The sequence below is a fragment of the Paramisgurnus dabryanus genome, chromosome 3, assembly GCF_030506205.2.
Source record: "Paramisgurnus dabryanus chromosome 3, PD_genome_1.1, whole genome shotgun sequence".
In the NCBI taxonomy this organism is placed as follows: Eukaryota; Metazoa; Chordata; class Actinopteri; order Cypriniformes; family Cobitidae; genus Paramisgurnus; species Paramisgurnus dabryanus.
In genome coordinates this window covers 21,897,974-22,042,152 of record NC_133339.1, presented here as the reverse complement: position 1 = coordinate 22,042,152, position 144,179 = coordinate 21,897,974, and the positions used below count along the sequence as shown (strand labels likewise).

At 37.6% G+C, this 144,179-nt stretch overlaps 1 protein-coding gene and 1 pseudogene across 1 annotated transcript; one reads left to right on the top strand and one right to left on the bottom strand.

The window, feature by feature from the left end:
* Positions 1-40,547: 40,547 nt before the first annotated feature.
* Positions 40,548-122,118, bottom strand: spop (speckle type BTB/POZ protein). Its single transcript, XM_065252683.2, has 11 exons — positions 122,031-122,118; positions 101,716-101,840; positions 84,457-84,781; positions 83,281-83,402; positions 82,031-82,182; positions 70,039-70,166; positions 56,360-56,537; positions 54,110-54,165; positions 46,465-46,587; positions 46,031-46,173; positions 40,548-42,699 (listed from the first exon to the last, which is right to left on the bottom strand). Exons 3-11 carry the CDS (start codon positions 84,532-84,534, stop codon positions 42,555-42,557), a joined length of 1,125 nt encoding a protein of 374 aa, XP_065108755.1. The 5' UTR covers positions 84,535-84,781; positions 101,716-101,840; positions 122,031-122,118; the 3' UTR covers positions 40,548-42,554.
* Positions 122,119-139,575: 17,457 nt separating this feature from the next.
* LOC135734303 (5S ribosomal RNA) lies at positions 139,576-139,692 on the top strand (annotated as a pseudogene).
* Positions 139,693-144,179: the final 4,487 nt, after the last annotated feature.

Below are 144,179 nucleotides of genomic sequence, written 5' to 3'. Positions count from 1 at the left end.
GAGTGATGTAGAGATAAACAAAGAAACAAAGGAATACAGATGCCATAACACAGGATGAGAAATAGCCACCTCACTGCAATATTACCTTTCTGTATTTGTAAATCCTTTTACAAAAGTAAAGAAGCAAAAGAGGTTTTACATGTACAGGTCATTACAACATCCAACTCCTCCCCTAACTCGCTCTCTTTTTTTAATTATGTCTCTTAAAGTTCCATTAAAACAATATCACATGAACACAGGGTGTACATACATTATGTTGTGGTCTGATATTAAGAACATCAGGTTAATATTGAATACTAGTACTGTATAACTAGCATTTTAGACACAGTATGCCCAGATATTCTTCTCTTTACTAGCTGATATAGTTTAAACAGCCAAATTAAAATCAGCTGTATGCTACCAACCAATGCACAGACTGTCTGTGTAAAACACCATACAGTAGATACACCTGATGCTGCATACAAACACTGCTGTTATCACGATTTTTGGAATGTAATGTTTTTCGCCCAATCAGATTTAGAGGACTGAACTAACGGTGATTATTTCCCATCAGTAAATTTTAAACTTCATGTTCACCTTGAGCGTATTCAGTTCATGGAGAATGTCAGACCAACAGAGGAAAGAAAAGCAACAAGAGATTTATTGACAGAAAAAGAGGCTAGAAAATAGATCAACAAAAGACACAATTGGTTTATCAGAATTTCAGTAGATAAATGAATGAGCAGTGATGTGTAACAGAGGCTTGTGAAGACACAATCAATACATCTTTGAAACAGCCTTGAGACATTCGCAATTCAGCCTTCAGCTCTACCAGATCCATTCCTTAACACTTTTGATCTCAACATATACATCTTAAATCTGACAAATCTCTTGTGAAAGCTAATTTTAATGCCTTCATGACACATTATACAGTGGCCTTGAAAGTATTTGGACACTTGAAAAATACAGTAGGAATGTCTTTGCACAGCATGCCCAAACTAAAGCATTGAGTTTAAAGAGCAAACACAATAGTCAAGAAAATAATTTTGCAAAAAGAAGTTTGCCAGGTTTCAAAGTATGAAACAAGAAATATAATGTGTTGAAACTGGAAGTAACTTAAGTGTCCACCACAAAAAGAAGATGGTTAAGATGACATTACGTTCACAGATAAATGATAAAATTACTCATACCAAATCTTATGAGCTGTAGTGTTAAGCTAACAAGCAACATGTCCATGATAAATCCGTGACTTTGTCTCATACAGCATACCAGAACCCTCTGCCTCCCCCCTGCTGTTATTATGATATTGCCAGTTATTAACTAGATGAGTAAAACATGTTGGGGGTGCAGTGAGTTATTAAGTGATGTTAATAAATCATGGTTTCATCTCTTGTCCTTTTTTTAATCTCAATACCCCCTTCAAAATCATTCAATGGCTCTGCCTAAATTGTTGGCAAGCGAAAAAAGAAATAAACACAAAGCTGTTAACAGCCAAATAGCCTAAAGCAGACTGTGATTCAGCAATAGGCTGTCTGTTTGCATTAATCATCAAATAGCTGAAATTATTAAATGTTGGTGTTTGTTTAGTGCCATCTATCTATCAATGTAACTATCTATCAATGCAACTATCTACTGTATCAATGCATCTATCTATCAATGCATCTACAGTATCTATCAATGCATCTATCTATCAATGCATCTATCTATCAATGCATCTATCTATCAATGCAACTATCTATCAATGCATCTACAGTATCTATCTATCAATGCATCTATCTATCTATCAATGCATCTACAGTATCTATCAATGCATCTACAGTATCTATCAATGCATCTATCTATCAATGCATCTATCTATCAATGCATCTATCTATCAATGCAACTATCTATCAATGCATCTACAGTATCTATCTATCAATGCATCTATCTATCTATCAATGCATCTACAGTATCTATCAATGCATCTATCTATCAATGCATCTACAGTATCTATCAATGCATCTATCTATCAATGCATCTATCTATCAATGCATCTATCTATCAATGCATCTATCTATCAATGCATCTACAGTATCTATCTATCAATGCATCTATCTATCTATCAATGCATCTACAGTATCTATCAATGCATCTATCTATCAATGCATCTACAGTATCTATCAATGCATCTATCTATCAATGCATCTATCTATCAATGCATCTATCTATCAATGCATCTATCTATCAATGCATCTATCTATCAATGCAACTATCTATCAATGCATCTATCTATCAATGCATCTATCTATCAATGCATATATCTATCAATGCAACTATCTATCAATGCATCTATCTTATCAATGCAACTATCTATTAATGCAACTATCTATTAATGCAACTATCTACTACTGTATATCAATGGATCTATCTATCAATGCATCTATCTATCAATGCATCTACAGTATCTATTAATGCAACTATCTACTATATCAATGCATCTATCTATCAATGCAACTATCTATCAATGCATCTACAGTATCTATCAATGCAACTATCAATGCCTCTATCTATCAATGCAACTATCTATCAATGCAACCATCTATCAATGCAACTAGCTATCTATGCAGCTATCAATGCAACTAGCTATCAATGCAACTAGCTATCAATGCAACTGGCTATCAATCCAACTACCTATCAATCCAACTACCTATCAATCCAACTACCTATCAATCTAACTACATATGCATCTACCTATCAATGTATCTACCTATCAATGAAACTATCAATGCAACTAGCTATTAATCCAACTATGCAACTATCTATCAATCCAACTACCTTATCAATGCATCTATCTATCAATGCATCTATCTATCAATGCATCTATCTATCAATGCGACTAGCTATCAAAGCAACTAGCTATCTGTCTACGCATCTGTCTGTCTGACCATCCATCTATGTATCCATCTATCTACAGTATGTCACATTTTATTATTTCATAAATTACATTATTAGCAAAAATTCTTGCTTTATTGATAGCATCTACATAGACTGCTGAAGATGCCTGCAATCTGTTATCCTAGTATGACGTAAAATTTGCATCTTGAGCATCTTGCATTCTTTATTAGAAGCAATAAAACCAGTTTGCTTAGTTGTAAAGTTTAAATTAGAAAAAAATCTAGATTTTCAATTGTAAAGGAATTGACGTGATTGCCAGCCATGAGAATCGAACCGGCAACCTTCAGGTTACACGTCAGACTCTCTTATTAGGCCACAATTGTCCATGACTCTTTAAGCATTAGGCCAGCACTGGTCTTAGACATTTGAACCTCACTGTACATGTAAAAAAAATTGTGCACTTTCTGTGATAAATGTTAAACATATAATGTTGGTTTAAGTTCATGCAGTAAGTACATGTATATACAGCAATACTGCTGTATATACATGTGTGACAGGGATTAAAACAATAGACAAATCAGCGCTGGCATGTCGCTGTTAGCATAATTGACAAGATATTTTACACTTAGCGCAAGGTGATGTGTTATTTGTCTTCTCGTAAAGGCATTTTCCCAGATAAGCCAACAGCACAAGGTTAAGCAGTAGTGAGGGCACGGCTGTAATTCCCCACTCGGCGGGTAAGATTGACAGCCAGTTTCACTCTGTGTCCTCGGCAGTGAATTCGGGCAAAGCGTAGCGGCAGTCATACGGTGTGATTTATGTTCCCACTCATACCGCTAGTCCTGTTTACAACCACTGACTCGAGCTCGCTAAATAGCACTGCTATGTGCGTGTGTGTTTAGCAGTGAAAGGAGGACATTAATTTGCTTTATCATCTCACCCCGCCTCGGTCTCCACTCTCAGCCTGCCCTCGCTTCTTAATAAACGGCTTGTGCTGAAGAATTGAATTGAAACCAGGGCCGTCCAGCAGATTTCCAAGAAGAGAGGGAGAGAAAGACACATCAATAAAGTCGACAGCATTTAAGAGGCAGACAACCTTTACAAAAGAGCGCGCCCGCTTAACGGCCTGACATTGGCGCTCGTAAAACAGCGTGGCAACCGAGCAGAGCCATGAAGCAACGGCCCATGAGACGCTGCCGTTTAAAGTCATAACACACACCAGAAGCTAAAACTGGATAACGGCACAATCTCTAAAAAAGTGTAGCATGACTGCTTAAAACGTGTCTTAATACAAAAATCACATGGTGGTATCAAGTCACATGATATGGATCATACGGAGTTACAATAAATGCCAAACCTTTATCTGCCTAAAGATGACAAAACTTACCTTTAGAAGATATTATACAAAAAGAAGATAGTTTGATAAATGATGGTAAGCACACCATTGACTTCCATAGTAGGAAAAACAAATACTATGGAAGTCTATGGGTACTATGGGTCAGCTGTGTGCTTACCATCACAAAAAATCGTTTGTGTTCAGCAGAATAAAGAAACTCATACAGGTTTAGTAAAACAACATGCGGCAAATGAACTAAAAATATTGATGACTCATCTTGCGCTTCAATAAAAAGTGAATGTCTGTCACAACGCTAGCACCTCCCAAGTTTCCCGTTTCAACAGGAAATACATTAACATGGATAAAATTGAATACGGCAAGCTATTTTATAGGTTCTTTACGACTTAGAAAGTGAAGAAGAAAGAAACCGAGAGGAGACTATCGGCAATGTTCCTGCACAGCCATCGAAAGCCCAATTTATCAGAGAGCTCCCACAGACAGCAGATGGTATATCAGAGAGAGTGTCTGTATTTACCTCTCAGCTTTGTTTTTGTTTACACCCATTTGAACGCACAATTACATGTGTATCTACTCAGGAGGGGCTCCACACGGAAGTCCCCCAGTGCTTCACATTCTTAAAAGGGACTAAATAAAGAGGGAATCCAACAGCGATCGTCTTCCACGTCTCCGCTCATTCCGCATGCAGATTTATGCAAATCCATGCGCAAGCCGACACTGACCTCAGATCGCCAGACGCGCGTGCTGTAAATATCAGTTTTTCTCCTCTCATTTCCGAAATGGGTCTTCTGGCTCAGCACCTGCTGAAGTTAAAAAGTGGAAAGCAAAAAAACATTCGCTAGACTTTCTCATTAATATGCAAATGCAAGCAATCAGATTCACAGGTTGGATTGAATTAATCTCTGCCACCTCCTTCGCTTGTGCTGTAACCACAAATTACAGACAGGCATCTGATGGACAGCTAAGTCCTCGGATGCCGCCAGACGGGCCTTTTACCTCGAGGGGAATAGACGAATCAACTCAAACGGTCAACTGGAAAAAGCGTGGCTGCACTTACACGATCGGTTCCGCTGGGACGCCTTCTCGCCTCGCGGTGCCGCGTTTATACTTTCTACTTCAATCTTATTCACCGCAGTCTAATCATGAAGTACCTGCAGTCAGACGGCGGCGTTTTAATATACTTACGGCACAAGAGAAAGAAATGAAACCACAAACGTCACAGTAAATTGGATTAGGAAGTTAGCTGACATACACAGCAAGTCCTTCAAACAAGGTCTTCATTTCTTTTTTAAATTCGTTATGCTTTTAACAAAGTGTACTATTAAACTCCCTTTCACTCAGCCAGTTAAAATTTCATCAGATGATCACAAAAGTCCTTTTGAAAGAGAAAACAATTATTATTATTAATTATTATTCATAGCTCATCATGGGTTCGATTCCCATAGAACACACATGCTGATGAAAATGTAAACCTTGAATTTACTGTGGATAAACGCATCTGCCAAATGCAAAAAAGCAAATGTAAGGTTTCATGCTATGGTTGTATTTTAGACACCCAGCAATGTCATTATGGTAATTCAGAATCCTAATCTTTTTAATTCAGCCTAACCAAATGATGTCTACAATAAAGACAATATAAGTCCTGTCAGCACTGCATTGTGAGCTAATCTTTCAAACATGGTAAGGAGCGTCACATTTCCAGCTGACGTCAGAGGTATTCAGGCCAACCACAATGCACTGGTAAGCTTTTCTGATCGATGCGCTTTGTACAAAATCAGAGCGTTTGAGGAAAGCAGGAATTTCTGGAGCAACAAAAATATACAGTATGTGGAAAATAATGTGTTTTTTTAACCATAAACCACGCGTACACATTCTATTATACCAAATACACAAAATAACATGTTTTGAGCAAAAGCAAAATAGGTGCTCCTTAAAAAAAATGCCCATGCGGAAAAAGCTGACTCAAGATGCATTTTAAATTCCCCTCTTGTTTTGAAGCGAATGTAACACATGCTGCAAAAAAGCAGCCATCGCCTGCCCCGTTCACACGCTGAGTCTAAAGAAAGATGCGGGACCCGCAGCGTGTCGCGGGTCTTCAGTCACCGGCGGCATGTCGCGAACGCCAGCAGCAGCACACCTGTCGAGCCAGCGTGAGAGACGCAGCGGCCTGTGCTTCATTAGCGTGACAGAGAGAGGCGACAAGCAGCCGTAATGGCATCATTTTCAACCGACAACATAAGACGACGCACAACACTCTCATCTAATGAGGAACGCTTCACAACTCTCCACTCGGCCCCTACAAGGTCATCTTACCTGAAACGAAGCATGCTGGGATGGGACACAAGCTAATATATAAAACAGGAAATGAGGAAAATAACAAGCAGAAAATGAGAAAGCAAACAGAAAAACTACATTAACCCGTTGATGCCTGGTCTTTAAAATGCATATTTGACCATTCTGGATGTGATTTATGATCTATTAAAAATTTATTTTACCAGTAGTGTTCCCTGGTATTTATGATGTGAATTACACAATGATGTTCTGATTTGATTTGATTTAATATTAAATTGTAGAAAGTAATAACACAATGTAAATTAAAATGCTTATTGGGTTGCATAACTATTAATCGTGATCTATTGCAGAATAAAAGTCTTTGTTTACATCATATGTGTGTGTCCTTTATTATTCACAGTTCACACACATATATGATGTAAACAAAAATCTTTTATTTTTATTCTGCAATAAATTAATCATGATTAATTGTTATGCAGCCCTTTTTTCTATAGGTGAATACAGACAACATCCATTTTTCTTCTTATTATGTGTCTTAACTGGAAATGTGTGATATTTTTCTATTCAGATAATAATTTATATTTAGGATTTTTAAGTAAAATAAAAAGATATTTAACTTTGTGACTAAATAAACCAGAGGGTTATAAAATATTTCTAGTAAATAAAGAGCAGAAACTGTCCAAGACCAGACTGCGATCAGTTTGTGACTTATTTAGTTGTGTTGAATTAATGTTAGAGCCATTAGTTATTTACCACTGAATCGAGCAAGAGTGATTTAAATAGAGTCATAAGTCCAAGAGCTGGAGAAATTGTTGCAAAGAAAAGGTCACACCTAAGTTCACGCTGGAGATTTTATACATAATTTATTATATAAAAGCCATGGTTTGTGCGAAAGAGTTATTAATTGTTTGTGATCAAATGTCATATTCCGAGAAAGCATTATAGTGTGTGCTGTGTGACATTTTATTAAGCAATATATTTTACACACACATTATATCGTTTGTTACATAATGTGATTGACATCTAGCAGACAGTGGTGGTTTCTTCCAAGAGAGCAGAATAGTAGATCAGCTGTAAAGATATTTGGTCAATGGCCATGTATTGGTCATTATGTATCCCTCATGTCCTTCAAACCCTTTATTATGCATCTTGTCTTTTTGTTCATATGTGACCCTGGACCACAAAACCAGTCATAAGGGTCATTTTTTTTAAAATTGAGATTTATACATCATCTGAAGCTATATGAAGCTTGTTGGGATAGGACAATATTTGGGTGAGATTTTTTGAAAATCTGGAATCTGAGGGTGCAAAAACAAAATTGCTTTTAAAGTTGTCCCAATGAAGTCCTTAAAGGAAAACACCACCGTTTTTCAATATTTTTCTATGTTCTCACCTCAATTTAATCAATTTAATACATACCTATATTTTTTTTCAATGCGTGCACTTTTAATCTTGGTACAGTGCCTCATGAATGTGTTAGCATTTAGCTTAGCCCCATTCATTCCTATGGCTCCAAACATTGATGAATTAAGAAGCCATCAAACACTTCCATGTTTTAAAGACTGTTACAGGAGTAATAACACAAGTAAGTATGGTGGCACAAAATAAAACTTTTTTGGAGCCATAGGAATGAATGGGGCTAGGCTAAATGCTAACACATTCAAGAAGCGCTGTACAAAGATTAAAAGTGCACGCATTGAAAAAAATATAGGTATGTATTAATTCATCTAAGTTTGAGGTAAGAACATAAAATATAGAAAAACTGTGGTGTTCTCCTTTAACTACACATTTTTCATATATTTACGTAAGGAAATGTACCAAATATCTTCATAGAACATGAGCTTTACTTTTTGGCATAAAAATTCGATAATTTTGACCCATAGCATATATGGTTGGCTATTATTACAAATATATACGTGCGACTTATGACTGGTTTTGTGGTCAAGGGTCACATATAAGGAAATAACCTCAGACGTATAAGGAAATAACCTATATAAGGAAATAACCTCAGATGTCAGAGCGTTCTTCTTATTGTTAACATCTATTGTATGGCTATTTAAAATAGAGTATGTGCCACATTGCCTTTTATAATTATATTAACAATGATCCTTTTCACAAACCTTATGATCTGCTACTAGCTTTTTTGTCTCTTTGTCATCGGTTTTCTCCTGGCCATCTCTGGACCCAAAACATAAAATGTTCATCCGCCTCAGGCATTAAAGTTAACAACTGGTAGTTGCCTTCAAGGGACAGATCACCAAAAATGAGAACTTGCTGTTAATTCTCTCACTCTCCTCCCATCCAAGATGTACTGTATGTGATTCATATTGCTTCATTAAAAGAATAAAAAAGATTCTAAACCGAATCCATTGTACTTGGCAAGAAATCAAACTTTATTTATAACATTATTACCAGCCATTCATAGCCAAATGGTCCTGAGCGTGTCTGGAATGCAGTCTTAACGGTTTCATTAATGATGTAATGTATGTAAGAAAGCATCATGCAAATGTCATTATGCAACAGAAAGTGCTTGCTTCAGATGTTCAATAGTCCCTACTGAAAAATGCCATTTTGATGCACCAAAGGTTTTTTTTCGTGAACTATCCCTTTGGGTGTTTGGGCCTTATAGTGGGCTAAGGCCACATATCATGTTTCCAAAATGGCAATTTTATATGTTTTTGATTTGCAGAGTTAGGTCACATCACTGACCAGTTTTTCTCCAGTTAATCTGATCCATTGCACATAACTTTCTCTTCACGCTCATTTTTTCTTCTCTCTCTCTATCTCTTTTTTAATTGGTGGCAGTTCCGAGTCCCCAGAAAAGTCATCAGCCGTTTGCTCCTGATATTATATCATAATTAGCAGGGGTCCAGGCTGGCACACTGCTCACTAACAGATGGCACACTAATTCTATTAGCGTGTGCGGGCCTGGCCGAGCAGCTTTTAGCCCTGGACGCTATAGCATCGACCTTCAACCACGGGGAACCACGGCGACCGGCCAGGACTGTCGCCATAAGCAACACAGTCTGAAATATCCTGCAGCGGTGTGCGCTGTTTTCTCTCTTCATCCAACACACGCACATTCTATCTGTACTTTTCACTATGCCAAAACTTAAGTTTAATAGCCCTGCAGGATATCTTACATTCATGCATAAGTGTTATTTATCAGACAGTCGACGCACAACGAAGTTTACACTTACGTGTGTGTTCTCCAGCCCTGGCATCACTTATCAAGCCGAGTGATTTCACCCCTTTGGTATATTAGCACTCTCTCTTCAGGAGGTCTGTGAGGCGAGGAGTCGTCGGCACAATGATAAATACCTTAACATCATTTCGGGGCCGTTTATTCACTTTTATTAATAGAAACAGTAAAAAGAAACAATGAAATGCTTTGAAATGTTCCCAATGCCATTCATTTCAAAGTTTCGTTTTAATGTTCTTATTTATTAAAGGATAATTCCGGTATTTAACACTTTGAGTCTCATTTCTGGTTTGTTTTGGATGAACTACAGTGATGGACACTGAAATTTTGACAATGGGTTGTGTCTTGACTTTTTGACTCGTTTAGAAGCGTTGAAATATGTTAAGTGTTGTTTTAATGACATGTTTGTGCATGGTCATTGACTTCCATTCTGAAGCAGTCAAGAGACGCTTCCTAAACGAGTCAAAAAGTCAAGACACGACCCATTGTCAAAATTTCTGTGTCCATCACTGTACAGTAGTTCATCCAAAACAAACCAGAAATGAGACTCAAAGTGTTAAATACCGGAATTATCATTTAAAGTGATGAAAAAGCCCCCCCAAAAATGTAAAAGTCACAATGAAACCAAAGTAGCAATTGTCTTATTTTCCTCGTTGGAACGTATATATCTAAGTAAAGAGGTGAGAGACGAATTCGTCCATTGAGAATTGACTGGATTGCTGGAAGTTGGGTCAAGTTACTATTTGCTAATCGCTCCAATCTTTTCCCAGGCCCCAGCCTCTCGCCCATTCCTCATGACCGGAAGTGAGGATTTTTTGGATAAAGATTATAAGGGCAAATTAATTTTTTTTGTCATTTGTAAAAAATACCACTTTTTTCCAAAAAAATTAGTTTTTAATTTCAATTTCATTGTGACTTTAAATTTGCTCATTTTCCAGCTCCCCTAGAGTTAAACATTTGATTCTTACCGTTTTGGAATCCATTCAGCTGATCTCCGGGTCTGGCGCTAGCACTTTTAGCATAGCTTAGCATAATCCATTTAATCTAAATAGACCATTAGCATCACGTTAAAAAATAACCAAAGAGTTTTGATATTTTTCCTATTTAAAACTTGACTCTTCTGTAGTTACATCGTGTACTATTTATTGTTGTGTCGACACACATAAACTTTGGTTTAAGGCCTCATTAAATGAATCATGTGAAAGGCTGAAAGCATGTTGTCTAATCTGAGATAACATTATACTAAAGGTACAAGAAACAAGTGACTCAGCCGCACACACAGACCTTGATGCAAAGTCATAATGAACCCCAGACATCACTAACAAGAAGTTACTAAACAAGACAATAAAATCAACAAGTAACATTATAAATAAAACTGCATCGGCACCCGTAAACCTGCAACCAGTTTAAAACCAACACAACAGACATCACATTAGTCAACATCATGCAATATAATGGGAGCTACTGTATATGGTAACAATTTGCCATGTTCTCACAGTATAGACACAATAATAAAAAAATTCAGCTTAAAATAATGGCTAAATAACTAGAATACTAAATTATAAAGTATATGTGAATATCAATGTTTTTCTATTGTGGGATCAATCATAGACAAATTCATTATTTCTAAGCTTTAAAGCAGTTAACAGAGAAACCCGAAAGGTGTTTTATTCTTAGACAATCAGATTTTAATGTGAGACACGCTGGAAGTGCAGAAAGGAAGGGTGTAATAAAGAGAATAAAATTACATTAATAAAAATGAAATAAGGTTGAGCCTAGTGAAATGCAATTGCGTTCTCTCAGTGGACCAGCTGAAAGTAAACCTTTAACTTGTTCCGCCAAACAGAAGGGAAATAAGTCACTGAAATGTAGTTAACAACTTCCACAGCAAATGGCTTAACATAGCCCAGAGCAGAACAAGCCGTGCTTGCTGCTTAGTCCAGACAAGACAAATGACATGCTAAGTGCTGATAGTTTTATTGAAAATCACATTTCTGTCATTGTCTAATCGCAGCTCTGTTACTTCTGCTTTAGTGCTACAGTACAATACAGAAATGCGAGGAAAGGCTTGGGGGGCCCGACAGCCTTAGTCACCATTTAAAAAAAATGATGAGTAGGTGAGTGGAGCTCCAAACATTTTCTTTAATGTTTTGAAAACTGAAAATTATGCAGGTTTAGAATGACAAGGAGCAAATAAGGAAAGTCATTATATTTGTCGGAAAAATTTACATTTATACATTTGGCTAGCGCCTTTATCGAAAACCACTTACAGTATACATTACAATTTTATATATGTTTTAACAGTGTGTGTGTGTGTGTTTTCTGGGAACCAAATCCATGAGCTTTTGCACTGCTACACTGACAAAAAAATATGAAAAATTGGCCTAAGCTGTCTGTGGTCACTTTCAGGTCCTAATATGCAACCCCACCTCAAGGCATTTCGTGGAATAGTTACAAAAAAAAATTTCAAGTCATTGAGTACAAATGTCTTTTTTGTGTCACTCAGCACAAATTTCTATAAAACTTTTTTTGGGTCATTTTATGTATTGTTTTTCTTTTTTTTTTTCATTGTCGCTTAGGGTTAGATTTGGGGTTTGGTTGTAATTTTATGTATTGGTTTCTACATGTTTTTCTTCAGATTTTTAAAAGCGTCCATGACACAAGCTGTTTATGCATATCTGATGTTAATCTGGAGTACATATAGAGTAGTTTTATATCCTAAATATCTCCAAAACGTCTTTAGTTTTATTAGATTTATAAAAGAGAGATTAGCTTTAGTGATTCTTTCCAAAAACGTACGAAAAAATTTGGAAGGAGGAGTTACGAATGGCAGAAGGAGTGAGTCATGAGTCAACACTTTATACAACACTGACTGGATAAATTATGATTCACTACATGACCGCGCCATTTATACTGTATAATATGCACTTATATGTTGGATGCCTGTTTCCAACATAACACAGAAGTCTTATTACCGCATGCATCTCATGACCCGGTTGAGACTATTAAATGAAATCCAGTGCTACACAAACACACCCAAAACTCAGCTGCTACCCTGGAAAAACAAACTATATCCACTGCTTCCATAATGCTGGGTTTCTTCTCCTTACATCCAAAATCACACTTCTACTTTCGTGCCATTGTTGAGTTTGATATAAAACCAAGCTGAGGCATGAAGTGATGCCTGCGACTTAAACCCCATTCACACAGACCTTTGGTCCCAGAAAATACCCGCTTCTGTGTGGACGCAAACCCCCCCGTTAAAGGAGCTGTCCGCAGTGTTTCTACTTAAACTAATCCCTTTTCAATTGCCTTTGTGTGAAGGGGTTGTAATCTCACATTAAAATGATCCACTTTGCAGGTTTTGCTATTACCTCTGAAAAAAAATAGTATAATTTTTATGTGAAAGTACCGGGCCGGATTTGGCGCGAAATCCAGTGACGTCACCTGCATGCGCGCTCCCGAGTCTCTCGCCTCGTCTACTCAACAGCGACGACACTGTCTGATAACAGACTGAAACGACCTGCTCCCAGCATAACACAGACTCCAACACAAACTCCACATATTGTGAAGAAAAAAAGTTATCTGCTGAAGCTAGTATAAGGCCAAACGTGAATCGGATCAATTTAGGACAAAAACACGGATTATCATTGGCAGGGCATTTGAATTATGGAGAAACCTCCGCTTTGTTTTGGGTATAAAAACGGACCCGGAGTTGGCTTTCATCCCTTTGGACAGACAGGTAAGCTAACATTACTACAAAGCATGTCAAATATATTTCGATTATGTGCTTTAGTTTTTTAGATGTTATTTCGGTTTGCTAGACTTCGCTTTAGCGTGTTTGCCCAGCCGTGGTCGATCGATGACGTAAAACTGCGGACGCGTTTATTTGTTTAAATAATAAAATTGTCTGACATTGATGGAAACTGAGACTATACAGTGTGACATGGACTTAACTACGATATTGATCGCACAGTGTGGCAAGCAACAACCCTAAAGGACTATTTAAAATAGCACAGTATATACCGGGCTTTACTGTTATACTGAAATTGTTCAGTGTAGTTCACTAATTGTTTTCGTTATCTTACCATAAATGTACCTACGTAACACCACATTACATAGGCTAAATGCAGTCAATTAAATGTTGCAGTGGGAGTTTACCTGAGTTTCCAGCATGTTGTGTGATGCTTTCTCCGGTGTGTTACATCTCAGTCTGGCCGTCGCTCATGAGTTCGAGCACGCGCTTGTAAACTTATTGGTTGCAATCTGAAACATTGCCGCTAGAGGCTGCTGTAAATTACATACAGCGCCTTTAATCTTCTGGGATAGTTGCCGGAAAGAGGACCTAGTCAGATACACGGAAAACCCTCTGTGTGAACAAGAAGCCGAAACAATGCCGTAATGGGCGTGTCATAGTGAGGACACGCGCGTCATCACAACAAAAGTTATGGTTCAGCTCCTTAAAACGAGAGATTTACATGCATATCAACATTCACCACGAGAAATGTCAAAAACTAGATTGAAGCAGTTATCAGGAAATGATAAATGAGACGCATAAACAATGAGGACGCGCGTATCATGGCAACATGAAGTTGGTTCAACTCTTTAAAATTAGGGATTTACATGTAATAGAACATTCATGACGAGAAATATCAACAAACTGGACTGACGTAGATATAATGTAAGTTTGCGTCACATGCACATTTGAGCTTATAATAAACAAAAATGTCCACGCGTCATCCGAACAAGCTATATCGTTCAGCTCCTCAAAATGCGGGTTTTAAATGCATATAAACAATCACGATGAGAAATATCTGAAAACTGTATTAAAGCAGAGATCGGGGAGCTTGTCAAATATCCACTAAGAAGCTGAGATCATTCACCAGCATAGAACTGTGCGTTCACGCGCTCCTTTGTAGTCTTATCATAAACAAAAATGCACGTGAGTTGTTTCTGGAGAGAGAAATAATAAATAATATGCAAACTTCAGATGCTGCGTAGAAGAGAGGGCAGGACTTTCAACAGGTCACGTGTCTTTCCGGGACCTTGCAGATGCCGGCAAATCATTGGCAGTGTGAATGAACAAAAAGTCAAACAATCCTGGAAAAGTCCAGGATGCATTTTCCATGTATTTTCCAGAATGTCTGTGTGAAAAGGGCTTTAGCTTCTTCGGTTCTCGCTCTCCCGCTGATTGACATGTGGGCGTGGTTTTCCCGGGGAAGTGCCCATAAAAACAAGTGATATGTATGGCTGACCCCTGAAATGTCAGCTGGACACGTAATTGAAAAAAAAACTTTCCAAAACTTGTACGACCCTGGAGAACTGCATTCGGCACAGAAATGCTCTGTAACACATCCACCTGCTTTTTGACACTTTGCCTATGTTTAACATGAGGAAAACAACTCTTAAACTGTGTTAATAAGACAGAATGCATGAAATACCATGGTTTAGAGTTGGGGTTTGAGTAAAAAATTTAAAAAAGAAAAAACAATACATAAAATGACACGAAAAAAGTCATGCTACGGACACGAAAAACTATTTATAGAAATTTGAGTGACATGAAAAAGACATTTGTGCTTACTGACACAAAAACGCAATAAATCATGTACATAAACACAAATAAATAAATCAAACATTTTGTGACTAAACTATGACTTGCCTTGAGATTGGGTACTATTATGGTACCTCCTTGGTACCAGTATGTACAGTACCTCTCTGAGGGACTAATACAACTCTTTAGGTGCAAAGATGTACTTTTTTTAGGGTACTACACCTGTGACATTCCTAAATTCTTTCAGTTCTCTGAACATCATTTACTCTGAACATCACTCCCCTAACTCTTTTTCTCTCTCTCCATTTCTCTCTCTCTCTCTCTCTTATCAAATAATTTCCCTCCGATCCACTGTGTTTAAATAGAGGAGAGAACTTGCAAAGCCTGCGACAGAGCCTCATACAAAATGCCTAGCCCCTAATTCCATATTTTCTTTCCTTTTTTACATCCGTGTCCTGCGGTCGGTAGCACAGAGCAAACACGGCCTGTTATTATAGCACGCTGGGTGGGCAAATATCATCTTCCCACTGCTATGCCTATTTTTACACATCAATATTAACACAGGCCACGAAGTGTAGCAAAGCACTCTGGGAAGATTAGACCTCCGACAGAGGCCTAGCCATGGGGGGAGTTGTAATTGTGGATGCACACATATAAAAAGGACACACAGCTAATGCCCGTGTGAAAACATTCACCCTCAGAAACACAGTTAAAGTGCATCACTATGCCAATCAGTGTCAGAGGACTATATTTAGTGAAACATTAGAGAAGGCATGTGGCTTTAATAAAAAACAAAAGATGTGCACTTTCAGCATTCCTACACCGCGACGCTTGTTATGCACAATGGTTTTGCCCCTTCTAATGCGAAATACTCTCGGATACCCAGCCGGGGTAGAATAGGAAGAAACCGGCTCACGCATTGCTCACCGTGCCATAAATAAGACCCAGCTGGCTTAATTTGGGGAGGTCTATGTAAATTTTTATTATCTTCTCTTTTAAGGAGTGATTCATTCCTGCGGATCTGAACCCGTAACACCCGTAAATCACAATAAACACACCCAAGCCGAACGGATCCGGCGAAACAAGGATAAATAATGTGTAAAAAGTTCACTGCACACCTGGAACTCTGCTGAGTAAGCCATCCGCATCTCTCGACGGCATTAAACCCCGGACCATTACAAGCTACTTTCCTTTCACATCCAAACTCTTTCAGCCAGAACCCATTGGCGAGATGCTTGGACTGTGAAAGAGCAATGATATTACAGAGAAGCACACAAAAGCTACACTGTATGTCATCTGCCATACGCTCATTCGGTGTAAAGCCTCATTGTTAAATGACTGTGTGAAGGATTAGCACCGTTAAAGGAGCGGGTCGCCTGAAAATGAAATCTCTGTCATCGTTTACTCACCATCATGTCATTCCAGTCCCTTGTGACGTCTTTTCTCTGTGGAAAAAAGTTACAAGATTGTGTGCTATATTCAAAGTCCTCTGATGAGGAACAGACAAAAGTATGAAACAGATTATTATCCATGCAGTTCAAAGGAAAGAACCGGCTCAAAGAATGAAGACTAAAAGTACGGTTTTCAAACCGGGATACCCAGAAGGTTCCAAGGATGCCCAGAAAATTTCAAGAGAAAAAAGACATTGTATGTGTAGCCAATTATTTAAATAAGTAAATAATTGGCTGTTTTTATAATATCACAATAACTATTTATCTAACACAGTTGAAATGTTTCTTTATGAAAAAATATGTAGAGACCGCGCAAAAGTCTTAGGGCACCATGCTACCATTAGATTTGTTGTTTTTGCAATTGTATACAGTAGTGATCATATATAATTATTTCTCAGTCTCATTATTAGAAAACAACCAGAAAATACAGTTAATGTGTATGTAGTATTAAAAACTGTAAAAGTATAAGCTGAAGTGTCAAGTATTTAGGGTTTAACTCCTCTTCCACTTGAGCAATAGCAGGAAACTGCAGGATCTCTTAAATCCAAATGAAATTAAATCCTAATTTCTAATTCTAATTGAATGACTTCAGGACTTCAGTCTCCCCAAAAAAGCTCAAGAAGTGTTTTGTGCCAAGATAGGTCACACTAAATACTGACTGATGCCTAAAGAAGACATTTATTTCTGAAAATGGTTTTGTTTTATTTTGTTAACATATTTCCTGTATTTTCAGTTTGTATCTTAATACAAAGAGTGAAAAAATATTTATGGATGGACATTAAAACTTTGCTAAAGCAACAAAGCTGGTGATGGTGGCCTAAGACTTTCGCACATACTGTATATTTTATGGAAAGGGGTAAAAGCTCGCTAAAAGTTCATCATATGTGGGGGTCCCTGCCATCAGAAAACGCTAATAAACACACAAGCACACATGCTCATGTCCACTGCCACTTCAACTCCTGTAGGGAACACAAGAGAACAGTAAATGAAGGACATTTTACAAACCTCACAACCTGAGCATAAACGGTGTTCGGCATCCAAAAGCTCAATAATCATTTTAAACCCCACATACAGTTACACAACCTGGTCCGTAAAGTGATCCAGAATCACATGGAGGCTTGAGACACTGTGCGGCATAGACAGAAATCTTAAAGGGGACATATAAAAATCTGACCTTTTTCATGTTTAAGTGCCCAGTGCTTCTATCAACTTAGAAAATGTGATAAATATCAACCCAGTAACTTAGTTTTGGTAAACCATTCACTCCAAGCATGTGAAAAAAATGGAAATCATTGAACTCCAGTTGTGATGTCAGAAGGGGATAATACCGCCCCTTAATCTGCACTACTCAACCACGACATTGCCATTTAGTGCATTTGCGTTTGTAAAGGTCACACCCAAAAACAGCACATTTTTGCTCACACCTACAAAGTGGCTATTTTAACATGCTATAATAAATTATCTATATGCTATTTTGAGCTAGAACTTTACATAGGCACTCTGGGGACACCAAAGATTTATTTGACATCTTAAAAAAGTTTTGTTTAAATTCTCAAAAAATAACACCTTAAAGTTAAGACAACCTCACAGTGTGTTTTCTCAAAAATGAATTGATTGATTTGGTTGCTTCAGATGTGACATGGCGTATTTATTTTATCGCAATTTTGACTTTTTACTTCCCAAAAGATTAGTTTAGTAATTAGGAATTTCGTATTATATAAATAACGAAAATCTAACTGCCTTACTTCACTGCAACATGATCTCACAAAGTTCTGTGGGATTGTTCTGTTGCATTCTCATGGATTGGATTCAACTGCTTTTTCCTTTTTTCAAACCATTGTCGCTTCGGGTTTAGGGTTAGATTTGGTGTTTGCGTTAGTATATTACTTTAAGTACTTGTTTATACAATTTTTTCTGATTTATTCTTTTATATTTTCTAAACTTTAAACAACAAAGCATTTGGGTTAACGTTGGGTTTGGGTAGGGATGTCAGTTTATGTAAATACAACCCTAAACCGAAGCGACAATGGTTAGAAAATAGGAAAAAAACAGTTGAGTAACCAATCCGTGAGAATGCCACAGAAAAAAATAGCAAAAAAATCTCTGACTATCCCACAGAAATTTGTGAGATCAGGTTGTTCACTGATATTTACTCTTCATTATTAGAAATCTATGTTCTTTTTATATTTATTTGGGACCAAAGTGACTCAAAACTGTGGAATGGTTACAAATGTTATGTACAAGTAAGCATTATAATAGTAATATATTACATTTGTTGACAAATTACCAGCAAATAATTGCGATTGGTGAGTAAGTCATAGGGTCATTTTCATTTTTGGGTGAACAATCCCTTACACAATCAACTGGACAAACATACAGATTCTATAAGCAACACATGACTTACTGGTACTGGTATATGTGCACTGTCAAAAACTAACCTAATGCACCAATATTTAAACATTGGAGGCAGAAAACCATTATCTGGTACAGTGTCTAACCAAGCGTGCCCTGAAAAGTGAAGCCAAAACATCTCGATCACCCCCCCCAGTGGTCCCAGTATAGGTCATAAACCCCACCTTCCTCATGTTATTCAATGGGACTTGAGACCAACTAAACTATTTAATTACACTTCAATTATCTTTTTTTCCAAAGCTGGTTTCTGTCATTTACTGTATACTTTATCACGCTTTTGTTAATACAAGTGTTTGTTGTTTTTAGTTAGTTATTTAATGCTATAAAAATGGTGGTGTCACATCATGATTGACAGCTGTGATATGCGCATTCTGCAAGTGGGAGGGCGGGGCCTTGATTTCGGGGCTTTACTTCCTGCTCACTACTACGCATGACTGGTCCCGAAATCGCTATTGCGCAGACTCAAGACCCAAGATGTCAGCACTGTATTGGGACACTGGCGGCTTCACTTTTCACCAATGAAAGAGAGCGAACAGGCGTCGTCCATCTTTTTTTACAGTCTATTGCTGCATCCGAAACCGCCTACTTCATACTATATACACTCTAAAAACAAACGGTGCTATATAGCACCAAAAGTGGTTCTTTGCTCGTAATCATAGAAGAACCGTTTTTAGTGCCATATGGCACCGGTGAAGAACCGGTGAAGCACCTGTGTAGAACCATATAGTGCTATGTAGAACCAAATGTGGTGCTATATGGCCCCTATATGGTTCTACACAGGTGCTTCACCGGTTCTTCACCGGTGCTATATGGCACTAAAAACGGTTCTTCTATGGTTACGATTCAAATCAACAGTTTTGGTGCTATATAGCACCGTTTGTTTTTTTAGAGTGTAGTACGCGAAATGCAGTAGGCGAGGCGAGTAGTATGTCCGAATACATAGTATTCGAAAAACAGTATGCGAAAAGTACCCGGATGATGACCTACTACTTTGCAGTGTGCATACGATGGACACTTCACTATCCCATGATGCCCTGGCAGAGAAGTTATCCAACGAAGAAGAAGAGGCATGCAGCAGTTTTCGCGCTGGAATGACATGACGTGATGACGACGTATGTCACGTGATGTAGCAACATGGCAGATGTAGTACGTCCGAATCTCATTCATACAGCGTTTTTATATTTAATGAATTTCAACAAATTAAATGCGAGACATACTTTTGTTTTAGTATCCTGACCATACCAATCTGTTACATTCGGCTCACATTGCGCCGGCACAAGGTGCTCGATCAGCTTAGCCATCTGCGTTGATAAGGTAGTAAAGCCGATAGAATCTCTGGCTTTCACTTTGCTTTGGGAGCTCATCTTTCCAAACATGGCAAGGAGTGTCATATTTCCGTTTTTTTTTATGTAATTGAGGTATTCTGCCAATCACAACGCACTGGATAGCTGGCCAATTGCATCACACCGCGCTCTCTCAGAACAATGAGCTTTGTAAAAAACGACCTGTTACAGATGGGCGGGACTTTGAAGTGCTAATAAAAATACAGTATGTGGAAAATAATGCTTTTTTGCACCATAAACCATGAGAACACATTGTATTACACCAAACGCACAAAGTAATGTGCTTTATAGCCACGAAATATGGGCCTTTTAATATTATTTGATGAATTTCCACTTTCATGATCAATAAAAATATACACAAATATCTCTTTCAATAAAATTCTGTTTACAGCTTTTCAATGCTAGCACAATTTTCATTAGTCCAGGGCAGGCAAAGTAGTGTTGAGTTTGGGGAATAAAGCCTACATAAAAACCCTAATATAAAAAACTGTAAAAAAAAGAGACATCTTTAACTTATAATATTGTGATTAACTCAAAGCACAATGCTTTTCAGCATATTTAGCATGTGTTTAAACTAAACAGTGCAAGGGTAATAAGACTCTTGTGCTAAAATACTTAGCAAAAAATATACAAATACAATACAAATATGAGGTAATTTCGGACACTAGACCGCATACACACACACCTAAGAAATGCCTCCGCTATATATAGACCACTATCCCAATCCAAGCTATTTTATTAAATCTGCTTTCTTTTTGTGCAACATCAGGAGCGATTAAAGACGGCTGCGTCTCTGCAGCATGTTAAACAACGCTGGCTCTGCAGAACACGGCTCAAAATCAAAGCCAATCAACTCAACTGCTCTGCAGGGACGTCTCTCCAGCCTTTTCCACTTCCTGCAGTTCAGCAAACCCATGCAGAAACATCCGAACCCCTGTAGACTCCCCTGATATCACGCTCGCACTTGATCCAGGCTGCACTAAATCAAAGCTAAATTAAAGCCGACTGTCCTCTGGTACCCAACACCCTGCTCTATAAAGAAATCCACATTGAAAATAAACACAACTAATGGGCTCTATTAATGGGATTTCATTCATATTCATACTGTATCTACTCATACATTGAGTGTAATTTTAGCAGACACAGTATTTGTTGCTACTTAGTGCCACACACAAAACAAAAACACCAGCAAACAAATAAAAACACATTATTGTAACACTAAAACATCAATTGTGTATTCCCAAATTCCCATACATTTGTGCCAGAGAAGTTAACTGTTCTATTTTGAAATTTTGTGTAGAAATACTGGTTTATTGAAAGAATCAAGTTCTTTAATAGCACAAAAGAAGAATTGGATGAACAACTGCTATTGTGTCTACATCAATTTCCAAGAGTTTTGTACCTGGTTAAGGAAGGTTTAACAAATATATTATTGACTTATTTAATGTAGGGGAGAGCACGGGCGAAAGTACCATTTTTTTTTTCAGAAAATCTTAATTTTAAAAGATAATGTTTTAGACAGAGACATTTTTTTGCTGTGGTCAACAACTCACAAGTGTGTGGAATTTTGAACAAATGTAAAACAACTTCAGTATAATTTCACTTTGAACATAAGTAGCACATTGTTACTTTTGACTCTGTCAGCTGGGAAGAAAGGAACACAGTGGGTCAGAAGTAACACAACAGAGCAAGATAGATTTGTGTGTTACACTTCTTTTTAGTAAATATGCATGAGTATGACTTTGTTAGTATGTAACTGCAAAAAGATTTTGTCGTTTATCTTTTCAAAAAATATATTTTCATTACAGTTTCATCAGATGTTTTAAAAGCAACCCAACAGTACAAACTTGGACTGTTAAGAATTAAACATTTTTTCGAAAGAATGAACATGAAAAATGTATTAAATCTGTTTAGAATAATATAAAATTTCTGTCACAGGTGGGAGCGGATTGCCCCTGTCCCGGTCACGCTCCTCCTATTTCCATCCCGAGGAGGTCCCAAAACACCCCAATGACCAAACAGACAAAGAAAATAAAATTTAACAAGTTTTATTAAATATTAAAACAACCATGTAGGGCGAATTAACTACTAAAAAAAGGTCTCAGTCCTTGGGTTCTCATAGCATGGGGGGGCATTGAGGTCTCTTGGCTCCGGGCATCCAGGTGAGTATACAGGACAATACGCTGGCTTTAGCTTTGGGCGTACGGTGAGTATACAGGAGGGCACTGGGCCTTTACTTGGGCATACAGGACAATACGCTGGCTTTAGCTTTGGGCGTATGGTGAGTATACAGAAGGGCACTAGGCCTTTACTTGGGCATACAGGACAATACGCTGGCTTTAGCTTTGGGCGTATGGTGAGTATACAGAAGGGCACTAGGCCTTTACTTGGGCATACAGGACAATACGCTGGCTTTAGCTTTGGGCGTATGGTGAGTATACAGAAGGGCACTAGGCCTTTACTTGGGCATACAGGACAATACGCTGGCTTTAGCTTTGGGCATACGGTGAGTATACAGAAGGGCACTAGGCCTTTACTTTGGCATACAGGACAATACGCTGGCTTTAGCTTTGGGCGTACGGTGAGTATACAGAAGGGCACTAGGCCTTTACTTTGGCATACAGGACAATACGCTGGCTTTAGCTTTGGGCATACGGTGAGTATACAGAAGGGCACTAGGCCTTTACTTTGGCATACAGGACAATACGCTGGCTTTAGCTTTGGGCGTACGGTGAGTATACAGAAGGCACTAGGCCTTTACTTGGGCATACAGGACAATACGCTGGCTTTTGCTTTGGGCGTACAGTGAGTATACAGAAGGGCACTGGGCCTTTACTTGGGCATACAGGTAAGTATACAGGACAATACGCTGGCTTTAGCTTTGGGCGTACGGTGAGTATACAGGAGGGCACTGGGCCTTTACTTGGGCATACAGGACAATACGCTGGCTTTAGCTTTGGGCGTATGGTGAGTATACAGAAGGGCACTAGGCCTTTACTTGGGCATACAGGACAATACGCTGGCTTTAGCTTTGGGCATACGGTGAGTATACAGAAGGGCACTAGGCCTTTACTTTGGCATACAAGACAATACGCTGGCTTTAGCTTTGGGCGTACGGTGAGTATACAGAAGGGCACTAGGCCTTTACTTTGGCATACAGGACAATACGCTGGCTTTAGCTTTGGGCATACGGTGAGTATACAGAAGGGCACTAGGCCTTTACTTTGGCATACAGGACAATACGCTGGCTTTAGCTTTGGGCGTACGGTGAGTATACAGAAGGCACTAGGCCTTTACTTGGGCATACAGGACAATACGCTGGCTTTTGCTTTGGGCGTACAGTGAGTATACAGAAGGGCACTGGGCCTTTACTTGGGCATACAGGTAAGTATACAGGACAATACGCTGGCTTTAGCTTTGGGCGTACGGTGAGTATACAGAAGGGCACTAGGTCTTTACTTTGGCATACAGGTGAGTTTACAGGGGTATTACGCTGGCTCTTAGCTTTGGCCGTACGGTGAGTATACAGAAGACACACTGTATCTTTCTTGTTGTCGTTGCCTCGCCACCACCAGGTGGGGAAAAGGAATCAGGACGTAACAAGCTACATATAAATGAAGATGGTCATCCACCAGCACCAATATTCGTCCTCTTCAACAGGATCTCTTTCCGGCCTAAGGGGTGGTTGCTGACAACATGGACACAGCACGACACTGCAATTTCCAAGTGTACACACACATCAAAGGAAAAGACTCACCCACTGCACTCCACACACTCTCAGTGAAATAGAGTCAGAACCACATCGGACCGGGGATTCGTTGGAGCACTGATGCAACGGTGGCCAGATGAAAACATCACCGCCACGACAATCCAGCATCCTCCTTCTCTAGCTGTTCCCGGCTCACCCACAAATCCTTCCCACGGTGGGGCCGATCACACACTATGCCACAACTATCAAGAGGCTCTCTGTTCATAATTGTAACTATACATCAATATGGATAGATTCATCAGTTTTATTTCTAATGATCTGATGCATAAAAATAAATTTGAGGTACCTTTATTTTGACACCTTCCACGTCCTCATTCCTTGACGTAATGTCCATTTCCACCAAAGCACGCATTTTTGTTTATTTTTATCTACTAGCGTGAGCACATGAATGCAATGCAGCAACAAAAACTGTTGTAGCAGCGGAAACCCAGCAAAAGAGACAGAAGACGAGTGTGTGTTTAGCAAAGCAGGTGATATTGTCCATGCAAAACACAGCGTCTCTATCATTGCCTCACTTACATGTTGATTAGACTTTTTTGTGAATTAAGGGATTTTTAATTGAAATTTGGCATTTCCATCACTCGTTTTTGATGCGATACTACAAAATGCACATAAAATCATGGTGATGGAAACATGGCTACTGATAAAAGACTACAGAGCAAAGTTTGAATAGAGGCTGAAGGTCTCGCAGGAAATTAACAACAGCAGGTCAAATTCTGTGTTTCCTGTAATTGGTCTTTGGTCCCCCAGTGGGTTAAGCTGGAACTACTGTAAGAAAAAGGGCTTGCAGTTAAATGTGGCTGGATATACAGAGCTGCTGTATAGTATAACTAAAAATATTGATAAAAAAAAAAAAAAAACTTAAATCAATGTTTAGTTGCATAAGAAATACTTGAAGATTACATGCTATTTTTATTTAAATTCCTAAATATTTATATGAACATTAAATGCTTAGACTAATAAAGAACAACAAGTGTTCAATTATATAATTTGAATTTATGGTGCTATTGAAATTCATTTTTACATTCATTTTCCCTGGCATTGGCTAAAGAATACTCAAATATTAAAATGATGACTCATTGCTTAACTTCCTCTAAAAAAAGTCCATAACTAATAACTTTTCAGTATGTACGAACAAGAAACAGAATGGGTTAAAAAGAGATGCACTGCAGGGCTAATAACTCAAGTGACGAACAAACACATTCATTCTTTTGGCCATGACCTTTCAGGCGAACGTGTGTGTGTGTGTGTGTGTGTGTGTGTGTGTGTGTGTGTGTGTGTGTGTTTGTCTGTGTGTGTGTGGACACAGCTAGATCTTTCTGAAGAAAGCCAGACCTCATGTGTCCGCCCCTGTGTCTTGTCTATGGTTAAAACAATTAATAATTTCCACACCTCTTCCACCATCCTGTTTATCTCCAATTTAAATCCTTTCCTCTTTTATTTTCCTGTTCCTCCCCTTTCATCCTTTTCTTTTATCTTTCTTCCCCTGACCATCTGAAGGTACGTTGCCGCGAGTGATCGCAAGTTGCCATGACGCTGGCCGTCTGGAGATTCCTCTGCTTGTGTGGGTTTCATCTGTCAATCAGTGACTACACACACAAGCACACCAAATACACTGACGCTGGAATATAATAAACAGATCACACTTGAATACAGTAAACAAACAGGAAATCATCATTGAATTTTGTCGAGCGTGAACGACGACAATGAAAAACTGCAGACAGTTGTATATTATTACTCCACAACTAACCTATGTGACCACTGCAGATTTGATGCATAAACGGACTCTGAATTTTCATGAGAGGAAATAAATTCACACCACATTTAAACTACATTTCATGCAGCGTTACAGAGGTTCAGCTGTTTTCTGCCTTTGAAGTTACTTTTGCGAGGAATAATAGCATAATAAAACAATGTTGTTTGTCATGTTGAACTGCATGTGCCTCTTTACAAACTGATTTTAAACCATGAAACCAACCTGAAACTCAGTTTGCAACCTTTCAAGTCAAGCAGAATATTCTGTAATGTTGGATGACGGTTTATTTGATCCACTGGGAGTTGGGGCAGAAATGAAAGAATACAAAGACAAACAATTGTCTAAAAATCTCATTTTGTATCTCTTATGAGTTATATTCATTATATCTGTTCATTATAAATAAACTGTTCACAAAAAGAATCACAACGTTACGCATTTCATAAAAATAAAATGTCCCCATTAAACGGCTTCGAATCACCTGCAACAAGCTACTAAAGTGCAGCTTGATTGTAGCTTAACTACGATGAAATATTAATAACGTGTGTCTTGGGAACTACAGTAACGCAGTAGTTTCCTCAACACTGACACACACACACAAACACCTTGTAGAGTTTGTTAGGAGCATGCATTAAAATATACTTAGACCTTGCTTGTGCAGTTTGTTAGAGCAGAATGTGAGACAGACGTGCGCACACGCACACACAAACAGGCAAGCAAGCAAGTGAAATCCCTGACTGCCTCCAGCCTTCACTTTGCATTTTGAGTGAAACTAAAGATTAAAGCCCTTCTCAATACAAAACCCCAACAGCAGCACAGCCAATTACACCTCCTAGACCCACCAGAGAGCGAGAGAGAAAGTGAATGAGAGAGAGAGAGAGAGAGAGAGAGAGAGAGAGAGAGAGAGAGAGAGAGAGAGAGAGAGAGAGAGAGAGAGAGAGACTGGACTTGATTGAGGTGAGGAAGAAAAGTAGTAGGCGGAAAACAGTACAAAAAGGAAGAAAGAGAAGAGAGATAGAGATTAACCTAGTATACTTTCACTTAAGCTGTGGTTCAGAATCAGGCTCATTGTGAGGGAAACTAAGAGGTCTGAAAAGATGGGTAAGTTAGGAAGCATACAGTAAGTGTTTTTCTGTAATGGTCGTGACTGACCTGTGTGTTAGTCTGACCTAGTATTGTACTTTAAAGTCCCCATGAAATCAAAACTGTCCATTTTTAGTGGAATAATGCTTTGTTCATTACAAAAATGTATCCGGGTGGGTCATTATTATTTTTTTTTATTAATGTGCCCTGATAAACTTTTTTTTACTTCTGCTCTTTTTTTATTAAGTAGAAAATGGGGCATAGCATAATACAATTTTATACCAAATAAAGAATGATATTAATTAGAAATAGGGCATTTGAAAATAATATCATAGTACTTTGAAATATGTTAATGACTTTTTGTTTTTATCAATTTTTGAGAAGAGATAAAACAGTCAAATTCAACTAAAAACACCTTGAATGTTGGGGATGAATTTAAACATTTTTGTTTATGCATATAGAATTTTGCCTGCAATAGGAATAAATTAACAATGTACTCAAGATCTTTGTTAGCATTGTTTTCATAGTGTACAATAATATCCTTTAAAGAAAAAAGTATTTATCCTTTACTTTATTAAAAATATGCCAATTCTTTCCAAAACAATTAGGTAATTTGACAATAAAAAATAAATATGTTAAACTGTAAAAAAATTCTGTAGAAATTACAGTAATACTGGGTATTACTGGCAACTAGTTGCCAGTAAATTACTGTAGATTTTACATTTATGTTATTTACTGGCAACAGTTTGTTCAAAGTTAAATGAACATGAAACATTTTCAGTCTTTATATTCTACAGTAAGTTACTGGCAACCAGCTGCATAATTACAGCTAATTTTTTTCAGAGAAACAATTTTCTATAAATTTTACAAAATGAACATAAATCATCAATATCAGAATATCTTGAAATTATTGATTTAACAGGGTAAATGGTATGCAAAACTTTAACATGTTTTTCTTTAGTTTTGTTATTGATACAATATTTAAAGGGAATTAACCAAGCCGTCTTCCAATTAATGGGTCTCATTCAAGAAATGCATACAAATTTGTTCGTAAAATGTGCGTACGGATTCAACAAAAACTTTCATACAAAAATTTATTTTAAATGTATGCAAAAACGTAAGAACAACTTAGACCACATGTAAGCAATAATCATGAACAACAAATATGTATTTTTATGCGTGTTATGTATTCATGATTATTGCGTACCTGTGGTCTAAGTTGTTCTTTTACGTTTTTGCATACATTTAAAATAAATTTTAGTACAAAACTTTTTGTTGAATCATGATTTGTAAGTTACAAACGTCTGTTCGCACATTTACCAAACACATTTGTGCGTACGCATGCTTAGTGAATGAGACCCGATAATTTTTTTTTATTCTGCTCTTTTGTGGGATACTTCTCTGATGACATCACATTGTCAGCTTTGGTAGAGCATCCATTAACCCCACCCCCTCCAACTAAGGGTGGGCGATATGGGAAAAATATATGACAAATGGTTTAGGCAAAATCACGATTTCGCGATTTTATCGTGTTTTTCCCCTTGCTGTTTTTTTAAATACTAATTTGCCATTACTGAGCCTTAAAGCAGCCATACTAATGCCCCCATTTAAAAATGCAGTCCTACAAGGTAATAAATATATGGACGGAAAGTGCACGGACAGTGCATGGACAGTGAGCGTACAACAGCGCATGCACGAGAAAATATTGAGACAGGACACTCCACTACAAACAATTACACCAAGGAAATAGACAGCATTTGCACAAACACTATCGTTTTCTCTTCTTTTATTTTTACTTCTTCCAAGAACAGAAAGCTGGGGAGAATTTTCGTCACCATAATGTTTTGGCTCCTTTCTATTGCATAGTACCCCATGCTTTAGTTTGGGTCAGCTTACTTTTGGGAGCTTTTCCATTGGGTGCGGCCCTTACCTCGCCTTCATGTAGTGCGTGCTTTGTTGCGTACTTGATGTAGGCACGAATCGCGATACAACGTTTCCGAAAAAGTGGATAGTTAATCGTTCACAAACAAATATAGTCATATCTCACACCCCTACATCCAACTATCAGTGTCCATTTCTGAATAAACCGCCTGCTTTTCAATATCCAATCAATTCACAGTCAAAAACACAAGCCACACCCGCTATGTTCCTTGTGTGATATTCTGTTTCACTCGGAAATAACCACAATATGGAAGTCGATTGCGACTTCCTGTTCACATGGACTTTAATGGTTGAACCTTATAAACCCTTGGCTGTAGATCACAAACTACTGAGCAGCCTACCTTGAGGTTTTGGGTACATCAGAATATTTGTGATGTCTTATGAACATGTGTTCAAGATTTGAACAGGCACCATTCGCATTTAAACACAGCAATAGTCAGCTGAAATGGAACATTGCAGTCCCTTTCTAAGGATTGTGGGACACTGGAGGGCAGATTTTAATCACTAAGCTCCAGTAGTATCATTACTAACAAGTCTCACACATATGCACAACTGAAATCACTGCAATTATTCCACATCCAGGGAGATTTGAACATAAGTCTTAACAAGCACACATCCTGTAATCTACCGCGATAACTAAACCAAACACTTATGCTTGCTTCAGCTTCTGCATCCATTTTTCTTCCTTCTCTCCATCCCTTATTCTCACCTCTTTCTCCACTGTGTCCGGCACCCTCTGGCTCCACCTCAGTCACTCTGCATCCTCTCATTTTTCCTCTTTCTTAGATGATTAGGGATGTGGAGCTTGTCTTATTATGTCAGGAGAGAAAAGAGAGAACTGCAACTAAGTAAGTAAATGAGGTGAACGGTGTCATTTCTATGCCATTGGGTACTAACAAAATGGCAATGAACCTAAAGTTTAATTTTAAGAGTGATACTACTGTACCAATTACTTGAATGACGACCCTTATTTTACATAAAGTTACATAAGACTGAGGTTTTTGCTTCTATTGCTTTCATTTTTGTGAGTTTTAACATATCATTGTGCATTACTGTTAGGTGTTATCTCTCTATCAATTTAAAGCACAAAATTTTCTGTCCTTAACTAGACACATACAGTATTATATACAGTACATCAGTTCTATAGGCGTGTGGCTTGTCGAATAAACTCTTGTTTTGACAGCAGCAGCAGCACAGAGCAAGCGTGTCGGCACTTTTCAGGGGATTCCAACTACCCACAGGTTACTTTGCATGTGTCTCTGCATATTAAGCTGAAACCGGAGAAAGACGGAATACAACCTTGACAAGAATCACTAACAATACATGGCTAACACAATACAAAAACATGGCCCTTCAATTCCTTTTTGACACTCTTCTCAAATAGGGTACAAAATAAGTCCTGAAACTCAAAATAAAAAAGACTTTCCACCAAATATTAAAAGGAGGAGCTTAACCTTCAGAAAATGTTGACTGATCCCTCAAGCGGTCAACCTTTTCTATTCTATTCATTTTAAACAGGATTGTAAAGTTTGCAGCTTTGCTTTAGATAAGTTGTACAACGAGTCCACATAACATTACACTGTAAAAAGTTTTCTGTGTCTTAGTACAGTGGTTTTCAAACTGGGGGCCGGGGCCCCCAGAGGGGTCGTGAGATGGTGCCAAGGGGGCCCCAGTTTTATGACATTTTATGAAATACATTAATTTATCATGAATTCTGTGTAATTAAACCTAAAAAATAAGGCTACTAACCAAAAGCACTACTTTTTGTATAATTTAATGTTTTTTTATAAAATGTTGCGTTTTAGAACAGTTTTTTGTCACAAATTTTCTTTGAGGGGCCGCGAAGGAATGCACCGTACACAAGGGGGTCACACACTGAAAAAGTTTGGGAACCACTGCCTTAGTAGATTAAACAAAAATAAAACGAGTAAACTGTATTAAAGGTGCAGTGTGTAGATTTTAGTGGCATCTAGTGGTACACTCTAAAAAACAAACGGTGCTATATAGCACCAAACAGTTGCTTTGGATCGTAACGATAGAAGAACCATTTTTAGTGCCATATAGCACCGGTGAAGAACCAGTGAAGCACCAGTGAAGCACCTGTGTAGAACCATATAGTGCTATGTAGAACCATATGTGGTGCTATATGGCCCCTATATGGTTCTACACTGGTGCTTCACTGGTGCTTCACTGGTTCTTCACCGGTTCTTCACCGGTGCTATATGGCACTAAAATGGTTCTTCTATCGTTACGATCCAAAGCAATTGTTTTGGTGCTATATAGCACCGTTTGTTTTTTTAGAGTGTAAGGTTTGCTTATTGCACCCCTCCCTTTCGAAGCACAAAAAAAAGGTCTTTATACTACACTCAAAACACAGTTATCTATAGAATTTTGCATTACTGTCTAAGGCTTCAGTCACACCAAAAGCGCTTTAAACGCTTGCAAACGCAAGGCGCGACGCACTGCCTTTTTTAAAAAAAGAGCAGTGCGACGCGGCTTTTCATATTGCTAAGCAACCACCGAGTCAGCTGTCTTGTCAATCAAATATTGAAGCGTGAGCGCTCTTTTGCTGTTAACTGTCATATCAGCAGAAACTTTAAAAAGAGGACGCTTGCTCTGACCTTGTTTGAGGGTGAGAGGTGCACAAACACACAGGAGAGAGTGAGCGAGTGGTGTCCGGTTCTTCAAAGCAACTGTAAACTTCCCTCACCACAACGTAAGGCCCGCCTCTCCCCTCATTCGATTGGACAATGGAAAGACACGAATGACGTCGGGCGCTTCTCCGCTCTCAGCGCTCCTTCAAAAACGCGTGCGCGGCAGGCGGCAAAAAACCGCAAGGCGCTCGGCGCGCATAAACAGCGCGCAAACGCGCCCTGCCCATAGAATATCATTCAAAAAAGGCGCCTGCAACTGCCATAAACGCTATTGGTGTGACTGGCCCCTAAAGATCCTTCTAAAATTTACACACTGCACCTTTAAAATTTGAGTAATTCTAAATGAAAACATTATTAAGTAAATTCAACTTCATTTTATCTTGTATATAAAACTTAGATTTAAAAGTAGAAAATTAACTTAAAATTTTGTGTTGAAACTACATGAATGATTTTAGTAAACATGACTTACTAGGCAGTAGACTCGTAGTTCCCAGCATGCTTTGCATGGGACTGCATTTGGAGAGTAGAATTTTTATTTAAATGCTATTTTTTTTAAACTAAAAACAAAGACTTGTTAGGGTTTAATGTTCGTTTATCTTCGGGATTTAGAAGAGTTTCTGTTTCCTCTTTGAGTTTGTAGTTACCATTGTTCAGCTTGTGCATAGACTGCAGTGCATACTGAAGTATGTTGCACTTTACAGCTGCCCAAAACAAAACTGGGTAGGCGCGTTGATTGAAAAAACATTTCATTCCCTCATCTCACAGAAAGATTTATAAATCAATGTTTATGGAAACAACAACAAACCATAAAACAGTTACCTGTACCAAGAAAAGTAAGTTAAACTGAGTAAAACTATAACTCAACTTGATTTTGTTGTGTTTGTATTAAGTAATGTTACAGTGTTTATTATACTTAAAAAAGGCTACACGTTGACTCAACTTATTCAATGCAGCTTGTCTTATATAGAAGTTAGATTTTTTTACAGTGTACTTCAGTGTCAGTTTTAAGAATGTGAAATGCCTTTAATGGGGGAAACAAGTGGTAATAAGGTTGAGAGGCAAAATGTGGGACTCTACTAAAAGTTAAATTTTTACACTGTAAAAAATGCAGCATTTTTGTCAAATCAAAATTTTTATGCTACTATAACTTAAAAAAAAAATGAAGTTAAACAGCTTCAACTATAGTTTAATAAATTATGTTAACAATTCACAGGTCAAACCTAAAATAGTATGTTGAATTGACTTGCAAAACCAAGTTGTTTTAACTACATTTCCTTTTTAACGCCATGACGACATCTATGGCAAGGGTGCACAAACCTTTTCCTACCAAGGGCCAAAAATCAAACCTGACTGAGGGCCATGGGCCAAAATTAAATGTTGCTGTGTTATATTAAAATTAAAGTTGCCCTGATTCTCCTAATTTATAATTTTCTAAAAATTGAAATCATTTTGCCAATATTTTTTTAATTTTCTTTTGTCTGTGTGCCACTGCCTCGATGTCTCCATTATTAGCCTATGGTACTGGAGTTTCATGATGCATGCCACTGTATTTTCTGGACTTTAAATTGCTCCAGAGTATAATTCGCATCCATCAAAAATGCGTCAGGAAGACAAAAAAAAAACATATATGTCGCAATGGACTACACGTTGCATTTATTAAGAAAATGATTTCATAAAATCCATGCCGAATAACAGACGTGTAATCTGGAAAGGCAAGTTATCCAACTAAACAATAGCTCAGAACAGCAGGCTGAATAGGTGTTTGTACGGCCAGCCAAACTATGAAAAAAAAGTGTGACTTATCCGGTATACACCTTCAAGTATGCATGTACATAAGGAAAAAAATTCTTCACTTTAATTCCTTGCATTTAATTTTAATTTACATAATTGTAATGTACAAATAAAAAATTTGCATTTTAGAAAATGTTTAATTAGAAATATAAACATCTGCGTCATTGACATTTACCCTTTTTCCTTATCTTACGTGGCATGACGGCCCAAATTAGATGTCATTTGAGCACCTCTGTTCTATGGCGAGAGTCCAGTTTAATATTAAAGAATAAAACGAAATAAGTCGTTTAAGATAATTTTTTTCTAAAAGCTTTAAATTACTTCTTGAAAACTTTACACAATATTTTTCATGTAACATTTAAATAGTATGGAACATGAGGGAGAGTAAATTATCATTTTTGGGTAAACTACAGTATCCCTTTAAATCTACTGACATAATGCAGTGCCAACCAGTGGCTTAAATGGAGAGATGCACATCAGGTTAATACACAACTATATTACACTTATCTACATGTACCGCCACAAACAATTATTAAACTCCAATACAGAAGCCTATAACAAAGCCTGTATAGGTACTCAGTTTCAAAAGGTTAAAAAGTTGTAAAAGAAAAAAATTACAGGTTGAATTAATTAAAATAAATGTTTAATAATAAATAGTAATGTGTATCAAAAAGGGGGGGGGGGTTGAGTGTGTAAGAACAGGCACGAGGCCCTTGAGATGAAGAACACGTCTGCTTTCATTACCTCTCAAATCCTTTAATTGTATTCTTATGCTGCGTCTCTGGTGAACGAAGGGGTTTGCTGAAGGATAAAAGTCTATTTGCTTTCCATCTCCCACTGAGAGTAGTGTGGGAAGAAAACCTGAAACAATTATGAAACCAAAACTAAAATAAACTGTTACAAAAACAAAAATTTATTAATTATCAACACCGTATTTATTTGCTAAAATATAAAACACTGATCTAAATTCTAGCCAAACCTGAATGCATTAAGTTGCAGAACAGTGACTGCCAACTTTTTGTAATGCATCTTTACTTTGACACAGGAGGAGGACTTTTGGCTGAATAGTTATCCCTAAAGAACATCCAAATAACCTTTCTGGTCAACAAAAGGTTTTTTGTAGTGAATAAAGGTATTTTTTAGATTATAAAATGTATGAAAAAATAGGTTATTTTAATAACCTTTAACTAAATGGTCATTTGACGTCAATAGTGTTAAGAGTATGTCTGTTTCATCACAACACACTCAAGAACCAATGAGATTTTAAAGGGATAGTTCACCAAAAATGAAAATAATGTAATTAATGACTCACCCTCATGTCGTTCCAAACTTGTAGTACCTCCGTTTATCTTCGGAACACAGTTTAAGATAGAAGGCTATCTGTGCCTTTTTACGACTTTATTCAGCATTGTCTTCTCTTTTGTTGTGAAGCGCATGTGCAAAACTAAAGTCACGTGTCTGCAGTGACGCTGATGATGTGTTAACCTCGGTTATCCTTTTTTTTCAAACTTACACTTACACATGCGTCTCCCTCAGACTGTAAAAGAAGCTCAGACGCACAAAAAAAAAAAAACAGCTGGGGCGCACCATATAACACGTCAGCCGCGTTGCACGTCATCCACGTCACATGACTTTAGTCTCACGCATGCGCTTCAACACATTCTAACTGGCCCCCTGATGTCACATGGACTACTTTGATGATGTTTTTATTACCTCTCTAAACGTGGACAGTATACCGTACATAGATTTTCAATGGAGGGTCAGCGAGCTCTCGGACTAAATCTAAAAAATCTTAAACTGTGTTTTGAAGATGAACGGAGGTCTTACGAGTTTGGAACGACATGAGGCTGAGTCATTAATGACATTATTTTCATTTTTGGGTGAACTATCCTTTTAAGTTATTTTAAAGCTTTGTAACATAAAATTACTTTTTGTGTTCAACTGAAGCAATTAAGTCTTATATATGATAGATGGTAAGTAAATTATAAGAGAATTTTCAGCACTTACACTTGTAAGCCATAAAAGCAAACAAACAGGAAACCAACAACCTAAAACTCGGCAACAGCAAACCTTGGCTCTGTGGATAAGATGACAAGATTTTAGCAAAACCATTATCCACTTTCTATCAGTTATCTCACTGCACACAAAAGCTGCGAAGAGGTCAAAATCTTTTCTCACATCTTGACTTTGACAATAGTCATCGACGGCTGACAGACAGCGCTGCTGTTCAGAAGCCACGAGACTAACAGCGCCAGTAGATAATGATTCACGTTCGCATTTATTCAGCACCATCGACTGCCCTGCTGCAGTCTATACGTCTGCTTAAGTAACACGCACACCCAGCGAGATAAACAACCACTGCTTTCTCCACATCCCTCTACATACATCTTTGTCTCATCCTCTTTCCTGAGCTGTCTCATCTACCGCCTTCTCTCTCTTGCTTTGCGTCACTTTCTATCAGTTTACCTCTCCCCCTTTCCCTTACACATCCATCCATCTCTTTTCCATCAGAAGGCTGCAGTGTCCTCCATTCATCATAGCAACTTGACTGTCCGAAAGCATCTATCTGCAGCCTGTGGTGAGACAAGCGACAATCAAATGTATGTTATTAAGACAAAAATTCTGAGCTTATGAGACAGGAACAGGAAATGCGTATGTGTGGGGTGGAAAGATTAGAAAATAAATCTGTAACATACACTCACACACAAACAGACATATACTATATCTATCTATCTATATCTATATATATCTAGCTTTCTATATCTCGATCTCTATCTATCTATACCTATCTATCTATACCTATCTATCTATCTATACCTATCTATCTATCTATACCTATCTATCTATCTATACCTATCTATCTATACCTATCTATCTATCTATACCTATCTATCTATCTATACCTATCTATCTATACCTATCTATCTATACCTATCTATCTATACCTATCTATCTATCTATCTATACCTATCTATCTCTCTATCTATCTATACCTATCTATCTATACCCATCTATCTAGCTATATCTATCTTTATATCTATATCTATCTTTATATCTATATCTATATCTCTATATCTATATGAGAAAACCAGCATCAAACCAGCATGGGAATTATGCTGGTTTAGCTGGTAGTCACCAGCATACCAGCACCAAAACACATATGCTGGTCTTGCTGGTATGCTGTTTTTCCAGCAGGGTAGTGTGTGAAATCAGTCTTATGAGATTAGCAGCATTAAAGTGTAATTTCATTGATTTTACATTGATTTTAATCTTTGACATGACCTTTCTCAGTCAATATTAAAGATTTCAAGGCTATATTTTCACAGAATGTCTTTTGCTTTATTATCTAGAAGATAATATAATTCTTTCATTTAGAAAACAGTGAAAGAAATTACTTTAGATGGGTTTTCACAGCCAAAAATCTATTTGTTCAGTGATGTATAGACAGTTTCAGCAGTAACAACATAAACAAGCGGCTTTCATGGTCACACATCACTTCCTGTAAACTCCGCTAAGAATAAATAACAACAAAGTACTTTAAACGTAGTTTATTTATATAAAAAGCAAAATAAACAACACGTAGGTTACCTAGGAAACCAAAACATTTGTTATTTTCAACTAGGTATTTGTTAAAAAGTCAGACCGTTAAAAAATCTGAAACCAGAAGTAAAGTTCCGACCAGACGTTTATCGCGTCACCGCACGTGTGTCCGATGAAACCGTCTATAGGACAATTCATTTTACATTATCAAACAACAGTACGTTTCGGATGTATTTTTTACCTCACCTTTGCTTTTTTGGTATAAACTAAAAATTATGAATAATTTTAAAAAGCAAATATGATGTTGATCACATGTTCTTAGAAAATAAATTTTATCAGATGTACTTCATTCTGCAAAAATCAAATGACAGGACATTTTGCCCCAAGTCAGGGATCATCTTAACCCAAAAGTGGAACAAGGCGCCCCCTTGGAATGATTTTCAATTTCATGTTGTAACAATCTAATTAAAAATGTTTCCATGGATTTCCCCTGATAAAAAATTGGCTGTTGCATCATCCTGCGTATGCTACAGTAAACTCACAAGTTACAATTTCCGGCAAACGCAGTTTGCATTCTTACGAGGACACCTCACCCCATCCTTCCTCTATTTGTTTATAGCCCCTTTAGCTTTATCAGAGGTAATTGTGTTCTCCCGTTTCACGCCAGAATAAGCCACTCATCCTGCCTCTTTCAACCTCTTTAGTCTTTGCCCATCCTTCTACAGCAAGCGTGCAACACAATCTATCCATCTCCTGCAGAACAACAGGCACAGACAGGCGCACATCCCGCTCGCAGCGTTGACCTGCTGCAGCCCCCCATTCAATAAAAGAGACAGTGTGATTGAGGGAGAGACAGAGGGCTGGTGATTGGCCATTTGTGCTCCTGTATCTATCGATCAACAGATATCGCATTGATCCGGCGGCGCAGCCGCATGAATTGCACACTTGATTGTAAACTGGACACGTGCAGATACAGGTAAATAATGGGAGTGCGGAGCCACGAGCCTGTAGAAAAACGGTTAATCAGAGAATGGCTTCAGAAACCTTGAACGAGATCTTCATAACACCAGAATTGAACCATCAATATACAAAAGCTTCATTCTGCACGCTCAAGGACAGCACACGCAGGCACCAGCGTGCACACATATGCAGATTTTATGAGTTTACTTGCGCGCATGGTGACACACATCTTTATGTGCTCCTCCTTTTATTGGCGTAAAAACGTGACAATAGTTACGGAAATAAATAACAGAAAACAGACAAATGCACGGATTGCACACACACTTAACCCGCATGGGGATTATATGGGCCATGCATATCTAATATTCCTAAGTGCTTTTATCCCTGATTCATGTTAAACAGAGCAGAGAGTATTTGAATTTCAAGAGGCTTTGGAAAAAAAAACTCAATTAAAACCATTTCTAGATGAGCTAAGGAGGAACGAGAAACCAGCCGGCAGCTTTCTTTTTGTATTTAATTCATCATCAGGTCTGTTATATAAACCTCCTAAGTTCATGGGAAGCCTGTGACCCATCTGCAAAATGGATAGTGGGACTAAAGGTCAAGGATATAATTTAATGTTTTCTGATATGTGTGATTTAGCAAAACAGGGCTATTTAAATCTATTTTCAGAATGGAGCACTATCTTATATAGCTCACAATATACTTCATATAGTTTACATAAATGGGCCTGTTGACGTAGACAAGACCGACATTACGATAATTCCTCCCGATTCTGAAATACAGCCGGCAAACTTCTGTCAGCATTGCAACCAAATCTTTCAAACATGGTAAGGAGCATCACATTTCTGGCTGACGTCAACGTACAGGTAACCCTAACCCTTCAAATCGATGAGTTTTGTACAAAATCAGAGCGTTTGAGGAAAGCAATATATCTGGAGCTACAAAAATGTGGAAAATAATATGTTTTTTAACCATAAACCACATTTTTTTAACCAAACCCATTGTATTATACCAAACACACAAAATAACGTTGTTTTTAGCAATGAAAACTGTGCGTTTTAATAAGCTTAACAAATATAAATGAGAAACTATTTAAGTCAAATATTTAAAATATTTAAGTAGAGGTAAAAACTAATTTTTTTTTAATTGTGCTGTAGTTGAGTGAAAAGTACAATATTATGCTTTGGAATGTAGTGAAACAAACATTTTGTCAAAGAAAAACATACTTATTAAGTATAGATTAGTAAAATACTATACATTTTTGAAAAAGATTTAGTGATGCTAGTCATATGAAACGTGATGATTTATATTTAAATTGTCAGCATAATTTTCTGCAACAAAATGTTTAAGTCTGTTTCTGTCCAGGCATTTTACACTGGGCTCATTTGCTCTGATGCCAGCCCGAAGGCGAATGTTCCGGCGCCCTCCACAGCACTGGTCTGGTTTCACACTTACCCGATTCTAATCAAACCCCAATTCACTTGTGTTAATCTCATTATATCACCAACGTGCACGTACACTGTAAAAAAATATTTGTCAATAGACACTTTTATTGTTTGTAAACAATGAAGACGTACCTGTAGCAACATATGCCCGCGCATTTTGGCAACAGAAGTATGGCTAGAAGCAGCAGCGTGTCAAGCTATGCGAGCGAATTAAGCAACAGACACACAGAAAGTTATTTTAAAAACTTTACTTTATCAAATGGTATCGAGCTACCAGATCAGCATACTATAGTGGAGTGGATAGAAGACGTTAGCAGATGGCCAAATATATAATATAAATATAAAATATGTAATAAAAATATACAAATATTAGTGCAACCGTAAACGCAACAACCAGACATTTTGATACTGGAAAAACGTTTTGATAAACTTTCTGAGTTGCTAAAATGTTAGAACCACTGGGAAACATCACCACTTCCATTGCCAAAATGCGCACGCAACTATTTGATTACGTGGGTTTATTCAACTTAAAATTATTAGCTAACTAAAAAAAAAATTGTCAAATAATATTTGAATTTATTTAAGCAAAACCTCTTCAAGATGCTTTTTGACGGTCAGTGTAATTTATATAACTGTGATTTGTTAAATCCACATTGTTTTCGTGCTGTTCTGGTCCATGTAATGACAGATATAGACACAATACACAATTATAGACATAAAAAGCCCATGGCACATTATTAAATATGTTTCTATAAAGTTTTACGATAAAATAAAAAATTCACTCAGTGATTGACAGCATGATGCAGTTGATCGTGTTTCCTTTCAACAGTTTAAGCATAAGATTTAGATTTATAGATGTATCTGTTTCTCTGAAAATTATTAAGATAAATGAGGATTCATTTGGTGCTGGGCAGAAAGTGAATGACAGCGCAGTCAACAGTGTGTTTTTAAATATTTCATTGCTTTCTTTTAAATTAAGTTTCTTAAATCAGTGGTTCTCAAACTGGGGGCCGGGGCCCCCTGGGGGGCCGCGAGATGGTGCCAGGGGGGCCCCAGTTTTATGACATTTTATAAAATACATTATTTATCATGAATTCTCATCTAAAATGTATCTTAATTTATTTTCATTATTACGAAAAAAATAACAGCACAGCTTTGGGGGGGGGCGCGAAGAAATGCACCATACATAAGGGGGGCTGCACGGAGAAAAAGTTTGAGAACCACTGTCTTAAATCTTTTAAATTTCTCATGACTGTTTGAAACGCACTTTGTGTCACATTCATGATATTATGGTAAAATTAAACCTTTTTGTGTCAATCCACGACCATTTAAACCATAAACAATGCTCTGTCACTTTAATTAAGCGTGACGCAGCAAAAATAGAGCCGACGCCGAAACGATCTCAGCACTGCTGCTTCAGTGACGCTCCTGCCACACGAGCTTGTCATCATAGAGGAACCATTTCTAGTGCTATATAGCACCTATGAAGAACCATACGGGGGTCATATAGCACCACTATAGCACTACATATATGTTTGGTTCTACTAGCACAATATGGTTCTACACCAGTACTTCATCGGTTCCTCTATGATGACAAGCCAAGAACCAATTTTAGTGCTATCTAGCACCGTTTGTTTTTAGAGTGTACAGTAAATCAGTAAAAAAATACAGTAAAGTACTGCAATTCATTAAAAGGCTGTAAATATAAAGTTACTGTATGCGCTGCTCAGTTAAATACTGAAACCCATGCCTATCCATGTATAACCCATTGTTAGATTGTTTACATTTCTCCTTGCACCTATTATTCATCAAACATCTTAATTTCTTGTCTGAAAGTCCTTCAGCCTTTCAGGTCCTCATTTGTTATTGTTTGTGATTTTGGCACTGTACAAAATCCCTGAATTTAATTTTACGGAAACAAAGAGTCTCCTTTACGCTGTCTGATAGAGATGCTTTTATTTCAAAAAACACATATTCCCCGGTTCAGCAAGAGCTGCCGATTTGCGTAATCCATGACAGAGCAAATAATAATAATAATAATAATAATTCCTTACATTTATATAGCGCTTTTCTCAGTACTCAAAGCGCTTTACATATGAACGGGGGAATCTCCTCAACCACCACCAAATATAAAGAGAGAAATTGAATCAGTAGAAAGCTGGATATCCACTGAGAGATCACCGTAACTAAACATTATATTGCGTCTGTTAAGGAACAGCGGAAAAAAATTAAACACAGCCAAGTTTGTTTTTCTTGTTTTTTTCTCCATACAGAAAGCCTGGATTCAAATACACAAGTGCTACAAGGAGGAAAAAATCTCAAATAAACATCACAAGGAAAATAAAAAAAAGATCCATAAGCATTTCCACATGTTTATACTCCTCGCCGGATTTGTCCATTTTTTTCACCTGTGAAAGAAGACCGAACCACAGCAAGTCCATTCGTAACCCAAGACATCTCTTGGGACACAGATCAAAGTTCACTAAGGTGACTATCTCTCCTTTCGGTTTTCTCGAGTCACACAGGAATCTACTAAATGCCGATGTCATAGAGGACACATGCTACCCCTTAAAAAGTTTGTCCTTTATTCCTGTCAACAAAACAGTCCGTAAAAATCCCTCCGTCCGTGAACGTTAAGAGGAATGTCTATTAACCTTTGAAGAATGGATGAGCAGGTACGACGAACCGGTTGACACAGTGAAGGACAGCACACGGTAGCGCCAGTGGGAGGATTCATGTCAAATTTTCACATCCACAATCCACTTCATATGTTTAACATCCCCACCAAACACTTCAGTCCTGTTTCTCAACCTCGATCCATCAATCCAACTTGAGGTCCATACTACACCCAAACAACATCCATTTATCTCCTAGACAGACAGCCGCATTTATGCAGAGGTTTTGGAAAAGGTTCCCCCAGCTACACCATCCACATTCCCCCAATGTTGATTAAACCATCTATGGGGCAGCAATACCGGGCAGTCACTGGCACTCTGGAGGGTGGTCTGTCTAGATAACGTGAAGGGGGGGGCAGATCAACAGCTGGTTTAGGCATCTAAAGGGTCAGAGCTTGGGGGATGTAAATCTAAAATAGCGCCCCCTTGTAGGCAGTCGTGTGAGTGCGTGTACGTGTATAAGGTAATGCCAGGGGACGGCACTAAGACTGTTTGAGGCGTTTGCGGGGTGGACCCAGGAAAGGGCACTGGGCGGAGGCCAGCGAGCGATACGCCTCGGCAACCAGGTGAGGGTGAGACGCAACCATGGACTTCCATCCTGAGGTCTCCATTACGTCGGATGCATGGCTGAGACAGGGAGAGAGAAAGAGATGTTGAGACAGTGTTTATTGCAGCGCTATCATGGGAATCACTGGCTGAATGACTCACAAATAAACATAGAAGGATAGATAGATGGAGAGATGAATGGACAGACAGACAATTTTAATTATTTCAAGGAAAATATTGCATTTAGCACTCAAGCCAGTAGCACCTGCGATTTCAGAAGATGCCGACCCCTCTTCACTGAGCTCAGCACCCTGAGGGCACCTGTACTGCACTACCACGCACACCCAAAAATGGCCTTTAATGACATTTAGCCGGAGAGTGTTTGTGTGTGAGAGACACTGACCTCTCCATAACCCCACTACGCTGTTGCCCCCAAACACTTCGCATTAATTGCAGCACTTGCTCCCTGTGTTGACAGAAGCCTTGCGGTCACATGCCCGTACCACTTGTTTCTCCAAAACAAAAGATCATTGCACGGTCAACATCATCTACACAGAACAGGTTACAAACAACAGCCTTTCAAAAATAGGTTGTATGCTTAGTAAAACTTTCTGTAAAGACCAAGCTAAAGCAAGGAAAAAAATAAACAGACTTCCTCAAGATAAATCCACTTGGCTGGTTTAAGTGAATACTTGATTATTTTTATTCCTCATTCCGTGACTCTGTCTGTGGCAAACCAGCACACAACAGGAAATAAATAGGATACTCTTGGGGTCTTTTGAGAAAGCACGAATTAAGCCTAACTATGCGAACAGTAACAGGAAAGAGTTGGATTTGAAAAAAGCAATTGAGGATCTGCAATGCACTGAATTGGTCACCTCAGTAGCCACTCTGAGTGAGCGAGCCAACAATAAAGGTTCAATTTATTTCAACTGATTCATTAAAGAATGAATCAGAGTTAATTCAATCACAAATCAGAGGTGTTCGCCACCAACTGAATAGAAATGCATGCAGTCTATTTATATTTTCTATTGCTGCAACCGAGTCTTGCTGCCACTCTCATATTACATTTAATTCAGTCTGCAAGCTTACAACTTCTGCAATTTCATCTGCTGTGGTACTGTAGATTCAGTAGTGGTGCCTAAAAAAACACTAGACCATACATCAAAAATACAGATTCAGTACTGGCTGAAAAATGGCAGATGGTTTTATTGAGGGGTCCTAACCACTGCTCCATAACTCTGACCTCGATTTACTACCAATTGACTTTTAAACCCAATACCAAACTTTAGCTTTTAATGCGGCAATATTGCAATTTTTCCTGAGCATTGAAGATTCTCCTGCTGGCAGTTGTTGTCCTGTGATGACTGGACACGGTCTGGCTCGGTGGGAAAACTGCTCCGACAGTAAACTCCTACGTGTACTGCTGCAATAAACTATTTGAGAAGAGAAGGATGGGCTCATAAACCAATAACATAAGCAGCAACAATAAATGCAGAGAAAGAAGGGCAGAAAGGACGAAGCGTTTTGAGGGAGGGTTTGTGTTGCTGTGTGTGTTTGTTTTCTGGGTTGCCTTGTTATTGATCTCCCTCTGTCTCTGCTGTTGTTGTGGCGGTGGGTGTTTTGTATAGAGATGGGGAGAGAGAGGGAGCGAGAAAGAAAGAAAGAAAGAGTGAAAGAGAGAGATGAAATGAGATGAGATGGCCACAGTCCAGTTTCAAGCTAGCCAAGTTACTGCCATCCACAAAATGAACTCAAAATTATACCGTCCAATATAGCTGATGCAAAAGAGAGACAAAATAAGCTAGTAAAAATCAACAAAAGAGTGAAAGATGAGTTTGAAAAGGTTCACGACAACAAGTAAGGACCTCCCTTACATGATCCAAAAGACCACAGCCATAAAGAGCTGCAGGGATGATGTATTTTGTAGGCAAAACTCAGAAACAAGTTAGGATTTTAAAGGCGGGGTGCATGATTTTTTTTAAACAATTTGGAAAAGGGAGTCGGGCAGTGTACCAAAACTCACTTGTAGCCAATCAGCAGTAAGGGGCATGTCTACTAAACGACATCGTTGCCTGGGTTACGTATGTGTGGGGCGGGTCTATCAAAAGAAGGTCCAGATTTTTTTTGGGTGGGGGCGTGTTTGTTTAGGTGATTTCAAATGTCAACATTGGCTTTCAGAGATCATGCACCCCACATTTAACCCTCTGGGGTCTAAGGGGTTTTAGGGCCCTGGGGAATTTTTGACATGCACTGACATTTGTGCTTTTTTAGCTTTTTACTACTGGTTCTCTCAAGCCAAAGTCAACAGGATTTTGAATGGGGTTCCGGGTTAACAACTTAATTCCGATTTTGGGTTACCACAAACTCAACATATTTTTGTTTTATTCTACGATAAAAACCACCTCAGTAAAACCCCCATTTGTAATTTTTTGGGGGGAGGGGGTTATGTTTTGAAAAGGGCAGTTGCTAATGGCACTTTTCCATTGCATAGTACCCCACAGTTTGGTTTGGTTCGGGTCAGGTCGGGTCAGCTCACCTCACTTTTGCTTGGTTAGCTTTTCCATCAACTTTAGTATCACTTTGGAGTGGGAGGGATTATAGGCGTGTCAGTAAATTTGCGACAGAGTTGAGCTACTGTAGTGTAGTTCGCTTATAGCCTAAGATCAAAATTCAAAATTCAAGTTGTGAAGATTATGTTGATGGACAAAATGTGCAAATACCCAATAACCTGTGTAAAATATTTTGTACAGAAAAGTATATGGAAACATCCCCTCGACATATTGCAGAGGTACCCATGTAATGCTAACATCTGGGTTGGCCTACAAAAATACACCATCCCTGCACCTCTTTTTTGTGAGTCCAGTGGGAGGGGCCAGAGTGAAGGAGAGCAGTGATTGGCTGGGCTTAACAAAATAAAACCTAATCCAGTGATGCGTTGTCACTACATCCCACATTTGATGGTGTATGTGTTTTTATGGCAAACATTTGGTTTCTATAATAAAATGGATCCCATTTTCAATCCCAACAACACTTTATCAGATTGGTTAACAGATGAAGTTTTATTAAACTGTAAAAATGGCTTAGAAGCATTAGTAAGAATGAGATGACAACAGTGATAAACAAATCGGTAATGTCTGCAACCATATGCCACTGCTTTCAAACAAATGTTTATAGCTGCATCATTTCAAGCTATTATTCCAAAGTAAAACTTTTATTGCAATAAACTTAATGTCTAATGAAATGATAATTAGCATTTGATTGGTCAGGCAAGTGAAAACATTGGCATGGTAACATGCTGGTCTGACTTGGGCATAGAAATCGGTTGGGCTCTGATGGATTCTAATAGACTGAATCCTTCAGAGGAAAGGTCATGATAGTAAAGCATCAGGATAAACAGAGCATCACTCACTAGTTAATGAAGTCGACGGCCTGCGTCTTAAGCTGGTCGGCGCTGTGCAGGTCGGCCAAGATTAGAATCTCTGCTGCGTTTTCCACTGATAGACTGGTGCACAGAGCGTCCTCACACATCACCTTCAGCCGCTCCAGAGCATACTACAAACACAGAGACATACTGATAGATCACCGCACAAAATAAAGCAGGTACTGCATTGCGATTGGCAGCTGTTTTAATACTTCACGGTTTTTTGTGCTAGCTGCTGAAGACTTTACAACACATTCTGTATTCAGTATTTTCACTGGTGTGTGCCAAGAATATAAACCTGAACACATGTTCTTCAAAACCCTGAGATTTGTTGTCATCATGGCATTTTATTACTGTATTTTAATACCATCTAGGAACCCAAACATACTTTTAGTATAAACTATGAGAAGTCTAATACTCACTTTGTCAGCGGCAGCGAGCAGGTCGTCGGCCATCTTGTCCAGGTTGGGTGCTTTGCCAGTGTAGATAAAGAACATCATCTCTTTAAAGACCTCAGCCTCCACATCGTTTATCTCTACTCGATTCTACACCACAAAAAAAAACAGCACAACCTTGTCAATCTCATTTATTTAAAAAATAATAATTATATGTTGGATTTACTTTAAAAAGTTGCATGGAACCACTTGACAATTTTTTTATCAACAAAAAAATTTTTTGTAAACTTAACAAATGCTCTTTGATGCCCCCTCTCGCACAAACTTCTGTCAATATTACTAGACCTGAGTAGCCTGGGTTTCCCCATGCTGCCTTGCGTGCAAATTTATTCACGCTGCAAGTCTAGCATGGAAACTATGGACCTTTTTGTCCCTGAAATAGGGAACCAATCACAAAACGAGGAGGGGGCAGCAAGACGATGACGATGTCTACGCGACACACCAAAGCAGTTTTGTTTAACTAACACAGTAGATGCAGCCTTAGATAGTATTCCAAGTAGTTTTGAACACAAGTTTATTTAAAAAAAGAGCAATTTTTGGCGTTAAACAATTTTATATCCAAGAAGGGTGTTTGGATTTGGGACGACATGATAGCCACAGAGTTTTATAGGACTAACCTGCTAGGCATCGTTGTTGACGAAGTACAATTAACTTATAAATGGTAAGTGGTATTTATTAATATCATATTGTCATTATGCCTGTACTGTGATTGTCACAGTGCCACTAAATTGTGTTGATTTTCAATATCAATATACAGCTATCGGTTTAGTTGCATAGCTTTCAGCTGTGTGCACACGTACCGATCAAAGTGGTTTACGTTTGAATTTATGGCACTCTACATACGTCATCTGGTGTAATTGAAACAATTGGCTATGAGCTACATACAGACATTCGTAGCACCCAATAAATGGCTCTAGGCATTCGTAAACCACGCCTCAAATACAAGAAAATAAGCATCCCAGACCACGTCTTATTCTCTATAATGCCGAGTTCAGACTGCACGATTTTAGCCCTGATTTTGACTCGCCGTCAGGTTTTGAGAAATCGCAGACAAATGCCCGAAATCAGAGGCAAATCGATGCTCGTGCACGCGAGTGACAATCACACAGTGTGAATTATAAAAGACGCGTTCTGAGAGGATCGCCGACGAGTCGCAGACACCTGTGAGATATTTGGCATGCTAAATATCTGGACCGGTCGGCGATTCAAAATCATGCCGTGTGAAATGTGTTTTGACTGACAATAACATCGGCGATGACCTACAGCCAATGAGAGAGCAACATACAGGGCAGCTGGAAGTTCGGGGAGGAGTCTCTCCAAACATTTCCTCCTTCATAAACTTTATTTCTTCTTCTTTCTGCTGCAAATGAGCGCACATGCAATTTGTATGGTAAGCTTCTTGCGAGCTACCATTTTTAATAATAACCCCAGTCTTGAATTCACGTCACTTCTCGCGTGCGTTTGGTTGTGAAACGTAGTTTGCGGACCGGGAAAAGTTATCGCCGATTCCTCTTACGGTAACGTCATGCAGTATGAAAACCCCTGTCGCCAATCCATCATGCAGTCTGAAACAGCAGCGACTGAATGCTACCCCAGATAATCACGCAGTGTGAAACCACAGGTGACCCGACTAGTTTGAAAATCATGCAGTCTGAACTCGGCATAACAGTGGTTCTCAAACTGGGGTCCGGGGCCCCCAGGGGGCCACGAGATGGTGCCAGGGGGGCCCCAGTTTTATGACATTTTATAAAATACATTCATTTATCATTTATTCTGTGTAATTAAACCTAAAAAATAAGGCTACTACTAACCAACAGCACTACTTTGTATAACTTAATATGTTTTGTTTAATTAAAATGTAAAATTGTAGAATTTTTTTGTCATAAATTTTCTTTGGGGGGGCCGCGAAGGAACACACAAGGGGGGCCCCATGCGGAAAAAGTTTGAGAACCACTGCTCTATAAGACTGGTTTGGTGTTAGCCAGGCTAGCACCCAAAATCCAAGTGCTGCAAACTAAGTGCTCTTCCGCTAGAAAAATATAGTTCTAATTTGTATCCACTTAAAAAAATCACCACTTTTTTATGTGCCACCATACTCATGTAACAGTCTTTAAATGGGGAAAACATGGAAGTGTTTGGTTGCTTCTAAATTCATTCCTGTTTGGATCTTAAGGGATGAATGGGGCTAAGCTAAATGCTAACACATTCACAAAACACTATAGAAAGATCAAAAGTGCAAAAAAGATAGGTATGTATTAATTTGTCTAAGTTGAGGTAAAAACATAGTAAAATGTTGAAAATGGTGGTGTTTTCCTTTAAAGCTGATGTAATGGCCCTGCTGTAGCTCTGATCCAATAAGTTCAGAGCTGTTTGGGTTGTTTAAAAAACACTAGAAGTCCGTCCTTTCCACTACGGAGCTCATACGGTCTCCCCTGAGCACCCTACACAGTTAACTAAAGAGACCAATGACCTCCACCAAATGAATCAGAGAGCACACGCAAAAAGCAGAGTGATGCTAAAGATTGAAACGCAGCCCAAAAAGCCAATTCTGTTACCGCCTGATCAATGTTCTAGAAAGACTGCCGCGAGTTCCCTTCTGCCCGAGGCTGCCAAAGCATGAGCTCATTGTCGCGGTGGGAACAATGGCTTTTCCGTCCCAGCCTGTCTGCCACAGCTAAAGCAATTAATGCAGCAACTGCACCGAACTGAGCATCCCACACACAGCCATAGATACACACAAGGTCAAAGTAAGGGTGACTTAAAACCAAACAACTATATATCAAAGGCTATTACAGAAAGTAAAAGTCTGTGGAGCTTAAGGGTACACCGACAATCACATACACATCTGATGTTGTTTTCACACTTGGTTAAATTGCTTTGTTCAATGCCGACAGGGCGTTTTCCACTGACAGGGTGATGCTTCTGAATCACATCCCTGAATCTGGAACATCTCCACACATTCCCACTCCAAAAAACACTAAAGCCTGCTGGGTTCTCACCAGGAACTGCTAATATCAGAGGCCAGATGGCAGGATAATGTCATCATGATGAGGTTTCTCAAAGCAAAGTGAAAATTAATTTCAGTAATTGTAGTGATGAATTTGAAATGCGTTTTCCTTAGTAATTTGTTTATATAGTTACAGATTGTAAAATAATGCATCAAAAGCAACCTGTGGCACTAACAATTTGTTGAATTTAAATGGATAGTTTAATCGAAAATGAAAATGTTGATAATTTACTCACCCCCAAGTTGTTTCTAACCTGTATAAATTTTGTTCTGCTAAACACAAAGGAAGATGTTTTGAAGAATGTAACCAAACAGATCAGGGGCACCATTCACTTCCATAGTACAATTTTTTCTTAGCATGGAAGTTAATGGTGCCCATGATTTGCTTTGTTATAAACATTCTTCAAAACATCTTTATGTTTAGCAGAAAAAATTATTTATACAGGTTTGGAACAACTTGGGGTTTGAGTAAATGATGACAGAATTTTCATTTTTCGTTGAACTATCCCTTTAATTACTTTTCCATGTTAGAAAGTTCTCTAAGGAGTAAACACACAAAAGAGTAAGACTATTAAATGCAGCATGTTTTTTGTGGCTGGGTCATGTCAGTTCAATCAATCAATAAAAATAAGAGGACTCTGGGCCAAGCATACAAGTACCCGCACCATTTCAGTGAAAAAGGTGTATATTTGGTTTTACAACCGAAACTCGACCCGGCACTTTCTTTCTTTTTCCAGTACTTTCTAGTTTCTTCTGTCATGCATGGATCACAAGAGATGAGAGGAATGCAAATAGCTCCCCAAAATCAATTTTCAAAAAAATGCCACCAGCCTCTGACATCAAAATGACTGAGGTTGACACCACAAGCTCTAGTCACTAAAGACAAAAGTACCCAGAAATGTTCCCTTAGCATGCTTGTCTTTAAGATAAAAAAAGATAGTATTAAAAATTTGCAAATCTCAAAGCACTTACTCTATTCTACTTCGATTTTCCCTATTGAAGCATCAAAGCCATCCATGTTCTACAGACACACCCACCAAGTCACTGAGCCAAAACCATCATTTAAATTAGAGACATTCAACACTCGCCTGACACGTGACTACACTTTGCCTAAATTGTGCTTATACGCAAATTCAACCTCCAGATCCCACCGATCATCAATTAAATGCACAACAAACACACACTCAAATCTCTTCTATGGCATTAAAGTCTCGCCACATTTGCAAGGATCTTTACAGAGTTAATAAGCAGCATAACAAAAAGCAGGAGACCTGCTCCACAAACACAAGCACATCCCATCCCAAAAAACTACATGATGAAACTCAGGGAAAGGGGTTGCGGAAAGACAGGAGAGGCTGAGGAATACGGGATCAGCAGATGTTGGAATTTTGCAGATGGGGAGATGGAAAACAGGAAGTGTGTCAGTGAAAGTTTGAGGCGCTTGCTAAACCTATTACATCACGCTATTATATTAGCTTCCTATTTTTACCATAAAAAATCTTCATGGTCTTTAACTCTTTCCTTGCCAATGACGAGTTAACTCGTCAATTAAGAAAAAACGCTTCCCTGCCAATGACAAGTTTGTGTGGCAATCCGTATTTCTGCTATTATCCACCAGGTGGCACCAACTTATAATACCCGGAAGTATCCCCTTAGGGCAAACAGTTCAAACTCTGTGTATGGTTTGAGGATTGCTTTGAATCTGATCTCTATCAAAAGTCCTTAAAAAAAACACAATTATCTCAGCTTTTTGCACAAAATTTTGTATTTTTGAAGAAACCTAAACATATTTGAGAGCTGATAAAAAGAGAACAAAAAAAATGTAGGATAAAACTAATTTTTATTGAAAGAAGAGGGTCTCTGTTCTTTCATTTGATATATTGCATATTTATTGGGGCTGTCAAACGATTAAAATATTTAATCTAGATTAATCGCATGATTTCATGAGTTAACTCGCGATTAATCGCAAATTAATCTCACATTTTTATCTGTTCTTAATTTACCTAAATGTAACACTTTTCAAGTTTTTAATGCTTTAATAAACATGGATTTGGACAAATATATATGCTATTTTTATGAAAACCTGAGACTCATCTAGACAGCGCGGGGCACTTGCTGGGTCTCAATTCATCCAAAAGTGGGTGAAACCAAGGGTCAAACATAAATTGTGCGTTGTGTTAATCGCGCGTTAATAAAATGAGTGGCGTTGAAATGAATTTGCGTTCATGTTAAACAGCCCTAATGTTTATATATTTAAAGAAGAACATTTTCTGGAAGGCATTTAACTTTTGTGAAAATCATAAAAAAAATACTGACGCTGGTTAGCAACTTTTTTTTAAACGCTGGCGGGGAAAGAGTTAAAATGCAAGGTCATGATGCACCAGATCAGTTTCAGTTTGAAAACAATAGACGTATCTCAACATATCTTGAATGTGTAATTAGATACATTAGAAGCGTTGCCTTCTGTTCAATTACACGGCACTTCCACTTGCTGTTATAAATGCAGGAACATGTTTAGTGCAAACTGATTTCTTAGCTGTCATAAACTGTCAAGTATGACAAGTGAGTAAAACGCCAAATCTGCTCAATTCCCAAAGACAGCACAGCAGCTGTTCGAACACTAAAAAATAATTAAGTAAAAATTCGTTTTAGGATGCATATTTAAAAAACTGATAGTAATGACTGTAAAATCTGATTGGATTAGGCATGTTCAAAGTGGCAGAAAAAATAACCGCACATATCTGCAAAACTAGTAGGGCATGAAGCTTGCAAGATATACTCATAAAATGTATAGCTTGACTAGGGCTGGGCGATAGAGCTAAAATGTTTATCATCAATATAACATGTTATATAATTCGATAGCGATAATTATTGATATATTTTATTAAGCTTTTTAAAAAATTGACAAGTAGAAAAAAAGTACAGTATGCTTTATTTACACAATTTATTAAGGAAAACAATAAACAATTTTAGTTTAGCAGAAAAAAAAAATCTCTTACATAAAGGTTAAATTGGTGTTAAATAAACCGTATAAATGCTCTCTCTGGAGCATTTTTGTCACCATAATGTTTGATTTCTGTTCTTTGTTTCTTGTTGTTTGTTCTAAACTTTGTTTGCAATGGTGGATCGGCTACTTTACTTCACTTACATTTTTTTATGTACTGTTAATGTCGCCAAATTAGTACGGCCTGGTGGAACAACAATTTGAAAAAGAAATCATTTGTAATACATATGTGCCATCCGCACATAGCCGCAGCGAGTATACTTTGAAAGCTGCGCTGGCGAGTGTGCGCAGGAGCCGGATGCGGAAAAGACGTATACCGGCCCACAATGCACAGCTTCCACACAACATTGTTGTGCAAAAAATGATGAAAAAAACAAAGAACTGCCACACTGGCGAGCTAACATTTCCTTTTATTATTGACAATCTCATCGGCCACAGCACTCATTCCACGTTTCGTGCTTTTCCTGCTACAGAGAGATAGCGCAACCGAACCCTAAAGCAACACTTGCTATCGGCTGTTTGCTTGTCACTCACGGCGGCACGCTCCTTTATTATGGCATATCATAGGCTGCTTAAAATCTAGGAACAGCGATGTTAAGTAGTCCAATGCAGTTTTGGCAATGCATTAACAGGCGTTATATCAAGCCTCTTTTTTTTTTTATCGTTATCGTATCGACGGCACATACCGATATTGTTTTATCGTCCAGCCCTAAGCTTGACTATGCTTTAAAACACTATCATAAATCAAATGTAAATTTAATTGAACATAACTTTTCCACACTTTATTAACTACAGTAAATCTTTTGTTTATCATAGATGTTTTTGCCGCTGGCCTTTTCGTAGGTGAAATTAACACAGTTTCGATGCTAATTCAATTCAAGCATACAAATTCCGCAAATACTTTCTTTTTGTTAAACATCATATTCAGGTTTGATGTTAAGAAAGTCTTTTAAATTATTAAAGCTTTGATTATTGGAGCTTTGCTGTCTGCGTGTATAAATCACTCATAGTCTTCAACAAAAACACAAAGAAGAGAAAAAAGTAATATAACATCTAAGGGAATAAATGCAATAATTGCAATCATTAGCTGAGTATTTATATATTAAAAACTATCCCCAATCTTAACAGTGCATGTGTAATGATGTACGGCAACAATCTTTAACGCCTCTATGAACCGACATTCTGCTTCTACGTCAGACCTAACATTAGTGTCACAATCAGATTGGACGCCACTAAAAACAGCAAATATTGATTTATTATCTGCTTTTGAAAATGAGTGTAATGAGACAGACGGTACAGCTGAACAGTTGCATAAAAAAAGAGACATTAGACTGCACACACACACGGCTGGGCTAAGAATTAGGCCTCTGATAAGTAAAATGAATTTGAGCCCTACGGAGGGATCTCTAATAAAGTTCAACGCTGCAGAAATTAGATATTACAAGATGAATAATAACACAGAATATCAAGCAGTGCACAAACACATACACAAAGGGACTACAGTATGTGATTTAGAGAGTGTGAATGGATTGAGGTTTTGTCAATGCTTTTGAATCCTAAAGTGGGACGGAGATTGAGAGTGGGGGGAAGCTTTAACTCACCTTTTTACTCTCCTCCATTTCATGTTCAAACATGGCACTGAAAACTGGGGAACGTGCTAGAGAGAGAAAGAGAGAGATTTGTTTTATACACAACACAAAAAAGTGACTGACCACTTTTTTTTTACCATGCGAATGCTTCAAAAGCCTAGAGCAAAACAATACATTCTGGCATTAATTACAATATTACAAACATCGACTCAAACAAAAATGCTTGTTAATACATTGCTTATTTAATCTTATATGAATACTTTTAAAAGTCTGGGTTATTTTTGACCCATAACGGGTAAATATTGGACAGAACACACCGCTGGGTTAAAACTGCTGAGTTATTATACCCCATGGTTGCATAACAACAACCCAACCATTGGGTCATTTTTAACACAGTATGGGGTTGTTTTTAAACCAGCATGGGGTCATTTTTAACCCAGCATGTGTTCTGTCCAATATTTATCCATTATGGGTCAAAATATCCCAAGAAATGATCTACTCAACTTTTATTGCAAATTGTGTAATAAAATTAAATACAAGAATACACAAATGTGTTCTAAAGACCTCAAGTACAAAAACAATGTATTTTAATGTCAAATATTTTAATAATACAAATCTTCAAAAAACCATAAGCTTAAGGTTTTACATGTATCTACTTGTCAAACCTAAGCCCATTTCCAATACTTTTTGTGGTGTATTTAAATAAGGCAAGGCACGCGTTTCTCAACTTTATAAATGAGGTCTCTGCGTAACACACAAACTCAACATGAGGGTATATCAGGCTCAACTTTTTTGTTATGACATGCGCAGAAGGCATACCGACTAAAACAACAGCAAGACCTCAGGGACAACCTTAATGCATATTTTAATAGTATTTAATACACCACACTTTTTAACCTAAATTAATTTGTTAAACATTTTTTTTACTAAAATGTACTTAAACTTGACTAAAACCTTTTTGCGGTTTTATCGACTAAAACCTTTTTGTGTTTTCGTCGACTAAAACTTGACTAAACTAACAATTTTATAAATGACTAAAATGTGACTAAAAGAATTTTCATCCAAAAGACTAAGACTAAAACTAAAAGGGCTGCCAAAAACAACACTGGCTGTGACAATGCATCGAGTTTCCCATTAAAAAAATATCGGTTTGAAATCGATTCTTAATTGCAAGACCCCGATTCTGTGTTTCATGTGTCGCTTGTGCGTGTACTATGGGTCTTTGATCAGTAGGAAGTATCATTAAAATCATTAAAAATATTCTTTATTATCATGAAAATACCTGAAACAATTTGAAGAACAGCGATGTAGATATGCTTATAGACATTTCCTGTAATAGCGTTTGCAATGGTAACACTTCTATGGCACAAATGGAGTTTCTGCACGAGAGCGCCCTCTGGCATTTGAATGTGGCAGCATTCACCGTACTTCATCAAAATTCATTCATTCAAAAAACGCATTTGCACAATTATTCGTCCCAGCCTTAGGTATTAGGAGGTTAAGGTTTATAAACTTACTATAAATCTACAAAGAAAAATCTATAGAGAAGATAATGTTTATACAAAGATATTAAAGGCTAAGATATTTTTTTTTTTACATCTAGACCCTGTAAAGGCTATAAAATATGGCACTGCTAGAATCTAAAAAAGAAAAGTGAATAATTAAATTATCCAGTCATTTCTCTTCAGACATTTTTCTCTAAATGCACAATGTTTTGGCTGATTAACCCACAGAAGAATGTCAGCTCAGACCCTCCTGTCTCTGATAAGACAGCGATATGAAGTCAAATCTGTCTAGACCAACTTTAACTTGTTCTAAAAGAGTCTGAAGTCTGGCACATTCTCTTCCTGTCACACACACAGAGTCTAACCAGAGCTCAGACACCAGCCGATCAGCACAGTCTTCGCGGCGGTTAATGAGCGCTTCCAGGTACGGCCATAGAACAAGAAATCCTGCCTCAGTGTGAGCCAAAGGCTGTCTTTAAATGCTGCCAACTCAGGGAGCGCACAGAGGTATTGCTGAATTATGGTTTATGTGAGCAAAGTAAATCAAAGGTGTACAATGTGTCATTAACTGTAGACACAGTCCTCTATTGTATGAAAAAAACTAGTGTAGACGTACATTTTGTTTGAATTTTTCTTAGTATAATATACAACCAAACAATAATCTTCTGAAACGTTTTGACACTTTGATATTTTGTAATCAAACTTGCACCTAAAGGCAACATTCACTTACACTAAATGGAAAAATAAGCATCATTACCTGCCAGTATGGCTTTGTGTGCCTGAAACTCCTGCCCGGCAACACACAGTGAGCAGTCTGTGAATCGGGAATGTTCCCACAATCCGCCCAGTTCATCCGCCAGTCGGCAATCTGGAACCTTCACCATGTTCATTGTGTTCTGACCGGAGATGTTCACAGAGTCCTGCACCACGCTCACCTAAAAATACAAAATTCAATCAGGGATCTCAATCAGCGTCAAGTGGGATCACCAATTATCAATATCATATTAATTTGTCTATGCACATTTGTACTGTAAACCAACAATAGAGCAATATAGAAATATTTATCATGTGTGAATTTAATAAAAACAGTGTTACCAATATGGTGGTATACTGTAGTGACCCCTAGCATTTGGCAAATTGCAATAGCGATGCATAATAAAGCTCTTATTTATGCTGTTGATTAAATCGGGAGTATTTAAGAAAACATGAAACCAATCTCGTGTGATATGCGATGGATTTCTTCCATGGTAGTAAAGCTTTTTTCTAAATGCCATGTGACGTTCATCCACTTTTTGCTTTAATGACACCAGATGCATGTGTACCCAGTGAACTTTTTGTGTATTTCCAAGACACGCATTTAAGGACATCCATATGTCATGCAATATGGCAGATCCCGATAACAGTGGCTCAGGGGGGACACTTCAATGACTGTTCAACAAGGGCAGCAGTCTAGTTATCTCTTAATTTACACAAATTGCCTCAATTTGTTACTGGTCTCTGTGTGTAAGTCAGCCCGCGCGTGCGTGTGTGTGTGTCTGTGTGGCGGGCCACCATGCTGACTTTGCCACCTGTTCCCGCATACATAAGCAAGTTCATTTATCTCACACCAGGAGTCTCACAAGCACACACACTGAAATGCCACAGGTTCTCATACGAAGTTAATTGCAGTATGAGGAACTATTTCATTAATAAGCTAAATCCCTACACAAAACTGAGGCAAGACCTAGTAAGCTAAAATACCCAACTTGACAGCAATTTTGCGGCTAAAAAATTTCTAAAATAACCACAAGCTTTTTCCGCATACAGACATTAAAGCTTAATGTAACACACTAATCAATTAGCGCTATCCCACAATGGTCAGAGAGAAAGATTTGAGGTAAAAAAGGGAACATAGTAGTGAGATGACACATGAAGAAAAGTGAAATGGAGTGGGACTGAGGTGAATGGACAAAGATGGAGGAGTATGACACAAGGAAAAGGGTAAAAGAGCATCACAAACAGGAAATTAAATGTCAAGGGCCCATGTATGTTCTTAATGGAGGAGTAGACTACCCCTGAAGGAAAACATGGGAGCGGATAGATGAAAAGGAAGGAAAGGCAAGATGACGGGCTGGATGAAAACCTAAAACGATGGATTAAGAGAGGGACGAAAGATTGCAATGGTACACTTCTGCTGCATCAAAAGAAACTAAGATTGCATAATATCAACTAAAACACCTGTCCTAGCAGCACAGCAAAAAAAGAAACACCAACACCTGCACTAGCAGCAAAACAACAACAACACACCAACACCTGCACTAGCAGCAAAACAACAACAAAACACCAACACCTGCACTAGCAGCACAGCAACAACAAAACACCAAAGTCTTCACTAGGAGCACAGCAACAACAAAACACCAAATTCTTCACTAGGAGCACAGCAACAACAAAACACCAACACTAGCAGCACAGCGACAACAAAACACCTGCACTAGCAGCACAGCAACAACAAAACACCTGCACTAGCAGCACAGCAACAACAAAACACCAACACAACACTAACACTGGCAGTACAGCAACAACAAAACACCAACACCTGTACTAGCAGCACAGCAACCATAAAAAACCAACACCTGTACTAGCAGCACAGCAACCATAAAACACCTGCACCAGCAGCACAGCAACAGAAAAACGCCAACATTTGCACAAGCTGCACAGCAACAGAAAAAAACACCAGCACTAGCTGCACAGCAACAGAAAAACCACCAACACCTGCACTAGCTGCACAGCAACAGAAAAAACGCCAACACCTGCACTAGTAGCACAGCAACAGAAAAATGCCAACACCTGCACTAGCAGCACAGCAACAGAAAAAAACACCTACGCCTGCACTAGCAGCACAGCAACAGACTGCACTAGCAGCACAGCAACAACAAAACACCAACATCTGCACTAGCCGCACAGCAACAGAGAAAACACCAAAACCTAAACTAGCAGCACAGCAACAACACCTGCACTAGGAGCAGAGCAACAGAAAAAACACCTGCACTAGCAGCACAGCAACAACACCTGCACTAGGAGCAGAGCAACAGAAAAAACACCTGCACTAGCAGCACAGCAACAGAAAAAACACCTGCACTAGCAGCACAGCAACAGAAAAAACACCTACACCGACACTAGCACCACAGCAACAGACTGCACTAGCAGCACAGCAACAACAAAACACCTGCACTTGCAGCACAGCAACAGAAAAAAAACACCTACGCCTGCACTAGTAGCACAGCAACAGACTGCACTAGCAGCACAGCAACAACAAAACACCAACATCTGCACTAGCAGCACAGCAACAACACCAACACCTGCACTAGGAGCAGAGCAACAGAAAAAACACCAGCACTAGCAGCACAGCAACACCACCAACACCTGCACTAGGAGCAGAGCAACAGAAAAAACACCTGCACTAGCAGCACAGCAACAGAAAAAACACCTACACTAACACTAGCAGCACAACAACAACAAAACACCTGCACTAGCAGAAGAGCAACAACAAAACACCAACACCTGCACTAGCAGCAGAGCAATAAAGCACCTGCACTAGCAGCACAGCAACAGAAAAAACACCTGCACCTACACTAGCAGCACAGCAACAGACTGCACTAGCAGCACACCAACAACAAAACACCTGCACTAGCAGTACAGCAACAACAAAACAAACACCTGCACTAGCAGAAGAGCAACAACAAAACCCCAACACCTGCACTAACAGCACAACAACAACAAAACCCCAACACCTGCACTAGCAGCAAAGCAACAGAAAAAAACACCAACACCTGTACTAGCAGCACAACAACAGAAAAAAAACACCAACACCTGCACTAGCAGCACAGCAAAAGAAAGCACCACTGAAACACCAAATCAAAACTACAGGGTTTTATGAGTATGTTAGCGTATGTTAAAATTGCTTTTGCAATTTATTCCTGTTTTATTCCTTTATTTTTATTCTCTTTATGTTACATTTTGTATTATTGTTTGCTCTAATTTCACACCATTGCTTAAGCCAATGTTGTTTATGGTCAGCCCAGACAGCAATTACACAGATTTAGGCCTCACAAACATAAATACACATTACAGTTATGTTTCCCAGATCATTAAATAAGACTTGAGCAAAAGCGATTCAGAATTCAGGCGGTCCGTCATTTCTATAAACTGCTCAACTGATTTAAACAAATAACTTTAATTTTTAACTGAACATTTATTAACAAAAGGGTCTCAGAATCATTTGGGTATAAATTGGATATCACAGGCTTTGTCTGATGTTGCGTGCAATGAAAAGCAAAAACATATAATGGGTTAAGATTAACTAAATTCTAATTACGTAACCCCACTTCACCACACTCCAGTCTTTCTTTTTATTTCAAATCATTAAGTTACAAGCCCTAAATCTGAAAGTCAGTATTACCATGGAAACGGGAATCATGGATACTGAACACTTTTTCATTGACCCAGGCTCCATAAGTCAAATCACCCAGTCAACTTTACAGCCTACCAGCGAGTTTTGTTTTTAATAAATCTGAATTCTTTGTAATAAACGTCCAATTAATGAATTAGTTATGATATTACATTTATTATTCATCATATTAATTTTATTATATTTTATTCTAGCATCATAAAAGATTCATTTTCTTATTAGACTAGACATGTTATTATATGATCATTCTTTCATAAGCAATGTTAGGTCTTATACCCCTGCTTCGAATCAACTTCATCAATGTTGTTATTAATACTAAATTATGTGATGTTTAAGTAATCATTTTTTAAACATCTACAGAGACACTTCTAGAACCAAGGGTGCTCACAAAGTAGGTGAATGCTGAAATGCTAAAGCATGTTTACAGACACAAGCCTTTGCCTCTAACCTCAGGAACAGGATGCATCGCTGCTTAAAAATCAAAGCACATCACTTTAATGAGCTGTGTGAGATGGCTACTAGAGCAGACCTGTGCTGTCTGGACTCGAGTGAGTGTACTGTTTACTGTGCGTGTAAATCTAAACACTGATACTAATGGGGGAGTGTGCGTATCTATGTGTCTTCCTATCTCTCTCCTCCCCCTGAATTTGATTAATGAACCCAGTTGTTGGACTCCGTTAGACGCACACACTCGCCTGGTTAAGCACACGTATCGATGTTCATCATTCACTCATTAGAGGTACGCGGAAAGATTAAAGTAGGAGAGCGGAAAAAAACAAAAAGCATGGAAAAAAGTGAAGAACTTGCTTAGTTCCAGGTGAATTACTGCATCTGAAAATACACTAGAGGACAGCGGTGATCCTGATTGCTGCCACTGAATCATTCTCATGCTAATGAGCTCTGCCAGGTCATAATGATTTCATTGATTAATCGAATCAAGCAGTGAGCAATTTACACACACTTTAATTACAGAATAACCACACTGTATCTCTCACTTCAACTCTTAATAAATACGCCTCAACAACATGTAAGAAGAAAAAGAAATGCACTGATTATCTTTTGGCAATGGAAGGTTTGGCTGGCACATATTATGCAAAATCCACTTTTACAAGGTGTTTGGACATAAATGTGTGTTGGCAGTATGTTAATTCAAAAACTCTACAATGACAAAAACCACCCTCTCCTTTTTTAATTCCCATTAAACCAAACTAGTCTCATTAGACATGCTGTTTTGATTCTCTGGTTAATGTGACGTCACACTGATAAAGCCCTGCCCACGGCCACTTTGATTGACAGGTTAATTTTTTCCCAAAAGCTTTTCTAAATATATTTGTTAGCCCATTTTAGCAAAAATGCAGCTAAAGATACTATAATATGCTATACAGGAATGAAATCTATGGGGCTGTTTACACTTGGTATTAAGATGTGTTTTCATCGATCGGATCACAAGTGGACGAGAGAGACGCATTACGTTTACACCTGGTATTTAAATCCGTCTCTTTTATCCACTTTCGACCGCTTCTGTCCTGAATACTATGAGGGGATGGTCTGTGAGACGGTGGGCGAGTCTCTCTGCTGTCATTCAAACGCGAGCGGGAGTAATTATGAGTTTATATGGACGCAAACTAATATTATGTCGGAGTCCACTGCTTGTTTAGCAAGTAAACATGCTGCACAGTGTTTTGTATGTTTATATGTTGGAGCTTTCTCTGAATTTTCAGCGCAATTGATGAAATAGGATCGCACAACTTTCACACGCTTTCAAAACTAAACTACGGAGATCAGCCGCTTTAGTTTAATCAATGAAAGGCTAAAAATAGCGCTGTTCACCGTATGTTCACGCCAGAAGTAAAAAAAGACGTAAAACTTGCGTATAATACCTCAGATTAGAGAGAAGGCGGTCGCGTGTGGCTGTTCTTACACATTCAACCACATTTGCGTTCCGCAACTCCAAAGCCATCCGATCGAAAGTGGCTTCGACTACCTCTGGATGTGGTTGAAAGTGGTCGAAAGTGGCCGCTTTCAAAACGTTTTGAACACCGTTTACACCTGGGCATTAACGTCGTCCACTTGTGATCCGATCAACGAAAATGCATGTTAATGCCAAGTGTAAACAGCCTCTATTTTAACGAAAAGTGCTCACAGTCTGTTGGTAAGGCAGTGAGAAGCAGTGGCTCATTTGCATTAAAAGGTAAACACATGAAAACAGTGTTTTTTGCACCTCCCCAAACAGTGGCAATTTGGAGATGCTATAAAAATTATCTGTGGGGTATTTTGAGCTAAAACTTCACAGACACATTCTAGACACAGCAGAGACTTGTGTCCAATTTATAGTCGTGCGTAAGGTCTACGTCAGGAGTCTCCAACCTTTTTGTGGGCAAGGGTTACCACAATGGATAAAACAATCTGGAGGGCTACTTTTTTATAGTCTACTCAAAACGTTTTTGTTTTACTTGTTGATTTTATTTCATTTTACTTGTTGATGTTTTAGAGTTGTTTAAAATTAGCCAAGCTAATATAAAAATATGTAATAAATACATTTTACAATTGAGACTATTAATAGAATGTACTTTGGGCGACACCTCACAGACTGTGTGTGGGCTACCTGGTGTCCCTGGTCTACGCCGTAGTTTATCCATAGCCTGACATGCACCTCACCGAATATTTTTAACAGCGTGTCACTTCTACACAAATGTGCAAGCGCTTTGATTGGTCCACTAGAAGCCCTCACATCAGGTAAAAAAACTACGTCATGGGTATTTCCATTTGCGACGGTGAGAACACAGATGGGCCAAGTTGTGGAGTGATTTAATTCAAACTACAACAAAAGTTGCTGTTTATTTACTTCCATCTGGGGTGGTGATGGCACAGTGGATAAGACACACTGTGGTGTGAGAGACATGGGTTCGAATCCACTGTGACACACCATTGTGTCCCTGAGCAAGACACTTAACCCCTAGTTCCTCAAGAGGCGTGCGGCCTCTGACAGAAATAGCAATTGTAAGTCGCTTAAAAGTGTCAGCTAAATGAATAAATAAAATAAATAAATACTCTTCCCATCACTGCTGGTCTTCTCGAAACGTACACAACAAGTTTCCGTTTCTTCTTCATTTGTGGGTTAAACCGGCCAAGCTGCTTTTTCATTGACGGTCGCGCTGCTACTGTGATTACACGAGTGGATATCAGCGGTCTGCATGCGTGTTTGCACGTCGAAGCCCTTTATATCACATCTTGTAAAAATGGGCATAATGAGAGCCCTTTAAAACATATTATTCTTTTCAGTTATACCTTATTTATAAATATAGTTATAATAATTGCTTTTAATGTTATATTATATGCCTTGTATCATATTCTATGTATTTATATATTTCCCTATTTGTTCTTTTTTCCATGTAAAGCAGCTTTGAAACAATGTAACGTTGTAAGAAAGTGCTTAAAAAAAAACTGAATAGTCCAGAAAATCTGATCTGATTTCTGCTCGAATATGCTGAATCATAGTTTTAATTTTCTTAAAGGGACATTCCACTTTTAAAGGCTCATTTTCCAGCTCCCCTAGAGTTAAACATTTGATTCTTACCGTTTTGGAATCCATTCAGCTGATCTCTGGGTCTGGCGCTAGCACTTTTAGCATAGCTTAACATAATCCATTGAATCTGATTAGACCATTGGCATCACGCTAAAATAACCAAAGCGTTTGGATATTTTTTCTATTTAAAACTTGACTCTTCTGTAGTTACATCGTGTACTAAGACCAACGGAAAATTAAAAGTTGTGATTTTCTAGACCGATATGGCTAGGACTATACTCTCAAACTGGCCTAATAATCAAGGACTTTGTTGCTGTAACATATCTGCAGCAGGCGTAGTGATATTACGCACGGCCCGAGAATATTCCCCTTAGTTATTTTCAATAGCGCCAGACCCGGAGATCAAATTCCAAAACGATAAGAATCAAACGTTTAACTCTAGGGGAGCTGGAAAATGAGCATATTTTTAAAAAAGTGGAATGTCCCTTTTAATACTTTAAAATGTGATTCATGTTATTGGAGTTGCTGCTGGGTCTCTGTACTTAAATTGTATCCTTTCTGTTATGTTATTATGATTTGTTCTATTGCAATTTTGTTTTCATTTCTATTTATTTGTCTTGAATAATTGAAAAACTTGAAGCAATGTATACTTAATTGACAAATGCCTAAAGGCTCCATGCTCCACTGTCTGGTAATATTCAATATTCAACATTCACAATTAACTTTTTAAATAAAGGAGTCCAATAAACATCATATTAGCTTTTGCTGTGGTATAGACATAATTCCGAGGATCATTTAATGCAATCTACCAAATTAAGTGGTGTGGGTACAACAATTAATTTTCTCTTGGTTTTTTATATTTTCAAATGTTCCATCATCAGCTATAAGCCACTGAATGCAACCTTTTTTTCTGACCTTGTATTTCATCTAAAGTATGTGCATTTTTTATTAATTTATGTATGCGTCAATTAGAGCTATTTATGACACAATGTGTTTGTTTGTTTGTTTACAGGGGCTCTGAGAGTGACCAATCATGAAATATTTATAAAGAAATAGAATTTACATATCAAATGAATTTAGCCAATTAACTCCTGATAAACTGCATCTTACTATAGCATCTCATTTGGTGAAACAAACAAAGCTGTAATAAATAAACATACCCACACTAATGCAGGTAATACTGGTGTGCAGGTGGTACTGAACCAAATGAGTTCCACTGGCCCCCTATTCACAAAAACAAACGCATGAACCCAGAACTGTGCATGCTAATATCTGCATGTGACCAATTACACTTAATGCGCTCTCGAGAAAACGTGTTTCCGAGAGACAGAGAGAGAAAGCGAACTATGACCGTTTATCAAAATTGGGATTTAACTTCAATAAAAAACATTTCAGAAGAAACACCTTTAAACAATGGCTGTGGCTGGAGGGCAGATTTTTTCTTAGATTTATTACTTTTTGCTATTGAAAGCATTTTATATAGAAATAACCATACAATGATTTGGCAATACTACAACTGTCGTGCCAATAAAGCTGAATTTGAAACAAATTGAACTGAAAAAGACAAGGAGGGAGAGAGAGAGAGCAAATTCAGACACAGAGGCAGGCTGGTATACGTGAGCAGCTGTGCATTTGTGTGTGTGTATACAGTCAGACTACACATATACGCTTTTACACGCATCATTTCCACTCAAGCTGTTCAAGTCTGGCCCTGACCACAAACCTCCATCTCTCTCCTTTTTCTCCTTCACCTGTTCTTATTCCTCTCTCTCCCCTCTTCGGAGAGCAGCGGCTGCCTCCCATATCGCCAAACTGTTTACAATCATGTGTGCATGCGTGCGTGCATCAGGCTGATTCGTCTGCGGGGAAACACAGACAGATCGCTCCGACACCAGCAGACTTTACACGAAAGGGAATTTCAGCAGATGAACTGACTTTAAACACTTTGTAGAGATGCAAGCTTGATGTTCAGGTGAACATTATTGGGTATTGGCCCTCAACACTGCATCCCAGAAGGCAGCAGCACATCGGTTCGTCACATCTGTGGTGTGAATATATGCAAGCAAATGAGTAAAGTTTCCTTGTTAAATAGCACAGGAAAAGTCCTGACAACATGAGAACAGTGCGGATGCAATTTGAAACAAGATATTTGTTGCATGCCAAATGGCCCGTGCCGTACCTAAAAATAACCAAATGGCTCGCACCTTGCTTAAATTAAAGTGCGATTAAACGCAAGCTCAAAATTGAGAACATTTGATTGGACAGAAACTTGCATTCACCACTGAAGGTGCAAAAATTAGATATCAATTTTCCTCGTTCATTAAAAGAGATGGAAATGTATTTGATTTGCCATGAAGTCAACTTTTTGATTACAAGTATACATATGACATCAAAGATAATAAAAACAGACTAGATTCATTTTAAAATTTAAACTCTAACTCGTTCATTTAGGCTAATGCACCTCATCTTCAGCACATCTCATACTTCCTCCCCTTCATCACACCATCATCTCCACTGAGCCCTTCATGTATTGAGGGTTAGGAGGAACAAAGCAGATGCTGCAGGTACCGAACTTTTCCTCATCATCTTAACTAACTACTATCTCCAAACATGTTTGTGCGTGTGTGTGTGTGTGTGTGTGTGTGTGTGTGTGTGTGTGTGTGTGTGTGTGTGTGTCGCGTGTGTGTGCGTGTGCGGCAGCAGCAGATGTTGCAGCCGGAGTGGATCTCGGAAATATCCGTGTGGCATATGGCTACACTGAGTGAAAGATGGCTGCTGTCAGGTGGAGGGAGAGAAAAGTGTAGAGCTCATTTATTTACTATGAGCAATCTACCTGCCGGAGGATGGACACGGAGGGAGAGATGAAAGAGAGAAAAAACAGGTGAGGTGGGGTGGGAGAGACAGAGAGGTATGTACATACATATAAACACAATTTTTTTATTTTGTTTGGGGCAAAACTCGTTGAAAACTCCTCTTTTCTAAATGAGAAAGCCACTGTCATCATCTGTGTGAAAAAGTTAAGGCATAACAACATTATGGACACAGACATTATTATTCTACATGAGAGACATGAAGCAGAACTGACATCACCACCCACTGCCGACCAATTAAAAGAAATTATTTCACCTACACAAAAACTCCAGCAAGGTGGAGAATTGGGTTTGTCCTTTTGCTTCACTAACATCTACTGTCTCAAATCACATTGATGCTATTGGGAAACTCAAAAAAACGAAAGAATATATAGTTGAAAGAAAAATCTAAAAGACACTGTGGCAAAGTACAACAGACAATAGAAACTGGAAGACACCAAGCCACAGGATGAAATGTCAACGCACAGTGATCCAAACAAAAAGCAGAGACTTTTTACGGAACAATTAAACAGCATTTTTAATCTTATAAATAAAGAAAACCTGTCCATTTATTATAAGAACTAATACACTTCTGTGTAAACAGACAGAGAGAGAAATACTCTGGGCATTGTTTTTTTTAAGCACAGCATCTAAAAATGCAACTGCATAGTAGAGAGTAACAGCTCTGGAAAAAAGAAAATGGAATTGTGGGAAAAATGTGAGTTAAGAATGGTGCAAGATTTCTTAATGCAAAAGCTTTCTAACAATAATGAGATATAGGAAGAGAGTAGGAAAGAGGAGGAGAAGGGAGAGGACAGAGTTTGTTTTGATGATGAGACACCATCATGGAGCCAAAACTCCAGCTAACTCTTTCGAACCAGAAACTCTGTCAAATAAAGTTTAGGGAAACAGTAAAAAATTGTTAAGCCTACTTTACACTGGCCGTAACTAGGGCTGGGATAAACGATTATTTTTTTTAAACGATTAATCTAGCTATTATTTTTTTCAATGCATCGATTAATTTAACGATTCGTTTTATCAGTCTGATTCGACTTCGATTCGATTCTCTCCCCATTTATTAACTAATAGCAATTTATACATGTTGATTTACATATCTGAATGTAAACATTTCAATATATGTTCATTGCGCTTAAAATTTCAAAATAAAAAAGACTATACAAAGTGCAAAATAATGCATTCTTAGTCAGAGGTAGCATTCAATAAAGCGTTTGCAGCACATACTTTGCAGTTCAGTAACAGTATAAAAATCTCAAGTTCAAATTACTTTATTTTACATGCATTTATGAGCAAAACCTCTTCAATGTGCCTTTTGATGGTCTGTGTAACTTGTATAACTTGATTTGTTTGATCCACATTGTTTTCGTGCTGTTCTAGTCCATTTAATGACAGATACTGTATAAACACAATTATAGACTTAAGAAGCACATATATTATTAAATCTCTTTCTCTTAAATTTGTTAAGATAGATTAGGACTCACTTACTGCTGGACAGAGAGTGAATGAAAGCGCAGTCTTCTGGCAACAGTGACATTTCATTGCTTTCTGTTAAAATAAGTCATGAGTGTTTAAAACACACTTCACATTCATGATTTTATGGTCAAATGACACTTTTTCGCATCAATCCACGAGCATTTAAACCTTAAACAAAGCACTTTCACTTTAATTGAGCATGAGCAGCGCAGCAGAACCGACGCAGAAACGATTGCAGCACTGTTGCTACAGAGGCGCGAGCTCGCGCTGATCATGCGGCAGGGTGCATGCTTGTAAACGGGGGGTGAAAAAACACGCGCTGCATGCACTGCTCACTCTTGCTTTGTAAAACCGGCGTGGACTGAAGCCACTCGCGTTGCTACTATTCTACAGCGCCGCCTTTTTGGGTCTGACGAAACGACGCGCATATTTTGCGTCGACGTATTTTTTGCGTCGACGTTGTCGATTACGTCGACGCGTTGTCCCAGCCCTAGCCATAACAAATGCCAACATATCATATAGCACAGGGGTGTCCAACGTGGTGCCCGCACAGCACATTCTATTAGGAACATTTCACCCGTAGAAACATGAATCTTTATTGAAAGTGTGTCATATTTGTAGTCGAAATGTAACATACATTTAGAGTTTGGTGCCTATTTGACCGAGCAAAGGGGTGTTTGTAGATATTGGACTTCCTGAAATCTGTATTTCTCCAGTCTCAGCGGCAACTGAGAAAATGATGCATGACCATTCAAAAACATGACTGGGGTTCTAACTATACAAAGCTTTATGCAAATAGGTGAAATCTCCCTTTAATACTTGTAATTTTGGTGTAATATTAGTGAGTCGAAAATGAAAAAACTCCAAGTGGCTTATAATGATGCACTGAGAATTGTGCTTAAAATTCCTAGGTGAAGTAGTGCCAGTGTAATGTTTGTGTCTAATAATGTGCCAACTTTTAATGCTGTTTTTATGTATATTTTTATATGTGACTAACAGGATCTAAAAATATGATTATTGTGTCCTTAGCTGATGGTTCTAAGAGTGACACAAGGTACACATCTTGCTTTTGGAAACATTGGACTCGAAGGCTGTATATGTTTTATTAATGATGCCTCATTTGCTTTATTCTTAATGTTTTGTATGTTTTATTTCTGTACTTTGTTGTCTCTATAGACCTTTGTGTCCTGAATAAAGTTGATTATATATATATATAGAGAGAGAGAGAGAGAGAGAGAGAGAGAGAGAGAGAGAGAGAGAGAGAGAGAGAGAGAGAGAGAGAGAGACAGAGAGAGAGACAGAGAGAGAGACAGAGAGAGAGACAGAGAGATTTATTACATATTTTTTATATTAGCTTGGCTTGGGTATGTTAACATTTTGAACAATCCTAAAACATATCAACAAGTAAAATCAAATAAAATCAACAAGTAAAAAAAAGTTTTGAGTAGACTATACCAAAAAGTAGCCCTTCAGATGGTTTTATTCATTGTGGTAGCCCTTGCTCAAAAAAGGTTGGAGATCCAAGTTAACTTTACATTCATGAGACATCAAAAATTCCCTTATTAACGTTTACTTTGCTTTAAACACTGACCAGATGACCTTTTCTTGGTTTCCTGGCACATCTGCAATGTAGGCAAGACCTTTTATTAAAGGTCTGGTTATGTGGGTACAGGGCAGTGTGATATGTTCAGTATATAGCACTATCTTACTACTTACTGAACCCTATAGAACATACAGTACTGTTTAAACTGGACAATTTGGTTCGCCACACTGGAAATAGAAGGTGGTAGAAAACATTGCATTGTTTGATACAGTATGTGTGCTCTGTTTTGCACATTTCAGATAATGTAGTAGCTCATTCGACCGTAGAGAAAATTGGATACAGTATCGGAGTCGAATGGTAGCATGCCTTCTGTACATAGCCTTTCTCCTTTTGCGGCAAAACTAAAACTGTGTGTAAAACACAGCTACCTGAACATGTTTTATTTAACCGATTTCGATTATTTGCATGCAATGTACACCATTACTCCAACAATCACGAAAACGGTTACAGATAAAAACAAACAACTACATATTACCAAACTACAGGAAGCTCAATGTAGGATTGGCCGTGCACCACTTACCTCACAAAAGAGTGTCAGTTTGTCATCGGGTAAGAGTCCATTGGCCTCATCTAGGAGAAAGTCCCGCCTTATAAACTTCTTGAAACCCCAGTCTTTTCCCTGTACGAAGCGATAGGCCCGCTGACTCTCTGCACAACAACAACAAAATAAAACAGACCATATTGGCATTATTATACGAAAATCCATTAGGTGTGTGCTCTTGTTCTTGGTCTCTGTAATGAGATGTCAACAAATTTCCATGGAAAAAGCTTCACTATAACCAAGAACATCCTCTAATTTAGTTTGAGTATTAGAGCGAGGCCGAAAAAAATAATCTATGCAAGGCATCTCGCACACAACTCAGAGACTAATCTGTATCCAAATATTCTTTAAGAGGCTTTTCTGCCTCTCTTGTGGGCTCTATAATCTTATTCGCCATTCATTTCTGTATTATAACTACTTTGATTAATCTTTGATTTTTCCTATTTTTCTCTTTCTCTTTCTCTGACCGCACCTACACAAACAAACATGCTTTGCAAGTAACTTATTTTTTGTCTTTAATCAGTATACGTGTTCCCTCGGATCGAACCCAGAACCTTTTGTGGTACTAATGGAGTGCTCTACCTAGGGGTGTGACGAGATCTCGCGAGATTAAATGTGTTTCGCGAGATTAAATGTGTCTCGCGAGATTTCTTGTAAAGGTGAAATGCTGGCCGTTTCTCAAATAAAAGACTGCATCCTTCGGAGGTTGCATTTTTAAACTGCATTTACTTCATAAATATTCTTATTAGAGAATATTAACAATTATAAAGTTTACTAATTATTTAGTTAATCGCAACTTGTAATATGCTCACGACATGCGAATGTAATGCTCAGATAATTAACTGAAATAACCCTTGATGACGTATGCAGCCTGCATATGCGACCTCCGGAGGATGCAGCTTTCTGTTAGATCCTTTTACTGTGCATGCATTATATTTGTCTTTTACAGCGTTTGCTTTTTTGTTTGGGTTTCCAATAATGTTCGTTTGTGAACTCGTGTGAAGTCTGAGACGCGTTGTTTTTGTCTGTTGATCAGTGTCAGATGTGAAGTCTCAGCAGATTAAACCCTTACACAGAGTTACATGATTTAATGTCTGCATGTTCTTGCTCAAAAATGACGGTGGCTGTATCATTTCTATTGTAAAGAAATGGACAAATATTAAATATTCAAATGGGTTTAAACATTGTTTGGCTAAAAATAAGCGTTTCTCTCCGTCTGAAGTGAAAGTGAAGATAGCGTCCGCGAGACGAGTCCTCTATCGCCCCCTGCAGGCATTTGTTATATAACATACATAATGCTTTCTATTTATAGGACACACATTTAATGTGTTTGTTAATGTAATGTTGTCTAATGTAACTTGGTTTTAATACTTTATTTGAACAATTTATTATTGCATCTTCGTTATTATGTAATTTTAAAGGCTACTGCTCACTTGGGTCTATTTTTATTACCCCAAAATAACAAATTACTTCATTATCAGTTAGCAAAATAATTGTTAGGGACAGTCCTTGATTAGTTAAAACTTTTAAAAATTACGTGATTTCAGTTTCTTATTCATTCATTTTATCATTTAGGATTTCTTAAAAAGAGTAAAAATATCGTCTAGTCTCGTTCCCGTGAACCCAATCTCGTGTTTCGTCTCGTCTCGTGGATTAAGTGTATCGTCACACCCCTAGCTCTACCAATTAAGGGCAACAAGTTAGTCTAGCAACACAGGATGATTGCAGTGCAGAACAAAGCACTAAAGGCATGTGTATTAGTGATTTTAACACGAGCAAGGTGCATTAAAGAGCACCCTTTAATGGTAGCAAAATATGCAATATGTAAAATTAAAGCTTTTAGCAAAATAGGAGTTTTTAGTTAGTCTGCCAGGAAACAGGCCACATTTAAACTTCACTTAACAAAGCCACATCTAATAAACGTCACTTAAAAATGAAGGTTATTATTGTTGTACACTTTGGTAGACTTCCAGTCTAATTGGACCATTCTTGGTCAGAATTATCTACAATGTGTACCAGGCCTGCCCAAGAGTCAAAAGCCTGGTTACACGAGACGAAATCAGAGCACGTACACCATAGACGTCTTAAAATGTGACCCCCTACTCGCCTGTGATCGAATTCAAAGAGTCCCTGACTGAATGCTCCAGTGGTGTCCAGCAGAGACTGCTACAAGACACGATCAACACCAGAACTGCAGGGAACTGTCCTTAATTCAGTTTACTTTACACATTATTCTGATTTGTTTGTTTTTATTTCAGCAACAAAGCTTGGAATTTGTATCCGAGTGCCGCTTTTTTCACAAGTTTATTTGCTTGTTACGAATGCTGAATCAAGATGTGTCAACATAATCCTCCTTGAGCATTACTCCTTAGTCACTGCTCTCAAACAGAGGCAGAGATAGAAAAGCAATACATGGGACAGGAAGTAGTGAAGGGGGAAAAAGAGAGATGAATAGATTCCTTTGTGCTTTTGTTGCATTGTGGGTATGTGTGACAAGTGCACTCAATCTACTGTGACATCCTCTCTTCCTAAACGTTACACTTGTTTGACTGAAGCATCTTTTCCTCTTTCTGTCGGATGCACACAGCTGGGGCTCAGTCATTGCCGGTTAATCTGCTGCTGTTTGTGTGTGAGAATGTGTGTGCAGGTGTTTTAACATGATGTGAAATGGCTGTGCGTTCACAGTTGGACTTTGACAATCATACAGATTCACACGAAGGGGATGCACTGGAAGAGAGAGACCAGGACGAAGAACACAGAAAGGTTTGCCCTTAGGAAGACCCATGGTGTGAGGGAATGACAAATCACCTTATCTTCAAAGACAAAATCTAAAAAACTCCTTTGTGGGATAAAGATTAAAGCAAAAACCGGTTATCTGGGAAATTTTGTTATTGGATTATGATCAGAAGCATCCCAATGACTTCCATAGTAGGATTAAAGCATACTATGCAACTCAATGGGGCTTCTGATCAGTTCGATTACAAGCATTACTCAAAACATCTTCCTTTGTGTTCATCAGAACAAGGAAAGCTAAATGCTAACTTAAAGGGATAGTTCACCCAAAAATTAAAATTCTGTCATAATTTTCCAAAATAACCATTGACTTCCTTAGTAGGAAAAACAAATACAATGGATTTCAATGGGCACCATCAACTGTATGCTTACCATCTTTTATCAAAATAACTTTGTGTTTATCAAAATTAAAAATCTCTTACAGGTTTAGAACAACATGAGGCTGAGAAAATGTCAGAATTTTCATTTTTTGGTAAACTATCCATTTAAGTGACAAATGTGTGACTTAGTGATTAGGGATGACCGTTTGACCGATGGTTGACCGTATCAACGTTAACCGGTCAAAGTTGTCGGTTGTCGGTTAAAAAAAGGGATCTGTAAATTAGGCTATTATAGACAGTGGACTAAACGCTACTACAGTTAGTCATCTCTTTCTTTCCAAGATCTTTTTGTGTGAAGTGAACAAATCCCTCACACTCAGTTTTTCATAACTGGTCTGTTTGTACTTTATAAACCAATAAAAAAACATTTGGCGCGCAAGGTCACTGCGTTTGGTTTTCCATGCTCACAAGGTTTGCGAAAAGTAAATGCTACAGGCTATTTTTTGATAAATTCCTTTATTCGAATAGTAAATAAAATACAGCAATAAAATAATTAAAATTAAAGTCTCTCCTGGTGGTGTTCCAAATTATTAACATTTATGTCTTTTAGGCTAACAGTAAAGTGCAGAGTAAGTTTTGTTTCTGTAAATCCTCAGCCATGATTTTTACCACTTTATTAAGTTTTGCTTTGTAGAAAGCATTTCTTTAAAGTGAATTTCGTTTTGTATAAATTGTATCTTAATTTTAATAAATGTTTCATCAACCAAATGCATGTATTTAATAAATAAAAAGCAAATATAGCAGAGTATATAATTACCGGTCCGTGCATGAAGGCGCCGGCACTGCGCGTTCACTTGCATTGCATTGTTAATTAGAACGCACCTCATCATAAATAAATAAAACTCAGGGTAGGCCTATATGCCTCATACAAGCATTAAATATCTTTGCTGCATTTGTTCTAGAACAAAAACAGTGCGAGACCTGCTTTGGCCATTGCGTCTTTTACACATTCTGAAGGTGCCCGTTTAATCCATTGGTTTTATCGTGTTGCAGTCTATTAGGCAACATTCCGCATAAGATGGGTTTAGATTTGGAAATACATTACATCTATATTTCAGTGGTAACAGAAAAGGTGATGATGATCATCCTATGTCTTTATTATTACTACCCCAAACTAAAGCGCAGTCTCTTCTGAGCTGTCATTTTCTTAAATGAGCCGCGGCAATTTTCAAATGAGCTTCACAAACGCCTTTATTTTCAAGTTCAACGCGATCACCTAGTACCTAAACTATTTCGAAACTAAGCACGGCGCCGCGTTTGCGGGACTTATGTTTCGCGCTGTAGGTGATTTAAAAAGTGTTGTGAGGTCTGTGTGTGTGTGTGAGCCGGAGGCAGAGCGCAGAGAGATGCGAGTTGCGAAATTGCAGGCGCGGCTCGAAATGGCTGTTATTTTAAATAGCATAGCATATTTTAAACTAATAGGCCTATCGGTTAACCTGTTTCAACCGGCTAATGAGGCTCGGTGGCCGGTCAAGAAAATTTGTCGTTTTCGCCATCCCTATTAGTGATGAGGTCTACAGACAAAAGGCGTCAAGATCTAAAACCAAAACAGGGTGATAAAATAATGTCAATGTTTTTATCGATACATATTTGTGACCCTGGACCAGAAAACCAGTCATAAAGGTAAATAAAATTCTTGAAATTTAGATTTTAACAAGCCGGAAAAATATGCTTTCAATTGATGTATGGTTTGTTAGGAAAGAACAATATTAAGCCGAATGAATTTAAAATGGAATCTGAGGCTGCAAAAATATATAATATTGAGAAAATCTCATTTAAAGTTTTCCAAATTAAGTCCTTAGCAACATATTTTATTAATGATAAATACACTTTTCATATATTTACAGTAGAAAATGTACTAAATATCTTAAATGGAACATGATCTTTACTTAAAGGAGCAGTGAATCAAAGAATCAAGGCCATTGTACTTAATGAACATCCTGCAAGTTTCAGAACTAAAAACTCCTCGTTACTGAAATAACAGTTTTTGGCACCAAGCCCAGGAAACCGTCCAGGAATGTGCCAATGTATGACGTTGCAGAGATTTTAAATACCACCTCCAAAGTGAAATGGCAACGATTTGCGTGTGGGGAAGTAACACGTGTGACGCAAGCAAACTGTATGCAGCTTCCCAAAGCAGCAAAGATGCCTTTAAAGATTGCCAAAGTTTGTACAGTGTCTGGTTGTGGAAGAACACAGTCGCTGTATAACCTTTCCTTGGAACCTAACATTTGGATTACCATGGATTTATTTGTAAAGAAGTTTATGCTGGATTTGCAAAGAGACTGTGATTTAAAAGCAATGTGGTACCAACAATATTGGATCTGACAGGAATTGCACAGCAGTCTTATGTGAGTAAAATGTTTTAGTAAGTTACCATCTGTAACTATTGCTTTATTAGAGATCGCTTGATATGTCCTGATTGTTTGTAACATCCATGTCTAAACACGTATGTTTGACTGTTTTCATTTACTAAAAACATTGAACGGTTAATAAAGGTACAACACTCAACATAATATAACTGTAATATAACGATAGAAATATACAAACTTAGTGATAGGACTTACCAGCCGCAATTAAGATTCTGATGCCCGCTTACTATGTTGTTTACGCTAATATAAGTCAGTTGCGTTTGAAAGGTCCAACACTCAAGCAAACAAAGCTTTTTTATCATATAACTGCAATATGTAACGTTACGTGTTCATAAGAGCAACCTCACAAGCACATTAGAAATATACAAAGATAGTGATAAGGAATTACCAGCCGATTTAGATTCTGGTGCTCGCTGACTATGTTGTATACGGTAATTTAGTTATGTTGGGTTTGAACATTTGTTGCTACTTCACCATACATATTATCATTAATGTGTATGATCTCTAGCACCCAGAACCTTTTGTGACTCGAACATATATCTGTTCTGCTGCTATTTTTACACATTAAGGTTTTCAAAACAATTCCCCACTTTTATTTCCACGGGAAATCAAGCTATCCAATCATAGCAGTGGGAGTTTACGTCCATGTCTTCAATGTGACCCACCCATCAAAGCGGAGCATTTCTTGAGCCAGCCTCAAAACCAGAGTACAAAATAGCCTATCTCTTAATGCTTTTGAACGTAAAAACCACGCGAATGTCATATGTCAACCTCAGACAACATTATAAAAACAGCTGATTCATCTCCCCATACAATGTATTGTTGGCTACTGCTACAAATATACCCATGTGTCTTATGATTGGCTTTGTGGTCCAGGGTCATATATGAGAAAATGGTCAGGAGGATTGCTTATTAAGGAACACCTTAGGCCTGTCACAAAATTTTGGAACTGAATGAGAAAGAAGGACCTACCACTTCTGGTAATGAGCCAAAAAGGCACATTATCAGCAGCTGATGATAATCTAAAAATGGCAAAGTATTGGCCAATTTATCAGCCTGGCCGATATGTCAGCCATTCACTAATAACTTCTGTTTCTATTGAAGTTTTGCTTCCAGGACTGACTGAGCGTGCTGTTCATGAGCTGTGATGTCTCGAATTGGACAGACAGGAGTGTTCACAGATGGCAAGTTTTGATTCAACCGCTTTAGGGAAGATGCTGATGCACCGGTGGGTAATTAGCCAAACTAGAATCAAGTACTTCTCACTAAATCATGTTACTGCCCTATTAAACGGTAGCAACAGAATATCAAAACATAATTTCTCATTCCCAGCATCAGACTGACATGAATTAAAGCAGCTTCTCTCAGCACTGCTGATTATTAGTTGACAAAAACAGCCCTACACCTGAAACCGTTCAGCGTGCTTAATAAACACAACCATCACGGACACAGAAGCCTTTTCGAAACACTGTAAGAAAGATTGTCAGTGGCAAAAGAGGTAATTTGACATAGCCACTGATTGGTCTCTTGAGAAGGTCTGGGGTCAGATAAGGGCATTGGCTAAATTTGTGCTCTCACTGGGGACGTCTATCAACTAACCAATTGCAGTAAGGCAGGGCAAGTTGGCATCCAACCAGGGTCAGACCTCTGTGGACACAGGTTAGATGCCAAAATTGAGAGAAAGAGGAGTGCATGACAGAATACATCTCCAGTCGGAAGCTGCGAGATGGATAAAGAGAGATGAGCGAGGAGCAGAACGAGAGACAGAGAGCAGTTAGTGATGATACATATTCAGGTCCTAGTGCTGGGATTTGGGGCACAGTGCCTAATGTGCTGGCACAAAAAGAAAAAGGGAAGGTTGCTTGGATCAAAAATGCACAAAGCATGCACACAAAAAAACCCAAAATGAGGCCAGAATGTCAAGTTCTGTTTGGCCATACTTGAAACTCTGGCTGACAGCAAGCAAAACTGGGAGAATTTCTGTGAAATAAAGCGAATTTCCCTCCTTGATTAATAGATGGATAGAGACAGAACAATTCCCTTTACAAAAATGGATCTCACAAAGTAGCGTTAAATAGTCAAACCTGCTTGTTCTGTGGCTATGCGGTGAAACTGGCAGAGTTATAAATGTTGATCGATGGGAGCATTCATAGCTACGGGCCACGCGAGGCCGTGAGCAACAGTAGTAAAAGCTCTGCCATGTAAATATTCATCAAACGGTCAATAGCCAATAAACATGTTCAGAATCAATATATGCCAGCGTGCCGTCTCATCTGAATAAATATACAGAACACACAACGGAGAGCTAATCAACAGAGTATTTTATACACTAGCCAACACTCATCCATCTTGCATTCAGGTTCAAGTCTCTAAGACTTCTCCCATTAACCTGACACCTCCGCTCAACTCGTTTTTACATAAAATAGGAATTATAGAGGTTTTCATCGGACGCACGCGCATTGTCACGGTTATGCGTCTGGACGGGATACTCTTAAAGGGACACTCCACTTTAAAAAAAAGCTAATTTTCCATCTCCCCTAGAGTTAAACATTTGATTTGTACCCTTTTGAGATCTATTAAGTCGATTTCCGGGTCTGGCGCAAGCACTTTTAGCATAGCTTAGCATAATCCATTGAATCTGATTAGACCATTAGCATCATCACGCTCAAAAATAACCAAAGAGTTCCCATTTTTTTTTCCATATTTTTAAAACTTGACTCTTCTGTAGTTACATCATGTACTAAGACTGACGTAAAATTAAAAGTCGTGATTTTCTAGGCCGCTATGGCTAGGAACTATACTCTCATTCTGGCGTAATAATCAAGGACTTTGCTGCCGTAACATGGCTGCAGGAAACATTACAGTGCAATGATATTATACAGTGCCCGAAAATAGTCCCCTTGGTAACTTTTAATAGCAGAAGACTATTTTTGGGCGCTGCGTTATTGTTCTTTGGGTTTTTCACCAAAAGTTACGTTTGTTCCACAAAAGCCATTTATTTATGTATTTACTGCTGAAACCGCATCTACAGTACAAAAAAATATTTTCTTTAAAAAAGTCCAGGCTGAATTTTTATTCAGTCAGATGGCACATTACTGATTTCGGTGAAAAAAATCTGCAAAATTGTTTTCAATGTTGACATTTATAAAGTCGAGCTGAGAGTACTACTTATTTGTCTCAAAAAGCATTCAACTAAATATTTAATAAGCATTCATATTTAACAGACAAAATTCTCATGAGAACTGGTTTAAAACAGTGACATGCTAAAAAGTGAAGCAAAAACATTTTGATCATCCCCTAGTGGCTGGCTGCAGTATAGGTGATAAACCCAACACTCTTCATGTAAACAAAGACGATACGAGCAAAAACTTAAACATCTAATTACACTTGGTTTTAGTTAGTTTGCTATTAAAAGGGGTGTGAAAACATGATTGTGTGTTTGAAACTGATTCGAATGGAAATGTGTGGGACCTTGGTACCGTGGCTCTACTTCAAAAATTTATTTTATTTAATTTGGAGCCAGAGTTTGCATAGCAGTTTTCTGGAGGTTTTTTTTCTACAATGGAATTCTGTGTTTTTACAGTCTGTGGTTTGAAATGTCCGTCAAAACCATAGAGAAGAGATGCATAGTTCTCCTGCACCTTTGTTTATCGGCCACCCCATCTACCTTCCTACCTACCTCAATACAAGTCATTCTGCAGAGACCTGGTGCCTTCACACAGGCCTCTTAATTAAAGCACTTTACTTTGTTTTTATTTCTCTCCTCCTCTACACCCCCATCTCGCTTTCCCCCAAGAGGAGGGCAGGATTAAATTGGATTCTAAATGATCCAGAACCGATAGAGCAATTTCTGCTGCCATATTTTTATCCTCCAACCTCCTTTAAAAACTCTCCCCATCACTGTACAGGGGCTGTAAGCGATCCAGTGTTCCCCTGGGACATCCAAAGCTCACCATCCCCCCCTTCTCAGGGGGGGCTAAATGGAGAGGACGTTGAGTTTAGGAAAGAAATGGAGACGCGGGGGGGAGCACGGGCCAAAAAACAAGGAGCGCCTTTCTCGCCCATTAAGGTGCAGAAAATGAGAAAATTGGAAAATGAGAGACGAGGTTGTTCAACCTCTCATCTCATCTCGCCTCCACAATCTGGCACCCCTTTCTCTCTCGCTCTCGATCTCCTGCCCATATACGAGACATTCTTTAGGAAGATGATAGTGTGACTGTTCATATCTCGGTTTCATCTCTACAGTACGCACAGTGCTCGCAACCCTTTGTGTAACTTCTCCTAATGCATGCTCAAATAAAACATCCAGCCTCTGTTCAGAGGGCTATCTACCAGTTTAATCTTACCAAGCCTGAAATCAAACTAGAAGGTTGTGGAAATGGCCACACCTACCCGAGTATTCATAAGTGACAGCAATGGCTGATTTATGCTACTAAAAATTCATAAGAAAGCAATTTTGAAATGTCACAAAGATCAAGTCCAGAGGTAACTTTGTAATTATTTGTAACATTGCTTCATAAAGGGATTACATTAAAGCTTCAATCTGTACCTTGAAACTGTACCTAGCCTCTCTATTGTCATCTATATTTGAAACATAAAATTGCAGTACGTACTTTATGTGTGACGAAACTCAAATGACGTAAAAGTGACAAATCCCGCAAAATCTGACACAAAAGCTCAACTTACATTCTTGTAGGGATACTATTGTAAAAACATCTAACAATTTTTTATACACAATAACTTTTTTCTAGGAATGCATAACGATTAATTTGCCATTAATCTATAGCAGAATAAAGTTTTTGTTTACATCATATGTGTGTGAACTGTGTATCATAATTATGTATATATAAATATGCACAAATGCATGTATAATTTTAAGAAAAAATATATATTTCGATATTAAGCATTTATATAAAATATTAATTATACATAAACATACAAATGTATATACACATGTAAACATTTCTTAAATATATTTGTGTGCATTCATCTATACAAAGTTATTATACAAAGTTCACACACACATATGATGTAAACAACATAAACTTGTATTTTGCTATGGATTAATCGCTATTAATCGTTATGCATCACTGATAAATTCTGTTTATTTTTAACCAATAAAGTTACAGATTGCAGCCTTTAAACAAAGTTGACTATAGTACATCCTCCAATCACTGACCCAAGGGGGCATGCACACCAAAGCATTTAAATGCGGCTGAAAACGCCAGGGTATGGCGCTTGCCAGCTTTTTTCAGCTGAGTGCTTTGATGCTATGATACTCTGCTTTGTTTGTCAGTCATTGAACGATGCGCTGTTTGATTGATTGATATTTGTCCCACCCCTCCTACACTGTGATTGGACAGCAGAGTGAGAAGTGACATACACAAAATAACATTGCTTTTATCAATGAAATAGGTGCTCTTTAACACAATAACAAGCTGATGAGTTGAATCAGGTGTTTTATATAGGGAGACATCTAAAATATTTTGGGAGGGGGTCATGGGTTTAGAAACACTGACCTAACACATTTAATTTACTATATTAACAAATTAATATTCATAATAAAATATGTATATCGATATACAGTGTAAATAAGGGTTTGGTAAAAACCTCACAAGGATGCCCATTAGTACACACAACATATATTTGGCAATTAAACATACTTGACTGGCAAAGACAGGCAAAAACGCATAAAGTTGCTACACCGAGTGAGTGTAATTACGTTCTACTGAAGGCCAAATTCCCTGTAACTCACTTAGACCCATCAAGCAGGACAGCCTGGAGGCTACATCACCCCAAAAAATTTCAATTAAAACACCGTCGCCTGCCTGAAATTTAATATTATGAGGTGGAAAAGTTCACTTTGAATGTTATTACTTTTTCACATAATAAAGAGCACACACACTTTCAAAAGGTGCTTACGTTCACACTTAACTCTGTTGTACAGGTATGCGTGTCTGCTGAATCTAAAAGGTCTCTAAAGGAACCATGAAATACTGAATTTCCAAAAATACTCTGATTATATCAATGTTCCATAAAAAGAACGGTGAAGAAAGGAATTTGTTTCGAAATTATGGTGACTTGGGGGAAGGTTACCCCTCAACAAAATTACAAAATAAACCGACTGCTTGAAGGAAATCAAATTATACACTGGATTGGAAGTGGGCAGTATGACTGCAATCACTTTAGGAGTTATTTTAGCTGGAAATTCTTATATAATCCCTATTTTTGGATAATGCTCTACATTAAGTATTAAACAAATAAACGACACTTTATCTGATTTAACTATCCTTCAATAAACACAGTGGTACGCAGTAAAGTTAAATATCTACTGGCTGACTCATATCTTCTCTTACACCAACCAGTCTTACACAGAATGGTAATGCTCTAAAGAATGAAGTGTTAACAATGTGATAGATGTCTCACCCATGGCTTTGGTTTCCTCGCCCTTGGCGTTAAGTATGGAGAACTTAAACTTGGCTCGAACCTCACTTTTAGGACAGCTGACCAGAAGCAGATAAAGCGACAGATAATCTTTACTCTCCTCATCCAGACCTTTTGGATTCACTCGCAAACACCTGCCCGAAAACAAACAATCACTTGTAAAACTGATAACCACAAATAATTCTAAAAAACTTGTTTACATGACAATTTGAAATCATCAGGTTTTTCTTTATTTAGGTGTCAAAATATTCAAACGAACTAGCATTCACACAGTCACCAAAAATCGTATTTTGTGTGCTGATCAAAAATGTGCTTTTATGTGTGTTTAAATTAATAAACAAGCTTTTTAAAGTTAAGATAATAATCCAGATAATAATCTAGACCGTTTGTTTTTAAAATAAATAAATAATAATAATAATAATAATAATAATAATAATAATAATAATAATAATAATATAAATAATAATAATAATAATAACACCAATAACAACAATATTAATAACAATATTAATAATAATATTAATAATCTTATTAATAATAATAATAATAATAATACAAATAATCCGATTAATAATCATCATCATCATCATCATCATCATCATCTTAATAATAATAATAACAATAATAATAATAATACTACAAATAATCATATTAATAATTATAATCATCGTCATATCAATATTATTAATGATAATAATAATAATAATAATAATAATAATGATAATAATAATAATAATAATAATAATAATAATAATATGCTTGATATGATGCTTATTATTATTATTATGATTATTTGTTTTATTATTATTATTATTATTATAGTTTTATTGTTATTATTATTGATATGATGATGATTATTATTATTATTATTATTATTATTAATAGGATTATTTGTATTGTTATTAATATTAATATTAATATTATTATTATTAACATAATAACTGTAGATGCAAATTAATCAACTTAAATTCAAGACAAAAACAATATCACAACAAATTATTACACTATAAAAATGCACTTTATCTTATTGCACTATATAATGCTTGATTCTGATTGGCCAGCCACAACATTCCAAGATCACACTGTCATGCTTATTTCTGCATTAACAACATGCTGCATATACATTATCTCTTAATTTAAAACAGCTTATGAACAACATATGGAGCACAATAGAAATTCATCAACTCATTATCTCATGATTATCATATTAAACACTTCCTAGCCCTTCTTACCATTTGAGTTTGTCATTAGCCCCCGATGAGAAGGTGGAGCTTTTGATGACCTCGCCCATCTCCTCCCGACAGAAGCTGAAGTTGTTAATGGTCCACATATAGGAGAACTTAACCACTTTGATCTGGAGACAGACACACACCCACAAGTACATAACACACACAGCGTTCTTCCATTTATCCATCTACTTTTCCCTTTCCTGCATTAGATCCACAAGTGTTGGCAAAGACTTCAAAAAGGGACACATCAAAACTGCCTTTCATCTTAATGCGCTCTGACAACAAACGAGATGGAGAGAACAAGGAATAAAAGACTGTGAACAAAAAAACACTGGGGGTGAAAGATGGAAAGATAAATGAAAGCATTAATGGAACATGTTTTCCTAGTCATGGGGAATCGGAACACACCGGAGGGTCTTGTGAAGTCACGCGTGCTAAAAATACAGGGAACATAATGGGCACTATACATTTTTAGACACACAGGTGTGTAAAATGAATGTAGACAAGGTTTCTCACACATACATTCAATAAAGTAAATGGTTTTGGGGGTGTGAGATGGTGCCGAGGGTGCCCAGTTTTATGACATTTTATAAAATGCATTAATTCATCATAAATTCTGTGCAATTAAACCTTAGCAAAATAAGACTAATAACCAATAGGACTACATAGTTTAATATGTTTTATTTATTCAAATTCTAAGTTTGAGATTGTTTTATGTCATGAATTGCATTGGGGGGCTCGAAGGATGCAAAATGTATAGAAAATGCATATAAAACACTGGAAAAACATGGGAGTGAATAAATGATCTTAACTGTTCTCTCCCCAGGCCTGTGTGTGCACAAAAGTGTAAAAATACACAGATTTGATGTGGGCCTATTGATGCTCACGACTGCGATTCTCAGCCAAAACTATTTCACTTCATGGACCAGGCTTAATTTAAGTCTGTGCAACCAGGGGCATTCAGACCCACCCCTAGAGGTCTACATTCCCGCACCGTTTGGTTACAATCTCGCTCTAACACACTGCCTGTAATTTTAAAGCGAACCCAAAGACTTTGATTTGCAGCTTCAGGTGTGTTTGATTAAAGGTGGAACCAACTCTGAAGGTTGACCACCAGGATTGAGCACCCCGTCAAGTGTATATCAATAATCAGAGTTTTAAAAACAAACAATCACTTACCTGTGTGTAACACCAGCTTTCGGCCACAGGGCCGCTGGACATTTCAGCAGGAGGGGGCGGACTCGGCACCCTGGACATCGCCAGTTTGGAGCGTCGGGTTTGGGTAGGGACACTACACCAGTCTTTGGAAGAAAAGCGCCCCTTTGAAGAGCGCACGCGAGGTCACTCAAGGACGAATGCGTGGTCACACGCGTGTATATTTTACAGCCGCCGCCAGGATCCAGGCACACACTGGTGTTCAGCGTAACCTGGAGAACATGTGGGGAACGCTGAGAGAACGTTGAGGAGATGCTCAGTGCGTCATCCAGTTGGTAAGTATTACAACCTGTAGTAAAGTAGAAACGTTGAACATTATTTTCCAAACTCTTTCAGTAACGGCTCTGACTTTGATGTCTGCAATGCAGGGGCGTTCTGAAGCACTGTTAATGACTAATGACTCCTAAACTCTGTTCTTATACTCCCTTAATTCAAGTAGTAAACTTTGGTGCATAACTTGTCCAAAACAGTATGTGCTACTGACATCAGCCCCTCCAGAAAAATACAATTATGCGAATGCATGATTCAACGCATTATCAGCGAACGTTATGAAGCCATGTGATTATGTGACATCAACATCATTAAAAAGCTGCAAACAGTTTTTGCAAGTTTCTGCAATTTCATCGCATGAATATCCCGCATATTCCATCAGATTTTTTTTTTAAACGTGCTGCAAGGTCAAGGATTTTTACCCGCACCAATCACAAAAAAACTTAGCGTTTTTCTGGAACGACTGAGACATGAATGACACCTGTGAAGAGATGTGTCTTTATGTTTCTACTTAAAGTTAGTTGTTGCCTTGCTGACAAAAAAGTAAGAGAAAAATAAAGGTTGAGTCTGGAGACCTAGAATTTACAAATGCGTGTTTAAGTCAGAGAAGGTGGAGAGAGCCGACAACTGTTTCCCGATAAAAACCTTGAAAGCTTCAAAAACATGTCAGACAATCTCAGATCTACAGAAACAAACAAATAAAAACACATCCCGGTGAGCTGATTTTGCACGATGTCGCATTTAAACGCATGTTGTTTGATCTTAGTTTTGTTGATATCAAGTTTGGTGTTATCTTCATCTGCCACTGAAGTAGTATTTGGTTTAAAAGTCAGACCTGTGAAAACCTGCAGTCACTATCAGCAGCTACAGCACATTTTAATCCGTCAAAGCTACATGTTTATACTGCTGGGGAAAAGCAATTTTGTCTTTTCCCCCGGTGTAGACGCAGCCGTCATTCCCTGGCTGTTGTGTTTTCAAGAAAAAATTCCCATTCATTGTTCCCTCTTGTTCATTTTCTCCTCAAACCTTTGAACCTTAAACCTTTTCAATTGTTTTTCTTGAGGGGAACTTCAGGACTAATCCTGATTTCGCTTTGACTGGCAGTAATTAAGCCACTTTAATCATTAGCTGGATACAACCCATGCACTAATGAACTGACCAGAAAACACCAAACTAGCCACTTATCTAACAGCTAGTCATTAATAAGGCTAATTAATGAGTGTAAAAACAGTCCAACAGAGGTTCATAACCAATAACCAATTAAAGTTGAAAAGTACATTTCTCGCTTAGCGCGTGACATTTATAAATGTTTAAAGAACACGCGGCCGTGATAAGTGACCCCTGCGGTGGCGAGCCGCGTGAAAACGTCTTTATTAAAGCATGTCACTCCCAGGTAACTTTTTAATTTACTTTGTGAAACAAGAACATTTTCCGTGCTCGGATCACGACGTCACGAGCGACTGAACATTTACCAGAAAGCGACCGGGGACCTTTAATTTCATCCAAACTTTAAAACACATCAAATAAAAGCATTATATTCGCTTTTCTCAATGTGAAACGACCTCATCACCCTTTTATTTCTCATTCCCTTCTCCAATTCCTACCGCACCGTACTCCTCTCTCCTCTTTCTCACTCAACCTGCACATACCTTCGTCTGGGAACAACTCAAACGGAGACATCTCCTACCCTTAATTAGCATTTGATTGAAAGGATAGATCACGGCCCGGCAGAACCTTCTAGAAACTGTCTGACGATTTTAGTTAGAGAAAAAAGTACACGTTCAAAAAAAGGACAAAGTGCAAAACAAAGTGTATTGTTGAGCCAACGAAGGGGAAGAGAGAAGAATAGAATAATATTAGGAGAACGAAAAGGTCAATCCGAAACTTTTCAAAACTGCAGAGCAACTCAAGCGTTCTTCCACCTACACAAAACGGCTGGGGTATATATCCAAAACTCAAATTAAATCTCGAAATTGTTCAACCTTTTGATGACATTCAGTATAAATCTTTATATTTACGCATTCCTCTGAAGTGGCTTGAAGTATAATCAAACGGACCATAAGTTTTACCAAACGCAGCAGTCATAAAAATGTACTGTGACAAAAACACAATAAATGCAATAAAAGTGTACCATAATTTGTTTATCCACACTCGCTGCTCTATATTTCTTGCTTAAAAAGTAACATTTCCTATATGGGTCATTCTACGGAAACGTCCATTTTTCTGTCCCTAGCCTTTACAGAAATATTGCAATTGAAACACCCTTTAGGGTTACAATTTTTTATATTTTAAAAAATGAAACAATATGTTATTTGAACAATTACACCTTCTTGAGCCATCAATGTAGCAACATTTGATTTTTATTAATTAATTAGAATTCCAAGCACCACAGAAGTGCTCGTCCCAACAGTCATGTACAGAGGGAAAAAGCTATTTTCTTAAATTTAATATAAAATATTGTGTCCATAACTATCAAATATATGATATAAATTACATTAAAAGACAAAATGCTAAATAAATATTATAAAATATATAATGAAGGTAGTGGTCCCCTGGAGTTGTGTCACTGGTGTTACCGTTTAACAAAAAAGCTCTTATTTTTAAATCAAAATCACACTGATGACATCACTTGACTTCCTTGAAATATTCTAATTTATTTCATGATTTCATATGAAGCTTTTACTTCAAGTTACTGGTATGACCTCCTTTATTGTTAGGGAATTGCAAAAAACTAGAATCCAAATGGATTAAACTACTTAATTTAGTGAATATACAATGATTGACAACATGTTGTTTGATACTTTGCAGCAGAAATTTTGTAAAATGCAGTTTTCATGAAAATTGTGACTGGTGTTACTGTCACTGGTGTTACCTTCCTTATGGGTAACAGCAGTGAAGAAGAGTAACACCAGTGACTGGTGATTTGTTGTGTCCCTGGTGTTACTGTGTTTCTTTCTTTCACATTAACTCTTTCACCGCCAGCATTTTTCATGATTTTCACAAAAGTTTAATGCCTTCCAGAAAATGCTCCTTTTTAAATATATAAACATACCATGTATGAAATAAAAGAACAGACCCTCTGCTTTCAAACAAAAAATCAGTTTCATCCTACTTTCATGTGTTCTGTTTTTATCACCTCTCAAATATAGGTAGGTTTCATCAAAAACACAAAATTTTGAGCAAAAAGCTGAGATAATTCCATTTTGTGAAGGACTTTTGATAGAGATCAGATGCAGAGCGATCTTTAAAACAAACACAGACATACAGCTTCCAGTTTTTATAAGTTGCGGATATCCACCTGGTGGATAATAGCGGTATTGCAGATTGAAGAGATAACTCGTCAATGGCGGGGAAAGAGTTAAAAGAGGATAAAATCTTTCACATGTGACATGATGATAAATTTGAATTCATTGAATTCTGCTACACTTAAGAATTAAGCTTTAAAGCTGAAAAAAATTAATAAACACCTTTAATTTTGCTAAAGAAGTAAGGTAACACCAGTGACAAAAAATGTATATTCAGTCTTGAAGTACATGCACACAAAAAATAAAAAATCATTAAGCTGTCATTTATGTGTACTTATAAAGTCAAAGAGTAATCTAATAAATGTGGTCTAAGTTTAAATGTTAGAAAAAGAAATACATTTTAAGACATCTTGCCATGCCAAAAGTGGACGTTTCTGTAGAATGACCCATATGCAGAGGTACCTAAAAAGCTGCTATCATTTTAAAGATGAATGCACACAAAAAACGATATTATCTTAAAGATTTCCCAATTATGACACAACTTCAGACACAATGCTCATTAACTTTCAATTGATTGTTATCAGTTAAGCTGATTTTTCTTATCTTCTCTGCCCTTTGTTCTCTTTGTTTCTGAAGAAAAACACTTGTGGCATTTTCACTCAGTAAAACAATAAAATATTAATCATTTATGTCGGGAAACAAGTTGGTGTCCATTTGCAATTCAAATTACCGCAGACTTCCTGGCAATTAATTTCCACACGCGCGTCTCTCATCATGTGTATCCAGTTATCGGCTTCCTAAACTTAATTTCCAGTGGTCTTTGTGTTGCATCTATTAGCACTGTCAACGCAGGCTAACCTTGTGGCAACAAAATATCACTCGCAAATCATCTAACAACCTTAAGCACGGCCTAAAACTGAAAAGTAAAATAACTTATAATCAAAAAATAATCAGATCTTTGTGTCAGCAAATGAAAGTCGATGTGATAAAACGTCTTTCAAAGCATCACGTAGAGCAATTTAAGCAACAATACAAACACACTGACTGTGCCAGTGGTAAGACTGTGAAATGATGATGATGATAATCAATAGGATGAAAAGATAAGCTCTTGTGTATACACACTTTGCAGTTGTTGGTGAGATGGTGTTGTATGAGACAAGGAAACTGAGCTTCCAGGCACATCAAAGAAACAGCATGTTGCTGCTGTTTGTTACTTGGGTAACTACTCGGTTTATGACTTTATAACTTTTACCTAACCATGCAAAAACACACAACCTCCATGTAGGTTTAAATTAAAACACATTGCATTAAATTACCAGTTCAATGACACTTCCTGATCTTTCCTAAATTGTAACACCTTCAGACCCAAAAGCACTATGAAATATAAAAGTGACATGTGGGGTCAGGGGGTTAAATTAAAGTCTGGTCAAACAAGTAATTCAAAAGTGAAAACAGCCTAAGATATAACAGTCTGTGATAAATCACAATTCATCTTAGACAGCATCTAAGATTTGATCTTCTGGCACGTAGAGAGCGGGTGGGATGAGATGGGTGCCAGGCGAGGAGATTCAGCCCTCAAGGAATTCATTACTGCAACCGTTACCCCGCCAAAATAATTAATGAATTAATGAAGGGAGGGAGGGGAAGAGAGCAAAGGAGGAAAACATACAGGATTTCTGCGCTGAAATTCTCTTTCAGTTGCGACTTGAAAGAAAAACATCAAGTGCAGTACCGCCCAGCAGACTCTCCCGACAGGCCTGAGCTTTCTGTGAGGAAATGAGCACCAACACACGACCTCACAGTCTTGTTAAGCCCCTCCTAAAATGTAGATGTCCAGTACAGAACTATGACACGGGCAATAATTTTATATAGAAAGGGAATGGCTGTAATTTTGGGAAGGAGTGACTTAAATGGTTGTGGAAGGGACAGATTTTTGGAAAGATGAAGCCTTTTTAGTTTTATTTTATGAAGTCTCTTTCTTCTCTCTCCACAGACACAGTAGGAAAGGAAGATGTTGTAAGGGGGCAACAGACATTTTTATTTGACCTTATTTAAACCATGGTGGATTCCTAAAATACATTTGAGGTCAACATTATGTTAACATCTAAAAAACACTTAATGTCAACATAAGACAGCTTTCACATTGTGACATACAGCAGTACTTAAACTGCTTAATCTGGTCATAATATTTGAATTTGGATTGCATTTGCATCCTGTGCACTGACTTAGTCAAAGGCAAAGTCCTGCAGTGTTCGGATGTTGCAAAGTAAAACTAATTCTGTGGAATGGTAAATGCTTTTTGGCTTGTTTAGAAAAAGTACAATCCGTACTGTAACCCTGTGTTTGGGGGAAAACACAGCACACTAACCATCACAACCTTATTGGTACTCCAAATAATGGTGAAGGCAACCCTTAGGTTTTGTAGCTTGCCATCATTGATGGAAAAATAAATTCCCAAGTTTATTAGGGTATTTGCAGGAGGATGACCATCTGTTCACAAATTAAAACTCAACAGAAGTTGGGTGATGCAACAGGACAATGACCCAAAGCATGCAAGTAAATCAACAACAGAATGGCTACATCAGAAGAAAACACGCCTTCTGGATCCCCCGAGTTAATCCTGACCTGAACCCGAGTGGGATGCATGTGCATGACCTCAAAAAAGAGATTCATAACCGATTCACCAAGAATACTTTAAGGGCACATATCATGAAAATCTGACTTTTTCTGTGTTTAAGTGTTATAATTGGGTTCCCAGTGCTTCTATCAACCTAGAAAATGTGAAAAAGATCAACACAGTAACTGAGTTTTGGTTAACCATTCTCTGAAAGCATGCGAAAAAATAGAAATCACTGAAATTTGTCTCCCATTGTGATGTCAGAAGGGGATAGTACCACCCCTTAATCTGCCATTTAGTGCAGAGATCAACTCATTCGCATTTTAAAGGACACACCCAAAAATGGCACATTTTTGCTCACACCTACAAAGTGGCAATTTTAACATGCTATAATAAAATATCTATATGGTATTTTGAGCTAAAACTTCACATTTGAACTATGGGGACACCAAATATGTATTTAACATATTGAAGTCTTGTTAAATGTCCCCTTTAAAAGGTGCAAAATTGCAAAATACAGTACTAATCTACAATCACAGAAATATTTGAGCAAAAGTCACTAAACACTACCTTCGACAAAAATGAGAAAATTATAGTAACCGAATGTTCTCGGCACGTATTGCACATGTTCATCAAATAATTTTGTTCAGATCTGCTTAAATCGTGGCATCAGAACATTTAGAAATACTGAAAAAATACCAAAAAGTTTTTCTTCCTGAACTGCTACTAAAAAGACAGATGACAGAATTTCATTCATCAAGCATTGATTAAATGTAAAAAAAAACTCCTCAAAAACATGTTTTGTGAATATTAAACATGACCTTGGCTTGGACCCTAAAGGGGGTCGCATGTAGGATAACTCGCAAATACTGCACACCGGTTGATTAAATTGCCCGAGCTTAGGCAGAGTCTACTTCAGGATGCAAAATATGCATTAGCAGCCTATTTTAATCATTATAGACTTGGGACAAATATGATGTTATTTAATGTTAAACTATGCGAGTGACGCGGCAAGGATTTGAGCAACATCCAGAGTCACGACGGCGCCCCTGTGTGTACATTTATAAAAAAATATTGTGTTTGATTTTTATATACATACATAGCGCAATGCGGCACACGCTTCTCGTCTGGAGTACAACCCCCTTAAGACATTACAACAAACTAAGAGTACGTCCATCCATCAGAGCTTTGTTTCAGTTTGTCAAATTAAATATGCTATCTGTGTAAATATCAGGGGTCTCATTTAGACAACTGTACATAGGATCCTTACTAACTGTGGGTTAACACCAGGCACAAGTTTAACGATTTGATTAGATACAAAGTCAATGCAAAGACGCAGTCAGACGCTACCTCACGTGGACCGATGCCTCAAATGCGTCTTCGCACAAGTTGAAAACATTCAACTCGGGCGAAAAATTCGATTGACACGAAGTTAAATCCTGCGAGTAATCTAGAACGAGTTACGCGATTTGGTGCGTGCATAGCATAAATGTCTACGTGCGCACAAAAGCCATAAATGGCATACACCAAAAAATATTTAGACTTATGTGTGCGTATGCACAGTTTTATAAGCAATGTTTCCTCTTTAAAACTGAGATCACCTGCAATTATGCGTACATATCTGCCCAATTTTAACCATAAATAGTCAATGCAAATCAGCTTATGAATGCTGATCCGCATATTAATGAGACTGGCATACAATTGTTCTTTCGTAAGCTATATGTGCCTGCACAATAAATGAAAGCCATTGGCGTAATCCTCCAGCATTTTAATCATGCAGCATTACACACAACAGCATTTATGTGTTTACAGCACTGACCGTTAACACCTTGCCAAAATCACAACATAAAAAATATTTTTTGTTCCTTTAGTGCGAGCGTCTGATATATGCAGCATGAGCGTTCTCCTCTGCTCTACAAAGATTTTAATTTAAAAACATACATTTTCATAACCTAACAGACTTACATTAGTTTAGCGATCTCTTTATTTTATTTCTTAATAACTTGCACATGTGTGATTAAATATTTATTATAGGCGAACACGTGTTTCACCATAGGACTACTATAACTAGGACATCTAGAATAAGGATTGTCTGTGTGTTTATTGGCTATATTTCCACACTTTCACATTTGATGATAAATATGCATAGTAATTAGGGAAAATTTTTTGTTATTTACATTGTGTTCTGCAGTTATCTAATCACTTTTTGTTGCTTTATTAATGCAATCGGGTTATCTCCTCCTGCGCACTAGTGATGATGAAATATTTAAAAACAATTTTGATTTAAGATTGGATTTTACAAGATGATGTTTATAAAATAATTATAACTCAATACAAACGCAAATAACACATGAGTCTACTGTGTGAAATTAAGTGAAATTAAGTGAAATTCAATACTTATAATTGTTATTTTCATATTTACTTTTTCCCTTTGTTCGTACGCAAGGCTCAGAGTTACCTTACAGGTGCGCACATTCTCCCGTCAAGTTTTTTTTACATATCACAACCTTTGCGTGGGAAGTGGAGTACACATTTTTCTAGACCCGTTTTGTGCGTACACCGATGTGGGTCAGTAAGCTGGTATCAGATAACTTAACAGCAACAACTCGAAAAATGTGAAATAACAGTGAAAAATGTATCAGTGACATGCAATCATTTCATGCATCCAAGCGTTCACCTCCTCGCTTCATCTAAGGGTAAATGAAGTTAGTTAATTATCAACTTGATTAAAATGGATGAGATGCCAGAAAAGAGATGCTGCTGCAGAAAACATTCAGCGTGAGACCGTGTTGATCTCTCACATACACACAAACACACATAAACACTTTAAAGCAGCAACAGGATTTCACTTGGAGAGACCCTGAAGGTCTCCATATTAGCATGCGTAGGACTGGTAACCATGTCCAAATATGACGCATGAAAATTATCATCCAGCTCACACAAAAATAGTATATAATAGCAGATTAATAAAAATGAAGTAGCAATTATATTAAATACTGTAGTTGTAGTGAAAGAATACCCCTATAATTTCCCTGTCTCTTCCCGTTAAATCTGCTACTGACACACATACAGAGAAAGAAAGAGAGAGAATGTGAGGGAGTCGTGTTGTGTGTGCTAACAGTTTGCTGTTGCACACTGCTGCAGTGTGATCATTTAGATATGACACTCTCGAGTTAACAACATCCTATGCAAACATTATAGGGTGTAAAAACACACAATCATACACATACATATACACAATCCCCCCAAAACCCCAACAGGCTGCCCAATGAGGCAAAATCTTAAATTAATTTGTCTATCCAACAAAGTTGTATTAGTTTTGATTGGATGTTATCTGGGAATGTATCGACTGGGCAATTAGAATCAAGCATTCTAATGAGCCAAACTATCACGATTTTAAACACACCTAATAAGCATAAACTCATAATTACGATGAACTCCATCATGCATGTCTTCCAGATTTCTTCATACAACTGCATCTTTAAAGGTGGGGTGCATGAATTTTGAAAAACGCGTTGGAAAAGGGAGTCGGGCCGAGTACCAAAACACACTAAGTTGTAGCCAACATCGTTGCCTGGGTTGCATATGTGTGGGGCGGGTCTATCAAAAGAAGGTCCAGAATCTAATGGGGTAGGGGCGTGTTTGGTGATTTCAAATATCAGCATTGGCTTTCAGAGATCATGCACCCCGCCTTTAATGACGTAAGCATACTCTGGTATTGATCATAAAGTGTAGAGTGCAGACCAGCGGGGGAGGGAGGATAGGTGACAAATGTACTAATGTACGGTTAGGTACAGTCAAGTATAAAGTGAGTAAGGATGTAACGATAATTCGCAGTATGATACTTCCGAATACAAAAAAAGGCCACAATGTTGAATCATAGCATGATGGGGATATTTATACGATGACGTCCTTTAATTGAATCACTTGCAGCTTGAACTGAAGGTCAGCAACATAACTTCGGTAGAAACAGAAATTGATATAGATAATGCCCTGTCATCTTTTAAGTCCAACGTCTGGCAGCATTGGTTTTCATATCACTCGACGGGAATCTTAATAAATCGCACGGACGCGTGCATGCACAAAAACATGTCAAGACGCACGCTTCTGTCCGTTCATCTGTGCACAGCTGCATACAAAAGTCCAGGTGATGCCACGCAATTGATGAAAACATAACAAAACTAAAGTACGTTTTCTAAATAATAATGATAATCTTATTTTGACTCGATCACTGATGATCACTGATAATGAGTTTAAGGGAGTTTAAACAATGGCCCTGCTTAGTCCCTTAATTCTAATTTTATGTAAAATTTCCCTTTTTTCAGTGACAGACCTGCAGTACAGTAGGCAGTACATCTAAGCCTTAAAATGTTAAAAAGTTTTATATACAAAAAGAGTTACTAAAATTGTTAATTTTAAGAAAATTAATCTGAAATTTAAATAACAGTTAAATTATTTTAATTTGCTAAAAAATGTGATGTGTATCGTATCGTGAACCAAGCATTGAGATACAGATCGAATAGTGAGCTTAGTGTATCGTTACACCCCAAAATGTGAGTGCACCTTAAAGTGCAATTTCTCCAATCGAAAACATAGTGAATATGTTGTGAACTAAGGTTAGTAGCTGGTGTCTATAGAATGTCATCTACTGTAGACAGCAACAACCTGAACTGATTTTTGCATCATAACCCTTACGATACCGTGTAATTTAGGAAGACTAGATTGCTGTACTGACCAATCAACATCCAGAACCGAAAGACTTTCTTGGATCTCACGAAGCACAGAACAGAACCATTAGACTGAAAATAGTTAAATTTAGAATGGAACTGTAAGGCACGATCTCAGACAGTACTTATTTTTGCCATTTCAAAAGCTAAAACGAATTGTATGTAATCATAAATATCACTTGTATCGCTCTGCTCTAGCAAAACAGCCAATGAAAGAATAGTTATATTCTTTCACTGCAGCATCATGCGTGTATGTCACTCTCAAAAGGGCATCGGCCCCACAGGGGGCCCACCCGCTGCCTGCCATCCATCAGAACAACACGGTTGGCAAAAACACGACTGCAACCTGCAAAAACCCACAGCAGTAATCTGTACATATCCACTCTTTAAAGCAAGGTGTGGCGGGGACAAAAAGAAGCTATTGCTCACTGTTCTAATACCGCCCCCTTCAGTATATCTCTCCCTGTCATCCTTTCCCTCTCATTCTGTGAGAGTTTTAGGGTTCAATAAAACAATTTAAGAGTGTCGATATTATGATCATTCGCAGGTCCCAAATCCAATTCAATTTTGGCTGTGATTGAAAACCTTGGCAGGACAGAAATGCCTTTTCTTTTTCTGCACTGTACATCATCAAGAGTGCTCAAAATATTCTCTCGTGGAAAAAAGAGAGTGAAGACTCTTAAAACAACAGGGCTAATTAAAAGAAATGAGTTTTAAATGCAATTTGGAATGGAAAAAACATTTGATGAATTTTTCCAACCAGCTTTGTGTGAGCTGTGCCCGCTAAAATCCCTCCAAACAGCCAAGAGTTCCCCAAGGCTTGCCCTGGGGTCGTTTTCTAATTTGTCATTTATGCTGAATTTAGCATTTGAAGCACATCAACCACGTTAAAACAACATTTTTATATTAAGAACAAAGGATCTGTTCCCAGTTGGAAAATCAGGTCTTGTTTTGGTTTTGGTCATGACCTTCAACTTGACTTTGCCTGGTAACACATTTTCAGGCTTAATTATCCCCCTTCAATAGAATTCAAAAGGTGTTTTTTAGAAGCATAAACGGCGCAATTAGCGGGAGTCCTCGCTCACGAAAGTGGCCAAATAAAGAACCGTTTGGCGGACACAAATTTTTTTTAGTCCTTAAAGTCATGTCTAATCTCTGTTGATCCTTTCTACCACTTAAGAGAGAGAAACAGAGACATTCTCACACATCTAACACTCCTCTCTAGCTGAGCTGGAGCCATGTGTGGAAGGCCTTTCTGTCTCTGTCAAGAGCGGAAGAGAAAAACAACTTTTTTTTCTCATAAGCATACTCTGAAACGTAACTGGTAGTTGGCAGAAAACTTCAAGTGAGAGGGGTGCACATTTTCACACGACGAAAAGCCAAACAGACCTGGCAAGGTGCCCTGAGCAATAACAAACCAAAACAAGTAAACTTGGACCAGTATCCATATTGCTGAGATTGAGGTTGTTAAATTAAAATATGACTATCAAGTTTAAAATTGGATATTTATATCAGCCACAAATGAGATGTCAACTCAAAGTAGGTTTTTCTAGGCCTATCAGGGTTTCTGTATCTTCTGTGGTTTGATTTTGAATATATTGCCATTAAAATATGAAAGAGTTGGGCATTTTATTTCTCAGATGATCATCTTTGGAGTTCAGCATCCAGTTAGCAAAAAGTGCTCTGTTATTAGGTTATATACATTCTGTTATATATAAAGCAATATACAGTATATATAATCCAGATTTGGAAGGTGTCCAGCATCAGAATTTTTAAAAAGCCCTTGAAGACAATTTTTAGAGGATTTAAAAATATTTCCTATAGAATTATTTACTAGATTATCATTATAAAAAATTATCATTACCGCAACATGATATTACATTAAATATATGCATTTACAAACTCATGTTTCGGTAATGAGAACTAAAAAGTTGTCATAGGTACTATGACAAAAAAAATTTCAACTTTTATCCGGAGAGAAAAAATAAGAACTGCTTACCTGGTAGCCATCTTGTGTGTCACTGTCAATTATGTCCCTTCCAAAAAAAAATTTTTTTTGAAAATGTTAGTTCGTTGAGGGCTTAAACAATGATTGAAAATTGTTGCGGAGGATGAGAAAATTAGTTTTGGAGCCTTTTATATTCCTTATTGTTGCTACATTTACCAATGATCACCAAATACCACATGTCTCTTTACTGTTAATGTTTATAGTATAACATGCACTGAAGCTTTTAATTTTTTAGATTTTTTCATTATAAATATTTCCATGTAAAAGAACCCAAATGCAAGTCATGGACACGTTGCGGTAATGAAAAGTTTCCCCTTAAATGTGGAAAAAACAACAAAATTGGTTTGTATGACGTCATTTGAAATCATGTGCAAAATAGTACATAAAGACATGTTTGTAACTGTATGCTTTTGTAGCATTTACTTTTTTATAAAAATGTTTCATGATACATCTAATTTCGCGAGAATCACCCAACTACAAAGAAAAGATGAGTGTAGTTTTCAAGGTTTGAAAAGCAGCATATAAAAAATGCAAAAGACACTAAAAAAAATAAATGGAATCCCTCAAAATCCTCCAAAGTGAAGAAATAAATGGCAAATTTTACAATTTTTTTAAGTATTAACAATCACAACTTACAAAATATTACTTCGAAATGTTTGGCCTAATATTTAAAATAATATTATTCCAGCCATTCAACTTTGTCCAGCATTTCTTAATAAAGCCTTTAAAAAAAAAAGAATCAAATTTTCTATTTATAGGCCAATTTCAAGGGCATTGTGAATTAATAAATAATAAACAATGAAAAGACAAATAAATCATTAATCGCAGTTATTTTATAATAATTAAATCGCAACTACGAAAACTTCGACTGAATCATATTTCACTTCAACATCAGAGACTGGGGGTGCATTGAAACTACACAATTGTCCAGACAGCCAATAATAAAGGCAGCGAGACAGGGGGGGAGACAGTGACTGCACAAAGAGATGTTTGATTATTACGACCAGGCACACACAGATAAAGACCATGTTTGAGATCTGCCGAGCTAAATCTCCGAGCAGCCCTCTCCCCTGTGACCTCATCACACAGTTAACATATAACAGATAGGCCAGCAGTGTCCTTCCTGTAGACCAGTGAAGTTCAAAGCCACAGAAACAAGCCAATCCCAGCAAGACTAAAGTCTACCCTAAACGAGCCAATCAAAGCTCCCGGTCACACATTCACTCACACTTTGAAAATCGACATCAATAATCCGACCCCTAAATGGGTGTTTGGGTCCTCGCTTGCACGCAAACACACAAAAGTGCCCTCTGCAGAGCCAATTAAGATCGAGTTTTGTGTGAACTTGTCATGCTGTCTAAGCAACAGCAAAAATGCAGTTGTCAAGGCCACCTGCTGCCATGGTGATATGAAAGGGTTAACTGCTCTCCTTCCCATCTCTCTCTCTGTGTATGTGTCAGTACTAATACTGAAGGGTTTTAGACAAGAGTTACTAGAATCTAGACAACAGTAGTTATGCTTACATGCAACCAAATAATATATTTGTCATAGTATGGCTCAATCGTATTGAAAAGCCTTCATGTAAACACCTTAATCAATACTATTGAAGTCGATCGGATGCACATTTCGATCGTATTGAAAGGTGTGGTGTAGACGATCTGTGATCCAATCAGCAACTCGACGAGAGATCCTGTCACCTGGGTGCCTAGACTAGACTGTGTAAGACTAAAAAATATGAGTTGAAACTGAAAGGTGATATCTATTAGAATGCATATATATACAGTGACCACCCAATCAATGTGTGGCTGAATTCCTTAAACATAAAACAAGTAAGGATGCAAATGTTAATGTTTTAATTCACTTTCACATTCTTCTGTTATGTATTTTCCTCTCCACCTATACAGAAATGACTCCTACAAATCTAATATTTATATTTTTCAGAGGCATCGCCAGAGATGAGATGCACCACAATTCAAATACACTCACCAAACTGTGGGTGGCGAACCATACAGTTTGTTTTTATGGGAATCGCTTCAGCACTACCCAGTGAATGTTTGAGTGACACTGCGTGTGTGGGGGAGATCGTAGCACTGTTGAATCTTTGTATGCGGCTTTAAACTGAGCCCCACTGACACCCCGTCACCCAATTACCTGATGCAGAAACACACATAGCACTGAATATTCCACGACTAGCGCCCATGCACTCGCACCAGAAAGAGAATAAAAGTCAAAAAATTAAATAAGCTGAATGTCATTTATTAAAAAGCAGTATGTGAGGTGTAAAGACGACGCGTGAGACTTCCTCCTCTCAACGCAACCTCGGTTTCAAACAACAACTAAATCGGCAAACAATTTGCACTGCATGTGTTTACACCACTTACACCACAATAACAAAGGAAGTCAGTGTTTTAATTTGGTCAACCATCGTAATGTGCGACACAGATCTCAAGAGGGTTGCAGTCTCTGCAGACACATGGGGGATTCTACTGTACAATCTATAAATAAAGTCTGTAATGAAACATTTTTTATGGTGTAATCAAACACAAATTCTCATTCCTGTTGATAATGAACAAATGTACACATAATAATTTTAAAATGCGAGTATCCTTGTAAACACAGTGGGACTTATTTTAACAATCTAAGCGCACAGTCTAAAGCGCATGGCGCAGGGGCAATTAGGGCATGTCCAAATCCACTTTTGCTAGTTTAACCACGAAAAAAGTGTCATTATATTTAAATCACAATCATCAAGCAACTCCAATTTTACACTCATTTGTCGCTTGTAAATTTTAGACTCATGTTGACTACGATACAGATTAATGACAAAAAGGTTCGCATGACCTGGATTAGCTCATCACGGCTATATGCACACACAACAGGACAAACCTAACCTGTCATCAATTACAGAACGGGAGGGAGAGAGCGTGCGCTGCTCTTAAGAGATAAAAGATACAGAGGTGATGCTGAAAGAGAAGCGGGGTACAGAGACGCGGATAAAAACAGACACGAGGTCACGAGTGGCTAATTATGCTGTCAGCAGTAATGTGCTCACGCCTGTGATCACCGCAGGGTCATCCGTACTACATGCACCTAAGAAAAAGGTGTGTGTTTTGAGTTAGTGGATGAGTTTGTTTGCGTGTCGTCACCTCAGTCCTTCACCTCCCATATATGTCCCATATATATAATATCATTTTTTACGCAGACCGTCCGCAAGGAAAAAACGTTTACTTTCGGTTTTAAGATTTTTTTGTAACATTAAACTGTACCTGTCAAAATGATTTGTAGCATACAGGTTACCATGTGTTATTATTTGTTTTGAGCGGTGGTTATCTGGGAATAACAAACCTGGAAGTGTTGCAACTTGCAAATCAGAATCATGCATTCCAAAGAGACGTGTTATAAAAAGGGTTTGTCTAGTAGCCACAAATTAAAATTCTCAAGAGGAAAAGTTTGAAGAATGCTGTTGCTTTGTTTATATGGTAAAAGCAAATGGTGACTAAACTGTCAGTCACTAGACTAAGTGTCCCTCTTTTTGAATCTTTTTGTCCAGCGAAAGAAAAGTCTGTACTTTTAAAATGACATAAGGGATAGAAAACGACAGAATTTTCATTTCTGAGTGTACTGACATTGACATGAGGTCAATTAAACATTTAAGATTTATCTTTTTATCCACCCACCATCAGTTCTCATCCTCCTCTTCAACCTTCTAAAGTTCTTACAGTTGTTTAGGCACCCATCAATCCTACTGAAAGTCAAAGAACCATTGCACTTGGAATGGCCAAGGACCAATCACCAATCACGTTTCGTGTCCAACCATCATTCACAAACATCTCTAAAGTTTATAACGGCAATGGCAAACACGTTAAATATCTAATGAAAGTACGGTTAACTCAATCTGTAAACATGGCAGCTTTCTTCTTGATCAGACGGCTTTGTGTTGCTTCCAGACAGACCATTAAAGATCGTGTCACGCACGTCTACCGGAAATCCTATATAATTCAACCAATCGGAGGACGACAACTTTGAATCTGCTAAAGTGTTTCATTATGCATCAAACGTTCAGCCAATGATCTACGGGTGTGACGTCTGATGCTAAGACTAGTCCATTATTAGCTGTAAAATTGGCACTTATTACACCATTGTCCGTGATGCTTAAATCTGCATCCTTCAACCTCAAACCTTCACCTATTCATTTTCACCTGCTCTTTACATTTTCCAAAATGTCCCATACACCCTTCCTCCCCATAGAGGAGTATGTAGTATAAAGACTACTAGAGGTATTGTGAAAGGACACTCGTGGATGCGTAACAAAACAGACTATACCCATGGCTTAACACACCAAACAATGTTACTTACCTATTGTTGATCAGACAGGCACTATCATCACATTGCAGCCGATTCTCTTTCGGTCAGCTTCAATGATTATGTTGAGTTCACATACAGGTTTTGATCTAAGATAAGATACTGTTTCTGGTCCAGACCTGGATGGAGAGCAAAGAAAAGAGAAAATGATCGCAATGTTGTGAGGTCACTGGGATATTCCCCAACAATCAATGATATAAAAGTAAAACTAAAAACTGAAACCAATATACCTAAACTGTTTGTGAAATGAATTCAGTACTAATATAAAAGGGCCACTCCAAATTTACTAACGTAAGAACATGCATAAAAACAAATTACACGCACATGTTGTGAATTAGGTGGAACGTTTTCGTAAGAAGTTCAAATGGGCGTATAATTAAATGAGACCCAAATGCTAGCACCACAAAACAAAACAAAGTGTTCCAGCCAATAAATGACAAAAAGGATTTGGGGGTGGGGGTTGGGCGCGTTCATGAAAGCACGGAAGGGAGAGGAAGGGGGAGGAGTTAGCTACGCTCCGTCTGTTTGAAAACAATTCAAACGTCAACAAAAACTAACGTCTCGCAGATTCGCTTAGAACGCCTTTAAAGGCACACAAGGCAAGTCTGAGTATTATTTCTCTACTAGCTCCCCCTAGTGTCTGGGAGTAAATGCGTTCTATATCTAAGACTATACGAGACTGAAGGACACCGGGTCGGATACAGCGAACTTGCAAGTGGGGTATTCTTCCTACAGACGGTAGGGGCGGGCGAGAGAGTCTTCATTCGTGATGTAATGAGTCATTTAACCATATACCGACTTACGAAGATGATTTATTAACATAAAAATGCTGCCTTGTGTCCCTTTAAGCTCAGATTATTTTCTTTTCACCGGGAACTTGGATGCATTCGAAACTATAACAAAATGTACTTGGTATCAGGCCAAAAAACGCTGCCAGTTTTGGCAAAAATCTTTGCCGTCTAACTTCCGGGTGGTTACGTTTAGGAGGAGTTATGCGCTGACATATGTGGTTTCATCTACATGTATTTACACTTGTCCAGTTTCGTTTGAAATGCATCCCACAGTCTTAAAAAGGATGTGTTAATTTTTTACACATCTTTGTGCGTTAAGTTTTTAACACATTATGTGTCATTTTGTTTTGATTTTGTGTTAAAATATAACACAAGTTGTGTTAAAAGTAACACAAAATGTGTTGTTTCAATAATAACACAGTGATGGGTGAATTCTGGGACAACGCATTTAGTGTGTCGTCCCACAATCAACACTAATGTGTTGTTTTTAACATATTCGTTCTAAGAGTGCAGACCATCCTGAAGTGGTTTGAGTGATCGGATCTAAATCCGTCTCAAAAAAATATGTTTCGGAGAGCATTTACAACTGGTCTTTTTATGATCGGATTTTATGATCGGATAGCTATTTCAACAAAACACAACCATAATATTATAACAATACCAATAAGCAACAATAACAACAATTACAGTACGCTTTGTAGGACAGTTAACAGCCAATGGCAATCTTAAAATGTACAGATGAAGCGCAGAGCAACAGAACTGAAGGGGATCTGATCAGCCTGAAGCCCTAAGGGACTTAGGGCCGGTTTTGAATCAATCCCATCATCCTCTAGACATGACATCAAACATAAGCTGAGCTCTAACTGTTCCACACTCCATGAAAAGCTCAAATCTCTACAACTTAATAGTATTATCATCAAAAAAACCTGCTCACGGTGCTCAATGGCTGGATTCTCTATCCTTTTGACCGGTCTGTGTGCGTGTCTGCCATGTACAGCAGGTGTAGGTGTAAAAGGGAGATTACTGGGTCAGAAGATAAACCGCTGCTTCACAGACAACTGAATTAAGGCCCTTTCACATATCTCACATCAACGTTCCCTAAAGCACTGAACTTTATGAAGCTAAACATCAGTATTTCATCAGGCAGTATACTGCACCTGGTTCAAGGGTTGCGATGAGCTTCTCAGTTCAATCGACTTGACCAGGTTTTGTCATTGATAATATTTTTCTAGCTTGTAAATGATGATCACAATACACCCGCTGTTAGTTGGCAACTTTGGACCCTGCCTGCCATTCCAGTCACCTGCACTGTAATACTAAAGTTTTGTGAACCAACATTCGTCAAGTCTTTTTATTTCTTTGTGCAATAAATCAAAGCAATTGCCAGGACTTTTTACTTCTGTTCTAAGCTCAAACTTATTTTTAAGGTTTATCATGTTCATTTTCCACTTTCTTGCTACCGAGCAATCTCATAAATCTTCCCTTCCATGACGCTGTCTGGAACACTTCAATGCGGTGGTCAGATTAAGTTATGGGAAACGAGTTGAATTCACAAAACCTTCAAAATAAACATGGGATCTCACTTAAATGGTGTTATTTAGCTTTGTCAGAGTCATGCGATCTCTATGGAACACAAAACTGCAAATAAAAGGGAACAGGGATGGGTCCTTTTATGCTTTAAAAAATTGCACCATAAAAGTATCATAACAGTATCCCATATGTCTTTTGAAAAGATGAAATAGCTGTCTATTCCTACATTTTACGCTACAGAAAAGTGCCATGGGAATGGAATGGATATAACTATTTATGTTAGCAGAAAGAAAAACATTATAGGTTCATAGGGGTTTGGAACATGACAGTATTGTTTTTTTTTTATAAAACAAACTACTCAAACACATGACTTTCATATTTGATCGCTTCAATATGACATTTATCGGTGTTGGTCAGCATTTCTGTAATGTTGTTGAGACTTTAAAACAACGGCTTTACAAAACTCTGTTTGTTAAAGACAGCTCACGTCTGCTCTCACATGGAAAAACAAAGTTATTACTTGGGCTGTCACAATGATTAAATAATTGTCTCTCTGCGCAATAGTTTGACCTCATTGTGAGGATTTCAGACACCGCAATGATTGCACATCTCTCTAAAAAACACAAGGGGGAGCTGCAGCACCTGTATAAACGAGACAGTATCTGATGGCGCTCCTTACCTGACAGTGTAATGAGGTCCATTGCAAAGCCATTCAATACAGTGGAAAAACAGCATTTAAAGAAATGCTGCAAAATTTTGAAAAGCAGTATGAACTGCCAGGTAAAACATGCATTTCCAAAACAGCAATTCCAAATTTAGGGAAGTGAAAGATGCTATTCTTAAAGATCTTTAAGGAATTGATTTTTGCAGCCACTACAGACATGTGGTGCAGTACTAATATGGCCTTAGTAGTGTGAAAATTATTTAATGAACAAACAAACAAACAAACATGAGAATTAAACGTCAAAGCTCTAAAACAGGCAATTAATTGTCATAATCGTCACAATTTATTAGACAACTAAACTAACAGTTAGCCAAATTTCATCATCGTGACAGCTCTGGTTATTAGGCTGTCTATTGAGCTTTAAAAAAACTATTCTTCTGCATGCACAATAATAATTAAAATATCGACACTTAGCCTAAGTGTATCTGCCAAAACTGTAAAAGAAACAATTACAATTCTGTACTATTGATTTTCATACTTTCATCGCAAGGACACAAGAACAGATTTTTTCTTCATTTGACAAATAATTTGGGTGCAAATGTCTGAGACCACACTGACAGTCTGGGATAATAAAATTTAATTAAATCCAAAATCTTAACCATGAAATAACATTTCAGAAAATTTTGAATGTTTACAGCACTGAATGGAGAAATAATGTTCAGATTCTGCAAAAGGGTCACCACCAATCAAACAAATGTGTGACATTGACCATGCAACTCTTTTGTACACAAATATAAAGAACTTGTAAAGTCAATGTCATTTATATTATTAAAAAAATATTGGAAAAGTATGTAAAACAGAGGCATTTTACTAGTGGTTTATTTTTTGGACCTTTGGATCTTTTCATCCTCATTTGGCCATCACATCCAAAGTATAAAGGCAGCAAAACAAAAACAAAAATCAGAGACAGAGATCATTCTTATTCTGAGACAAAACACAAACAGATCTTCACTAAGGTTTGAACAAACACTTCCTCATCATGATGCCAGATAAACATCCACAACTTTCCCTGCAGAGAAAGTGAGCGATCTCTATCAAAAGTGTTTGATTAAAACAAAGTAGATTCAAATGAAAAACCTGAAACAGGTTTGCGCATTGCACGCACTTAAATTCATTTTAAACACACAACAATTAAATTAATGGCAAATAGGTGCATCAGTGGCTAAGTGAATGTGTGTGCAAGAAAGGAAAGTAAGAGAGATGAAATGAGAGAGTGAAACAGACAGAGCGAGACAGATGATCAACTCAGCATCAAATCGCAATCTGCTGCAAGAGAGAGAGACGCAGATAAAGAATAAGAAAAACAGAAAAGTGTTGGAGGAAAACAAAGAGAAAGAGTGAGCTGAATGAGAATGGAGTATTAAAGTTGCAGGTTAGCACCGTTTCACCCATCCTGCATCTATAAAGCAAAAGTACAGACTAACTACAACAGGACATGTAGAATTTTCAGCAAAGCTACAAATCTATATAAACACAATCATTTCTAAGTTACCACATGGTAAATGCTGTATGTTGCTTCAATTTTCCCCATGGTGATGTATATCCAAGTGCAACGGCTTCGGAAATGAAAAAAGGTAGGGCTGGACTTGAATTCATCCATCGAGAATTGATTGGATCGTTTGAAGTTGGGTCATGTTGCTAATTGCTAATCACTGCTATCTTTTCCCAGATTCCGCCCACCTGCCATACCATATGACCGGGAGTAAAGAGAGATTGTTTGTACCACAGTATTCCAAAACAAATTAAAGTTTTTCATTTAAATTTCATTTTGAATTTAATGTAGGTGCAAAACAAACACATGTTTAACGGGTGAATCTGTCCAGACAGAATCTGCAGAATTTTTGCTTTTTCTGTGGAAATTCTTTGGGAAAATTCTGCAGAATGATTTTAAATGTTTTAAAAAAGACTTAGAGAATTTAAGCTGTAAATATTACAAAATTGCATCTAAAAAATTTTAAGGCTTACAATGAAAGTGAATACACCAAACCAATAAATGAATAAATTAAACTGGTCCAATATGAACCAGACAATGTGCATATCAAGATAGAATTATAGTTTTTATATAAAATTACATATATTATTGTTTATATTGTTAAATGTTATAGCAGAATAAAGTTTGTGTTAATACGTTATGAAGATACGCACTTATGAAGATAATTTCATAATTTTTACAATGCAAATGTAAGCTTTACTGTGGGTTCTCACCAGCCGCGTTTGAAGCGTCAAATTCGAGTCTACCATGTCTAGTTTGCCGCTTGAACATTTTGAGTTTACTTGCTTCATTCACGCCGAAATTTGCGTCATGGGAGGGGCTTCTGCGACTCCGCTCGCTTTCTGAAATCACAACACTACTAGAGCAAGCTCCTGATTGGTTAACATGGAGCGGTTTTCCGCACAAGTTCAAATTTTTCAACTCAAAGATCAATTCACGAGAATGAGGCGGAATCGCGTCTACCGTGCTATGCTAAATGCCTCATTGCGCCGCGAGACCTCTAGACACGCGTCAACGCGTCTTCACATCGACTTAACATTGAAATCACTCACGCTTGACGCCTCTACCGCAGCTGGTCTGAATGCACCATTGTATTAGACAAAACAGGAGCATTTGTCTTGTAAACGGATTTGAAATGATCATGTTCTGACTGTCGTGCATCACATAGACGACAGAGTCAAGTGAGATCTGCTTAACTCAGCGGTAAGTTTTATTTCATCTCAAATATCAAATGGTTCATGCTCTCCATCATTAAAAAAGGTCAAAGCAAATAGCACGCGCAGGGTTAATGTACATGTCAATGACAACACACAAACGAGCAGGAGTTTTCTGTTGAAATCTACGTCCGAGAATTCAGTTTCTGGGCCTGGTCATGTCCAAGACAGATTTGATTATGGCATAAGTGGGAAAGCTGCCCGTTACATTTAGTCAGTAAGCATTTTATATTCAAACTACATTAAAAGAATAGTTCACCCAAAAATGAAATTTCTGTCACCATTTACTTACCCTCAAGTTACTCAAACCTAAGATCTGGGGCACCATTGCCTTCCATAGCATAAAAAATAATACTATGGAAATCAATAATGCCCAAGATCTGTTTTACTACAAATTTTCTTCAAAATATTTTGTCTTCAGCAGAACAAAGAAATGTATACAACTTGACGGTGAGTTAATGTCTTTTCTTTTTGGGTAAACTATCCCTTTAAACCAACTCATGACAACTTTGAGAGGCATACACACATATCTTCAGTAGTAAAGCAATCAGAAATGTTTTTTTTTCAATGCAATATAAAGCTGAATAAAACATGCCATATAAAGCAGCAATGTTACAGCTCTTTTTATTGTACAGTAGAAACACAAACTTGTGACTCACAGCAGAAAGAAGACTACATGTGTGAAAACGCCCCCTTGAGGCAGGAAGAGATACAGGTGTGCTCTTCAGAGCAAAGCTGTAGCGTGTTAAAACAGATGATAAGACTATGTGTCAACATGAAAAGTGTTGCTGTCAGCTGCAGGACAGATAGAAATGCTCGCACAGGTACACTGAAGATAAACGCTTTCTGTCTGCACATTTAACAGAAGACATCCAAGGGCAACAAGACACTATGCTCTCCGCCAAGAATGCTTCACCTTTCTTGCCGTTTTTATCCATTCTCTGTCTACCCAACCACAGTCACCTGTGCCCTTCACATATGAAACCTTTACCTAATAGTCAAAATGATGACATCAACCTAAGACTGAATTTAAACATTTCATCCTCGACAGACGATCCTTAAAAGAACACATTTTCCACAAAAGTGATAATGAAAGAAGACCAGCAAAACAAAAGGATGAAAACAGAAGCCATTAGAAGGATTCAATAAGACTTTCTTGGACATCTGAAGAGGGTTGAAGAAGAGAGAAAGAGGGAGGGAGGGCGAAAGATAGAGGGACACACAACAGATGAAAAGATGTATAAAGATAAAAGTGTCAGGGTGAATGAGTGATAAGGAGTTTGACACTAACTTAATCACTGATAATTGATTTTGCTCTTCAGAAGAAGGTGATACAAAGAGCTATAAAAGGCATCAGCGTGTGTGTGGGGCTGTCATGAGGTATTTTATCACTGCTAAAAGCAGGTCTATAAAACATCTCGACATCATACCTGATGAGAATGACATCAGAGTCCACGGAGACACAAATGGCTTTGATCAGACACGCAGATCTTTACACCACCAGACACATTGACTGGGCGAGACACGTGGCCACCCGTGTGGATCGACAGCATAGAGACAGAGAGAGATAAAGAGCAAACTTGTCCGCTCTGAGCTGTCCCTTTTGTTGACGAACACGAGACTGTTAGGAGGTCCTTTTAGCCCACATACACCGTACACTCTAAAATGGTGTGATATTCCCATCCGCTACTGTTTAAGACCCCACAAATGTCCGCATGGATACATGTTTTATTGAAACAGGAAGAAGGTACAGAAGGATGGCAAGATATACAGAAATATCACATCTGATATTAATGTCGCAATGGCTTACAATAACTGAATCATTTTAAAACTTGATGTATTAGTTTTGTGTAGATAGCAAAGAGACTGGGGAGACAGAAAGAGAAAAGGGTTTCCCAAAAGGTATGTGAAACATGCAGGCTTATGTTGGTTATAGGGATGGGCATTCGATTAAATTTTTTTAGTCGATTGTCGGGAGAATTAACAATCGACTATCGATTAATCATTAATATTTTTATCATAAAAAATAATTATTTAACTTTTATAATTCAAAAATATTGAATACAAAAATACAGCGTGTTTTCCTCCATGAGACCTTTATTACAAGATCAACTTGTGGCAAACAGTTAAACTACATTTAGTTAGACAAACGGAACATATATGCGCTTGAATATGCGGTGCTCTAAAGCAGCCGAACCTGCAGCTGCGAGCCGCATTCTTAAACCGAGACTTCATTTGTTCCAAAAAATCATGACCTCTTCATGATTATTTTTTGAAATCAAAACGGAAGGTCACAGATAACGAAGTAATGTGTCAAATATTGCACCCTGGTGGTAAAATGTTGAATTGCTGCCACACAGTGAAATTAATTTAATTGCTTCAAGACACACGCTACGCTAGGCAACGCAACCTGCATTAGATAAAAAAAAAGTATTTGATTAATTAATAACAAATTAACGTCATCGACTAAATTCTTAACGATCAATTATCGATCGTCGATTAATCATGCCCATCCCTAGTTGGTTATGTTATATATAAAATTTAAATGATTGATATATGGGACCCCTGGACCACTAAACCAGTCATAAATCGCATGGGTCAAAATTACAGATTTTTCTTTAATGCAAAAAAAACATAAGCATAATGTAAAGATTATGTTCCATGATTTTCAGGGTTTCCCGCAGCACTTTTCAGTTTGGGCGGCCCACCTAAGCTGGGATACCCTACCATCTTAACTAGGTTGTCCAAAAAAAAAAATTTGTTGCACAAAAGGCTGTCAAGTGCATCTCAGAGAATAGCGTGGACAGGGTTCACACCGCGAGCGGGAACGCGCCACATGGCCGAAAAGAGAGAAAGACATGGTCCATCACTGTCTGGAGGATAACTAGCCTGTTGATAAAACATTTAATTAATTAATAATCTACTATGTGTTCATTTTCTGTCATAGTTTCTTCAAAATTGAATTTAATTTGAGTGTTTTAAATAAAAAATATTTTCATCATGACGCATACTTTGACATGACCCCTTTGATTGCCACGCCCCCAGCCCGCCCAATGGCACAACCCTACCACCTTAACTAACACATTTTCTGCGGGAAACCCTGATTTTCTATCGTAAATTTATCAAAAATTGATTTTTGTGAGTGGATGCAGTAAAATCGAGATCAAAACTATCCAGAAAACTCGTCTACAAACTTGCTCTCGTGGCTACATGCGCTTTCAAGGCTATTTCCAAATCGAGTTTTTATGTATGCCCATTTAGTCCCTGCCATTACAGTGGTAAACCAGTAGAAATCGCTAAAACAAACTAAAACTTTAATTGGTAATATGCGTTGCTAATGATATTTGGTCTTTGATCTTTAAATGCGATTTTCTCAATATTTAGATTTTTTCACCCTTAGATTCCAGATTTTCGAATCACTGTATCTCGGCCAAATATTGTCCTACCCTAACAAACGGAAAGCTTATTTATTCAGCTTTCAGATAAAAATCTAATTTTAAAAAAATGTACCCTTACAACTGGTTTTGCAGTCCAGGGTCACATATACTGTATGTACAATTTAAAGTATTTTAATATAATTTAAATTGCTACAAACTTGTATTGTATTGTATATTGCATTATTTAGCAAGTTATCGCATATTTCTTCAATACCGTGCAGCCCTAGGAAGAAGAGCAAATCTTTTTAATGTCGCGAAACATCCTTTGCTATTGTTAATCAGAGGCAGGTGGTATTATAAGTAGAGATATTTCATTTTCCAAAGGGGTTTTTTTAAGTAGGGATGTCCCAATACCACTTTTCATTTCTGATCCGATATCAAGTAAATATAGCTAAATATTTATTCCTTAATTGTGTAAAACTGTCATAGTGAAAAAACTTTAGAGTGCATATGGTTATTTTGGGAATTATGCGCTTGACCAAACTTTTTATTAGTGATACACCAATGTATCGGCAGCCGATAAATTGATGCCGTTTTTTTATGAATTTGAAACCATCGGCAAATCGGCAATAGCACAAAAAAGGCTGATACCGATTGTTTATTAATTAACCACATAAAGGCAATGAATTGCATGTCTGTTGTTCAATTAAAATAATTTAATGTTTATATTTCATTATATGTAAAAAATTAGTAAATGTTGTTAATAAAAGAAATGCTGAATAGCAATAACCACCTTTGAACGTTGTCATGTCTTAATATATTTGTTTTAGCTTAATTTGTGCCTCTCTTATTATGTTGGTCAGTTGAATGTTAATTAGATCCAATCCATGATCAGTAAAAATAATTTGATGCTGAAATAAACTAGCTAATAGACCAACTGTATAGTATTGTATAAAAGTGTTTAATATCGGTATAGGCCAGAAGTTGTCTGTTTAAATCGGTATCGGCCCAGATAATCCTATCGGTGCATCCCTACTTTTTATGCACATCTTGGGTGCAGAATTCATGCGTCCAAGTCATATACATGCTACGTTTATGGGTTTTCTGGGTGCAGAATCGATGCACTTGAAGCATCCACTCATGGGAATTCTCGCTACCCAAACAGAATATTGGATCGGGACATCTCTATTTTTAAACCGTTAAGTTTACGAGGACCATGTTTATATCATAATAAGCATGTCATTACTATTCATGTCCCTGTAAACCACATATACCAACCTCCACACAAACACACGTTTATAAAGTCATTGAGTAATCGTGATAAATAATCCGGATTATGATTTTTACCGATAAAGTCGGGATTATGATTTTTCCCATAATCGAGCAGCCCTACTCCATCAGATTCTCACCGACCACCAAACTGCATGCACATATTATATATAATCATAGATTGAAAAGGAAACACAAATCTTTCAGACACACAACCTTAAAGTGTGTACCAGCACTTTAAACATTTCAGTTTGTAAACGAAAGGTAAGAAAAGAAACCAAGCATGTTTGCATTCACAAAAGGCAGTGTGTATGTGTGTGGATCTGGTTGTGTATCTCTTTCATTTTCTCTCACTTCCTCGCTCGCTCGCTCTTCTCAATCTGGTGTGTTACCTCACTTGTGTGGTAATGAGTTTGATGAATATTCATGAGCTGTTGGCAGCACGTAGATCAGGATTTCGATGAAACTGATGTGCTGGAGTGTTTGAGGGTGCAGAATGCTGTGTTTATTTGTTTTGTTTGGCTCAAATCCTTTCATGGGTCTATTTGTGTCCTCCTTGGATGTAAAAATGGATCAAAGTTCTGCTTCGCTGAACTTTGCCACTCAATGAGCCTTCATGTCCATTTCTATGTTTTTATTTCTTTTTGTCCGTTGTTGTTTATTTTTCTGTTGGTCGACATAAGAAGCGAAAATTCTCTTTATGTTGATGCTGTTTTGTGCAAAACAAAAGCTGATCAGAGAGGGAAAGAGATTGTGTGTGTGCAGTTTAATAACTAATTTTCCATATTTTTTGTTTCGTCTGCTTTGTTCTGCTCCGCCTGTCTCCTCCAGTCTGTCGATTTCCCCTTATCTCTTCCTCTAGATGTCAACTTCTCTCACTCTTTTTCTTTGTGACTTTACCTGTCTAAATACCTGTCTCGCTCGCTTGCTCGCTCTCTGTCTCCTGCTGTTACGTTTCTAACTGCTCATTACGCCATCTGTAAAACCTTTGATCTCTAAGCTTTGCCACTCAGCAGCAACATAGAGGTGTGTGTGTCTGTGTGAGTTTGTGTATAGATCTGCGTTACACACAATGATTGAGAGAGATACGCAAATTTAGAGTGGTGTTAATTTTAGTTCAGGGCAGCCTAGCAGGTGTTTTAAGTGAAGATCTATATTTTGAGGGACTTAATAGTTTGTTTGGGTTCATTATCATAATTTGTGGACCTTGCAGTACATATACTGCTTGAATTGGAGTAAAATGTTTATACCGAGCTCATAAAAGCATTCTCTTAAAAGCGAGTGCCTTTATGAAGCTGATGCAGACGTTTTAGAGTCATGATGTGCATCTTTTAAAGAGCTCATCAGCATCATCAACCTCTGACTGAACCAAAGCAAGGTTTAGGGATTAGCAGTAAACGTGGTTTGGAAAATTAGCAGTGGAAAAGTGATTGGAAACGCACCACTAGCTTGACATTTCAGGTGGCATTAGCGTGTTATTGCTGTTTTCTGTCACTTCTTGCCTAGTGAGACTTTTAACGTTGGTTTAAATTTGCTATCTAATGGTCAACGAAATGGGCTTAATAATGCCTGATGCTGATTATCTAGAGAACGGTATGGGTGGCGTAATGATGGTCTATACATCATGAAAAGATAAAAAAAAGTGCTGAAAATAAGCCACAAAGTTTCTCAAGCCAGACTCAGAGATTCACTTTCAGTAATTGTGCAGTCTTGCTCAGAGCCATTTACTGTTACTGCTAATTAAAAATAAAATTGAAATCAAAATTACACATAGAAAAACCATTCCATGACTGTTAGATATGGACTACATATGCTCATGTATGCTGGATATACAAAATTAAATCTAAACTCACATAAGAATTTAAGGCTTTAAGGCTGATCATGACGCAGTAGATTTAACAAAAGACCAAACAACAGAAATGGAATTAGGCATAATAATAGTTTTACCTCGATTATCTTGTATTTGTAATCGTTTGAATCAAAAATCAAAATGGAAAATCAAAAACGATTAATTGCACAGCCCTATGATGGAGTGGCTAAATGTATTAAGTAAAATTTTTGCTTTCGTTACATTAAATTCCTACAAAGAAATAAACATGAAAGTCGTATTTCCTTGGCAATTAATTAGGCCCAAGTTACTATTAAGTGATCAAGTTAGATGCTTGCATATCTGATGCTTACTTTGCTTTCAATTTCATTGTTTGTATTTGCTTTGGATCATTAAATGCCAAAACTTAAATACCTTAAAGAACATTTGCGGTCATTTACAGTACACAAGACAAAAAAAATACTGACAGGTACAACAATCCATTAAACTGCTGAAGTACTTAAAGTTACAAGTATGGGATTTTAGCAGCATAAAGTCGTAGGATTGCGAATTACAACAAACCTCAATTTCGAAATGTAAATAGAAGCTATGGTAGCTGCGGCATGACAAACATGTTGTCTTTCATACAACGTAGAGACGAAACAGAACAGTTTGTCAGTTTAGGGCTACTTTAGAAACATGACGGCAACTTCCATGTAAAGATAAAAACGTCTCATTCTAAGGTAATAAAAACAATACAGTTTATAATGTCTTTATACACCATTGATAATATAGTTATTAGGGTTGCCGCGGTAACGTAATTTTCCCACCAGTTAATCAGCGCATCACAAAGCCGGTGATACCGGTATCACCGGGTGGGAGGGGCTTATAAATGCGCATGCATACGTGCACATTTTACTTTCACTTTTGAATTACATTTAAATGAACTGTAAATGCAGTGCTTGCATACGCTGTGTTAAATCGCGTATGAATTTGCGTGCAATGCTAGTGCAACAGCTGGTAATTAAGTGCTTGAGTCAATGTGCGCAGGTAATTCTCAAAGAACCCGCCAGTCCCAAGCAGAGCAACTGGCTACTTCTCCATAAAGCGCTGCTTAAATGATGGGTTTATTATTTTTCTCGATGAAAAACACAACAACAAAACGATCTCGCTTATATTAAACATAAAACGAGTAAGCACGCAGCTTCTGCCATCAACTGGTCAGTCAGCTCGTCTCGCACACTCTGACAGAAATAAATGAAATCTGACACCTGCTGCTCTGTGACGTGGCGCGCGTTCCGCTCCGCTGAATTCAGGCAGCAGACACATTCAGTTTGACGAAACTAAATGATTTAATTACACGAAAATATCAAAACGACGGTGAAAGATGGTGTCGAAGTGGGCAAGTGATCTAACCGGTTAGAGGCTGAAGCACCGGTTATCACCGACTATCGCAGCAAGCCTAATAGTTATATTGCATTTCTGTCAAGAGATCCTTTTAAAAGTTACACAGTGCACCTTTAAAGGGGGGTCTAATGCCACACTGAAGTTGGAATTTCAGGCTAAACATGGTTTCAAAAAGTTAAAAAAAAAAACAGTTGGCAATGGCCATATAACAGAGTATTTATGTGCAAAAAACTCTTCGTCAGTATAAATTTCTGAAAGTTTTTTCAGACTAATGAATCTGTTACACAAAACTCGTAACAAAGGCACTTCTTACAGAAAAGCGGCAATCAGAGAGTGTTATGTGACCTTCAATAAACATGAAAGCAGCAGACAAAATTTTCTGAATGATGGTCAATTAAATTCTGTAGAAATCTGCTGTTCTTTCGGTGGATTTCTTTGAACCCACCCTCTGTGTGGGACTGCTGATGAGTCAGTGTGTGAGATCGGACTATCAGTGAGTGTTAGTAAGCTAGAATCACAACACAATCAATAGTTCCTCAGCTATCAAACAATCCACCAACTGATTTGCCCACCCATCTTCTTTCCCTCTTTTCCCCTTTTCCATCTATCACAAATCACTTGCCAAAAATAAGATGCCAGTTTTGTGAAAGTATGCCAGAAGTATGTGAACAACTCCTTCAATCAACAGGACTGGCAATTTTAGCTGCACCAGTTCCTAACAGGTGGATAAAATCAATCAAGCATGCAATCTCTAAAGACAAATATTTTTTATAAAATTTCTGTTCCAGCATGAGAATTTCACTGTGTACATAATAAAAGACTACTGAATCTGATGTTAAAGAACTTAAATGCACATAGCCCAGACCTGAACCCTGTTCAAGATATTTGGGATGGGAACAAAATTCCCACTGCAACTGCAAGCCAGACCCTTAGAACAACATCACTGCATGACCACACAGATGCTCTTGTGTCTGAATGGGAACAAATCCTTGATGCAATGTTCAAGTATATAACAGAAAGCTTTCCCAGAACAGTGGAAGATGCCACGATATCTCCCAATTTCATCTGGAAGATTTACTGAAATTAAGCTGTAAACATTGCTCATTCAGATGACATGTTTTGATGTCAACCACAAATTCATTATCATACAACTTCCAACATTCACTCAATCACTCATTCGGTTTCAATTAACCTGGTTTGACCTAATGAAGTGTGAATTAAGCCAGTACAAGTAAGCTAGCCAATGGAACCAATCATTTAAATAGACTTTAGGATCTTTATGTGATACAGTAGTACAAAGGCAGACTATTTCCTTGTAAGTATCAGTGAGGTGTAAAAATGTGAAATTTAGGGGTGCACCGATAAATGCCAATATACACTAATAATGCGTCGTCGTTAATTATTCTGAATCGCACAGCCGACATTATTCACAGCTATTTCATGTACTACGGCTTTTGATCAGCAAGTCCTTATCGATCTGAAATCACTGTGAGTTTGACTCGTTTTTTAACATGCATTTGAAAAAGCAACACTCGTCAAACATAATCATTATACTGATTATTATCATAAAAAATACCTGAAAAGTTTTGAAGAACAGCAATATAAATATATCCTTAAGCCATTTCCTGCAGCTGCGTGTATTTTTCTTCATCTACAACGCATATTGAGTTTCTGCACGAGAGCGCCCCCTGGCTTTTGGATGTAGCGGCATTTCACTGTAATTCATTGAGAACATCGCAAGCATCAATGCAAGCAATTATCAATGACGTATGACACGTCTTGACATGGGAATATCCGATCTGTCGCTTACATCGCGAACATCCTATTCATATCGGATTTATTTTCACATGATATTATGAGAGTATCAGAATCCATGCGCTTTTCCTGCAGTGCTTACACATTCTTGGGTCATATCCGATCTGTGCCACATAAGAGAAAAAACATATCGGAATTGAGTCACCATAGACATGCATTATAAATGCGGCCTAAGGAAAAACATGTATTAGGGGTTAGATGGTTTAAAAAGTGTATCTAGATTTTTCCCTGTTAGCTTTAATTTTAAGCAGCACTGCTTTAAAGAAGATGAATTAGGCAACATCTCGGAGAGGAATTTAGCATGCTGTGCTTTATAACAAGCTGTTGGACCATCAGCAGGAAAAACTACCTTCATCCCCTTTAAAGCAATGCCACCACAGTCATCAAAGCACAAATCTTTTCTTTAATACACATCCAGACAATTACTTTCAGACTTCAAAACTTGCTTGCTGCGACTGCGAGCAATGTCCCACTGTTATGAATATTCCTTATGTCTTTGGTTTTCTTGTGGAGTACCAAGCCTATAAGTTTCTTAAAAGTCTTATCAGTTTCCATGAAAGCATCTTGTTGAATGCTCAATATGTTTGTATCATGTGTGCAAGTGCTTTGGAGTTGTCACTTTTAAAGGCTTTTACAAGACCCCAGGCTTCTGTAAAACCTTGTTTTGCATTTTTCTAGTTAAAAATACAAGCTAAATAATTCCAATCAGACAGACACTAAGCCAGTTCATACCTGTTGGTGGCTGCTTATATCTAAATATAATCAGACACACGCATACATCCCTCTGACAGTACAGCCTGATGTTTGTGCAAAGACACAAGCATGCTATGGCAATAAGCATTAAAATACACCAGCCCTTATATGGAAGCTAACACAGGCATTTGCGACCTCAATCCATATTTCAATTTCCATCCTCTCATGTAAACAAATCCAAATCGCCGCTACGTTTTCTCACTGCAAGCGTCGGCGTGAAAAATGAGCCGCGTATCTTTAACACATCCACGCACACTAAAACCCAGCCCTCACTTTGTTCGTACACATTCAAACAATGCCAACACCCCTTTTCCATTTGAAAATACAGACAAAATACAAATAAACTTTATTAAACATGACCCAAGTCTACTTCAGCTAAAAACTCACGCTTTACTGATCGAATAACGGGCATGCAAGTTTGTTTTGTTACACATAAACCCCATCCACTGTTCACAATTCTTCTGCCGGCTTGCCGAGCACCCATTTAACGGTAGCCAATTATGTTTTACACCACTTCCTCTTCCAAAGTCGCCAGACGCCTTTAAGGAAACATTCAAAATATGTGGTTGTTTAATGGGTAATACGCAGGCACTTTATCAGCAACCTTATTAAACAAACACAGATCTATGTTTATTACGCCCAAGCAGGTCATTTACTACTGTTAACATTGCTCATTACATAATAACAACAGCTTATAAAAATAACAATCTGAATATTTCAACAATGTAATCTCTCTTATTCGCAGTCTGCCGCATGGTCTAGGGTTTGTACATAAATTAACACTGTTCATCATTCGAGGCAATTTGGTGCATAATATCTTGGCTTTGATGGAGTTGCTGACTAATTGATGAATTACTTCCTTTTCAAAGAGCGGAAACTGCCAAGCCAGAGTTGCGGTAGTAAATCTTTCCTCAATGAAAGAAACCATCACATTTCCACTGGACTTTAATCAGGGCCTAATGTAAGTTTATTCAGAAGCGCTCCATCAGCCCTATTTTACACAGATGATAGTTACAGGAAAGAATCCATCATTTTAGACACTTGCTCAGAAAGCCCTGTCAGACACATCAGCCCTGGAGGACAATACAAATGAATTTGATTCAAAATCTGACTTCAGACAGAGCCACAGACATAAGTTTAAGTCTGTTTAAGTCAAATTTAACAGTTAAACAAGTTTAAAATGTAACATTGTAGTATTTTGAGCTTGAGGCTAAATTGAAACTTTAAATCAGTTTACACAAAACAATCTCATTTGTTAGACGAAACCAGTAATGCCATCTCTTTAAATTGACAGAAAAGGTTGTTAACAAAACTGAACAAGAAAAGAGGCTGTCAAGGCTACATAACAACTAAAGACTGCAGTTTTTTGCAGATGCAAGGGTCCACCGAATTTTTAAATGAATGTGTAGGTTGCACATAACTATTCTCCTACAGGAGAATGTAGTATGTACCCCAGGAGATGCATTGCATTTTGTCGGAATGCACGTGTCGAACATCTGCTTACGTACAAATCAAATAAACTATACTTTGCAAAGATGTGTGTGTACACGTAAAAAACAGACTATAGTCTGGGCTTAGAGCAATGTAAAGGTTTTATCAAAGGGGTTCACATAACCTGTGTGCTATATTTAAAGTCACACAACTGTTTACGTGAGAAACTGCAACAGATTTAAAGATCAGATTTGTCTGCAGAAGACATTTTGTCATTTTGGAGTTACAGCTCCAGTCCCCATTATCTTTACTAAAAGCCAGGTCAGGGTTCAACGCAAATAATTTTTTATACTGGCCCAGTCGGGCCAGTGGTTCAGGTTTTCACTTGCCCTGCCAAAATTTTCACTGGCCCCAATACAAAAAAATATCACGGTCACATTAAAAAATAATTATTCAAAAGTCAAATATAATTGTATACATATACAACAGACATGTTCCAATGAAAAAAGGCTCCCAACTTTTCTGCTTTACCTGTGAACTGACAGAAAATTGTGCAAAATATTACATTGTTTCTTTCGTCGTGTTTTACCCAAGTAAATGTCTGCTTCCAAAATGTTAAATAATATGCAATGATGAAAATATATTTTAGTGATTGAGGGCGAAGCACTGGCCCGATCGGGCAAGTGACAATACTTTTTACTGGCCCGAACGTCTCTTACGGTTGCCCCGGGACACGGGCAGTCCTTTATGTTGAGACCTTAAGGTTATTCACTGAAAACAAATATTTTGTTTTCTCAACAACTTAAAAGACGAGTAGGCTAAGTAAAAGAAGTTTCAATTTCGGTTAAACTACCCAGGCACAACCACAACAAGCCTCGTAAGCTAAACATAAAAAATTCACAAAGTTACTGAATGCATGTAAAACGCTGAATCAGGTTAATGCTGTCTTGTAAATGTACAATAATCATCCCTGCAACAGGTATGCGCATTTATCTTACAGATAAACACTATAAAAAGCCAAACTTCAGATCAATTGTATTCAGTCTTCAATATTCTGTATTCATTATCAATAGACCTGGAAAAAACTAAAACCTTAAAACAGTGTGATGTGGGTCAGACTGATTTTAAAACGTATGCTAAAATGTTAAATAAATATGGAAATAAAATGTGTGTGGAACAACAGATGGCAGAAATTTTGATACATCTGAAAAGAGCGGCAGACTCCAAGGAGTTTAACAAATAAGACACTGGTGTGGTTTTAACACTTCATTGCTGGGGTTAAGAGCTGGGCATCGAACTGAATATAAAAACATGCATCATCACATCTTCTTTCAGGACTGTGTTAATTTTCACAATCTGCATCCATTTCTCCAACACCCTCATGAGATGCTCTCTCTAACCTCATGTGTCCCGTGGCATAAGGAAGCTTTTACAATTTATTCTGTAGAACAGACAGTATTGCACTAGGGATGGTGGGATTGATATCTGGGATACGAGTAATAGGGTCAAAAAGATGAGAAATACTTTATTTAAATAAGACCTAAAACACAGCAGACAAACAAAGGAAAGCCAAGGTTGTGATCTCTATCAAAAATGTTAAAACCAGCCCATACTTGAAATGTGGTTAATCTTTAGGCATCATTTGAGAAGCGTCATTTGATAGATGCTTTTATTTAAAGAGACTCAAAGCATTTGCTTTATCATGCGTGTTTTCTGGGATTCAAACCAACAACCTTTACAACTAAGCTACAGGAACAAAAAGCATATTAGATGTGACAATGGTGTGTCTAAGCAAACTGGAGGTCATGTTTATCCCTACATAAAGAGAACCCCCAGCTTTCTGAAACCACTTCCACGGTCCATCCATGAATGCCACAGTCACAGTTTGCTATTTAACCGCACCAGGCAAACCAACATGTCAGCTGTGTCTATATATTACTCCTGCAATGCAGCAACCTATTCAACAACGTCTGCGTGAAAGCGAACAAAAACGCGGCTCAATTTCTGGCAAAGTGAGCCCCTGCAGCGCCGCATTGGGCATGCGCATAGCATCAACTCACTTTCTGGCAGAATACGAGAGGTGGGAAAAGCGCATGCGTGGACGATTCTTCCATTTACAGTCAATACGGGATCACAATTTAGCAAAGCTCGTGTCAGTGATTCCCAGGCCTCTACTCAAAAACAACTTCAAGGCATTAACAACAATAATCGCGCACTGAAAGTGAAAGTGACGACAGAGCACCGTAACTTCAAACATTTCATAAAGCCATTCTTGTCTTAAAATCACTAAACCATCACATAAACACAAACTTAATACATATTAAACAGTTAGAAACTAAACAACATTCTAAAGCATGTGAAATAACCAGTCTGCTGCTAGTTATAAAAAATAACACTGAATTGACAGCAAAACCTCAACTGTTAATTCGTTAAAATGTTTTACAGTGGAAATACGGAAGCTGAAAGAATTATGTTATTAACCTGTTTTTTTTTTTGTATTACACATGACTCGTAAAGTGATGGGGCTGGTACGCGCAACAAGAGGCTAAGCTAGTTAGCACTACAACAAGCTGAAATTCAGACCACACAGAGACGGAAAACGCGCTTTTTTAAACTTTAGCATGCAGACTAAGGCTAAATATATCGAAATACACACTGTCGTCTGGTGTGTTATATATTGGTTGGGTTTTTAAACCTACCTTTTTTTGAAGGCAGGTTGTTTTACCGTATCGGATATTTTTCTATGGAGCGGCTTCACGTCCGGGTTAAATGAATGACGGAGCGCGGGAGCGCGCACGTACTAGATTCCCAGCGTCTTCAGATTGATATACGGGAATGGTTTCTAGAAGAATCTTGGATCATTATTTAAAGAATATAAGTTTAATTAGGGGTTCAAGCCCGAAGGGCTGAAACCCTATTGTATTTGTATGGATTTTTATTCTTTTTATTATTTTTCTTCTGCCGTAAAACGGATCGTGCAGACCAAACCGTAAGGCCTAGAGACTTGAGACTTGGCCAAATGGTAGGACCCAATTTGGGGAGAGGTTGATAGAGTTTCAACCCGATTGGCCTATAGGTGGCGCTATAGCGATAACAAACGCGTTGATGCTCATAACTCCCAGAATTCTTGTCCAAATGTCAAGTGTCTTATATCCCTGGATTCCTTGCGTCAAGACGAACAAAACGTATATCTCCGATTTCATTTCCGTCATGAAAATTTTTTCGCTATTTTCGATTTTGTCGAAAAAAATAAAAACGAACTAGTCCTAGGTTTTTTGTCCGATCGGAACCGTTCCAGTGCTGTAATATTCCTTGGAGTGTGAATATGAAAAGTTATCAAAAAAAAGTTGAACTTTATACTCGTCGTCGTCAAGCCACGCCCAAACGCCCCCAATGGGCGGAGCCTCTTGGACTTCAATGGCTGTAACTTGGGATTGGAAAGAGGTATCGAAACCAAATTTGGTACACATATACAGCGGACTATTCTGGGGTCACGTGCAAAAAATTGCATCGCTTGACCACTAGTTGGCGCTATAACACTACTTCAACTTTGAAGAGCTGTAACTAGAGAAATATGGGACCGATCAACTTGAGATTTGGCACGGGTGCTCTTGGTCTAGGGTACTATCTGTGTGGGAAAGGAATTTCGCGTAGCTCAAAAAACATGGCCGCCATCGGCCAATCAAGAAAAAGCAGCTATTGGGCAGGGTTAACGGAGGCCGATCGAAACGAAACGTGGTGGACCTGTTTGTCTCTTGGCCATGAAGGTCTGTGCAGAGTAAGAAAAAATTCGGCCTCCGGGAGGCGCTATCACGTTTTTTCAATGTTTAAGTGATTGTGTATTATGCAGTGTTTCAGATATCAACAAGATCTTTATATCATTTAATAGAGCTACATTTAATGAACAACTTTTCCTCAAGAAGCACTTGTCTCAGTCGAATCGTTTGTTAGATATTCATAATTTTCTCTTAAACCTACTTTTGCGAACTAGTCCTAGGTTTTTTGACCGATCTGAACCAATCCAGTGCTGGAATATTCCTTAGACACTGAATATCAATAATTATCAAAAAAAAGTTGAACTTTGCACTCGTCGTCGCAACACTACGGTCAAAAGTACGAAGAGGCGGGGCCACAAATACTTAAATTGCTATCATTTATGATAGGAATGAGATATCAACATGAAACTTGGTACACATATGTATAGACCCAAGCTGAGGTCACATGCAAAAAATTGCAGAGATTGTCCATTAGGTGGCGCTATAACTTAAGAACAAATAACCATAACTATAGCATATGTATATGACACATAAATATTTGTCTGACCTACTTGTTATTTTGCACATTACATCTACTTTCAGGTTCTTATAATGGTCTATGAGGATAATTATTTATCTTTGAAAACATGCCACTCAACAGCCAACCAGTATTAACCATGTACGAGTCAAGCCTAATGGTGTGTGATTACAACTAAACTCATGGGACTGTTGGTCTTATGTTTCCAAGTGTCTGTGAGGATTTTTAGTTCATCTTTCTGAAAATCTTTGCATCTAACACAATGTGTGCAAAGTAAACAGTTCTCTAGATCAGTGGTTCTCAACACACCTGCTTCACATAATCAGCACAATAGTAGAGATCTCTATTAACTAAACTGATTGTGTCAGATGAGAGAAACATACAAAATGTGCAGAGCAGTGGTTCTCCAGAAACGGAGTAGAGAACCACTGCTCTATATGTTTATGTTTATATGAAAAAACTATTTTGTGAACTAATACTTGGTTTTTCACTCAACACCACTAAAGCCAATGCAATACAATTTCCTGTAGTCTGTGAGCAAATATGAATGCCAAATTGTTATCACCAATTGTACGTCTTATTCCTTTAGTTGTTTAGCTTTGAATTACAAAAACAACTTTTCAAAACTACTAGAATTTTTTCAGTCAACAACAATAAAATCAGCGCAGTACATTTTTCTGTCCTCTGTGTGTAAAGGTATATCAAATACAAAATGTAATGAATTTGAATACCTGCTTTTGTAAGCATAGATTTCATGTGATGTCACACATTGGTGTAGGTGCCATTTGTACGACTGAATTGCAGCATGTGTGTTTAAAGGAACTCATAAAGATATGGATTAAAGTTTTTCATTATCTCCATTTATTTACATCAGTAGCATTAGGATTCTATTCTACCTTCCATGACATAAACGTGTCCTGACATGATGTATAATACAAAGTTGTTACATTTTTATATGTTATTTTTCAAATATTGCACCAAAAACTTCATGTGATAATGCAATTGGTTATTATTCACATAAATGACCTGCTAGAACCCAACTAAAAAGCAGCACTTTATGAAAGTAACACAGACAAATGCTCACCAGCAAATCTGCTGCAAATCTACTAAATAACATGACATTTGTTATTGACATAATTTGATATTGAAAACATATCTGGATCAGTTATTTATTGGCCCAGCCTAAAATCACATGAAAATAATTGCAGAGCTATACCACTATTTGACAATTTAACATGACAGAGCCTAAAAATGTTTCTATTAAAATATGTAACTTTGCTTTATTGTTTCCAAATCCATAAATTAGTATTCTCTTACAATAACACAATAAAAGGATTATATGAAAAATATATACTCTCTGTGTGAAACACAGACCCTCATTAATATACTTAAGAGCATGCTTATCAGGATTTGAGTTAAAAATGTGTCTACCTTTATTTACTTTTAAATATTCAATACTAATTTTATGTTAAATTAATTGTAAAAGGAAAACAATAATTTTAGCCAACAGATGGCAGAAGGTCTAAAAATTATTATTTAGTATTTAAAATGTATACTCAATGAAATTGTGTTCACAGGTTTCATCAATGGATGCATGATTTAACTTTATGAAGTCAGTATTATTATGTTAAAATAACATTTCGTCAATCATTCTGACGGTATCCGTTTTAACAGTCATGTGACATTCGAACATAGGATAAACATTTAAATAGGTTGATGAACTCTTAAAGGACACCAAGCATATGGAGATTGGTCATTTATTTCAAAGTCTTATTTCCTAACCCTGCCATTTCTGCTTCTGTGTGTAAATGCATGTATGTGTTTTAGCTTATTCTTCATCATTGCTGTGTTATAGATTAGCCATATGAGACCTATATCTCTATATCAGAACATCGTAGAGAAATTGTGGTGGGCTGTTTTGTCTCATGTTAACAATTTTTGAAACATTTTGTGTGACAAATCTTGCAACAGCATGCACCACATAATTTTCTCTTCAGAAAATTTACCTAATTGGTAACATGTTAGTATTTCATATTCTAAGTATATTTGATAACAATGCAGCAAATCTAAACAGGCATGCCCTTAAAGGTCTTAAAGGTTCATATAATGAGATTTTTTAAAGATGTTAAATAAATTGTTTGTGTACCCAGAGTGTGTATGTGAAGTGTTATCTCAAAATACTCCACAGATCATTTATTATAGCATGTTAAAATTGACACTTTGTAGGCCTGAGCAAAATTGTGCAGTTTTTGGGTGTTTCCTTTAAAATGCAAATGAGTGGATGAAATGCAAACACTGATCACAATGATGGTGGTTTGTTGTAATTGAAATTCAATTGTGCTCTCGATTATTTTATTTTTTATCTTTTTCATGTTTTCTAGGTTGATATAAGCACTGGGGACCCAATTATAGCACTTACACTTGGAAAAAGTCAGATTTTCACGCTATGACCCCTTTAAGGTCCCAGATCGCTTGAACCCCGCTAATCGCTGCTTGCAGCTATATTTATACATTTTATTTTAATGTAAATTTCATATTTAAAAAGGCAAAATGTCCTTCTGTTGTGTTATGGGGTATATGTTTGTTCATACTATTTGTTAATAATAAAGGATTAAAACGAGGTTGTATGTGCATGTCCAGTCATTCCTTTTTTATTTCTTTTTCATTATGTTTTTCATTTAAATGAATTTAGCTGATGCTTTTATCCAAATCAACTCACAGTGCATTAAGTCTATAAAAAAATTGTATTTGTGTTTCTTGTTTTAATTGTGTGCATGGGAATTTTGATATTTTATGTGAATTCACCTGTGGACATGTGGAGTTGCGGTAATTGTAATGCTATAACTAAAAAGTGTACATACATTGTGTGTACTATAAAGAAATGAACTCCAAAGCTCGTGTTTAGCTGTATTTTATGAACTAATGACAGTAATATTTTGTCAGGAATCACTGTATTGTAGGTGATGTTTGATTGAATATAATACACATCTAAATTTCTTTTAATTAAGAAAAAGAGTTTCTTCCTCCTGTTATGCCTCCTGTTATCTGGCTGTGTTTATGAAAAGAAAGATTTATTGCTTGTGCTTGATTACATGCGATCATTATCATAAATGAACAAACAAGCAATATCTCTCTCTCTCTCTCTCTCTCTCTCTCTCTCTCTCTCTCTCACTCTCTCTCACTCTCTCTCACTCTCTCTCTCTCTCTCTCTCAGTTTATTATTCATTTTATGACAGTCATTCTGTCATTCTGTGAAGGTGATAATTGTGTGTTTTGGCTACAGGTTGTGAGTATCTCTTCCAGTCCTGTGAGGTGTAGAAGAGTATGCTGTTTGTGTGTATTTGGCTGCATGTGTTCTCTTTTCCAATTCAAAATCGTGTCAAAATTTTCTGAAAAAATGCTCTATAAAAATGAAGATGAAATTATTTAAAACGAGGAAAAAATTATGATTTAAAATATGCCAAGCTCACAAAATAGTATTATACTTTGTTTAGAGGGGACATTTCACATACCTGTAATAACATTGAATTGTTGATTTATTTGGTTGTCATTTGGATGTCATTTGCAACAATATACCCAAATTATTTTTCTTTGTTAAGCAAAAAAGCAAAACATATAACCAGGGCCGGCACTACCTATAGGCAAAGTAGGCAAATGCCTAGGGCCTCAAACTTGGAAGGGGGGCCTCCATAACTGCTAAATCCATGTGCGAGTTCGACAATCAATACTGACAGCATTAAATAAAGTTTTAAGGTGAGTTCAACTTTATGCGGCGCTGACGCCGCAAGAACCGCAGGCAGATGACTCGTGAAGTTAAAGAAGCCTAGATAAACAGCATTCAAATCGCTGCAGCTGACCGACTTTAAGTGACTGAAAGCGGCTATCACGTCTTTTGTTTCCTGCTTCGCAAAAGCGTCATGCAAAGACAGTGCAGTACATGATGCAGGTATTTTGAAATAATGCTTTTTAAAAATAAACTTGGCTTTGTTCTGTGTATCAATGTAATTTCAGGACAGATCAATCTTGAGTGTTGCTGACTCTGTTTAGACACTTTGAATGCGTGTGCACAACAGCATTGCATTGGGAGCTGACTATCAAAATAGTCAAGTTAAAAATTGTGGTATTTAAATTCAAACAGCAAACAAAACTGGCGTTACCTAAAGTAAACTGTCTGTATATCTTGTAAGTCCTCTACACTTTATTTTAGTTTTGAAATCATGAAAGTAGTTTGTATGTTTAACTTCTAGTGGCAGCTGATTTGTATGGATATTTAAGGTAGCCTATAAAAAGGTATTGCAATATATACATAGTCTGATAGATAACTTTATACTGTATATTGGTTCAGTAAGAGGGAAATTATTTTTTATACCCAGCTAAAATAAAAAACAATAAAAGTTTTCTAGGAGGTGTTGACCTGTAGTTTTTTACGGTTAGGGTTTTTGCAATGTTATCTTTTAAATTTTACTCTTTGGAGAAAGCAAAACTGTTATCCTGTGTTATCCCAAAAAGGTGGTGTTTTTAATAAATTTGACTGCCTTAAAATGTTTAATACATGTGGTTTTGCATAATTTCTAATTAAATTTTAACATAAAATTAATCAATTTGTTGATAAAAACATAAAAAGGAAAAGTAATGGGGAAAAACATGTTTAATAACTGTAGGGCTTAAATGATTTCTTACGAGGTAGAAAAACACGTTCTCATATTATTCTGAAAATTAGAGGGGTGTATAGGGCCTCCAACATAAATATTGCCTAGGGCCTCACTGTAAAAAATCCAATTAATGAAATGTTGGACGGGCAAAAATATATAAGTTAAACCAATTTTTTTGTTTGAGCTAGTTGAGAAGACATATTTTTTAAGTCTCGATAAATCTGTGTTTAAAACATTAAATGAATGGTTATTTTCAAATCCAGTCAACATTCAGAATGGCTAATGTTGACTGAACTAATTAAAACAAATCTGGTCAATATGTGGACTTATGACAGCTATTTTTCCTGACAACAAAATGCTGAAAATATTACTGTTATTTGGTCACAAAATGTAATTGTAAGAGTTGTTCAGGCGTGAATGTATGTGCTTTAAGTTTAAATATGCGGTCGGTTAATAAAGATAGCGTCTATTTAAAATTGTGCTCGGACACTTTTGGACGGAGATGAGCTCCAGAAGAGCTCCAGAAAATCACCGGCGCTTAAGCGCTCACACCCCGCTCAGCGCAGCCTCGCCTCGGCAAGGGCATCAGAAATCGACTGCTGGCTCTGATATCTCTGTGGCGTTTAAACGTGATTTAATTCATTTAAATTTCTCATACTTAACAATGAAAGGGTTATGTTTTAAATCATATTTTAGGATTGCACTTAATTGATATCACTGTTGAGTGATGTTTCATATCTTTTACATTTGTTATAACCGGACAGCATGCGAATTTGAACTTCAGAGCTGAAGGAGAGGATGGAGATATAGTCCCAATATCATAACAATCTTAAATAAAACTTCTAAATATACCCGTGTGTGTACCCGTGTGCGCGCCTGCGTGCGCGCGCGCCGCTCGCGCGCGTTTGTGTACTATGTACAGTATGTGCGTGAGTTTTTAATTTAAAATGTCTTAACTCGGAAGGATCTGGATCACAGGTAATTTCATCTGAGATCAATCCGCACGCAACAGCTGGAATCACGATTCACACGACACAAGTCATCAGCCATTTCCTCAAGTTCACGTCAGGTAAGTGGTTGTAATTAAATGTTAATTTTAGAATATATTAATCGGCAAAGACGCAAATACTCGACGTTTTTGTAATGATATTTTTGTAAAGATATATTTAAAAGTGTGTTATGTTATGTGTCCGAAGTAAAGTGGAGCTATTTTAGTAAAGATAGCCTGGATATAGGTGGTTTACCGGACAGGGTTTAGAACTCGGTCTTTATTATAATTGGGACATTTTTACAAACAAACCTTATAAAATACAATACTGGTGTGCATTTTGAGACAAAACAATAGTACGTTACTCATATGTTAAGTGATGTCAGTTATTTTAGTCAGTGATAAGCCCTGTCCGAGAAAACCGCCCAATAGTGTTTAATTATGTGTGATGTCTGAGGGAAATTTGGCCTAACGTTAACGTTATTTTAGGGAATAAAGTATTTCACAATCAAGTTTTTATTATATTAAACATGTTATTTATGTATGTGTGTGTGTTTATATTCCTCTGTTTATCAAACCAGAGCGGTGATGATGTGAGAGGCAGACCAGAGGGCTGAAGAAAGTCTCCTAAATGGCCCTGGAGATGTTCTGACTGACTTTGGAGTGCTTTTTGGACTGTTTAATGCCCTCTATTTAGAGAAGACTTAATTCTGTATGTTCAGTCTGTATGATAAGTGAATAAGTGAATAAAAAGCTTTTGTTTTCATGTGACTGAAGTTAATTATTTTGTTAACAACACCAGCATAAATTATTTGATAAATCATTTTAAAATGTTATAAAAAAATCCCAAATAATAAATATTAATTGAAGTAACACATAAAACATTGAGTGAATACTTAAATTTTTATTGACAGAGTATTTGCTGTAACTTTTTAAAGATTCAACTGATTAAAACATTTTAGTTGAATGAACTATAAAGCTAATTGAGCAAACATACTTTTTTATATTTGAGTCAAGTTTGGGCCAACTAAAAAACATTAATTCAGGTAACACTTTGGAGACAGAAATTGAGTGAACGTAAAATTTCTGTGGAACTAGTTACTAAAAAATAATTCATTGAGCCAACAATTTATTTTTTACAGTGAGAACTGGCCCTGCATATAACAAAAAGATAAATCAACAGTAACGTTATTCTGAATCTCCCCTACATTGTTTACCTGATAACACTTTGCTTTATTCCTTTATAATTCCAGTAAGTCCAGTAATTCTGCTAAAGTAGAACAGGAAATCTTGATGTTTAAACATTGTTTAGAGTTCTCTGTTGGTAATATGTGACAACTATTAAAGCCTGTAGGGCCAGTGTTTCAGTTACATTGCTCATAATCTAATATGATCTATACATAATAACTTTTATGAGTTTGTGGCACCTTGATCCATTCTGGTATTTAAAGTCCACCTTTCATGATCTATTCATAGAAATGGGAAAAGTGAGATGCAATAAATTCCCAGTGGATAAAATAAAAACTCACACTGCCTTTTTCTTGTTTAATGTTTTCTTGCTTGGAAACATGTCACATTTCACAAGTTAAATGGGTTGCAAACTGCAGTTTGTGTAAACTTTAAAACAACAAGTTTTTTCCATCTTGATTACCAGCTCTGCCATTAAAAGCAATCTTTTTCACCAGGCTATCTGTTTCTGTGTGGCTGATTTGTCATCATCATCAGTTTGTCTACAATGTAGCGTTAAAATGTAATCAGACATAAACAAGCATGTGAAGAACAAGAAGTCACAGTTCAGTGGCAGAGGTAAAAAAAACTAAAGGTAGCACATAATGTAATTAAAGCATGTACTACTCACACACACATGCACACACATTAACAAGGTCATATGTGGCTGCGTGCATTAACATACCCATCGCTTGCTTGTCCACACCAGCCTATGTGTCTGTGTATCATTTATCACTCCATTCCACCATCAAAAATTATTAAGCATCTTTAAAGAGGAATTGGATTACCTCAACATTACAGAGAGTGATGTAAGGTACCTCACACAAGGGACACCAGAGAACGAAGGAAGAGAGGGAGAGATGAGAATTATAGTTTATCTCCAATGGCCCTGTCTGTTCATCAGCTCGAGTCAGTATCAAATGCATGGTCAAATGTTTGTTGTTTGTGTATTTACTGACCTTAGTGAGATATACCACTTTTATTTATGTGATCAATAAAAAATGAGTCTTTAAAGGTCACCTAATATGAGAAATTCACTTTTATATGTTGTTTGAACACAGTTGTGTGTATCCTGTGTGTGTATATACACAACCACCCTGTAATGATAAAAATGTGCCCACTATTTTTTTTTTTTTTATCCGGTAGAACCTCTTATGGGACAAGCTGTTGGCGCTTTCTGAGCAAACTGACATCACACTTTGCTCAGGCCCCACTCACAACTATCCAAAGACCACAGTTTTACTTTATTGTTCATAATGCACATGTGATTATGACTAATGTAAAGAAGATTTAAAATCTAAATTATGCAACCCAATCTCACGGCAAGTCGTATTATAATCATTTTATTAATGTATTCGTGTTCATGGACACGATTTTCCGCTTTTTTCATGCCATTAGCCACAGATGTCTTTTTCATGTCAGTCAACAAACATTTCTATAAATAGTTTTTCGTGTTCGTGGCACGACTTTCTTTTTTGTCTCATTTTATGTATTGTTTTCCTCATTGTTTTTCCTATTTATAAATCATTGTCACTTGGGGTTGGGGTTAGATTTAGGGTTTGGGTTAGGATGTAATTTTATGTATTGGTTTCTACATGTTTTTCTTCCCATTTTAAAACTATTTCCGCTTGTGGTTGGAGTTAGAGTTGGCGTTTGGGTTAGGATGTCTGAAATGTATTTATAAAAATCAGTGTTGACTGACAGGAAAAAGACATGGCATGAAAAAAAGCAGAAAATCGTGTCCATGAACATGAATAAATTAATAAAATATTTTGTGATCATAACACGACTTGTCATGAGATTGGGTTGCATAATTTCTATTTTAAATCTTCTTTACGTAAGTCGTTATCACATGTGCATTATGAACAAACAAGTAAAAAGTTGTCTTTTGTGTATATTTTCAGTATAGATAACAGTAAATGGGTAGGGAAGCAGCAGCTTATTAGCAAAGAAACAGCACGTTTTCCTGCACACCGAAAAACTGTCATTTTCAATATGGCATAATAATTTATCTTTAAGGTATTTGGACGTAAAACTTCACAGGAACATTCTCGGGACACCCAAGACTTATATTACATCTTGAGAAATAGCCATATTAGGTAACCTTTAAATCTATTTCTGTTACTGACCCATGCATTTAGAGAGCATTTTATTTGTTTAATGTATCTATCCACACATGTCACAATCCAACTCAAGACCAAACTTTCTGTTTTTATAGAAAGAAAAAATACATAAATGGAGGGAATAAACTTTTTTCTTTTTTATTAACTTGCAGTCACATTACAGCAATAATTATTACAATATACAAAATAGAAAATATGTTGAACAAAACAAAAAATAAATAAATAAATATATAAAAATACATAGACCATATAAATAATAAAAGAGAAGGAAATAAAGGTCTGAGATTATCATAGAATAATGTAAAAGCTTTACATAGGGACCTAGTGTGTTTTGCTTTATTATTTTTCAACCCAAGTAGTAGCTCTATATGATGTTTCATATATATCTGAAATAATAAAAAGTTAGGTTTTCCTTTAGCCCATTTTTTTACCTATATGGTATTTTCCCATAATCAATAAAAGATTAACAACAAAAGTCTAAATTGGTGGCAATTGTTCTCTATTAAAATAAAAAATTACATCTTTTTCAAAAAAGTAAACTTTTACAACAAAACATTTATAAAGGAGACTTTCCAATTCTTTCCAAAACATTTTGCTATTAGTATGGAGGAAATAAACTTGCAAAAAGAAAGCCAAGAAAAATGACTTTATCTTTAACAACAACGAAGTTTGCACAAGCTGAAAGACAAAGGCCTGCTTTTCAATAGTTTGGGCATCGGCTTTAGTCACATACGCTGATGTCTTCTTCTTTACCTGCTATGAAAAGTCTGCATGCCAAGACAGCCGTGAAGAGGACATCATCCTTGAGAAAACACACAGGGGTGGAAAATCTCATGTGTCTTTGGAACAGAACCCTCTCAAAAAAAAAAAACTTTCTATTATTTTAAATGCATTTGTATACAACACTCGCGCATAGGGCACACTCAATGTCAGACACTTGTTTATCTGTTCTCCACCTTTGTAAGTGATTTTCGACCAACGATTATAATACAATAGCGAGGGAGCATGACAATAAACTAATGTAACACTAATGGATTATGAACGAACTAACAGAGTACACCTGGCCATTTAGAGAGGATTTGCCTGTGAGCGCGTGATAACTGGAGCTTTGGTTTCTCTCTATTTAGCCACTCAGTACTGAAATAAGGGCCGTCAAAGGACATGCTTTTAAAATAAATAAAACAGAAGACGTCTGGTGAAGGCGATGGAAAATAAATAACAGAGAATGGAAAAAAACTAATTTGATTGCTTGGCTGCACTTTAGAACACAATGGCAGATAATATGAATAATTAATTGTAACAGGTTCTTATGACTAGACGCTTGGAGTTTAATTACCGTATGTGTTGTTTGCACAAGCGTGGCGTAGATTATGGCATTTCAAAGTAAAGAGGGCGAGAGACAAAAAAGAGAGAGAGAGACTAAACAAAATGTAGACGAGCTTATTGAAAGTCTTTAAAACCAAACTCAATTGGTTTCACTGTCAGGGTTCGAAGGATGTTGAAACCAATCTGCCAGAGTTCTTCTTGATGTATCTTTATCAATCCTGTTCCAAATGTCAACATGAGTGCAAATGTCAAAAGATGGCAAGTTCGGGTTGAGTGGAAATCTGAAAAGTCTTTGTGTACGCTGGACCGACAGCAGTTTGTGAATCTATAATGTGCAAATGCCTCGTGTTCCACAGAGAGCTGCATGGATGTTCAGAGAAATCTGCATAATAATTAGTTAGGGAATAGACAACAGCCCCTTATCAGTTTTACGAAAGAGAACGCACATACACATACAGCGACACCAATTCATACAAACACACATGAAACCATAGACAAATACAAAATGAAGCCTGTGAAGTATTTTGCTTCGTTCACCCACACAGTGTATATTAAATGAAGACTGTGGGCACACCAGCAGACAGTGAGATGTTTCTTCAAATGCTTGCCTGTGCTCTCTGACCCCTCGCACTTGACTCTTGACTTGTTTGTCTGTTTGTCTTTTTCTCTCTGTTTCTCTAAATACTTTTACTGCTCTTGTCGTCCTACTGGATCTGACATCAATCTTTAATGCAGAATTTAAGTTTTTGTGCATAAACAGTCCTATTTTGGTATTTAATGATCATTTTCAACCCCTTCTATGACCTTTTCAAGACATTTTTTGTGATGTCTTTTAAGGATTCTTTGTAAATGGTCCTATTCCATGTCAAATGATTAGTTTTTTTCTACACTGTAAAAAGTGAAAGTTAGATCTACTTAAAAAAATACAAATATTTCACTTTTTACAGAGAATGTGGTATGGCCATTTGTCCACTCACAAAGGCAGTATCAGGTCACTGAACCAAACTTTTTGAAAACTCCTGCCAAAGTGAAGATTTTCAAAAACTTTGCTTGAAGTGTTATCACGTAACTGGTGGATCAGGAGGTTTTGTCTTGTGACGTTGCAGTGCATGCTGTTATCTCCTTTGTTTAATGTCAGATTGTGCACCACAATCTTCTTTGCATGAGTCTGTGCAATGGATTCTAAAAGGCTTAGTACAGGAGTATTTTTAAAAACAGAGTTTTCCCTTCCTTAAAAAAATATCTGCGTCCACACCAAAACACAAAAACCTGGTATGAAACGCTGTCAGTAGTATGCCAAACTAGCAGATGGCGATATATTTTTAACCGTAAAGCCATGTTGGCCAATCAGAAACCATTGCAAAGTCTCGCCTCGGTACAACACTGCGTCCGAAAGCTCTAAAATGCTGCCTTTGGAGGCAGCATTCCAAGGCATGAAGACATCTAGGCATAATAATAATAATTTGTTACATTTATATAACGCTTTTCAGAGCGCTTTACATCAACTATTTCTCAACCACCACCAATGTGCAGCATCCACCTGGATTATGCAACAGTAGCCATATTGCGCCCATCCAACACCCGCTTATTAGTAAATATGCGGATAGGGAATATGAGGGGATGATTCAGAGTAACTCACGGAAAGTCGTGTTATAATCACGCAAATTTGTATTAATTTATTCGTGTCCATGGCGCGAAATTCAGCTTCTTTCCGTGCTTTGAGCATGAATGTCTTTTTTGTGACATTTCTATAAATAGTTTCTCGTGGCCGTGGCACAACTTTCCTATTTGTTTCGTTTCATTTTTTGTAATGTTTTCTTATTGTTTTTTCTATTTTCTTACTATTGTTGCTTGGGGTTGGGGTTAAAATCACTTTCTGTTACATTTTTAGACATCCTAACCCAAAACCAACTCTAACCCCAACTCCAGGCGAGAATAATTTTAAAAGCGGAAGAAAAATGTATTGAATACATAAAAGTACATCCTAACACAAACCCTGGGCCTCATTTATAAAATGCTGCGTAAAAACCATCCTACATTTGATCTTACGATCATTTAACAAAAGTGTGATTCATAAAGCGAATGTACGCGCAGCAAACGCGCGTACCGCTTTCAAATCTAGAAATCGCAAATTAACTTGAACTTGTGCGCGCAGCCGAGCAGTTTAAGATCTCCGCCGTTAAACAATGCGTAATTAATGTCAGACATATAAAAGAGCGCTTTTCAATGTTAAAACCCAATTTCAAACAGCAAGAATGGCTTATATTTCCAAAAACCTTCAGCACTCAGACAAGCAAAAGTGCGTATGTCTGCTCCGACCCTGACGTGGCGCTAAGCACTTTTTTTTGTCAGTTTTTATAAATATGGACTTTGCCGCTTTTTTTGCCTACGCACACTTTACGATCAAATCTGTGCGTATGCACGCTTTATAAATGAGGCCCCCCAAATCTAACCCAGACCCCAAGCGACAATGATTTAAAAATAGAGGGGAAAAAAGAGACAACAATACATAAAATGACACGAAAAAGAAAGTCGTGCCAAGGACACGAGAAACAATTTATAGAAATTTGTGCGTGTGTCACAAAAAAGACATTCGTGCCATGAACACAAATAAATTAATCAAATTTTGTGTGACTATAACACGATTTTCCGTGAGATCATGTTGGGATGATTAGTAGGCCAATGGGCAATTTTTCAAAAGACATCCTGGGATTTTTATTGACCACAGAGAGTCTTGACCTTTAGCATCTCATCGAAAGGCATTACAAAATCCAATGTTAGATTTACTTTGTGTCTTCTGAGATACCGTCGTTGTCCTGTCCCACAATTCTCTGAGTTGGCGTGCACAGGAAATGTGATTGGTTGAGCCTGTCAAGTTTGAAAAAATAAATTGCCAACCAAGAAGCAGCTGGTGCACAAATTTATTGTAAATAAAGTTATATTTTCACTTTTTACACTTTTTTTTAATTATTTTTGGGCCATTTTTTGCCATTTTTATTTGACAGACGGTAATCAAGAGACGACAGGAAAGTATAGGGCGGAGAGAGAGGCATGGGGCAAAGGACCTCAAGCTGGGAATCAAACTCTGGTCGCCAGAAGTGCATCTGCACCATATGTCGGAGCACTGTCCACTACACCATTGCCTCTGACTTTACACCTTTAAATTGCATTTATAGCAAGATATTAGTATTGTAGTTTTCAAATATGGGATTAGTTATTACAAAGGCGCTCTCTGTTTATATTTCAAACAGAATTCCCATTACGCTGTCTGTGAAGTCTGTATGCATTTCCTGGAGCTGCCTTCATGCCTCCGAAGTCATTGCCTTATGAGGCAGCGAGGCAACAAGTAGCTGCATAAGCTTTTAGATGCAGCCAATCTCTTAAACCAAACTCCACAGGACAACGCAGCAACCAGAGTTTCTGAAAATCTTCACCTTAGCAGGAATTTTCAGTTACAATCACCTGATACTCCATTTGTGTGTGGACGAACATTCAAACTGATAGAAAAGGCTAAGGTTTTGAAAATATCTGGGTTCATAGCAAATTTTTGAGTTTTCATGTGGATATTTTTTTAAACAAATGAGGAAAATCGCAGTTTATAATAATGTACCCGTGTACGTGTGGACTAGGAAAAACTGGGTCTGCTGTCAGCTACAATAGATTTCAACTGCCCTGTCCTTCAATAACAACAAAAGAAACATTTTGTGCAAAAACATTTTTATACCAAGAAGAGCGTTTGAATTCTGAATGTTACAGCTTTTGTAGTATATGTTGAACTCTTTTATTTCTAAAGATCAAGGAAATCTGATTCCTCGTGATATGACCCATTTAATATCTCTCTTTCTCACTCTGTCTTTTTTCTCTCTGTTTATTTTTAACATTGGTGAATGTGGTTTGTTGAATAGTCCATAGACATCCCTGCGGCCCTGATGAAATTGCAGTTACACAAGCACACCCAAACACACATACTATTAAATCACAATAGACTGTAAAATAACAGCGCTCATCTCATTCAAAATCCCTCAGTGAACAAATAACACAGCTTTAATAAAACAAGAGAATTAAATAAACTAATGAATTAAAAACTATAACTCAGCCTAGAACAACAAAAGTGCCTGTCAAACATATCATCAAGCCATATGGGTTAAAGTTAAATGGGTTTCTTTTGTAACAAATAACAAACACAGCAGTATTGAGTTTTTCTGTGTCTAATATTGCTGCACTGTTTTAAATATTTCCTTCACCCACACGGTCCTCTTGACCCACACGGACACGAACGCAAGCAAATATAAGAAAATACACACATGGTTTATTTCCAATTAGAGGCAACCATTGGAAGACAGTTTTATGATCTTCGAATGCTGTTTGTGTAGCTCTTTCTATTTTACCCCATGGAGAGAAAATACTGTGCGTCTCTTTCTAATGACAGCCTTTAAATGAGCTTTGAAATGTTTTCTCCTATACACTTCACTGAAAAGAAAATTCTTTATTATAATCTCATAGGACAGAAGAATCACACATGGCATCTCTTTAATTTATCCACTGTTTCCTTCGGAGAGCATCCCGATTAAATGGAGAGTGAAGGTAAACTTTAGCTTAACTCTTCTGTTTCACGTATTTGTCTTCTGAGAGAAGGCCACTGTAAAAAGTTTATCCTTTAAAATTTTGAAAAATGATTATGCCACACCCTCGTTCTGTGCTCATATTTGCCTAGACAGCAAAACAGCTCAGAAAGACAAAAATGTCTGTAACATTAGTTAATGCATTACTGTAGCTAACATGAATTTACATGAACAATCCATCTTTAATCCATTCATTAATCTTAATTCATGTTCATTTCAGTAATACATTTTTAAAGAGCACCTATCCTTTCGTGCTATAGTCACGTAGCTTTCATATTATTTTTCGTGATATTATCACGAATTTCCGCATTTTTCTCATGATCGTATAATGAATTCCTGTTTTCGTGTGATTATCACATATTGATTACTCAACTATTTTCTTACCATTGTCGCTTCGGTTTGGGATTAGATTTACATAAAATGACATTCCTACCCAAACCCAACTCTAACCCTAACGCCAAGGGACATATACATTTTTTTTTAAATAGTATAAACCAATATATAAAGCGACACTCTAATGCAAACACCAAATCTAACCCTAAACCGAAGCGACAATGATTTAAAAATAGGAAAAAGCAGTTGAGTTACCAATACGTGATAATCACACGAAAACAGGAATTCGTTATACGATCACGAAAAAAAACGTGGAAATTCCTGATAATATCACGAAAAAAGAATCAAAAACTTACGTGACTATATCACAAAACCTTGTGAGACTGGTAGGATATTGTCATGAATTTCCGCATTTTTTTGTGATCGTATCACAAGTTTCTGTTTACGTGTCATAGTCACGTATTGGTAACATAACTGTTTTGTCCTATTTTCTTACCATTGTCGCTTGGGTTTAGGATTAGATTTACATAAAATGACATCCTTATCCAAACCCAACTCTAACCCTAACGCCAGGCGACACTGGTTTAAAAATCAGAAAATATAAAAAAAATCAGAAAATATTTTATAAACCAATACTTAAAGTGACATCCTAATGCAAACACCAAATCTTACCCTACCTCGTCAGCAGCCATATCACCCTGTAGCCCAAGACAGCTTGCCCACTGAAGCTAAGCAGGGCTGAGCCTGGTTAGTACTTGGATGGGAGACCACCTGGGAAAACCAGGTTGCTGCTGGTAGAGGTGTTATTGAGACCAGCAGGGGGTGCTCACCCTTTGGTCTGTGTGGGTCCTAGTGCCCCAGTATAGTGACGGGGACACTATACTGTCAAAAAAAGCACCGTCCTTTGGATGAGACGTTAAACCGAGGTCCTGACTCTCTGTGGTCATTAAAAATCCCAGGATGTCCTTCGAAAAAGAGTAGGGGTGTGCCCCGGCATCCTGGCCAAACTTGCCCATTGGCCTACTAATCATCCCTCATACTAATTGTCTATATCACTCGGTCTCCTCTCCATTAATAAGCTGGTGTGTGGTGGGCGTTCTGGCGCAATATGGCTGCCGTCGCATCATCCAGGTGGATGCTGCACATTGGTGGTGGTTGAGGAGATTCCCCCATTCATATGTAAAGCGCTTTGAGCACTGGAAAAGCGCTATATAAATGTAACTAATTATTATTATTATTATTACCCTAAACTGAAGCGACAATGGTTTGAATAGGAAAAGCAGTTGAGTTACCAATATGTGACAATGACACGTAAACAGAAATTCGTGATACGATCACGAAAAAAAAACGAAAATTTGTGACAATATCACGAAAAGAGAATAAAAAAGTTACGTGACTATTTCACGAAATTTCATGAGACTAGGTAGATTAGTACATGTTAACGATATGCAAAAGGTACAAACCCCAAGGTAAACGATGATGAGAGTTATCGTCTCCAACGTAAATCTCATTTCTTGGACTACAACAAACACATGGATTGTAGGCAACAGTTTACTTCCTGGGATTTATGACGTAGACCCTCATTATCATAATTCCTTCCGCTTCAGGCTCAGCCTGTAAGTTAACTCCTGTTAGCATTGCATTGTGCGCAAATCTTTCAAACATGGTTAGGAGCGTCACATTTCTGGTTAACGTCAGAGGTATTCAAGCCAATCACAACGTAAAGATTAGCTGGCCAGTCAGGGACACAGAGCTTTTCAAATCGATGAGTTTTGCACAAAATCAGTGTGTTTCAGGAAGAGAGGGAAATCTGAACCTACAAAAATGTACGTGGAAAATAATGTGTTTTTATATCATAAACCACACAAACACATTGATAAATATACAGGTATGCCATCCACATAGACCTATACTCTTTACTGTGTCAACTATTGTATTATTTCTTATTTCTGTCTATTTTTATCCTCTGAACAATATGTTCCTCAGATATTCAGTAATATCTCACAATAAGTCTTAACTAAACAGAAGCAAGACTTGAACGCTGAATATGTTACAGCTCAGTCAGTTCCCTCAGTTCTAACTAGATGAATGCCCTGTTTGCTATTTCAGAGTTTCCAGTCTGTGTCAACTCTCAGAAGTCTCAATTATTAATATCTCAATTAGCCAGTGAAACATGAAAAGTGAGTTTGAGGTATTTGATCTGAAAACTGCTGGAAGGATTCGGCCCATTTCCAGAACGTCACTCCAGGAATTTTAATCTTCACGTGGAATACCGAATGGAATACTGATTCCAGACAGAAGAGAACAAAAGACAGCAGATGTGTTCATCTATTCAGGAGAACATTCCAGAATTAACGGTTATGCACATAAGCATAAGGTGATGTTAAACACGTACGGCCATAAAACAAATTCCAGCGTATATACACTAACCCTACACACACACAGATATAACACACACACAGTAAGCAAATCAAAGGGAAGTCAAACAAGGATTTTTTTATAAATCCAGACTGAACTGGGGAAGACCATTCTTATTGGGTATTATTACATGTCAAATCTAGTTATGTGCAAAATAAGTTTATTAGGCTAAATTATGTAAATATGTAATAATATGTCAGTAAAGTGATTTTTAAGACTACATAGGGATCAGTTTGGAGATCTTCTATAATTAACTGCAGTATAAGCTCTGGTCAATGAAGCGTCCTCTCCGGTTTGGAATGACAGACATGAGGGTTAATAAATTATGAAAGCGTTTTTATTTTTTGCTGACCTATTCTTTTAATGTGCCTGCGTTAATAAGCAGTTGAAACCTAGGTCAAGTCCTTTGGTGTTCTCATTCTTAATTTCGCACATGAACTAAAACAGACAGACACTCGTTGGACGGGGCAAGAAAACACATGAGACTGTCTAGCCATTAACAAAGACGAGTGAAGTATCACACAAACATCTCAACACCAGACTCATTAAAGACGCCATCGACTGTTTAATTAAACCTCATTAGAGCGCAGTGTGTGTGCACATGAGACACTACCAGAATTAGTGCATGCATGTGTGCGCGTTTGTGTTATGATATATATGAGATTTAGCTGGGCTTTCGCAGACTTTGTCACATATAGATAAACATGCAAACTAATGACATAATGTCATGATTTTATCTCTAGGCAATCTCTCTATCTCTATCAGATACTATTCCGTCTATCTGGCCTGTTCATAAGATACTGCACATTTCACACAAAACCATGTCCTAATACTTCTTCAAAGAAAAGAAAAGGCCACAGTCTGTTACAGAAGAATATCTTTTCATCCATTACATCGGCCAAAAAAAACAAAAAACATGTTAGGTTCAATTCACATTGAAAGGAAAACTGGGAGGGGTGAGGGGTTGAGATGAAAACGGGCCGCATCAAAAAAGCTGAGAGGGAAAGAGAGGGAGGACGAGTGAGAGAGGATAGCAATGCATGGCCTGGATTTTGTGGTCTTAAGTCGTAGCCGTTTCTGTCTTCAAACACAAATGGGGTTTCAATCCCTCTCATTCCTTCTGTAGAGAAGGTCCAGTGAAAGGGGGGAAACACACACAGACACACAGTTGAGGGCAGGACATAGTGACCTCCAAGTGTACATTCAAACCCTAAATCTTCAGGCTCATTCTGATATCTGCACAGAGAGAGGAGAGAGAGAGAGAGAGAGAGAGAGAGAGAGAGAGAGAGAGAGAGAGAGAGAGAGAGAGAGAGAGTGAAAGAGAGACAGAGCAGTAAATTTCATAAATTGTGCTAAACACGCACACACATTCACAAAACAAACACATAAAGGGCAGCCAACGACAAGTCAGAGTTTTTAGAATAATGACTGAATAAAAAATATAATAGGTCACATTTGATTTGTCATGTTTAGCATTCCAGATTTAAATAAATGTCAATGCTGTAAATACACCAAAATATAACTATTACCATAACAGCCTAATGTGGCATTCACACAAGATGCAGAAGAGGCGGCAAGCGCTAGTGATTTACATGTTAAGTCAATGCAAAGATGTGAATAGGCATCCTGCGGCGTAGTACATGCAAATGGCGTGGTGCGAATGGGGCAGAACACCAAAAGGCGCAGCGCGGATGGCACATTCAGCACGAATTGAGCGTTGCCGCCGTGCCGCGGGAAATGCACGAGTTGAAAAATCTGAACTTTGGCGGCTATTCCCGTGGCCAATAAGGAGCTTGCTCTGGTAGGCATGTGATTACAGGGAGCAAGAGGAGTCGCAGAAGCCCCTCCCATGACGCGAATCTCCACGTGAATAGGTGTGTTCGACTTCATGCGGCGCTGCGCAGACCGATCGGCGGCTGACTTGAAGCAGTGCATTCCGGTTAGTAATTTTGTCCGACTTCAGCTGGCGCTGCAGGCACGTGACTGTGTCATATGGTTTTTAATTACCGCGAGAGCGTTTCGAGAGTAGCCGGCTAGCTCAGCCGGTGCAGCTTCTCTAGAGCGGCTGCACGGAGTTGTGATGACGACACAGCTTTACGTGATTGGTCGCCTCACTGATGACAACGATCACGTGCGTTTCAAGTTTAATCCAACCTTTAGCTCCACTAATAAACATTATAAATTCATGTTTTATAACAGGAAAAAACACTTTAATATGCTAAAATATGTTATATTGTGTCATGTAATAAAATAAAAATGACAATAACAAACTCTATTGGTATTTTAATAATATAGGCTTGTTTCCCGTTATTTTCGGGTATACAGTATAAGCAGCAATTAAAATATTCGATCTAAAATGTTTCAACTTTTTATTAAAAGGTTTGTTTTATCAAATTCAGCATCTAATTCACTTCATTTGCGATTAAAAACAAGGAAACACGGCGCACACGTCACTACGGCAAGCAGCAGGTGTCCGGCTTGACAGCTCCGTCTTCAGTTCCTCCCTCGACTGCAAGCGGCAAACCTCGCCGATCGGTCTACGCAGCGCCGGATGATCTCGAACACACCCATTGTCTCGATGACTAGAATTTCAAAATGTTTAAGCATCCAACTATGCGTGAATAATGCATTTTTGCTGCCTCTGGTGCTGGTGTGAACGCACAGTAAATGTACAAACTAATATATAGAATGAATACTGATACTGAATCTTACATTTTTTTTATTTTTATTGAATTGACAGTTACTGTTTTGTTACTTTGAACTATATGTATATATGTATATGAATAAATGTCTGTTTTAGGCATCGTTGCTGTTCAGTGTGACCTCTAAACACACTAAACACATCTTGAGGGTTTTTGAACAAAAT

Coding starts and splice junctions, on each gene's coding strand:
- spop (XM_065252683.2), bottom strand. CDS start 84,534: ATGTCCAGGGTGCCGAGTCCGCCCCCTCCTGCTGAAATGTCCAGCGGC. Junction 83,403..84,456: donor AAAGCTGGTGTTACACACAG/GTAAGTGATTGT, acceptor GTCTGTCTCCAG/ATCAAAGTGGTTAAGTTCTC. Junction 46,174..46,464: donor TGCTCGCTGCCGCTGACAAA/GTGAGTATTAGA, acceptor CTGTGTTTGTAG/TATGCTCTGGAGCGGCTGAA.